This window comes from Petromyzon marinus, chromosome 24, assembly GCF_048934315.1.
Source record: "Petromyzon marinus isolate PM22_M1 ecotype Great Lakes invasive population chromosome 24, UKy_Petmar_22M1.pri1.0, whole genome shotgun sequence".
Classification (NCBI taxonomy): Eukaryota; Metazoa; Chordata; class Hyperoartia; order Petromyzontiformes; family Petromyzontidae; genus Petromyzon; species Petromyzon marinus.
Window position 1 is genome coordinate 5,444,397 of NC_133690.1, and position 144,179 is coordinate 5,588,575.

General features: G+C 49.5%; 1 protein-coding gene, 1 long non-coding RNA gene and 1 pseudogene across 2 annotated transcripts; 2 read left to right on the plus strand and 1 right to left on the minus strand.

The window, feature by feature from the left end:
* Positions 1-31,822: 31,822 nt before the first annotated feature.
* LOC142928899 (uncharacterized) lies at positions 31,823-41,633 on the plus strand. The gene is made up of 4 exons (XR_012945194.1): positions 31,823-32,675; positions 36,661-36,706; positions 40,717-40,818; positions 41,187-41,633. It is a non-coding gene; the product is annotated as an uncharacterized LOC142928899 (long non-coding RNA).
* A 2,838-nt stretch (positions 41,634-44,471) lies between these two features.
* LOC142928853 (emopamil-binding protein-like) lies at positions 44,472-85,986 on the minus strand (annotated as a pseudogene).
* A 4,577-nt stretch (positions 85,987-90,563) lies between these two features.
* LOC116938394 (uncharacterized) lies at positions 90,564-102,781 on the plus strand. Its single transcript, XM_076069367.1, has 5 exons — positions 90,564-91,442; positions 96,145-96,190; positions 100,172-100,273; positions 100,796-100,859; positions 102,513-102,781. The coding sequence occupies exons 1-5, from the start codon at positions 91,258-91,260 to the stop codon at positions 102,740-102,742; spliced, it is 627 nt and encodes a 208-aa protein (XP_075925482.1). The 5' UTR covers positions 90,564-91,257; the 3' UTR covers positions 102,743-102,781.
* The last annotated feature ends 41,398 nt before the right edge of the window (positions 102,782-144,179 follow it).

The following is a 144,179-nucleotide window of genomic DNA, read 5'->3' on the forward strand; positions in this document are numbered from 1 at the left end:
AGTGTAGCTACACCATCACCCAGTGTAGCTACACCATCATTCACCCAGTGTAGCTACACCATCACCAGCGTAGCTACACCATCACTCACCCAGTGTAGCTACACCATCACCAGCGTAGCTACACCATCACTCACCCAGTGTAGCTACACCATCACCAGCGTAGCTACACCATCACTCACCCAGTGTAGCTACACCATCACCAGCAAAGCTACACCATCACCCAGTGTAGCTACAGCATCACCCACCCAGTGTAGCTACACCATCACCAGTGTAGCTACACCATCACTCACCCAGTGTAGCTACACCATCACCAGTGTAGCTACACCATCACTCACCCAGTGTAGCTACACCATCACCAGCGTAGCTACACCATCACTCACCTAGTGTAGCTACACCATCACTCACCCAGTGTAGCTACACCATCACTCACCCAGTGTAGCTACACCATCACCAGCGTAGCTACACCATCACTCACCTAGTGTAGCTACACCATCACTCACCCAGTGTAGCTGCACCATCACTCACCCAGTGTAGCTACACCATCACCAGTGTAGCTACACCATCACTCACCCAGTGTAGCTACACCATCACCAGTGTAGCTACACCATCACTCACCCAGTGTAGCTACACCATCACCAGTGTAGCTATACCATTACCCAGTGTAGCTACAGCATCACCCACCCAGTGTAGCTACACCATCACCAGTGTAGCTACACCATCACCCACCCAGTGTAGCTACACCATCACTCACCCAGTGTAGCTACACCATCACAAGTGTAGCTACACCATCACCAGTGTAGCTACACCATCACCAGTGTAGCTACACAATCACTCACCCAGTGTAGCTACACCATCACCAGTGTAGCTACACCATCACCAGTGTAGCTACACCATCACTCACCCAGTGTAGCTACACCATCACCAGCGTAGCTACACCATCACTCACCCAGTGTAGCTACACCATCACCCAGTGTGGCTACACCATCACCAGCGTAGCTACACCATCACTCACCTAGTGTAGCTACACCATCACTCACCCAGTGTAGCTACACCATCACTCACCCAGTGTAGCTACACCATCACCAGTGTAGCTACACCATCACTCACCCAGTGTAGCTACACCATCACCAGTGTAGCTATACCATGACCCAGTGTAGCTACAGCATCACCCACCCAGTGTAGCTACACCATCACCAGTGTAGCTACACCATCACCCACCCAGTGTAGCTACACCATTACCCAGTGTAGCTACACCATCACTCACCCAGTGTAGCTACACCATCACAAGTGTAGCTACACCATCACCAGTGTAGCTACACCATCACCAGTGTAGCTACACCATCACTCACCCAGTGTAGCTACACCATCACCAGTGTAGCTACACCATCACCAGCGTAGCTACACCATCACTCACCCAGTGTAGCTACACCATCACCAGTGTAGCTACACCATCACCAGTGTAGCTACACCATCACCCACCCAGTGTAGCTACACCATCACCAGCATAGCTACACCATCACCATTGTAGCTACACCATCACAAGTGTAGCTACACCATCACCAGTGTAGCTACACCATCACTCACCCAGTGTAGCTACACCATCACCAGCGTAGCTACACCATCACTCACCCAGTGTAGCTACACCATCACCCAGTGTGGCTACACCATCACCAGTGTAGCTACACCAACACTCACCCAGTGTAGCTAGACGATCACTCACCCAGTGTAGCTACACCATCACCAGCGTAGCTACACCATCACTCACCCAGTGTAGCTACACCATCACCAGTGTAGCTACACCATCACCAGCGTAGCTACACCATCACTCACCCAGTGTAGCTACACCATCACCAGTGTACCTAGACCATCACCCAATCAGTGTAGCTACACCATCACAAGTGTAGCTACACCATCACCCAGTGTAGCTACACCATCACTCACCCAGTGTAGCTACACCATCACTCACCCAGTGTAGCTACACCATCACCAGCGTAGCTACACCATCACTCACCCAGTGTAGCTACACCATCACCAGCAAAGCTACACCATCACCCAGTGAAGCTACAGCATCACCCACCCAGTGTAGCTACACCATCACCAGTGTAGCTACACCATCACCCAGTGTGGCTACACCATCACCAGTGTAGCTACACCAACACTCACCCAGTGTAGCTAGACGATCACTCACCCAGTGTAGCTACACCATCACCAGTGTAGCTACACAATCACTCACCCAGTGTAGCTACACCATCACAAGTGTAGCTACACGATCACTCACCCAGTGTAGCTACACCATCACCAGTGTAGCTACACCATCACCAGCGTAACTACACCATCACTCACCCAGTGTAGCTACACCATCACCAGCGTAGCTACACCATCACCAGTGTAGCTACACCATCACTCACCTAGTGTAGCTACACCATCACCCAGTGTAGCTACACCATCATTCACCCAGTGTAGCTACACCATCACCAGCGTAGCTACACCATCACTCACCCAGTGTAGCTACACCATCACCAGCGTAGCTACACCATCACTCACCCAGTGTAGCTACACCATCACCAGCGTAGCTACACCATCACTCACCCAGTGTAGCTACACCATCACCAGCAAAGCTACACCATCACCCAGTGTAGCTACAGCATCACCCACCCAGTGTAGCTACACCATCACCAGTGTAGCTACACCATCACTCACCCAGTGTAGCTACACCATCACCAGTGTAGCTACACCATCACTCACCCAGTGTAGCTACACCATCACCAGCGTAGCTACACCATCACTCACCTAGTGTAGCTACACCATCACTCACCCAGTGTAGCTACACCATCACTCACCCAGTGTAGCTACACCATCACCAGCGTAGCTACACCATCACTCACCTAGTGTAGCTACACCATCACTCACCCAGTGTAGCTGCACCATCACTCACCCAGTGTAGCTACACCATCACCAGTGTAGCTACACCATCACTCACCCAGTGTAGCTACACCATCACCAGTGTAGCTACACCATCACTCACCCAGTATAGCTACACCATCACCAGTGTAGCTATACCATTACCCAGTGTAGCTACAGCATCACCCACCCAGTGTAGCTACACCATCACCAGTGTAGCTACACCATCACCCACCCAGTGTAGCTACACCATCACTCACCCAGTGTAGCTACACCATCACAAGTGTAGCTACACCATCACCAGTGTAGCTACACCATCACCAGTGTAGCTACACAATCACTCACCCAGTGTAGCTACACCATCACCAGTGTAGCTACACCATCACCAGTGTAGCTACACCATCACTCACCCAGTGTAGCTACACCATCACCAGCGTAGCTACACCATCACTCACCCAGTGTAGCTACACCATCACCCAGTGTGGCTACACCATCACCAGCGTAGCTACACCATCACTCACCTAGTGTAGCTACACCATCACTCACCCAGTGTAGCTACACCATCACTCACCCAGTGTAGCTACACCATCACCAGTGTAGCTACACCATCACTCACCCAGTGTAGCTACACCATCACCAGTGTAGCTATACCATGACCCAGTGTAGCTACAGCATCACCCACCCAGTGTAGCTACACCATCACCAGTGTAGCTACACCATCACCCACCCAGTGTAGCTACACCATTACCCAGTGTAGCTACACCATCACTCACCCAGTGTAGCTACACCATCACAAGTGTAGCTACACCATCACCAGTGTAGCTACACCATCACCAGTGTAGCTACACCATCACTCACCCAGTGTAGCTACACCATCACCAGTGTAGCTACACCATCACCAGCGTAGCTACACCATCACTCACCCAGTGTAGCTACACCATCACCAGTGTAGCTACACCATCACCAGTGTAGCTACACCATCACCCACCCAGTGTAGCTACACCATCACCAGCATAGCTACACCATCACCATTGTAGCTACACCATCACAAGTGTAGCTACACCATCACCAGTGTAGCTACACCATCACTCACCCAGTGTAGCTACACCATCACCAGCGTAGCTACACCATCACTCACCCAGTGTAGCTACACCATCACCCAGTGTGGCTACACCATCACCAGTGTAGCTACACCAACACTCACCCAGTGTAGCTAGACGATCACTCACCCAGTGTAGCTACACCATCACCAGCGTAGCTACACCATCACTCACCCAGTGTAGCTACACCATCACCAGTGTAGCTACACCATCACCAGCGTAGCTACACCATCACTCACCCAGTGTAGCTACACCATCACCAGTGTACCTAGACCATCACCCAATCAGTGTAGCTACACCATCACAAGTGTAGCTACACCATCACCCAGTGTAGCTACACCATCACTCACCCAGTGTAGCTACACCATCACTCACCCAGTGTAGCTACACCATCACCAGCGTAGCTACACCATCACTCACCCAGTGTAGCTACACCATCACCAGCAAAGCTACACCATCACCCAGTGAAGCTACAGCATCACCCACCCAGTGTAGCTACACCATCACCAGTGTAGCTACACCATCACTCACCCAGTGTAGCTACACCATCACCAGCGTAGCTACACCATCACTCACCCAGTGTAGCTACACCATCACTCACCCAGTGTAGCTACACCATCACCAGTGTAGCTACACCATCACTCACCCAGTGTAGCTACACCATCACCAGTGTAGCTACACCATTACCCTGTGTAGCTACACCATCACTCACCCAGCATAGCCACACCATCACCAGCGTAGCTACACCATCACCAACGTAGCAACACCATCACTCACCCAGTGTAGCTACACCATCACCAGTGTAGCTACACCATCACCCACCCAGTGTAGCTACACCATCACCAGCATAGCTACACCATCACCAGTGTAGCTACACCATCACTCACCCAGTGTAGCTACACCATCACCAGTGTAGCTACACCATCACCAGTGTAGCTACACCATCACCCACCCAGTGTAGCTACACCATCACCAGCATAGCTACACCATCACCATTGTAGCTACACCATCACAAGTGTAGCTACACCATCACCAGTGTAGCTACACCATCACTCACCCAGTGTAGCTACACCATCACCAGCGTAGCTACACCATCACTCACCCAGTGTAGCTACACCATCACCCAGTGTGGCTACACCATCACCAGTGTAGCTACACCAACACTCACCCAGTGTAGCTAGACGATCACTCACCCAGTGTAGCTACACCATCACCAGCGTAGCTACACCATCACTCACCCAGTGTAGCTACACCATCACCAGTGTAGCTACACCATCACCAGCGTAGCTACACCATCACTCACCCAGTGTAGCTACACCATCACCAGTGTACCTAGACCATCACCCAATCAGTGTAGCTACACCATCACAAGTGTAGCTACACCATCACCCAGTGTAGCTACACCATCACTCACCCAGTGTAGCTACACCATCACTCACCCAGTGTAGCTACACCATCACCAGCGTAGCTACACCATCACTCACCCAGTGTAGCTACACCATCACCAGCAAAGATACACCATCACCCAGTGAAGCTACAGCATCACCCACCCAGTGTAGCTACACCATCACCAGTGTAGCTACACCATCACTCACCCAGTGTAGCTACACCATCACCAGCGTAGCTACACCATCACTCACCCAGTGTAGCTACACCATCACTCACCCAGTGTAGCTACACCATCACCAGTGTAGCTACACCATCACTCACCCAGTGTAGCTACACCATCACCAGTGTAGCTACACCATTACCCTGTGTAGCTACACCATCACTCACCCAGCATAGCCACACCATCACCAGCGTAGCTACACCATCACCAACGTAGCAACACCATCACTCACCCAGTGTAGCTACACCATCACCAGTGTAGCTACACCATCACCCACCCAGTGTAGCTACACCATCACCAGCATAGCTACACCATCACCAGTGTAGCTACACCATCACTCACCCAGTGTAGCTACACCATCACCAGTGTAGCTACACCATCACCAGTGTAGCTACACCATCACCCACCCAGTGTAGCTACACCATCACCAGCATAGCTACACCATCACCATTGTAGCTACACCATCACAAGTGTAGCTACACCATCACCAGTGTAGCTACACCATCACTCACCCAGTGTAGCTACACCATCACCAGCGTAGCTACACCATCACTCACCCAGTGTAGCTACACCATCACCCAGTGTGGCTACACCATCACCAGTGTAGCTACACCAACACTCACCCAGTGTAGCTAGACGATCACTCACCCAGTGTAGCTACACCATCACCAGCGTAGCTACACCATCACTCACCCAGTGTAGCTACACCATCACCAGTGTAGCTACACCATCACTCACCCAGTGTAGCTACACCATCACCAGTGTACCTAGACCATCACCCAATCAGTGTAGCTACACCATCACAAGTGTAGCTACACCATCACCCAGTGTAGCTACACCATCACTCACCCAGTGTAGCTACACCATCACTCACCCAGTGTAGCTACACCATCACCAGCGTAGCTACACCATCACTCACCCAGTGTAGCTACACCATCACCAGCAAAGCTACACCATCACCCAGTGAAGCTACAGCATCACCCACCCAGTGTAGCTACACCATCACCAGTGTAGCTACACCATCACTCACCCAGTGTAGCTACACCATCACCAGCGTAGCTACACCATCACTCACCCAGTGTAGCTACACCATCACTCACCCAGTGTAGCTACACCATCACCAGTGTAGCTACACCATCACTCACCCAGTGTAGCTACACCATCACCAGTGTAGCTACACCATTACCCTGTGTAGCTACACCATCACTCACCCAGCATAGCCACACCATCACCAGCGTAGCTACACCATCACCAACGTAGCAACACCATCACTCACCCAGTGTAGCTACACCATCACCAGTGTAGCTACACCATCACCCACCAAGTGTAGCTACACCATCACCAGCATAGCTACACCGTCACCAGTGTAGCTACACCATCACCAGTGTAGCTACACCATCACTCACCCAGTGTAGCTACACCATCACCAGCGTAGCTACACCATCACTCACCCAGTGTAGCTACACCATCACCCAGTGTGGCTACACCATCACCAGTGTAGCTACACCAACACTCACCCAGTGTAGCTAGACGATCACTCACCCAGTGTAGCTACACCATCACCAGCGTAGCTACACCATCACTCACCCAGTGTAGCTACACCATCACCAGTGTAGCTACACCATCACTCACCCAGTGTAGCTACACCATCACCAGTGTAGCTACACCTTCACTCACCCAGTGTAGCTACACCATCACCAGCGTAGCTACACCATCACTCACCCACTGTAGCTACACCATCACCAGTGTAGCTACACCATCACCCACCCAGTGTAGCTACACCATCACCAGCATAGCTACACAATCACCAGTGTAGCTACACCATCACAAGTGTAGCTACACCATCACCAGTGTAGCTACACCATCACTCACCCAGTGTAGCTACAACATCACCAGCGTAGCTACACCATCACTCACCCAGTGTAGCTACACCATCACCCAGTGTAGCTACACCATCACCAGTGTAGCTACACCATCACTTACCCAGTGTAGCTACACCATCACCAGTGTACCTAGACCATCACCCAATCAGTGTAGCTACACCATCACAAGTGTAGCTACACCATCACCAGTGTAGCTACACAATCACTCACCCAGTGTAGCTACACCATCACCAGCGTAGCTACACCATCACTCACCCAGTGTATTTACACCATCACCCAGTGTAGCTACACCATCACCAGTGTAGCTACACCATCACTCACCCAGTGTAGCTACACCATCACTCACCCAGTGTAGCTACACCATCACCAGCGTAGCTACACCATCACTCACCCAGTGTAGCTACACCATCACCAGCATAGCTACACCATCACCCAGTGTAGCTACAGCATCACCCACCCAGTGTTGCTACACCATCACCAGTGTAGCTACACCATCACCCACCCAGTGTAGCTACACCATCACCAGCATAGCTACACCATCACCCAGTGTAGCTACAGCATCACCAACCCAGTGTAGCTACACCATCACCAGTGTAGCTACACAATCACTCAACCAGTGTAGCTACACCATCACAAGTGTAGCTACACCATCACCAGTGTAGCTACACCATCACCAGCGTAGCTACACCATCACTCACCCAGTGTAGCTACACCATCACCCAGTGTGGCTACACCATCACCAGCGTAGCTACACCATCACTCACCTAGTGTAGCTACACCATCACTCACCCAGTGTAGCTACACCATCACTCACCCAGTGTAGCTACACCATCACCAGCGTAGCTACACCATCACTCACCTAGTGTAGCTACACCATCACTCACCCAGTGTAGCTGCACCATCACTCACCCAGTGTAGCTACACCATCACCAGTGTAGCTACACCATCACTCACCCAGTGTAGCTACACCATCACCAGTGTAGCTAGACCATCACTCACCCAGTGTAGCTACACCATCACCAGTGTAGCTATACCATTACCCAGTGTAGCTACAGCATCACCCACCCAGTGTAGCTACACCATCACCAGTGTAGCTACACCATCACCCACCCAGTGTAGCTACACCATCACTCACCCAGTGTAGCTACACCATCACAAGTGTAGCTACACCATCACCAGTGTAGCTACACCATCACCAGTGTAGCTACACCATCACTCACCCAGTGTAGCTACACCATCACCAGTGTAGCTACACCATCACCAGCGTAGCTACACCATCACTCACCCAGTGTAGCTACACCATCACCAGTGTAGCTACACCATCACCAGTGTAGCTACACCATCACCCACCCAGTGTAGCTACACCATCACCAGCATAGCTACACCATCACCATTGTAGCTACACCATCACAAGTGTAGCTACACCATCACCAGTGTAGCTACACCATCACTCACCCAGTGTAGCTACACCATCACCAGCGTAGCTACACCATCACTCACCCAGTGTAGCTACACCATCACCCAGTGTGGCTACACCATCACCAGTGTAGCTACACCAACACTCACCCAGTGTAGCTAGACGATCACTCACCCAGTGTAGCTACACCATCACCAGCGTAGCTACACCATCACTCACCCAGTGTAGCTACACCATCACCAGTGTAGCTACACCATCACCAGCGTAGCTACACCATCACTCACCCAGTGTAGCTACACCATCACCAGTGTACCTAGACCATCACCCAATCAGTGTAGCTACACCATCACAAGTGTAGCTACACCATCACCCAGTGTAGCTACACCATCACTCACCCAGTGTAGCTACACCATCACTCACCCAGTGTAGCTACACCATCACCAGCGTAGCTACACCATCACCCAATCAGTGTAGCTACACCATCACTCACCCAGTGTAGCTACACCATCACTCACCCAGTGTAGCTACACCATCACCAGTGTAGCTACACTATCACTCACCCAGTGTAGCTACACCATCACCAGCGTAGCTACACCATCACTCACCCAGTTGTAGCTACACCATCACCAGCATAGCTACACCATCACCCAGTGAAGCTACAGCATCACCCACCCAGTGTAGCTACACCATCACCAGTGTAGCTACACCATCACCCACCCAGTGTAGCTACACCATCACCAGCATAGCTACACCATCACCCAGTGTAGCTACAGCATCACCAACCCAGTGTAGCTACACCATCACCAGTGTAGCTACACAATCACTCACCCAGTGTAGCTACACCATCACAAGTGTAGCTACACGATCACTCACCCAGTGTAGCTACACCATCACTCACCCAGTGTAGCTACACCATCACCTGTGTAGCTACACCATCACCAGCGTAACTACACCATCACTCACCCAGTGTAGCTACACCATCACCAGCGTAGCTACACCATCACCAGTGTAGCTACACCATCACTCACCTAGTGTAGCTACACCATCACCCAGTGTAGCTACACCATCATTCACCCAGTGTAGCTACACCATCACCAGCGTAGCTACACCATCACTCACCCAGTGTAGCTACACCATCACCAGCGTAGCTACACCATCACTCACCCAGTGTAGCTACACCATCACCAGCGTAGCTACACCATCACTCACCCAGTGTAGCTACACCATCACCAGCAAAGCTACACCATCACCCAGTGTAGCTACAGCATCACCCACCCAGTGTAGCTACACCATCACCAGTGTAGCTACACCATCACTCACCCAGTGTAGCTACACCATCACCAGTGTAGCTACACCATCACTCACCCAGTGTAGCTACACCATCACCAGCGTAGCTACACCATCACTCACCTAGTGTAGCTACACCATCACTCACCCAGTGTAGCTACACCATCACTCACCCAGTGTAGCTACACCATCACCAGCGTAGCTACACCATCACTCACCTAGTGTAGCTACACCATCACTCACCCAGTGTAGCTGCACCATCACTCACCCAGTGTAGCTACACCATCACCAGTGTAGCTACACCATCACTCACCCAGTGTAGCTACACCATCACCAGTGTAGCTACACCATCACTCACCCAGTGTAGCTACACCATCACCAGTGTAGCTATACCATTACCCAGTGTAGCTACAGCATCACCCACCCAGTGTAGCTACACCATCACCAGTGTAGCTACACCATCACCCACCCAGTGTAGCTACACCATCACCCAGTGTAGCTACACCATCACTCACCCAGTGTAGCTACACCATCACAAGTGTAGCTACACCATCACCAGTGTAGCTACACCATCACCAGTGTAGCTACACCATCACTCACCCAGTGTAGCTACACCATCACCAGTGTAGCTACACCATCACCAGCGTAGCTACACCATCACTCACCCAGTGTAGCTACACCATCACCAGTGTAGCTACACCATAACCCAGTGTAGCTACACCATCACTCACCCAGCATAGCTACACCATCACCAGCGTAGCTACACCATCACCAACGTAGCAACACCATCACTCACCCAGTGTAGCTACACCATCACCAGTGTAGCTACACCATCACCCACCCAGTGTAGCTACACCATCACCAGCATAGCTACACCATCACCAGTGTAGCTACACCATCACAAGTGTAGCTACACCATCACCAGTATAGCTACACCATCACTCACCCAGTGTAGCTACACCATCACCAGCGTAGCTACACCATCACTCAGCCAGTGTAGCTACACCATCACTCACCCAGCATAGGCACACCATCACCAGCGTAGCTACACCATCACCAACGTAGCTACACCATCACTCATCCAGTGTAGCTACACCATCACTCACCCAGTGTAGCTACACCATCACCAGTGTAGCTACACCATCACCCACCCAGTGTAGCTACACCATCACCAGCATAGCTACACCATCACCAGTGTAGCTACAGCATCACCCACCCAGTGTAGCAACACCATCACCAGTGTAGCTACACCATCACTCACCCAGTGTAGCTACACCATCACCAGCGTAGCTACACCATCACTCACCCAGTGTAGCTACACCATCACCAGTGTAGCTACAGCATCACCCACCCAGTGTAGCTACACCATTACCAGCGTAGCTACACCATCACTCACCCAGTGTAGCTACACCATCACCCAGTGTAGCTACACCATCACTCACCCAGTGTAGCTACACCATCACTCACCCAGTGTAGCTACACCATCACCAGTGTAGCTACACCATCACTCACCCAGTGTAGCTACACCATCACCAGCGTAGCTACACCATCACTCACCCAGTGTAGCTACACCATCACCAGTGTAGCTACACCATCACTCACCCAGTGTAGCTACACCATCACCAGAGTAGCTAAACCATCACCAGTGTAGCTACACCATCACTCACCCAGTGTAGCTACACCATCACCAGTGTAGCTACACCATCACCCAATCAGTGTAGCTACACCATCACTCACCCAGTGTAGCTACACCATCACCAGCGTAGCTACACCATCACCAGTGTAGCTACACCATCACTCACCCAGTGTAGCTACACCATCACCAGTGTAGCTACACCATCACTCACCCAGTGTAGCTACACCATCACTCACTCAGTGTAGCTACACCATCAAGAGCGTAGCTACACCATCACCCACTCAGTGTAGCTACACCATCACTCACCCAGTGTAGCTACACCATCACTCACCCAGTGTAGCTACACCATCACCAGTGTAGCTACACCATCACTCACCCAGTGGAGCTACACCATCACCAGAGTAGCTAAACCATCACCAGTGTAGCTACACCATCACCCACCCAGTGTAGCTACACCATCACCAGTGTAGCTACACCATCACTCACTCAGTGTAGCTACACCATCAAGAGCGTAGCTACACCATCACTCACCCAGTGTAGCTACACCATCACTCACCCAGTGTAGCTACGCCATGACTCACCCAGTGTAGCTACACCATCACCAGTGTAGCTACACCATCACCAGTGTAGCTACACCATCACCCACCCAGTGTAGCTACACCATCACCAGAGTAGCTAAACCATCACCAGTGTAGCTACACCATCACCCACCCAGTGTAGCTACACCATCACCAGTGTACCTACACCATCACCCAATCAGTGTAGCTACACCATCACAAGTGTAGCTACACCATCACCAGTGTAGCTACACCATCACTCACCCAGTGTAGCTACACCATCACCAGCGTAGCTACACCATCAATCACCCAGTGTATCTACACCATCACCCAGTGTAGCTACACCATCACCAGTGTAGCTACACCAACACTCACCCAGTGTAGCTACACCATCACTCACCCAGTGTAGCTACACCATCACCAGTGTAGCTACACCATCACTCACCCAGTGTAGCTACACCATCACCAGCGTAGCTACACCATCACCAGTGTAGCTACACCATCACTCACCCAGTGTAGCTACACCATCACCAGTGTAGCTACACCATCACTCACCCAGTGTAGCTACACCATCAAGAGCGTAGCTACACCATCACTCACCCAGTGTAGCTACACCATCACTCACCCAGTGTAGCTACACCATCACTCACCCAGTGTAGCTACACCATCACCAGTGTAGCTACACCATCACTCACCCAGTGTAGCTACACCATCACCAGTGTACCTACACCATCACCCAATCAGTGTAGCTACACCATCACAAGTGTAGCTACACCATCACCAGTGTAGCTACACCATCACTCACCCAGTGTAGCTACACCATCACTCACCCAGTGTAGCTACACCATCACCAGCATAGCTACACCATCACCCAGTGTAGCTACAGCATCACCCACCCAGTGTAGCTACACCATCACCAGTGTAGCTACACCATCACCCACCCAGTGTAGCTACACCATCACCAGCTTAGCTACACCATCACCCAGTGTAGCTACAGCATCACCAACCCAGTGTAGCTACACCATCACCAGTGTAGCTACACCATCACTCACCCAGTGTAGCTACACCATCACGTGTAGCTACACCATCACCAGTGTAGCTACACCATCACTCACCCAGTGTAGCTACACCATCACCAGTGTTGCTACACTATCACCAGCGTAGCTACACCATCACTCACCCAGTGTAGCTACACCATCACTCACCTAGTGTAGCTACACCATCACCCAGTGTAGCTACACCATCACTCACCCAGTGTAGCTACACCATCACCAGCGTAGCTACACCATCACTCACCCAGTGTAGCTACACCATCACCAGCAAAGCTACACCATCACCCAGTGAAGCTACAGCATCACCCACCCAGTGTAGCTACACCATCACCAGTGTAGCTACACCATCACTCACCCAGTGTAGCTACACCATCACCAGCGTAGCTACACCATCACTCACCCAGTGTAGCTACACCATCACTCACCCAGTGTAGCTACACCATCACCAGTGTAGCTACACCATCACTCACCCAGTGTAGCTACACCATCACCAGTGTAGCTACACCATTACCCAGTGTAGCTACACCATCACTCACCCAGTGTAGCTACACCATCACCAGCGTAGCTACACCATCACTCACCCAGTGTAGCTACACCATCACTCACCCAGTGTAGCTACACCATCACCAGTGTAGCTACACCATCACTCACCCAGTGTAGCTACACCATCACCAGTGTAGCTACACCATTACCCAGTGTAGCTACACCATCACTCACCCAGCATAGCCACACCATCACCAGCGTAGCTACACCATCACCAACGTAGCAACACCATCACTCACCCAGTGTAGCTACACCATCACCAGTGTAGCTACACCATCACCCACCCAGTGTAGCTACACCATCACCAGCATAGCTACACCATCACCAGTGTAGCTACACCATCACCAGTGTAGCTACACCATCACTCACCCAGTGTAGCTACACCATCACCAGCGTAGCTACACCATCACTCACCCAGTGTAGCTACACCATCACCCAGTGTGGCTACACCATCACCAGTATAGCTACACCAACACTCACCCAGTGTAGCTAGACGATCACTCACCCAGTGTAGCTACACCATCACCAGCGTAGCTACACCATCACTCACCCAGTGTAGCTACACCATCACCAGTGTAGCTACACCATCACTCACCCAGTGTAGCTACACCATCACCAGTGTAGCTACACCTTCACTCACCCAGTGTAGCTACACCATCACCAGCGTAGCTACACCATCACTCACCCACTGTAGCTACACCATCACCAGTGTAGCTACACCATCACCCACCCAGTGTAGCTACACCATCACCAGCGTAGCTACACCATCACTCACCCAGTGTAGCTACACCATCACCAGTGTAGCTACAGCATCACCCACCCAGTGTAGCTACACCATTACCAGCGTAGCTACACCATCACTCACCCAGTGTAGCTACACCATCACCCAGTGTAGCTACACCATCACTCACCCAGTGTAGCTACACCATCACTCACCCAGTGTAGCTACACCATCACCAGTGTAGCTACACCATCACTCACCCAGTGTAGCTACACCATCACCAGCGTAGCTACACCATCACTCACCCAGTGTAGCTACACCATCACCAGTGTAGCTACACCATCACTCACCCAGTGTAGCTACACCATCACCAGAGTAGCTAAACCATCACCAGTGTAGCTACACCATCACTCACCCAGTGTAGCTACACCATCACCAGTGTAGCTACACCATCACCCAATCAGTGTAGCTACACCATCACTCACCCAGTGTAGCTACACCATCACCAGTGTAGCTACACCATCACCAGTGTAGCTACACCATCACTCACCCAGTGTAGCTACACCATCACTCACTCAGTGTAGCTACACCATCAAGAGCGTAGCTACACCATCACCCACTCAGTGTAGCTACACCATCACTCACCCAGTGTAGCTACACCATCACTCACCCAGTGTAGCTACACCATCACCAGTGTAGCTACACCATCACTCACCCAGTGTAGCTACACCATCACCAGAGTAGCTAAACCATCACCAGTGTAGCTACACCATCACCCACCCAGTGTAGCTACACCATCACCAGTGTAGCTACACCATCACTCACTCAGTGTAGCTACACCATCAAGAGCGTAGCTACACCATCACTCACCCAGTGTAGCTACACCATCACTCACCCAGTGTAGCTACGCCATGACTCACCCAGTGTAGCTACACCATCACCAGTGTAGCTACACCATCACAAGTGTAGCTACAGCATCACGCACCAAGTGTAGCAACACCATCACCAGTGTAGCTACACCATCACTCACCCAGTGTAGCTACACCATCACCAGCGTAGCTACACCATCACTCACCCAGTGTAGCTACACCATCACCAGTGTAGCTACAGCATCACCCACCCAGTGTAGCTACACCATTACCAGCGTAGCTACACCATCACTCACCCAGTGTAGCTACACCATCACCCAGTGTAGCTACACCATCACTCACCCAGTGTAGCTACACCATCACTCACCCAGTGTAGCTACACCATCACCAGTGTAGCTACACCATCACTCACCCAGGGTAGCTACACCATCACCAGCGTAGCTACACCATCACTCACCCAGTGTAGCTACACCATCACCAGTGTAGCTACACCATCACTCACCCAGTGTAGCTACACCATCACCAGAGTAGCTAAACCATCACCAGTGTAGCTACACCATCACTCACCCAGTGTAGCTACACCATCACCAGTGTAGCTACACCATCACCCAATCAGTGTAGCTACACCATCACTCACCCAGTGTAGCTACACCATCACCAGCGTAGCTACACCATCACCAGTGTAGCTACACCATCACTCACCCAGTGTAGCTACACCATCACCAGTGTAGCTACACCATCACTCACCCAGTGTAGCTACACCATCACTCACTCAGTGTAGCTACACCATCAAGAGCGTAGCTACACCATCACCCACTCAGTGTAGCTACACCATCACTCACCCAGTGTAGCTACACCATCACTCACCCAGTGTAGCTACACCATCACCAGTGTAGCTACACCATCACTCACCCAGTGTAGCTACACCATCACCAGAGTAGCTAAACCATCACCAGTGTAGCTACACCATCACCCACCCAGTGTAGCTACACCATCACCAGTGTAGCTACACCATCACTCACTCAGTGTAGCTACACCATCAAGAGCGTAGCTACACCATCACTCACCCAGTGTAGCTACACCATCACTCACCCAGTGTAGCTACGCCATGACTCACCCAGTGTAGCTACACCATCACCAGTGTAGCTACACCATCACCAGTGTAGCTACACCATCACTCACCCAGTGTAGCTACACCATCACCAGCGTAGCTACACCATCACTCACCCAGTGTAGCTACACCATCACTCACCCAGTGTAGCTACACCATCACCAGTGTAGCTACACCATCACTCACCCAGTGTAGCTACACCATCACCAGTGTAGCTACACCATTACCCAGTGTAGCTACACCATCACTCACCCAGTGTAGCTACACCATCACCAGCGTAGCTACACCATCACTCACCCAGTGTAGCTACACCATCACTCACCCAGTGTAGCTACACCATCACCAGTGTAGCTACACCATCACTCACCCAGTGTAGCTACACCATCACCAGTGTAGCTACACCATTACCCAGTGTAGCTACACCATCACTCACCCAGCATAGCCACACCATCACCAGCGTAGCTACACCATCACCAACGTAGCAACACCATCACTCACCCAGTGTAGCTACACCATCACCAGTGTAGCTACACCATCACCCACCCAGTGTAGCTACACCATCACCAGCATAGCTACACCATCACCAGTGTAGCTACACCATCACCAGTGTAGCTACACCATCACTCACCCAGTGTAGCTACACCATCACCAGCGTAGCTACACCATCACTCACCCAGTGTAGCTACACCATCACCCAGTGTGGCTACACCATCACCAGTATAGCTACACCAACACTCACCCAGTGTAGCTAGACGATCACTCACCCAGTGTAGCTACACCATCACCAGCGTAGCTACACCATCACTCACCCAGTGTAGCTACACCATCACCAGTGTAGCTACACCATCACTCACCCAGTGTAGCTACACCATCACCAGTGTAGCTACACCTTCACTCACCCAGTGTAGCTACACCATCACCAGCGTAGCTACACCATCACTCACCCACTGTAGCTACACCATCACCAGTGTAGCTACACCATCACCCACCCAGTGTAGCTACACCATCACCAGCGTAGCTACACCATCACTCACCCAGTGTAGCTACACCATCACCAGTGTAGCTACAGCATCACCCACCCAGTGTAGCTACACCATTACCAGCGTAGCTACACCATCACTCACCCAGTGTAGCTACACCATCACCCAGTGTAGCTACACCATCACTCACCCAGTGTAGCTACACCATCACTCACCCAGTGTAGCTACACCATCACCAGTGTAGCTACACCATCACTCACCCAGTGTAGCTACACCATCACCAGCGTAGCTACACCATCACTCACCCAGTGTAGCTACACCATCACCAGTGTAGCTACACCATCACTCACCCAGTGTAGCTACACCATCACCAGAGTAGCTAAACCATCACCAGTGTAGCTACACCATCACTCACCCAGTGTAGCTACACCATCACCAGTGTAGCTACACCATCACCCAATCAGTGTAGCTACACCATCACTCACCCAGTGTAGCTACACCATCACCAGTGTAGCTACACCATCACCAGTGTAGCTACACCATCACTCACCCAGTGTAGCTACACCATCACTCACTCAGTGTAGCTACACCATCAAGAGCGTAGCTACACCATCACCCACTCAGTGTAGCTACACCATCACTCACCCAGTGTAGCTACACCATCACTCACCCAGTGTAGCTACACCATCACCAGTGTAGCTACACCATCACTCACCCAGTGTAGCTACACCATCACCAGAGTAGCTAAACCATCACCAGTGTAGCTACACCATCACCCACCCAGTGTAGCTACACCATCACCAGTGTAGCTACACCATCACTCACTCAGTGTAGCTACACCATCAAGAGCGTAGCTACACCATCACTCACCCAGTGTAGCTACACCATCACTCACCCAGTGTAGCTACGCCATGACTCACCCAGTGTAGCTACACCATCACCAGTGTAGCTACACCATCACAAGTGTAGCTACAGCATCACGCACCAAGTGTAGCAACACCATCACCAGTGTAGCTACACCATCACTCACCCAGTGTAGCTACACCATCACCAGCGTAGCTACACCATCACTCACCCAGTGTAGCTACACCATCACCAGTGTAGCTACAGCATCACCCACCCAGTGTAGCTACACCATTACCAGCGTAGCTACACCATCACTCACCCAGTGTAGCTACACCATCACCCAGTGTAGCTACACCATCACTCACCCAGTGTAGCTACACCATCACTCACCCAGTGTAGCTACACCATCACCAGTGTAGCTACACCATCACTCACCCAGGGTAGCTACACCATCACCAGCGTAGCTACACCATCACTCACCCAGTGTAGCTACACCATCACCAGTGTAGCTACACCATCACTCACCCAGTGTAGCTACACCATCACCAGAGTAGCTAAACCATCACCAGTGTAGCTACACCATCACTCACCCAGTGTAGCTACACCATCACCAGTGTAGCTACACCATCACCCAATCAGTGTAGCTACACCATCACTCACCCAGTGTAGCTACACCATCACCAGCGTAGCTACACCATCACCAGTGTAGCTACACCATCACTCACCCAGTGTAGCTACACCATCACCAGTGTAGCTACACCATCACTCACCCAGTGTAGCTACACCATCACTCACTCAGTGTAGCTACACCATCAAGAGCGTAGCTACACCATCACCCACTCAGTGTAGCTACACCATCACTCACCCAGTGTAGCTACACCATCACTCACCCAGTGTAGCTACACCATCACCAGTGTAGCTACACCATCACTCACCCAGTGTAGCTACACCATCACCAGAGTAGCTAAACCATCACCAGTGTAGCTACACCATCACCCACCCAGTGTAGCTACACCATCACCAGTGTAGCTACACCATCACTCACTCAGTGTAGCTACACCATCAAGAGCGTAGCTACACCATCACTCACCCAGTGTAGCTACACCATCACTCACCCAGTGTAGCTACGCCATGACTCACCCAGTGTAGCTACACCATCACCAGTGTAGCTACACCATCACCAGTGTAGCTACACCATCACCCACCCAGTGTAGCTACACCATCACCAGAGTAGCTAAACCATCACCAGTGTAGCTACACCATCACCCACCCAGTGTAGCTACACCATCACCAGTGTACCTACACCATCACCCAATCAGTGTAGCTACACCATCAATCACCCAGTGTATCTACACCATCACCCAGTGTAGCTACACCATCACCAGTGTAGCTACACCAACACTCACCCAGTGTAGCTACACCATCACTCACCCAGTGTAGCTACACCATCACCAGTGTAGCTACACCATCACTCACCCAGTGTAGCTACACCATCACCAGCGTAGCTACACCATCACCAGGGTAGCTACACCATCACTCACCCAGTGTAGCTACACCATCACCAGTGTAGCTACACCATCACTCACCCAGTGTAGCTACACCATCAAGAGCGTAGCTACACCATCACTCACCCAGTGTAGCTACACCATCACTCACCCAGTGTAGCTACACCATCACTCACCCAGTGTAGCTACACCATCACCAGTGTAGCTACACCATCACTCACCCAGTGTAGCTACACCATCACCAGTGTACCTACACCATCACCCAATCAGTGTAGCTACACCATCACAAGTGTAGCTACACCATCACCAGTGTAGCTACACCATCACTCACCCAGTGTAGCTACACCATCACTCACCCAGTGTAGCTACACCATCACCAGCATAGCTACACCATCACCCAGTGTAGCTACAGCATCACCCACCCAGTGTAGCTACACCATCACCAGTGTAGCTACACCATCACCCACCCAGTGTAGCTACACCATCACCAGCATAGCTACACCATCACCCAGTGTAGCTACAGCATCACCAACCCAGTGTAGCTACACCATCACCAGTGTAGCTACACCATCACTCACCCAGTGTAGCTACACCATCACGTGTAGCTACACCATCACCAGTGTAGCTACACCATCACTCACCCAGTGTAGCTACACCATCACCAGCGTAGCTACACCATCACTCACCCAGTGTAGCTACACCATCACTCACCCAGTGTAGCTACACCATCACCAGTGTAGCTACACCATCACTCACCCAGTGTAGCTACACCATCACCAGTGTAGCTACACCATTACCCAGTGTAGCTACACCATCACTCACCCAGCATAGCCACACCATCACCAGCGTAGCTACACCATCACCAACGTAGCAACACCATCACTCACCCAGTGTAGCTACACCATCACCAGTGTAGCTACACCATCACCCACCCAGTGTAGCTACACCATCACCAGCATAGCTACACCATCACCAGTGTAGCTACACCATCACCAGTGTAGCTACACCATCACTCACCCAGTGTAGCTACACCATCACCAGCGTAGCTACACCATCACTCACCCAGTGTAGCTACACCATCACCCAGTGTGGCTACACCATCACCAGTATAGCTACACCAACACTCACCCAGTGTAGCTAGACGATCACTCACCCAGTGTAGCTACACCATCACCAGCGTAGCTACACCATCACTCACCCAGTGTAGCTACACCATCACCAGTGTAGCTACACAATCACTCACCCAGTGTTGCTACACCATCACCAGTGTAGCTACACCTTCACTCACCCAGTGTAGCTACACCATCACCAGTGTAGCTACACCATTACTCACCCACTGTAGCTACACCATCACCAGTGTAGCTACACCATCACCCACCCAGTGTAGCTACACCATCACCAGCGTAGCTACACCATCACTCACCCAGTGTAGCTACACCATCACCAGTGTAGCTACAGCATCACCCACCCAGTGTAGCTACACCATTACCAGCGTAGCTACACCATCACTCACCCAGTGTAGCTACACCATCACCCAGTGTAGCTACACCATCACTCACCCAGTGTAGCTACACCATCACTCACCCAGTGTAGCTACACCATCACCAGTGTAGCTACACCATCACTCACCCAGTGTAGCTACACCATCACCAGCGTAGCTACACCATCACTCACCCAGTGTAGCTACACCATCACCAGTGTAGCTACACCATCACTCACCCAGTGTAGCTACACCATCACCAGAGTAGCTAAACCATCACCAGTGTAGCTACACCATCACTCACCCAGTGTAGCTACACCATCACCAGTGTAGCTACACCATCACCCAATCAGTGTAGCTACACCATCACTCACCCAGTGTAGCTACACCATCACCAGTGTAGCTACACCATCACCAGTGTAGCTACACCATCACTCACCCAGTGTAGCTACACCATCACTCACTCAGTGTAGCTACACCATCAAGAGCGTAGCTACACCATCACCCACTCAGTGTAGCTACACCATCACTCACCCAGTGTAGCTACACCATCACTCACCCAGTGTAGCTACACCATCACCAGTGTAGCTACACCATCACTCACCCAGTGTAGCTACACCATCACCAGAGTAGCTAAACCATCACCAGTGTAGCTACACCATCACCCACCCAGTGTAGCTACACCATCACCAGTGTAGCTACACCATCACTCACTCAGTGTAGCTACACCATCAAGAGCGTAGCTACACCATCACTCACCCAGTGTAGCTACACCATCACTCACCCAGTGTAGCTACGCCATGACTCACCCAGTGTAGCTACACCATCACCAGTGTAGCTACACCATCACCAGTGTAGCTACACCTTCACCCACCCAGTGTAGCTACACCATCACCAGAGTAGCTAAACCATCACCAGTGTAGCTACACCATCACCCACCCAGTGTACCTACACCATCACTAGTGTACCTACACCATCACCCAATCAGTGTAGCTACACCATCACAAGTGTAGCTACACCATCACCAGTGTAGCTACACCATCACTCACCCAGTGTAGCTACACCATCACTCACCCAGTGTAGCTACACCATCACCAGCGTAGCTACACCATCACTCACCCAGTGTAGCTACACCATCACCAGCATAGCTACACCATCACCCAGTGTAGCTACAGCATCACCCACCCTGTGTAGCTACACCATCACCAGTGTAGCTACACCATCACCCACCCAGTGTAGCTACACCATCACCAGCATAGCTACACCATCACCCAGTGTAGCTACAGCATCACCAACCCAGTGTAGCTACACCATCACCAGTGTAGCTACACCATCACTCACCCAGTGTAGCTACACCATCACAAGTGTAGCTACACCATCACCAGTGTAGCTACACCATCACTCACCCAGTGTAGCTACACCATCACCAGTGTTGCTACACTATCACCAGCGTAGCTACACCATCACTCACCCAGTGTAGCTACACCATCACTCACCTAGTGTAGCTACACCATCACCCAGTGTAGCTACACCATCACTCACCCAGTGTAGCTACACCATCACCAGCGTAGCTACACCATCACTCACCCAGTGTAGCTACACCATCACCAGCAAAGCTACACCATCACCCAGTGAAGCTACAGCATCACCCACCCAGTATAGCTACACCATCACCAGTGTAGCTACACCATCACTCACCCAGTGTAGCTACACCATCACCAGCGTAGCTACACCATCACTCACCCAGTGTAGCTACACCATCACTCACCCAGTGTAGCTACACCATCACCAGTGTAGCTACACCATCACTCACCCAGTGTAGCTACACCATCACCAGTGTAGCTACACCATTACCCTGTGTAGCTACACCATCACTCACCCAGCATAGCCACACCATCACCAGCGTAGCTACACCATCACCAACGTAGCAACACCATCACTCACCCAGTGTAGCTACACCATCACCAGTGTAGCTACACCATCACCCACCCAGTGTAGCTACACCATCACCAGCATAGCTACACCATCACCAGTGTAGCTACACCATCACCAGTGTAGCTACACCATCACTCACCCAGTGTAGCTACACCATCACCAGCGTAGCTACACCATCACTCACCCAGTGTAGCTACACCATCACCCAGTGTGGCTACACCATCACCAGTGTAGCTACACCAACACTCACCCAGTGTAGCTAGACGATCACTCACCCAGTGTAGCTACACCATCACCAGCGTAGCTACACCATCACTCACCCAGTGTAGCTACACCATCACCAGTGTAGCTACACCATCACTCACCCAGTGTAGCTACACCATCACCAGTGTAGCTACACCTTCACTCACCCAGTGTAGCTACACCATCACCAGTGTAGCTACACCATCACCCACCCAGTGTAGCTACACCATCACCAGTGTAGCTACACCATCACTCACCCACTGTAGCTACACCATCACCAGTGTAGCTACACCATCACCCACCCAGTGTAGCTACACCATCACCAGCATAGCTACACAATCACCAGTGTAGCTGCACCATCACAAGTGTAGCTACACCATCACCAGTGTAGCTACACCATCACTCACCCAGTGTAGCTACAACATCACCAGCGTAGCTACACCATCACTCACCCAGTGTAGCTACACCATCACCCAGTGTAGCTACACCATCACCAGTGTAGCTACACCATCACTCACCCAGTGTAGCTACACCATCACCAGTGTACCTAGACCATCACCCAATCAGTGTAGCTACACCATCACAAGTGTAGCTACACCATCCCCAGTGTAGCTACACAATCACTCACCCAGTGTAGCTACACCATCACCAGCGTAGCTACACCATCACTCACCCAGTGTATTTACACCATCACCCAGTGTAGCTACACCATCACCAGTGTAGCTACACCATCACTCACCCAGTGTAGCTACACCATCACCAGCGTAGCTACACCATCACTCACCCAGTGTAGCTACACCATCACCAGCATAGCTACACCATCACTCACCCAGTGTAGCTACACCATCACTCACCCAGTGTAGCTACACCATCACCCAGTGTAGCTACACCATCACTCACCCAGTGTAGCTACACCATCACTCACCCAGTGTAGCTACACCTTCACTCACCCAGTGTAGCTACACCATCACTCACCCAGTGTATCTACACCACCACCAGTGTAGCTACACCATCACCAGCATAGCTACACCATCACTCACCCAGTGTAGCTACACCATCACCAGTGTAGCTACAGCATCACCCACCCAGTGTAGCTACACCATTACCAGCGTAGCTACACCATCACTCACCCAGTGTAGCTACACCATCACCCAGTGTAGCTACACCATCACTCACCCAGTGTAGCTACACCATCACCAGCGTAGCTACACCATAACCCAGTGTAGCTACACCATCACTCACCCAGTGTAGCTACACCATCACAAGTGTAGCTACACCATTACCCAGTGTAGCTACACCATCACTCACCCAGCATAGCCACACCATCACCAGCGTAGCTACACCATCACCAGCGTAGCAACACCATCACTCACCCAGCGTAGCTACACCATCACTCACCATCACCACCACCACCATCATCACCACCACCATCACCACCATCAGCACCACCATCAGCACCACCATTACCATCATCAATAACGACAACCGCCATTCGCCACTCAGTGGCGGTGACGTCACCACGACGCTTGTGCCAGGCTATGTGCACCTTGAGGCTACCACGTGAAGTGTCGAACGCCCGCTGGCAGGATGTAATGAGGCAGACCCAGCAGGTGCCACGGGTATACTGACTGAGATGACCGAGATGACTGGCTCATGCACCACCTGTGCCCCCTACTGTGCCAACTTGCTGTGCTTTAGCCACCCGGCGCTCCGCTCGTTGTTGTGAGCGACTGCCTCCAACTGCCCAGTAGCGTCCTTCACGAGCCTCCTCCACAGAGGCCGATCTTGACACCGCTGGTACCAGCTCCACATCCTCCTGTACCACATCACTCCATCTCTTCTCTAGCCCATGCCGCGCCCGTTTAGCCCCCTCGATCCGGCAGAACAAAAGCTGTTTAGGCATGCGGTGGCTGGACATGCGGGCAACATGGCCCAGCCAACGCAGCCTTGCTTGCCGGAGGTGCTCACCGATGGGACTTTGTCCAGATCTTTCGAGGATTTGTGAGCTCCTCACACAATCCAGCCTGGTTAAACCCAAGATTGATCGTAGGCAGGCCAGTCTAAATGTTTCTAACCGACGAAGATGTTCCATTAGGGGGGTCCACGTTTCGCAAGCGTAGAGAACAGAGGGAATGACTGTGGCTGAGAAGACCCGAAGCTTCGTGCGGAGCGACAGACCACGTAGCTTCCACACAGCGTTACGCATCCAATTAAAAGATATTGCCGCTCGACTGATTCGGAGTGAGACCTCTGCTGTTAAACCGGAGCCGGTCATGAGCACACTGCCCAGGTATGGGAAACTTTCCACTCTCTCGACAACTGCCCCATCACATATTGGGAATTGTGGGGGTGGAGTGTCCGATGGTACAAAATACCCAGGCAGGTTCTTCGTTTTGGTGGGGCTGATGGTAAGGCGCCACCTCTTAGTGGCACACTCCAGTTTCAGCCGCAGCGCCTCCAACTCCTCCTCTGAGTGAGCCGCAATTACCAGGTCGTCGGCATACGTAACGTGGTTGACCAATAGGGAGCCATCCCTTGACCGTACCCTGGCATCGGTCAGCCTCACATTGTATCTGTACCAGATGGAAATTCCTCCGGTACAGCTACTGAAGGCTTCACGAACTACGTGGTCGAAATAGATGTTAAATAATATTGGAGCCAGAGGACATCCCTGTCGCACCCCAAGGTGAACAGGGAATGGCTCCGATTCCCGGCATGTAGTTTTATCCGGGCCCGCTCACCATCATGACGGTCCTTAATGATCGTGAGCAGCGGTTAGGGACTCCGAAAGCGCGAAGAACAACCCAGAGCCCAGGTATACTGGTGGTATCATAGGCTTTGACCAGGTCAATAAAGCAGAGATGTAGGTCTTGTTGGAATTCCCTACACCTCTGCTGTAGTAAACGGACAGAAAATATGGCATCTGTGCAGGACCGCCCTTTCCTGAAACCGCATTGGGGCTCCACAAGCCTCTCCTCAGCGCGCCTGGCAAGGCGATGTTGAATAATTCTTGCCAGGACCTTTCCTGGCACACTGAGGAGTGAGATGCCTCTGTAGTTGTTACAGTCTGTGTGGTCTCACCTTCTTAAATATGGGGACCACCAGGGCATCCTTCGAGTCCTGCGGAACTGGTCCAGTGGTCCAGACTGTTTGTTATGATGTCATGTAGGACAGTCTGTGCACAAACGCCACCCTCCCTCAGCATTTCGATTGGGAGATCATCTCTACCCGGTGCCTTTCCTGGTCTCAGACTCCGGATCGCCTTCAGCACTTCCTCAACAGATGGTTCTTCAGCCAGCCACTCACAGGGGGTGACTTCTTCCAATATTTGAACCACTGCAGCCTCAGCAGGGTCATCCCCACTTTGTGCCTCACGATGTTTTCCTGGCTGAGGGATTTCCCCCACCCCCAGGACTTCACAGAAATGCGCAGCAAAATCTGCAAACCTGTTTCTTGCGGGGGGTCGGAGATTGGATCACTGTTCTTTCCCCTAATGATGGTAAATAGGTGTGGCGCTGCAGTGTAACTACACCACCACCACCACCACCCACTCACCCACTCACTCACCAGTGTGATGTGAACCACTGCGTCATAGAGCAGCCAGGCCACGACCCATCGCTCTGCGGGCGGCAGCTGCAGGCGGCCTCCCACCACCCGCGACAGAGCGAGGGCCGCGCGCGCCTGGAAGGCGCAGAGGGCGAGCGACAGGCACGCCGCTCGGCTCGGCCACGCGGGGTCATCGGCACCACCCCCAGCATCAGAGACAGCAGCAGCAGCAGGAGCAGCAGGAGCAGGAGACGGCATCTCCATCACTGTCGCGCGCGCGTGGGTGGGTAGGGGGTGGGTAGGGGGTGGGTTGTGGGTGGGTAAGGGTGGGTTGTGGGTGGGTAGGGGGTGGGTAGGGGGTGGGTAAGGGGTGGGTAGGGGTGGGTAGGGGTGGCTAGTGGGTGGGTAGGTGGTGGGTAGGGGTTGGTTGTGGGTGGGTAGGGGGTGGGTCGGGGTAGGTAGTGGGTGGGTAGGGGTGGGTAGTGGTGGGTAGTGGGTGGGCAGGGGTGGGTTGTGGGTGGGGGAATCGCCGCTTTGCCCTGGCGATGGGTTTAGTCATCATTTAAGGGGTGAATCTAAAATTGCCACATGTCGTGAAAGGCCAGTATATGGTCATGGGGGGTTTGTGTCACATCAACAGAACGTGGCCAATTCGTTACTAGTACAGCACTAAGTTGTGTGTTGGAGAGTTAAACCCACTACTACATTTACAATTCGTTACTAGTACAGCACTAACCGGTTGCTGTGTGTTGGAGAGTTAAACCCACTACAACATTTACAATTCGTTACTAGTACAGCACTAACCGGTTGCTGTGTGTTTGAGAGTTAAACCCTCTACAACATTTACAATTCGTTACTAGTACAGCGCAAACCGGTTGCTGTGTGTTGGAGAGTTAAACCCACTACAACATTTACAATTCGTTACTAGTACAGCACTAACCGGTTGCTGTGTGTTGGAGAGTTAAACCCACTGCAACATTCACAATTCGTTACTAGTACAGCACTAACCGGTTGCTGTGTGTTGGAGAGTTAAACCCACTGCAACATTTACAATTCGTTACTAGTGCAGCACTAACCTGTTGCTGTGTGTTGGAGAGTTAAACCCACTACAACATAGGTGCTACTCGCTAATAGCACTTGTCCCAACAGTCTGTTAAGGCTATACGGAGGATCTTTGTCTTTGGCTTGAACTTTTTTTCGCACCGTACGTAGTCAACCGTGCCATGTGTGTTGAGGTACCAATTGCGTCTCGCTCATCATCACCACGGTGGCTATGAGATGTTGACTACCTCGCCAGGTGTGCAGGAGGTCGTGGGTTCGATCCCGACCCTGCCTGCTGCTGCTGTATATTCCGAGTCTGCGTCTCTCTCCATTTTGTCCGGATCCATTTAAAATGTCAGTGCGTTTAAATTATTTCGATGCTGCTATGCATTTCTGTGGGTCTCTGCGGGTCTATACGAGTCTCTGGGTCTCTGTGGGTCTGTAGGTCTCTGTGGGTTGAAGGGTTTCTGTGAGTCTATGGGTCTCTGTGGGTCTCTGCGGGTCTATGGGTCTCTATGAGTATGGGTCTATGGGTTTCTATGAGTCTATGGGGTCTATGGGTCTCTATGAGTATGGGTCTACGGGTCTCTATAGGTCTATGGGGTCTCTGTGTGTCTCTATGGGTCTCTATGAGGTTCTGTGGGTCTCTATGGGTAATCTGTGGGTCTCTATGGGTATATTGGTCTCTGTGGGTCTCTGTGGGTCTCTGTGGGTCTCTGCGGGTCTATATGGGTCTCTATGGGTCTCTGTGGGTCTATGGGTCTCGAAGATTCTGTATAAAAACGCGTTTAGAGTATTTGGCTGCTATATATTTCCACAGACACGACGACGATGATAATTAAAATATATATTTTTGTTACACAGCGTATGGGGCCGTCCATAAATGACGTCACGCAATTTTGGACGATTTTTGCCCCCCCCCCTCGTCACACGGCGTCACAAAAAGTCAGACCCCCCCCCCAAACATGACGTCACGCAAATATATATAAAACATGCTTCAAATCGCTTTAAACTATTGTCATTGTAGTGCGTATTTAATGTGGCGCTGCACTCTGATGTTGTAGGAGAGAACATTTATTTTTAAAAAAGTCTATTTAATTAAGCAGAACGTGTTGTCTATAATTATTTAAAGTTGCCCATTTTGATTTGACGTCACATTTCTCAAACACCCCCCTCCCTCATATTCTTAGCTCTTTCGGTAAAGTCACGTTGAAGGGAAACAATAAATAATAAAAAATATATAAAACAATAAAAATTCTCACGACGTTTCGACCATAACACAAACGGTCGTCATCAGGTGTGTCAGGTTGCATTAATTTATTTATTTGTAAACGGTGTATTTATTTATTTACTTAAAAGCGTCAGCGCCACGCGCAGCAATTTGGCAGTTTATTTAGAAGGACTAGTCCATCTATGTTCTGAAAAGAGGAGGGGGGAGACGAAAAATTATTGTATGCTGTCTGAAAGCCACTGTAAGCGTGAACAATCAATTAAGACCTGAAATGGTTTATCAAATCCTTCCAATGATTGCTAAGCCAGAATCCATCTTCTCGGTTGAAATTTTCTCTGTGCTTGTATATGTGGATAGCCTCATGAACGAATCTCTCATGGTAGCCAGATGGCTTACAAAGAACCTCTGTCTTGGAAAAGTCAATGTCATGTGAGCCTACTGAATTATAACAATGATCTACCACGGCCGAGGTGTTGGTCCTACCGTGTTTAAGGTCTGCTTTGTGTTCACGAATGCGGTCCGAGACATGGCGTTTGGTTTCTCCAATGTAACTACTACCACAGAAGCAACTTAGTTTGTAGACACCAGGGTACTGTTGGTTTGTGTGACGAGGCTGATTCAACCGCATTAATTGATCAATCTAAACAGTTTTCATTGAAAACTTCTGCTGCCAGGCCACCAAGATTATACGGCTTACCAAAAAAACATAAAGTAGATACACCCCTTCGTCCCATCGTCTCTACTATCAACTCCCCCACCTACAAACTGGCTCGTTTTTTGTCTGAAATCCTGCGTCCTTTCACTGGAAAAACCACCTCTGCGGTACAAAATTCTACTCACCTGGAATCGACAATCAAGGGTATTTCCCTGTCCCCAGACGACCTGCTTGTCAGTTTTGATGTAGTTTCCTTATTCACCAAGGTTCCTGTACCTGACACCATCGCCAATGATTGAAGACTTGGTTCATCAAGGACTAAACACTTAGTTACCCCCCCTGGTGAGACACTGTTTAACCAATACATACTTCACTTGGAATGGAACTTTCTACAAACTGAGGGCACCCCAATGGGCTCCCCCCTATCTCCGGTTATAGCTAACATTTTCATGGAGAAATTTGAGACTGACGCCATCCAGACTGCCACTCTGTGCCTCACCTTATGGAAGAGGTAAGTGGATGACACTTTTGTCATCTGGCCACATGGCCGGCCAGCTCTAGACCAATTCTTCAACCACATCAATTCCATACACCCAGCCATCAGATTTACCATGGAAGTCGAAAAAGATGGCAAGCTACCTTTGTTGGATGTCCTAATAAAAAAGAGACCTGATGGTTGAATGAGCCACTCTGTCTACAGGAAAGCTACCCATACGGATGCTTATCTGAAACCGGATTCCCACCACTATCCATCACAGAAGAATTCTCTCATCAAGACTCTGTACCTTAGAGCCCAATGCATATCCGACCAGGCACACATAGGCAGTGAACTCAAGCAGGTACACCAAGCTCTTAAAGCTAATGGTTACTCCGACTATACAATTCGCAAAGCTATCACTCAAACCATGAAGAAGTCTATGGGCAGTGCTGAGTCTATGGTGCAGTATTAAGTCGAAGGGGCAGTGTTCAGTCTATGGGCAGTGTTGAGTCTATGGGCAGTGCTGAGTCTATGGGCAGTGTTGAGTCTATGGGCAGTGTTGAGTCTATGGGCAGTGCTGAGTCTATGGGGCAGTGTTGAGTCTATGGGCAGTGCTGAGTCTATGGGCAGTGCTGAGTCTATGGGCAGTGCTGAGTTTATGGGCAGTGTTAGTCTATGGGCAGTGCTGAGTCTATGGGCAGTGTTGAGTCTATGGGCAGTGCTGAGTCAATGGGCAGTGCTGAGTCTTATGGGCAGTGCTGAGTCTATGGGCAATGTTAGTCTATGGGCAGTGCTGAGTCTATGGGCAGTGTTGAGTCTATGGGCAGTGCTGAGTCTATGGGCAGTGCTGAGTCTATGGGCAATGTTAGTCTATGGGCAGTGCTGAGTCTATGGGCAGTGTTGAGTCTATGGGCAGTGCTGAGTCTATGGGCACTGTTGAGTCTATGGGCAGTGCTGAGTCTATGGGCAGTGCTGAGTCTATGGGCAGTGTTGAGTCTATGGGCAGGGTTGAGTCTATGGGCAGTGTTGAGTCTATGGGCAGTGCTGAGTCTATGGGCAGTGTTGAGTCTATGGGCAGTGTTGAGTCTATGGGCAGTGCTGAGTCTATGGGCAGTGTTGAGTCTATGGGCAGGGTTGAGTCTATGGGCAGTGCTGAGTCTATGGGCAGTGCTGAGTCTATGGGCAGTGTTGAGTCTATGGGCAGGGTTGAGTCTATGGGCAGTGCTGAGTCTATGGGCAGGGTTGAGTCTATGGGCAGTGCTGAGTCTATGGGCAGTGTTGAGTCTATGGGCAGTGCTGAGTCTATGGGCAGTGTTCGCCGAGCCGTTGAAACGGAAACAGCCAGTGCGCACGCGCGCGTTGGCGCGGCGGTCACGTGGTGCGTTGGTTACGTAACGCTCTTCGTGACGCGCGTAGAACTGACACGTGACTAGCTACGTCATTATGAGACGAACTCTGACAAGGACGCACGCTTTTTCACACGCTCTAAAAAAAATCTAAATACACTCTCTCACTCTCTCTCTCTCACACACACACTCTCTCACTCTCTCACACTCTCTCACACACACTCTCACACACTCTCACACACACACACACTCTCTCACACACACACACTCTCACTCTCTCACACTCTCACACACTCTCACACACACACACTCTCTCACTCTCTCACACACACACACCCTCACACACTCTCACACACACACACACCCTCACACACATACACGCTCCCACACTCTCCCACACTACCTCGCGAACACTGACACGCTATCTCGCAACGCTCACCCACACGACTCATTCCCTTCGTTGACGCCGAGCGGAGGGATAAGGAGGGTGAGGTTGCTTCAGAGGGAGAAGATCCGCCATGCTATCTCAGCGCACGTGGCTCGTCTGCCTGCTGCTGCTGCTGCCTCTGCTGCTTCTGCTGCTGCTGAGCCCAGGCATGGAGGTGGACCCTCCGTTGGCCTCGCTCCCCGTTACAATGCCACCGCCGCTCGTAGCGTCGGGCGTTTGGAGGCCGCATTCTCTGCTCACGGCGATTTGGCGCTGGTAAGTAAACCTGAAACGACTTGGGGCCGTCCATAAATGACGTCACGCGCCTAGGTGGGGGTGGAGGTTGGGTCAGACATTTGTGACGATATGTGACGAGGAGGAGGGGTGGGAGGGTTTGAGAAATGTGACGTCGCATCAAAATGCGCAACTTTAAATAAATATAGACAACACGTTCTGCTTATATTCTTGGTTCTTTCGGTAAAGTCACCACGTAGAACGGAAACAATAAAATAATAAAAATATAAAACAATAAAATTATCACGACGTTTCGACTGCAATACGAGCAATCATCATCAGGTGTGAAAACCACAGCAGGAAATCATTGATAAAAAGTGGCGTTTTATTTTAACGTTAGCACCACGGAGAGCGATTTGGCAGTTATTCAAATGGACGAGTTGTGTTAAGGGGTCGTCCATAAATGATTGTTCACGCTTACGGTAGCTTTCAGACCGCATCCATTATTTTCGTCTCCCCCCCTCCTCTTTTCCGAACATAGATGGACTCATATTCTTAGCTCTTTCGGTAAAGTCACGTTGAAGGGAAACAATAAAATAATAAAATATATATAAAACAATAAAAATTCTCACGACGTGTGTTATGGTCGAAACGTCGTGAGAATTTTTGTTGTTTTATATATATTTTATTTTATTGTTTCCTTTCCACGTGGTGGTGACTTTACCGAAAGAACCAAAAATATGAATCCCTGCAGTCACGAAAGCTTTAAATCAAAACGTTCTACTTAATTAAATAGATTTTGTTTTTTAAATAAATGTTTTCTCCTACAACATCAGAGTGCAGCGCCACATTAAATACGCAACTACAATGACGATAGTTTAAAGCGATTTGAAGCATGTTTTATTTTAAAAATGGAAATATTTTTTTTTGTGGGGGGGGGGGGGGCAGAGCTTTATGACGTCTTATTTGAGGGGGGGGGGTCTGACTTTTTCTGACGCCGTGTGACGTCACGCGACCAAAATCGCGTGACGTCATTTATGCACGGCCCCTTTTAACTTTTTTTGTTATATATTCATCTAAAATGTTTTAGCCGGGTAAGGCGCGCTTCCGTGGCCGTCTGGAACGCTGTCTTCCTTCCGTTATTAGGAAGCCGCTGGGAACTTTGATGCCACTTTGAAATCATCACCGAGATCGACAAACTCATTTCTTCGAAAGTGCTTCTTGTTGTTGTCGTGACTGCAAGAATTCAAATTGTTTGGGTCTTTCGGTAAAGTCACCTTGATAGGTTCAAAATTAGTAAAAATAAACAAAAAACACAACACACAGCAAACCGGTTAGTGCTGTACTAGTAACGAATTGTGAATGTTGTAGTGGGTTTAACTCTCCAACACACATCAACCGGTTAGTGCTGTACTAGTAACGAATTGTAAATGTTGTAGTGGGATTAACTCTCCAACACACAGCAACCGGTTAGTGCTGTACGAGTAACGAATTGTAAATGTAGTAGTGGGTTTAACTCTCCAACACACAGCAACCGGTTAGTGCTGTACTAGTAACGAATTGCAAATGTAGTAGTGGGTTTAACTCTCCAACACACAGCAACCGGTTAGTGCTGTACTAGTAACGAATTGTAAAAGTAGTAGTGGATTTAAAACTCCAACACACAGCAACCGGTTAGTGCTGTACTAGTAACGAATTGTAAAAGTAGTAGTGGATTTAAAACTCCAACACACAGCAACCGGTTAGTGCTGTACTAGTAACGAATTGTAAATGTCGTAGTGGGTTTAGCTCTCCAACACACAGCAACCGGTTAGTGCTGTACTAGTAACGAATTGTAAATGTTGTAGTGGGTTTAACTCTCCAACACACAGCAACCGGTTAGTGCTGTACTAGTAACGAATTGTAAATGTCACAGTGGGTTTAACTCTCCAACACACAGCAACCGGTTAGTGCTGTACTAGTAACGAATTGTAAATGTCGTAGTGGGTTTAACTATCCAACACACAGCAACCGGTTAGTGCTGTACGAGTAACGAATTGTAAATGTAGTAGTGGGTTTAACTCTCCAACACACAGCAACCGGTTAGTGCTGTACTAGTAACGAATTGCAAATGTAGTAGTGGGTTTAACTCTCCAACACACACCAACCGGTTAGTGCTGTACTAGTAACGAATTGTAAAAGTAGTAGTGGATTTAAAACTCCAACACACAGCAACCGGTTAGTGCTGTACTAGTAACGAATTGTAAATGTAGTAGTGGGTTTAACTCTCCAACACACAGCAACCGGTTAGTGCTGTACTAGTAACGAATTGTAAATGTTGTAGTGGGATTAACTCTCCAACACACAGCAACCGGTTAGTGCTGTACTAGTAACGAATTGTAAATGTCGTAGTGGGTTTAGCTCTCCAACACACAGCAACCGGTTAGTGCTGTACTAGTAACGAATTGTAAATGTTGTAGTGGGATTAACTCTCCAACACACAGCAACCGGTTAGTGCTGTACTAGTAACGAATTGTAAATGTCGTAGTGGGTTTAGCTCTCCAACACACAGCAACCGGTTAGTGCTGTACTAGTAACGAATTGTAAATGTTGTAGTGGGTTTAACTCTCCAACACACAGCAACCGGTTAGTGCTGTACTAGTAACGAATTGTAAATGTCACAGTGGGTTTAACTCTCCAACACACAGCAACCGGTTAGTGCTGTACTAGTAACGAATTGTAAATGTCGTAGTGGGTTTAACTATCCAACACACAGCAACCGGTTAGTGCTGTACTAGTAACGAATTGTAAATGTTGCAGTGGGTTTAACTCTCCAACACACAGCAACCGGTTAGTGCTGTACTAGTAACGAATTGTAAATGTTGCAGTGGGTTTAACTCTCCAACACACAGCAACCGATTAGTGCTGTACTAGTAACGAATTGTAAATGTTGCAGTGGGTTTAACTCTCCAACACACAGCAACCGGTTAGTGCTGTACTAGTAACGAATTGTAAATGTAGTAGTGGGTTTAACTCTCCAGCACACAGCAACCGGTTAGTGCGGTACTAGTAACGAATTTATAATGTTGTAGTGGGTTTAACTCTCAAACACACAGCAACGGGTTAGTGCTGTACTAGTAATGAATAGTAAATGTCGTAGTAGGTTTAACTTTCCAACACACAACAACCGGTTAGTGCTGTACTAGTAACGAATTGTAAATGTAGTAGTTGGTTTGACTCTCCAACACACAGCAACCGGTTAGTGCGGTACTAGTAACGAATTGATAATGTTGTAGTGAGTTTAACTCTCCAACACACAGCAACCGGTTAGTGCTGTACTAGTAACGAATTGTAAATGTTGTAGTGGGTTTAACTCTCAAACACACAGCAACGGGTTAGTGCTGTACTAGTAATGAATAGTAAATGTCGTAGTAGGTTTAACTTTCCAACACACAACAACCGGTTAGTGCTGTTCTAGTAACGAATTGTAAATGTAGTAGTTGGTTTTACTCTCCAACACACAGCAACCGGTTAGTGCTGTACTAGTAACGAATTGTAAATGTTGCAGTGGGTTTAACTCTCCGACACACAGCAACCGGTTAGTACTGTATTAGTAACGAATTGTAAATGTTGTAGTGGGTTTAACTCTCCAACACACAGTAACTGGTTAGTGCTGTACTAGTAACGAATTGTAAATGCTATAGTGGATTTAACTCTGCAACATACAACAACCGGTTAGTGCTGTACTAGTAACGAATTGGCCACGTTCTGTTTACGTAACGCAAACCCCTTAAATAATTGGCCATGTCGGGTGGTGGCGGCTTTAACGACACAGTAATTCATATTAACGCGATCTAACCCCAAACAAACCTTAATTATTGATATATTATAATCATATATATTTTAATCATATATATTATAATCATATATATTATAATCATTGCGTCGGTCACCCCGACACCACTCCCCCCACCTCTCCCCCCACCCCTCCCCCCACGTCTCCCCCCCACCCTTCCCCCCACGTCTCCCCCCCCCCTCTGTGTTTCAGGGGTAGCTCCACGGCGTGGCTGTCATGGCTCAGCGTGACAATTCAGGTGAGACTCCCGTCCCGTGTCTCTCTGTCTCTGTGTCTCTGTGTCTGTCTCTGTCCCGTCCCGTGTCTCTCTGTCTCTGTGTCTCTCTGTGTCTGTCTCTGTCCCGTCCCGTGTCTCTCTGTCTCTGTGTCTCTCTGTGTCTGTCTCTGTGTCTTTCTGTGTCTCTCTGTCTCTGTCTCTGTGTCTGTCTCTGTGTCTGTCTCTGTCTCTGTGTCTCTCTGTGTCTGTCTCTGTGTCTGTCTCTGTGTCTCTCTGTGTCTCTCTGTCTGTCTCTGTGTCTCTCTGTCTCTGTGTCTCTCTGTCTCTGTCTGTGTCTCTCTGTGTCTGTCTCTGTCCCGTCCCGTGTCTCTCTGTCTGTCTCTGTCCCGTCCCGTGTCTCTCTGTGTCTCTCTGTGTCTGTCTCTGTGTCTGTCTCTGTGTCTGTCTCTGTGTCTCGCTGTGTCTCTCTGTGTCTGTCTCTGTGTCTGTCTCTGTCCCAGGCCGTGTCTCTGTCTGTCTCTGTGTATCTCTGTGTCTCTGTGTTTCTGTCTCTGTGTCTGTCTCTGTGTCTCTCTGTGTCTGTCTCTGTGTCTCTCTGTGTCTGTCTCTGTGTCTCTCTGTGTCTGTGTCTGTCTCTCTGTCTCTGTGTCTCTCTGTGTCTGTGTCTCTCTGTGTCTGTCTCTGTGTCTGTCTCTGTGTCTCTCTGTGTCTCTCTGTGTCTGTCTCTGTGTCTCTCTGTGTCTCTCTGTGTCTGTCTCTGTGTCTGTCTCTGTCCCAGGCCGTGTCTCTGTCTGTCTCTGTGTATCTCTGTGTCTGTCTCTGTGTCTCTCTGTCTGTCTCTGTGTCTCTCTGTATGTCTCTGTGTCTGTCTCTGTCCCATGCCGTGTCTCTCTCTGTCTGTCTCTGTGTCTCTCTGTTTGTCTCTGTGTCTCTCTGTCTGTCCCATGCCGTGTCTCTCTGTGTATGTCTCTGTTCCATGTCGTGTCTCTCTGTGTCTCTCTCTGTGTCTCTCTGTGTCTGTCTCTGTATCTCTCTGTGTCTGTCTCTGTGTTTCTGTCTCTGTCCCATGCCGTGTCTCTCTGTGTCTGTCTCTGTGTCTCTGTGTCTCTCTGTCTGTCCCAGGCCGTGTCTCTCTGTGTATGTCTCTGTCCCATGCCGTGTCTCTCTGTGTATGTCTCTGTCCCATGTCGTGTCTCTCTGTGTCTGTCTCTGTGTCTCTTTGAATCTGTCTCTGTGTCTCGCTGTGTCTGTCTCTGTATCTCTCTGTGTCTGTCTCTGTGTTTCTGTCTCTGTCCCATGCCGTGTCTCTCTGTGTCTGTCTCTGTTTGTCTTTGTGTCTCTCTGTCTGTCCCAGGCCGTGTCTCTCTGTGTCTCTCTGTTTGTCTCTGTGTCTCTCTGTGTCTGTCTCTGTGTCTCTCTGTTTGTCTCTGTTTCTGTCTCTGTCCCAAGCCGTGTCTCTCTGTGTCTGTCTCTGTCCCATGCCGTGTCTCTCTGTGTCTCTCTGTATGTCTCTGTGTCTCTCTGTCTATCCCGTCCCGTGTCTCTCTGTGTCTGTATCTGTGTCTCTCTGTTTGTCTCTGTGTCTGTCTGTCTGTCCCAGGCCGTGTCTCTCTGTGTCTGTCTCTGTCCCATGCCGTGTCTCTGTTTCTCTCTGTATGTCTCTGTATCTCTCTGTGTCTGTCTCTGTGTCTGTCTCTGTGTCTCTCTGTGTTTATGTCTCTGTCCCGTCCCGTGTCTCTCTGTGTCTGTCTCTGTCCCATGTCGTGTCTCTCTGTGTCTGTCTCTATCCCGTCCCGTGTCTCTCTGTGTCTGTCTCTGTGTCTCTCTGTGTCTGTCTCTGTCCCGTCCCGTTTCTCTCTGTGTTTCTGTATCTGTCCCATGTCGTGTCTCTCTGTGTCTGTCTCTGTCCCGTCCCGTGTCTCTCTGTGTCTGTCTCTGTCCCATGCCGTGTCTCTCTGTGTCTGTTTCTGTATCTCTCTGTGTCTGTCTTTGTGTCTCTCTGTCTGTCCCAGGCCGTGTCTCTCTGTCTGTCTCTGTCCCATGCCGTCTCTCTCTGTGTCTGTCTCTGTATCTCTCTGTGTCTGTCTCTGTGTCTCTCTGTCTGTCTTTGTCCCATGCCGTGTCTCTCTGTGTCTGTCTCTGTTCCATGCCGTGTCTCTCTGTGTCTGTCTCTATGTCTCTCTGTTTGTCTTTGTGTCTGTCTATCTGTCCCAGGTCGTGTCTCTCTGTGTCTGTCTCTGTCCCATGGCGTATCTCTCTGTGTCTGTTTCTGTCCCATGTCGTGTCTCTCTGTGTCTGTATCTGTGTCTCTCTGTGTCTGTCTCTGTGTCTCTCTGTGTCTGTCTCTGTGTCTCTCTGTCTGTCCCATGCCGTGTATCTCTGTCCCATGCCGCGTCTCTGTGTCTCTCTGTCTGTCCCAGGCCGTGTCTCTGTGTGTCTCTGTCTGTCCCATTACGTGTCTCTCTGTCTGTCCCAAGCCGTGTCTCTGTGTCTCTCTTTTTGTTTCTGTGTCTCTCTGTTTGTTCTAGGCCGTGTCTCTCTGTCCAATGCCGTGTCTCTGTGTCTCTCTGTATGTCTCTGTGTCTCTCTGTTTGTCTTTGTGTCTTTCTTTCTCTGTCCCAGGCCATATCTCTCTGTCCCATGCCGTGTCTCTGTGTCTCTCTGTCTCTGTGTCTCTCTGTCTGTCCCAGGCCGTATCTCTCTGTCCCATGCCGTGTCTCTGTGTCTCTCTGTCTGTCTCTCTGTGTCTCTCTGTCTGTCCCATGTCGTGTCTCTGTGTCTCTCTGTATGTCTCTCTGTGTCTCTCTGTCTGTCCCATGCCGTGTCTCTGTTTCTCTCTGTCTGTCCCAGGCCCTGGCGTAGTGTAGTAGTGTATAATGTAGTGTAGTAGTATATAATGTAGTGTAGTAGTATATAATGTAGTGTAGTATATAATGAAGTGTAGTAGTGTATAATGTAGTGTAGTAGTATATAATGTAGTGTAGTAGTATATAATGTAGTGTAGCAGTGTATAATGTAGTGTAGTAGTATTTAATGTGGTGTAGTAGTACATAATGCAGTGTAGTAGTATATAATATAGTAGTATATAATGTAGTGTAGTAGTGTATAGTGTAGTAGTATATAATGTAGTGTAGTAGTACGTAATGTAGTGTAGTAGTATATAATGTAGTAGTATATGATGTAGTGTAGTAGTTTATAATGTAGTGTAGTGGTGTATAATGTAGTGTAGCAGTATATAATGTATTGTAGTAGTATAAAGTAGTGTAGTAGTATATAGTAGTGTAGCAGTATATAGTAGTGTAGCAGTATATAATGTAGTGTAGTAGTATAGAATGTAGTGTAGTAGTATATAGTGTAGTAGTATATATTGTAGTGTAGTAGTATATAATGTAGTGTAGTAGTATATAGTAGTGTAGCAGTATATAATGTAGTGTAGTAGTATAGAATGTAGTGTAGTAGTAGTATATAATGTAGTGTAGTAGTATATAGTGTAGTGTAGTAGTATATAATGTAGTGTGGTAGTATATAATGTAGTGTAGTAGTATATAATGTAGTGTAGTAGTATATAGTAGTGTAGTAGTATATAGTAGTGTAGTAGTATATAATGTAGTGTAGTAGTAGTATATAATGTAGTGTAGTAGTATATAGTGTAGTATATATTGTAGTGTAGTAGTATATAATGTAGTGTAGTAGTATATAGTAGTGTAGCAGTATATAATGTATTGTAGTATATTGTAGTGTAGTAGTATATAGTAGTGTAGTAGTATATAGTAGTGTAGTAGTATATAATGTAGGGTAGTAGTGTATAATGTAGTGTAGTATATGGTAGTGTATAATGTAGTGTAGTAGTGTATAATGTTGCGTAGTATATTGTAGTGTATAATGTAGTGTAGTAGTATATAATGTACTGTCGTAGTGTATAATGTAGTGTAGCATATAGTAGTGTATAATGTAGTGTAGTACAGTACATGCCGTAGAACACGTTTGGAATCGACCTTCGTCTTTGTCTTTGCCTCCGCGTTCTGCCCCAGGACTTCCACCTGTGGCTGACCGTGTCTCACTGCGCATCCTGCACCAGGTCATGCAACGGCATCGTCTTTGTGACGTCACTCGCCGGGATTTCCCTTGGATTGGTGGGTAATGCACGCGAACAGCAAACTCGCCCGCCCGCTCACCACTCGTACACTCGCTCACCACTCGCTCACTCGGCCGCTTGCCCACTCACCCATTCGCTCAATCGCTCACCAATCGCACACTCGCTCACCACTCGCTCACCACTCGCTCACCACTTGATCACTCACCCACTCTCCCACTCGCTCTTTCACTCACCGCTCACTCAGCACTCGCTCACTCACTCAGCCACTCACTTCCTCACTCACCACACAAACTAACCCCCACTGTGTGTCTCTGTGTGTGTCTGTGTGTGTGTCTGTGTGTGTCTGTGTGTCTCTGTGTGTGTGTGTGTCTGTGTGTGTGTGTGTGAGTTCCTGTCTGCCTGTAGCTCGCCTGCTGCCTCTACTTCCTCCAGAGACGGACGGTACCAGATCCCATGGTGCTCATGCAGGGTAAGCGACGTTTTGGTCTCGCGGCCTACGGCAGGAACGCCTTCACGGGCTCCATAGATCTCCATGGATCTCCATGGGTCTCTGTTTTTCCGTGTCTCTATGGGTCTCTGTGTGTCTCTATGGATCTGTGTTTATCTATGGGTCTCTGTGTATCTCTATGGGTCTGTCTGTGTCTCTACGGATCTGTGTGTATCTCTGGGTCTCTGTGTATCTCTATGGGTCTCTGTGTGTCTCTGTTTTAATGTGTGTCTCTATGGGTCTCTGTGTGTCTCTATGGACCTGTGTGTATCTATGAGTCCCTGTGTATCTCTATGGGTCTCTGTGTGTCTCTATGGGTCTCTGTATGTCTCTGCTTTTCTGTGTCTCAATGGGCCTCTGTGGGTCTCTGTGGGTCTCTGTGTGTCTCTATGGATCTGTGTGTATCTCTGGGTCTCTGTGTATCTCTATGGGTCTCTGTGTGTCTCTATGAGTCTCTGTATGTCTCTGTTTGTCTGTGTGTCTCTGTGGGTCTCTGTGTGTCTCTATGGATCTGTGTGTATCTATGGATCCCTGTGTATCTCTATGGGTCTCTGTGTGTCTCTATGGGTCTCTGTATGTCTCTGTTTTTCTGTGTGTCAATGGGACTCTGTGGGTCTCTGTGTGTCTCTATGGATCTGTGTGTATCTATAGGTCTCTGTGTGTCTCTATGGGTCTCTGTATGTCTCTGTTTTTCTGTGTCTCTATGGGTCTCTGTGGGTCTCTGTGTGTCTCTATGGATCTGTGTGTATCTATGGGTCTGTATATCTCTATGGGTCTCTGTATGTCTCTATGGGTCTCTGTATGTCTCTGTTTTTCTGTGTGTCTCTAGGGGTCTCTGTGTATCTCTATGGATCTGTGTGTATCTATGGGTCTCTGTGTGTCTCAATGGGTCTCTGTGTGTCTCTATGGATATGTGTGTATCTCTGGGTCTCTGTGTATCTCTATGGGTCTCTGTGTGTCTCTGTGGGTCTCTGTGTGTCTCTATCGATCTGTGTGTATCTATGGGTCCCTGTGTGTCTCTATGGGTCTCTGTGTGTCTCTATAGGTCTCTCTATGTCTCTGTTTTTCTGTGTCACTATGGGTCTCTGTGGGTCTCTGTGGGTCTCTGTGTGTCTCTATGGATCTGTGTGTATCTATGGATCTCTGTGTGTCTCTATGGGTCTCTGTGTGTCTCTATGGGTCTCTGTATGTCTCTGTTTTTCTGTCTCTATGGGTCTCTGTGGGTCTCTGTGGGTCTCTGTGTGTCTCTATGGATCTGTGTGTATCTATAGGTCTCTGTGTATCTCTATGGGTCTCTGTGTGTCTCTGTGGGTCTCTGTATGTCTCTGTTTTTCTGTATCTCTATGAGTCTCTGTGGGTCTCTGTGTGTCTCTATGTGTCTCTATGGATATGTGTGAATCTATGGGTCTCTGTATGTCTCTATGGGTCTCTGTGTGTCTCTATGGGTCTCTGTGGGTCTCTATGGGTCTCTGTATGTCTCTGTTTTTCTGTGTTTCTATGGATCTCTGTGGGTCTCTATGGGTCTCTGTGTGTCTCTATGGATCTGTGTGTATCTATGGGTCTCTGTGTATCTCTCTGGGTCTCTGTGTGTCTCTATGGGTCTCTGTGGGTCTCTGTTTTTCTGTGTCTTTATGGGTCTCTGTGGGTCTCTGTGTGTCTCTGTGTGTCTCTATGGATCTGTGTGTATCTATGGGTCTCTGTGTATCTCTATGGGTCTCTGTGTGTCTCTATGGGTCTCTGTGTTTCTCTATGGGTCTCTGTATGTCTCTGTTTTTCTGTATCTCTATGGGTCTCTGTGTGTCTCTGTGTGTTTCTATGGATCTGTGTGTATCTATGGGTCTCTGTATATCTATATGGGTCTCTGTATGTCTCTGTTTTTCTGTTTGTCTCTAGGGGTCTCTGTGTATCTCTATGGATCTGTGTGTATCTATGGATCTCTGTGTGTCTCAATGGGTCTCTGTGTGTCTCTATGGATCTGTGTGTATCTCTGGGTCTCTGTGTATCTCTATGGGTCTCTGTGTGTCTCTATGAGTCTCTGTATGTCTCTGTTTTTCTGTGTGTCTCTATGGGTCTCTGTGTGTCTCTGTGGGTCTCTGTGTGGTTCTATGGATCTGTGTGTATCTATGTGTCTCTGTGTGTTTCTATGGGTCTCTGTGTGTCTCTATGGATCTATGTGTATCTATGGGTCCCTGTGTATCTCTATGGGTCTCTGTGTGTCTCTATAGGTCTCTCTATGTCTCTGTTTTTCTGTGTCACTATGGGTCTCTGTGGGTCTCTGTGTGTCTCTATGTGTCTCTGTGTATCTATGGGTCTCTGTGTATATATGGGTCTCTGTGTGTCTCTATGGGTCTCTGTCTGTCTCTATGGGTCTCTGTGTGTCTCTATTTGTCTCTGTGTGTCTCTATGGGTCTCTGTGTCTCTATGGGTCTCTGTGTGTCTCTGTGTAACGACACGTGTTTGACCTCCTCCTTCCCACCCCCACCTTCCTCCACCTCCACCTCTTCCTCCCCCCTCCTCCTCCTCCCCCCTCACCCCCCTCTCCCCTCCTCTCCCTCTACCTTCCCAACACCACCAGAGCGCCACTTCTTCCACCACGGCGGTCACGGCGACGGAATCTTCGTCTTCCTCGACGAGGAGGAGCAGGGGGAGCAAGAGGAGCGTGGTGGTGGTGGCATGGTCGTCCACCCCGACCGCGACTTTGGCGACTTGGTGCGCTTCCAGCAGAACGCCGGCGACCTGCGCTGGATGGAACCCTTCCCGTGGGACGAGGACGACGAGGAGCTGATCCTGCTCTGGGATGACTGAGGGCGGCCCCGCGGATTAATAAAGCATCGTTCGAGTCGCCGTTGGCTTTGTGATTGTTGTTGTTGTTGTCCTCTCGTTCGCGTTAAACTGCCCCTACAGACATAACAGGGCTGTAGGGTCAAGTGGCTGTGTGTAGCGAGCAGCAGCTATAGACACAGACAAAGGTCCCCCGTGTAGCCTCTAACAGGGCTGTAGGGGGCAAGTGGCTGTGTGTAGCGAGCAGCAGCTGTAGACACACAGACAAAGGTCCCCCGTGTAGCCTCTAACAGGGCTGTAGGGGGCAAGTGGCTGTGTGTAGCGAGCAGCAGCTGTAGACACACAGACAAAGGTCCCCCGTGTAGCCTCTAACAGGGCTGTAAGGGGCAAGTGCTGTTAGCGAGTAGCAGCACCTGTTATGGCTACCGGCCCTATGGCACACGAGGGGGTGGGTGGCCAGCACCAGGCCCGACCGCCTTTGTCTCCCCAGTGGCGATGTTTACTGCACATCGCAGCAGGTACTCGTTTGAGGCTGAGTCAACCTAGGGGGAGACCCTGGACCGGTTTAGATAATCGTCACTGGCGGTGTTGGCCGTGAGCGGGAATCGAATTCGGGTCGCCGGGTTCGTAGCACAGCGTAGCGCTAACCGCTACACTGACACACACACCACACACACACACCACACACACACTGACACACAGACACACACAACAACAACCGCCATTCGCCACTAAGTGGCGGTGACGTCACCACGACACTTGTGCCAGGCCATGTGCACCTTGAGGCCACGTGAAGTGTCGAACGCCAGCGGGCAGGAGGTCACGGGGCAGACCCAAGTGCCACGGGTCGACTGACTGAGATGACTGAGATGACTGATGCACCACCTGTGCCCCCTACTGTGCCAACCTGCTGTGCTTTAGCCACCCGGCGCTCCGCTCGTTGTTGTGAGCGTCGCTCCTCCGCCCTCCGTTGTTGTTGGAGGGTGACTACCTCCAACTGCCCTGTAGCGTCCTTCACGAGCCTCCTACACAGAGGCCGATCTTGACACCACTGGTACCAGTCATCGGCAAGTCCACTCAGCTCCACGTCCTCCTGTACCAGATCACTCCATCTCTTATCTAGCCCGTGCCGCGCCCGTTTAGGCCCCTCAATCCGGCCGAACAAAAGCTGTTTCGGCATGCGGTGGCTGGGCATGCGGGCTACATGACCCAGCCAACGCAGCCTTGCCTGCCGGAGGAGCTCACCGATGGGACCTTGCCCAGATCTTTCAAGGATTTGTGAGCTCCTCACACAATCCAGCCTGGTTAAACCCAGGATGGATCGTAGGCAGGCCAGCCTAAATGTTTCTAACCGGCGAAGATGTTCCATTAGGGGGGTCCACGTTTCGCAAGGGTAGAGAAGGGAGGGAATGACCGTGGCCGAGAAGACCTGAAGCTTAGTGCGGAGCGACAGACTAGGTAGCTTCCACACAGCGTTACGCAACCGATGAAAATATATTGCCGCTCGACTGTTTCGGAGTGAGACCTCTGCTGTTAAACTGGAGCCGGTCATAAGCACACTACCCAGGTATGGGAAACTATCCACTCTCTCCACAACTGCCCCATCACCAATTGGGAGTTGTGGGGGTAGAGTTCCCGATGGTACAAAATACCCAGGCAGTTGCTTAGTTTTGGTGGGGCTGATGGTAAGGCCGCACCTCTTAGTGGCACACTCCAGTCTCAGCAGCAGCATCTCCATCTCCTCCTCTGAGTATGCCGAAATTACCAAGTCTCCGGCATACGTAACGTGGTTGGCCAATAGGGAGCCATCCCTTGACCGCACCCGGGCATCGATCAGCCTCCCATTGTATCTGTACCAGATGGAAATTCATCGGGTACAGCTACTGAAGGCTTCACGAACTACGTGATCGAAATAGATGTTAAATAATGTTGGAGCCAGAGGACATCCCTGTCGCATCCCAAGGTGTACAGGCAACGGCTCTGACGCCGGCCACGTAGTTTTACCCAGGCCAGCTCACCATCATGAAGGTCCTTAATGAGCATGAGCAGAGGGTCAAGGACTCTGAAAGCACGAAGAACAACCCAGAGCCCAGGCCTACTGATGGTAGCATAGGCCTTGACTCACACGACACACACACACAGACATACACACAGACACACACACTCACAGACACACACAGACACACAGACACACACAGACACACAGACACACACACAGACACACACACGCACGCGTTCCCGTGAATATGCTCGGCAGCTGCTGGGTCTGTCCCGTGACCTCCTTCTGCACCTAGCCTGGCACAACAGTCAACCCAAGGCACCTGCTGGGTCTGTCCCGTGACCTCCTCCTGCACCTAGCCTGGCACAGCAGTCAACCCAGGGCACCTGCTGGGTCTGTCCCGTGACCTCGTCCTGCACCTAGCCTGGCACAGCAGTCAACCCAGGGCACCTGCTGGGTCTGTCCCGTGACCTCTTCCTGCACCTAGCCTGGCACAGCAGTCAACCCATGGGCACCTGCTGGGTCTGTCCCGTGACCTCCTCCTGCACCTAGCCTGGCACAACAGTCAACCCACAGCACCTGCTGGGTCTGTCCCGTGACCTCCTCCTGCACCTAGCCTGGCACAACAGTCAACCCACAGCACCTGCTGGGTCTGTCCCGTGACCTCCTCCTGCACCTAGCCTGGCACAGCAGTCAACCCACGGCACCTGCTGGGTCTGTCCCGTGACCTCCTCCTGCACCTAGCCTGGCACAGCAGTCAACCCACGGCAGCTGCTGGGTCTGTCCCGTGACCTCCTCCAGCACCTAGCCTGGCACAGCAGTCAACCCATGGGCACCTGCTGGGTCTGTCCCGTGACCTCCTCCTGCACCTATCCTGGCACAGCAATCAATCCACGGCACCTACAGGGTCTGTCCCGTGACCTCCTCCTGCACCTAGCCTGGCACAGCAGTCAACCCACAGCACCTGCTGGATCTGCCCCGTGACCTCCTCCTGCACCTAGCCTGGCACAGCAGTCAACCCATGGGCACCTGCTGGGTCTGTCCCGTGACCTCGTCCTGCACCTAGCCTGGCACAGCAGCCAACCCACGGCACCTGCAGGGTCTGTCCCGTGACCTCCTCCTGCACCTAGCCTGGCACAGCAGTCAACCCACAGCACCTGCTGGGTCTGTCCCGTGACCTCCTCCTGCACCTAGCATGGCACAGCAGTCAACCCACTGGTACCTACAGGGTCTGTCCCGTGACCTCCTCCTGCACCTAGCCTGCCACAGCAGTCAACCCACGGCACCTACAGGGTCTGTCCCGTAACCTCCTCCTGCACCTAGCCTGGCACAGCAGTCAACCACGGGCACTGCAGGGTCTGTCCCGTGACCTCCTCCTGCACCTAGCCTGGCACAGCAGTCAACCCACGGCACCTGCTGGGTCTGTCCCGTGACCTCCTCCTGCACCTATCCTGGCACAGCAGTCAACCCATGGGCACCTGCTGGTTCTGCCCCGTGACCTCTTCCTGCACCTAGCCTGGCACAGCAGTCAACCCAGGACACCTGCTGGGTCTGTCACGTGACCTCTTCCTGCACCTAGCCTGGCACAGACGATCCTAAAAGCGGGCCAAGAGCCGTTTCCGAAGTGCGACCGATGTCGAACTTGCTCTTGCCGGGACATCTGAAATTGCAGCGACGGCGACTTCAATTTGCCCGGTTGTGCCTTAGCCAAATCGGGATTCTCGTTACGAAGGGCCTCTGCCCACGTTCCATCTGACCCGCGGGCATCACATGGGCCAACACGGTACCCGCCGGGGCCACAGCCGTCCTTTCACCCACATTCAAATATCGCTGCACCACGTTGATACGGAACGCGCAGCCCTGCTCGCGTGAACTCACATCGGATGAGGAGGGACGTGTGAACAGGCGGTGGGCGCGCTGTCGACGGCGGACACAATTCCACCGTCGACCGTTCCGCGGGATTGCCCCCCGTGGTGCTGGTGGAGAAGTCAGACGGTAGTCCTGGGGCATCTGTGTCGGCTTCCGTAAACCGAACGGGGTGACGGTGGCCGGCGCATGCCACTTCCGCGTGCGGGCGAGTCTTTGGACGCATTGTCGAGTTTCTTTCCTTCGTCCCCTCTCCGATGTGCGAGCGGGAGCACCCATAGCGCTGAACTGGTTGTGGCTTCGAGGAAAACAAATGCGGCAGGTTGCGCTCGGGGCGAGTGTCAAAGGCACGTGCTGCGGCGAGGGAAATCACCGGCCGGGGGCCACGGGCCGCTAATGAGTGGGGCGCAAAGCGGTGCCAGCACGTGCCTCTCTGGGCTGTCGGGGCATTGTCCGCAGGTGCAGCTGCAGACATCGCCTAAGTTGCACCGTCCGTGGTGGGGATCGGTCGAGCTTGTGGAAGTTAATCGGCCCTTGTGAAGTGAACCAGTCGTGGTGTACGAAGGGACCGGTAGCTACGGGAATCATCGATGAAGGGGGCGTGGTCATGTGACGGAAGAGAACGGTGGAGTCTACTGGGAGAGCGAGCGTCCAGAGTCAGCGAGAAGGTTCGGGAAGGGGGGCATGGTCATGTGACTGAAGGGAACGGTGGAGTCCCCCGGTGGAGCGAGCATCCAGAGTCGGCGAGAATGATCGAGAAAAGGGGCGTGGCCTCGTGTTGGTATATAAGGGAGATGCGCGGGAGACTCGGGGCTGTTGCGGTGGAGGTCTCCGCCTGATGCCAAGTGAACGTGTCTTCAATGAGATGCCATCTCAAGGGAAGTGTGTCGAGTCGTCATTGCGTCAGTGTCGTGACGCAGTTCGGAGACAGGAATCATTGGAGGTGCCTTCTTTACTCTTGCACGCGAAGGGGACTGCACGCACCCTACGTGGGTGCACACTCTTTATGTATATCTCACACACAGCCGTGCCTACTCTCAGCGGTACTACCTAGCTAGTACAGTTGGCAGGCTGTCGAGCTAGCGGGGCCCGGTGATTAGGGGCGGAGCCAGGATGTTGACTTTGGGGGGGGGGGGGAGCGGGGGGGGGTTGACTTCAATATTCTGAGATATCCAGTGTAATGTTTTCCAATGGGCGCCACAAAATGCGTAAAACAAATTGTCTTGGATTTGAACTCGGAGTTTATTAATAGGTCGGAGCCGCTGATGTGGCTGATAAGTTCGATGAGTTCGAAAGGCTGCCGCTCAAGCAGCCTGCCGGGCAGCACAAAATGGCAGCCTGCAGGCCAGCACGAGGTGGCAGCCTGCAGGGCAGCACACAAGGTGGCAGCCTGCAGGGCAGCACACAAGGTGGCAGCCTGCAGGGCAGCACAAGGTGGCAGCCTGCAGCATTTTGCAGCAGCCGGATATCCGGTTATCCCGATTACCGACTTTCCCAAAATTTAAGGGGGGGCCGAGCCCCCCCCCCAGCCCCCCCCCCATGGCTCCGCCCCTGCCGGCGATGGTGAAGATGGCGGCGGCGACGACGGTGACGAACGGCGAGGAGATCCACTTTTAGCAACAGCCCCGAGCTCCCGCCTCAGGGCGTGGCCTCGCCCCGCCCTGGCCACGCCCCCCTTTTGGAACCTACCAGCAGGTTCCCGAGGGCTTCCAGATGGACCCCTTCCAGAGCTTTCCCTTCGCTGTCTTACTCCCCGTATCTACTTTCGCCTGCTGACGTGCGGTGCTGCCACGCTCTGCCGGTAACACTTTTCGTCAGCAAGCAAGGACGCAATAGTGCCATCTTGATTTGAAGCTTTCGTGACTGCAGGAATCCACGCTCTTCATTCCCTTCAAGTAAAGTCATCACGTGGTAAGCGGGGAGAAAAAACTAAATAGACCAACGCAAGCGACCGTCCTCAGGTGTGAACGAGGGGGAAATCTTTCGATTGAAAGCTTTCGTGACTGCAAGGATTCATCTTCTTGGGTCCTTTCGGTAAAGTCACCACCACGTAGAATGAGAATGAAATAATAAAATAAAACAATAAAATTCTCACGACGTTTTGGCCACAACGCGAGCGGCCTTCTTCAGGTGAAGGAACAAAAAACTGTCGGGACGACAGAGCTCATTGGAGCTCATTGGAGCTCTGTCGTCCCGACAGTTTTTTTGTTCCTTCACCTGAAGAAGGCCGCTTGCGTTGTGGCCGAAACGTCGTGAGAATTTTATTGTTTTATTTTATTATTTAGTTCTCGTTCTACGTGGTGACTTTACCGAAAGAACCAAAGAAGAGGGGGAAATCTGCTGAGGCCGCCTGTTTATGAAGGTTTAGAGATGGGCGGGGCAGCCGACTTTAAATGTGGGCGGGGCAGCCGACATTAAATGTGGGCGGGGCAGCCGACATTAAATGTGGGCGGGGCAGCCGACATTAAATGTGGGCGGGGCAGCCGACATTAAACGTGAGCTCGGCGAGAGCCGTGGCTCACAAATTTGTCGCGAGCGATTTACGTCGAGATCTATTTCAATTTTTTGTATCCTACCTGCGTGAACTTTTACCGAAAGAACCACGTCGGGCGTTTTTTACTCACGGCAATGCGGCACGGCGTAACGCGCACGTTATTTTCAGCAAAAACGTCTCTCTCTCTCTCTCCTCTCTCCCCGCCCTCCTCTCTTTCACCGCAGCTCTTCCGATGTGCATTTTGGCGAGGGCACCGCTGGGGTGGGGGGAGGGGGGGCGGGGAAATGTTTCGATTGGGGAGACGAAGGGTGGTTGGTACCCGTCGGCATTCGATCGCTCGTTTTTTTTACTTTTTTTAATTTTCATTTCTCTCGCGCCAATCAAAAAAAAATTGGGCGGGCGGACGGACGACGGGAAATCTCCTCCAACGGTCACGCCAGCACCGACTTTCGGCTCGGCTCATCGCCACTTCCGCTTGCCGCCGCCGTCACCGGCGGCCTTGGCCACGTGCGGCCGGTGAGCGACGGCGAGCGCCCCCCAGGACTGGGCGAGCAGCACAATGGGCAGCAGCACCCAGAGGCCGTCGAAGAAGACGAGGTAGAGCCAGAGGAGGTCGGCGCTGTCGGTGCGCAGGCTGGCGCTGCCCGCCAGCCACTCGGGGGCGGACGTCATCCAGCCGCCGCACACGCACAGGCACACCTGTACAAAGTGGCTACGTACAGCTCGCACACGCACAGGCACACCTGTACAAAGTGGCTACGTACAGCTCGCACACGCACAGGCACACCTGTACACTGTGGCTACGTACAGCTCGCACACGCACAGGCACACCTGTACAAAGTGGCTACGTACAGCTCGCACACGCACAGGCACACCTGTACAAAGTGGCTACGTACAGCTCGCACACGCACAGGCACACCTGTACAAAGTGGCTACGTACAGCTCACACACGCACAGGCACACCTGTACAAAGTGGCTACGTACAGCTCACACACGCACAGGCACACCTGTACAAAGTGGCTACGGGCGGGCGGGGGAGGGGAGGGGGGAGCGTGGCGGTGGTGTGGGTGGAGGCGGCGGCGATGCGGGCTAGTGGTGCGGGCAGTTGTGTTGACGGCGATGTGGGTTAGTGGTGTGAGCGGAGGCGGTGGTGGTGATGGTGTGAGCGGAGGCGGTGATGGTGGTGGTGGTGTGGGCGGAAGTGGTGATGCGGGTTAGTGGTGTGGGCGGAGGTGGTGATGGTGGTGTGGGCGGAGGTGGTGATGGTGGTGTGGGTGAGTGAGTGCGCGGTGGAGACAACGTGGTTAGTGGTGCTGGTGGAGATGCGTCGTTACATGGACACCCCACAGCGTCGTCACGGATACGGTGACACCCACAGCGCCCCCCAGCGGTAGTGCGGCATGACCCCTACCGGTAGTGTGGCGTTACCCCCTACCGGTAGAGTGGCTTGACCCCTACTGGTAGAGCGGCGTGACCCCTACCGGTACAGCGGCGTGACCCCTACCGGTAGAGCGACGTGACCCTTACCGGTAGTGTGGCGTTACCCCCTAACGGTAGTGTGGCGTTACCCCTACTGGTAGTGCGGCGTGACCCCCTACCGGTAGAGTGGCGTGACCCCTACCGGTCGAGCGGCGTGACCCCTACCGGTAGAGCGGCGTGACCCCTACAGGTAGAGCGGCGTGACCCCTACCAGTAGTGCGGCGTGACCTCTACCAGTAGTGCTTGTCCTGGACGATGGCGAACACCAGCAGCAGCGCCAGGGGCCCCGCAACCGCCACCATCAGGATCTCGAGCGCCACCACGGTGGGGTCCGAGTGAAGCCAGCGGCTGTCGGCGCGACCGTACTCCTTCCCTGCGGCACGCCGGGGCACGGCGTCGGCACGGCACGGTCGCCGCAAGGCGCCGTTTCAGATGTCATTTTTATTGTACCAGGTAAGGTCCCACTGAGGTCTCTACATCTCATCTACAAACTAAACTATTTTTATTGTACTAGGCAAGGTCCCACTGGGCTCTCTCCATGTCATCTACAAACTAAACTATTATTATTTTACCAGGTAAAGTCCCACTGAGGTCTCAACATCTCATCTACAAACTAAACTATTTTTATTGTAACCAGGTAAGGTCCCACTGAGGTCTCAACATCTCATCTACAAACTAAACTATTTTTATTGTAACCAGGTAAGGTCCCACTGAGGTCTCTACATCTCATCTACAAACTAAACTATTTTTTTTATATAAAGCTTTCGTGACTGCAGTAATTCATATTCTTAGTTTTTTCGGTTAAGTCACGTTGAAGGGAAACAATAACGTGACTTTACCGAAAGAAATAAGAATATGAATATAAACTATTTTTATTGCAACCAGGTAAGGTCCCACTGACCTCTCTACATCTCATCTACAAAACTAAACTATTTTTGCTCCGTGGTTCTTTCGGTAAAGTCACGTAGGAAATTAAATCAAACAATAATAATAAAATCTGACGTTTCGATTGCAACACAAGCAACCGTCATCAGGTAACAGTGAACGAGAAAACAAGCACACAGCAAACTTAGAAACACGATGCAACACAACACAGAGAGCTGGCATGGACGTGAACCCCGGTGAGCAGTTGGCTTACACAGCATGGAGTGGACGCTGTCCGACTCAGGCAGAGATCTCACCAGCGAGATGCAGACGAAGGGACCCTCCTGCAGGCACAAAGACAAAGGTCCCCCCCACCCCCACCGTGTAGCCTCAGACAGACTGTTGGGGCAAGTGCTGTGTAGCAACACCAACATCGCAGGCTGGTGTAGCTACACCATCACTCACAGAGTGTAGCTACACCATCACTCACAGAGTGTAGCTACACCATCACCAGCGTAGCTACACCATCACTCACCCAGTGTAGCTACACCATCACCAGCGTAGCTACACCACCAGTGTAGCTACACCATCACCAGTGTAGCTACACCATCAATCACCCAGTGTAGCTACACCATCACCAGTGTAGCTACACCATCACTCACCCAGTGTAGCTACACCATCACAAGCGTAGCTACACCATCACTCACTAGTGTAGTTACACCATCACTCACCCAGTGTAGCTACACCATCACCAGTGTAGTTACACCATCACTCACCCAGTGTAGCTACACCATCACCAGCGTAGCTACACCATCACCAATGTAGCTACACCATCACTAACCCAGTGTAGCTACACCATCACCAGCGTAGCTACACCATCACTCACTCAGTGTAGCTACACCATCACTCACCCAGTGTAGCTACACCATCACCAGTGTAGCAACACCATCACCAGCGTAGCTACACCATCACTCACTCAGTGTAGCTACACCATCACCAGTGTAGCTACAGCATCACCAGTGTAGCTACACCATCACTCACCCAGTGTAGCAACACCATCACCAGTGTAGCTACACCATCACCAGTGTAGCTACACCATCACTCACCCAGTGTAGCAACACCATCACCAGCGTAGCTACACCATCACCAGTGTAGCTACACCATCACTCACCCAGTGTAGCAACACCATCACCAGTGTAGCTACACCATCACTCACCCAGTGTAGCTACACCATCACCAGTGTAGCTACACCATCACTCACCCAGTGTAGCTACACCATCACCAGAGTAGCTAAACCATCACCAGTGTAGCTACACCATCACCCACCCATTGTAGCTACACCATCACCAGTGTAGCTACACCATCACTCACCCAGTGTAGCTACACCATCACCAGTGTACCTACACCATCACCCAATCAGTGTAGCTACACCATCACAAGTGTAGCTACACCATCACCAATGTAGCTACACCATCACTCACCCAGTGTATCTACACCATCACCCAGTGTAGCTACACCAACACTCACCCAGTGTAGCTACACGATCACTCACCCAGTGTAGCTACACCATCACCAGTGTAGCTACACCATCACCAGTGTAGCTACACCATCACCAGTGTAGCTACACCATCACCCAGTGTAGCTACACCATCACCAGCGTAGCTACACCATCACTCACCCAGTGTAGCTACACCATCACTCACCCAGTGTAGCTACACCATCACTCACCCAGTGTAGCTACACCATCACCAGAGTAGCTACACCATCACTCACCCAGTGTAGCTACACCATCACCAGCGTAGCTACACCATCACCAGTGTACCTAGACCATCACCCAATCAGTGTAGATACACCATCACAAGTGTAGCTACACCATCACCAGTGTAGCTACACCATCAATCACCCAGTGTAGCTACACCATCACTCACCCAGTGTAGCTACACCATCACAAGCGTAGCTACACCATCACTCACTCAGTGTAGTTACACCATCACCAGCGTAGCTACACCATCACCAGTGTAGCTACACCATCACTCACCCAGTGTAGCTACACCATCACAAGCGTAGCTACACCATCACTCACCCAGTCTAGCTACACCATCACCAGCGTAGCTACACCATCACCAGTGTAGCTACACCATCACTCACCCAGTGTATCTACACCATCACCAGCGTAGCTACACCATCACTCACTCAGTGTAGCTACACCATCACTCACCCAGTGTAGCTACACCATCACCAGCGTAGCTACACCATCACTCACTCAGTGTAGCTACACCATCACTCACCCAGTGTAGCTACACCGTCACCAGCGTAGCTACACCATCACCAGTGTAGCTACACCATCACTCACCCAGTGTAGCAACACCATCACCAGCGTAGCTACACCATCACTCACCCAGTGTAGCTACACCATCACCAGAGTAGCTAAACCATCACCAGTGTAGCTACACCATCACCCACCCAGTGTATCTACACCATCACCAGTGTAGCTACACCATCACTCACCCAGTGTAGCTACACCATCACCAGTGTACCTACACCATCACCCAATCAGTGTAGCTACACCATCACAAGTGTAGCTACACCATCACCAGTGTAGCTACACCATCACTCACCCAGTGTAGCTACACCATCACCAGTGTACCTACACCATCACCCAATCAGTGTAGCTACACCATCACAAGTGTAGCTACACCATCACCAGTGTAGCTACACCATCACTCACCCAGTGTATCTACACCATCACCCAGTGTAGCTACACCATCACCAGCGTAGCTACACCATCACTCACCCAGTGTAGCTACACCATCACCAGTGTAGCTACACCATCACTCACCCAGTGTAGCTACACCATCACCAGCGTAGCTACACCATCACTCACCCAGTGTAGCTACACCATCACCAGCGTAGCTACACCATCACCAGTGTAGCTACACCATCACTCACCCAGTGTAGCTACACCATCACCAGTGTAGCTACACCATCACTCACCCAGTGTAGCTACACCATCACCAGAGTAGCTAAACCATCACCAGTGTAGCTACACCATCACCCACCCAGTGTAGCTACACCATCACCAGTGTAGCTACACCATCACTCACTCAGTGTAGCTACACCATCACCAGTGTAGCTACACCATCACTCACCCAGTGTAGCTACGCCATCACTCACCCAGTGTAGCTACACCATCACCAGTGTAGCTACACCATCACTCACCCAGTGTAGCTACACCATCACCAGAGTAGCTAAACCATCACCAGTGTAGCTACACCATCACCCACCCAGTGTAGCTACACCATCACCAGTGTACCTACACCATCACCCAATCAGTGTAGCTACACCATCACAAGTGTAGCTACACCATCACCAGTGTAGCTACACCATCACTCACCCAGTGTAGCTACACCATCACCAACGTAGCTACACCATCACTCACCAGTGTATCTACACCATCACCCAGTGTAGCTACACCATCACCAGTGTAGCTACACAAACACTCACCCAGTGTAGCTACACGATCACTCACCCAGTGTAGCTACACCATCACCAGCGTAGCTACACCATCACTCACCCAGTGTATCTACACCATCACCCAGTGTAGCTACACCATCACCAGTGTAGCTACACCAACACTCACCCAGTGTAGCTACACGATCACTCACCCAGTGTAGCTACACCATCACCAGCGTAGCTACACCATCACTCACCCAGTGTAGCTACACCATCACCAGCGTAGCTACACCATCACCAGTGTAGCTACACCATCACTCACCCAGTGTAGCTACACCATCACTCACCCAGTGTAGCTACACCATCACTCACCCAGTGTAGCTACACCATCACCAGCGTAGCTACAGCATCACCCACCCAGTGTAGCTACACCATCACCCAGTGTAGCTACACCATCACCAGCGTAGCTACACCATCACCAGTGTAGCTACACCATCACCAGTGTAGCTACACCATCACTCACCCAGTGTAGCTACACCATCACTCACCCAGTGTAGCTACACCATCACCAGCGTAGCTACACCATCACTCACCCAGTGTAGCTACACCATCACCAGCATAGCTACACCATCACCCAGTGTAGCTACAGCATCACCCACCCAGTGTAGCTACACCATCACCAGTGTAGCTACACCATCACCCACCCAGTGTAGCTACACCATCACCAGCATAGCTACACCATCACCCAGTGTAGCTACAGCATCACCAACCCAGTGTAGCTACACCATCACCAGTGTAGCTACACCATCACTCACCCAGTGTAGCTACACCATCACCAGTGTACCTACACCATCACCCAATCAGTGTAGCTACACCATCACAAGTGTAGCTACACCATCACCAGTGTAGCTACACCATCACTCACCCAGTGTAGCTACACCATCACCAGTGTACCTACACCATCACCCAATCAGTGTAGCTACACCATCACAAGTGTAGCTACACCATCACCAGTGTAGCTACACCATCACTCACCCAGTGTATCTACACCATCACCCAGTGTAGCTACACCATCACCAGCGTAGCTACACCATCACTCACCCAGTGTAGCTACACCATCACCAGTGTAGCTACACCATCACTCACCCAGTGTAGCTACACCATCACCAGCGTAGCTACACCATCACTCACCCAGTGTAGCTACACCATCACCAGCGTAGCTACACCATCACCAGTGTAGCTACACCATCACTCACCCAGTGTAGCTACACCATCACCAGTGTAGCTACACCATCACTCACCCAGTGTAGCTACACCATCACCAGAGTAGCTAAACCATCACCAGTGTAGCGACACCATCACCCACCCAGTGTAGCTACACCATCACCAGTGTAGCTACACCATCACTCACTCAGTGTAGCTACACCATCACCAGTGTAGCTACACCATCACTCACCCAGTGTAGCTACGCCATCACTCACCCAGTGTAGCTACACCATCACCAGTGTAGCTACACCATCACTCACCCAGTGTAGCTACACCATCACCAGAGTAGCTAAACCATCACCAGTGTAGCTACACCATCACCCACCCAGTGTAGCTACACCATCACCAGTGTACCTACACCATCAACCAATCAGTGTAGCTACACCATCACAAGTGTAGCTACACCATCACCAGTGTAGCTACACCATCACTCACCCAGTGTAGCTACACCATCACCAGCGTAGCTACACCATCACTCACCCAGTGTATCTACACCATCACCCAGTGTAGCTACACCATCACCAGTGTAGCTACACCATCACTCACCCAGTGTAGCTACACGATCACTCAGCCAGTGTAGCTACACCATCACCAGCGTAGCTACACCATCACTCACCCAGTGTAGCTACACCATCACCAGCGTAGCTACACCATCACCAGTGTAGCTACACCATCACTCACCCAGTGTAGCTACACCATCACTCACCCAGTGTAGCTACACCATCACTCACCCACTGTAGCTACACCATCACCAGCGTAGCTACAGCATCACCCACCCAGTGTAGCTACACCATCACCCAGTGTAGCTACACCATCACCAGCGTAGCTACACCATCACCAGTGTAGCTACACCATCACCAGTGTAGCTACACCATCACTCACCCAGTGTAGCTACACCATCACTCACCCAGTGTAGCTACACCATCACCAGCGTAGCTACACCATCACTCACCCAGTGTAGCTACACCATCACCAAAATAGCTACACCATCACCCAGTGTAGCTACAGCATCACCCACCCAGTGTAGCTACACCATCACCAGTGTAGCTACACCATCACCCACCCAGTGTAGCTACACCATCACCAGCATAGCTACACCATCACCCAGTGTAGCTACAGCATCACCAACCCAGTGTAGCTACACCATCACCAGTGTAGCTACACAATCACTCAACCAGTGTAGCTACACCATCACAAGTGTAGCTACACCATCACCAGTGTAGCTACACCATCACCAGTGTAGCTACACCATCACCAGCGTAGCTACACCATCACTCACCCAGTGTAGCTACACCATCACCAGCGTAGCTACACCATCACTCACCCAGTGTAGCTACACCATCACCAGCAAAGCTACACCATCACCCAGTGAAGCTACAGCATCACCCACCCAGTGTAGCTACACCATCACCAGTGTAGCTACACCATCACTCACCCAGTGTAGCTACACCATCACTCACCCAGTGTAGCTACACCATCACTCACCCAGTGTAGCTACACCATCACTCACCCAGTGTAGCTACACCATCATCAGTGTAGCTACACCATTACCCAGTGTAGCTACACCATCACTCACCCAGCATAGCCACACCATCACCAGCGTAGCTACACCATCACCAACGTAGCTACACCATCACCCAGTGTGGCTACACCATCACCAGTGTAGCTACACCAACACTCACCCAGTGTAGCTAGACGATCACTCACCCAGTGTAGCTACACCATCACCAGCGTAGCTACACCATCACTCACCCAGTGTAGCTACACCATCACCAGTGTAGCTACAGCATCACCAGCGTAGCTACACCATCACTCACCCAGTGTAGCTACACCATCACCAGTGTACCTAGACCATCACCCAATCAGTGTAGCTACACCATCACAAGTGTAGCTACACCATCACCCAGTGTAGCTACACCATCACTCACCCAGTGTAGCTACACCATCACTCACCCAGTGTAGCTACACCATCACCAGCGTAGCTACACCATCACCCAATCAGTGTAGCTACACCATCACTCACCCAGTGTAGCTACACCATCACTCACCCAGTGTAGCTACACCATCACCAGTGTAGCTACACTATCACTCACCCAGTGTAGCTACACCATCACCAGCGTAGCTACACCATCACTCACCCAGTTGTAGCTACACCATCACCAGCATAGCTACACCATCACCCAGTGAAGCTACAGCATCACCCACCCAGTGTAGCTACACCATCACCAGTGTAGCTACACCATCACCCACCCAGTGTAGCTACACCATCACCAGCATAGCTACACCATCACCCAGTGTAGCTACAGCATCACCAACCCAGTGTAGCTACACCATCACAAGTGTAGCTACACGATCACTCACCCAGTGTAGCTACACCATCACTCACCCAGTGTAGCTACACCATCACCAGTGTAGCTACACCATCACCAGCGTAACTACACCATCACTCACCCAGTGTAGCTACACCATCACCAGCGTAGCTACACCATCACCAGTGTAGCTACACCATCACTCACCTAGTGTAGCTACACCATCACCCAGTGTAGCTACACCATCATTCACCCAGTGTAGCTACACCATCACCAGCGTAGCTACACCATCACTCACCCAGTGTAGCTACACCATCACCAGCGTAGCTACACCATCACTCACCCAGTGTAGCTACACCATCACCAGCGTAGCTACACCATCACTCACCCAGTGTAGCTACACCATCACCAGTGTAGCTACACCATCACTCACCCAGTGTAGCTACACCATCACCAGCGTAGCTACACCATCACTCACCCAGTGTAGCTACACCATCACCAGCGTAGCTACACCATCACCAGTGTAGCTACACCATCACTCACCCAGTGTAGCTACACCATCACCAGTGTAGCTACACCATCACTCACCCAGTGTAGCTACACCATCACCAGAGTAGCTAAACCATCACCAGTGTAGCTACACCATCACCCACCCAGTGTAGCTACACCATCACCAGTGTAGCTACACCATCACTCACTCAGTGTAGCTACACCATCACCAGTGTAGCTACACCATCACTCACCCAGTGTAGCTACGCCATCACTCACCAAGTGTAGCTACACCATCACCAGTGTAGCTACACCATCACTCACCCAGTGTAGCTACACCATCACCAGAGTAGCTAAACCATCACCAGTGTAGCTACACCATCACCCACCCAGTGTAGCTACACCATCACCAGTGTACCTACACCATCACCCAATCAGTGTAGCTACACCATCACAAGTGTAGCTACACCATCACCAGTGTAGCTACACCATCACTCACCCAGTGTAGCTACACCATCACCAGCGTAGCTACACCATCACTCACCCAGTGTATCTACACCATCACCCAGTGTAGCTACACCATCACCAGTGTAGCTACACCAACACTCACCCAGTGTAGCTACACGATCACTCACCCAGTGTAGCTACACCATCACCAGCGTAGCTACACCATCACTCACCCAGTGTAGCTACACCATCACCAGTGTAGCTACACCATCACCAGTGTAGCTACACCATCACTCACCCAGTGTAGCTACACCATCACTCACCCAGTGTAGCTACACCATCACTCACCCAGTGTAGCTACACCATCACCAGCGTAGCTACAGCATCACCCACCCAGTGTAGCTACACCATCACCCAGTGTAGCTACACCATCACCAGCGTAGCTACACCATCACCAGTGTTGCTACACCATCACCAGTGTAGCTACACCATCACCAGTGTAGCTACACCATCACTCACCCAGTGTAGCTACACCATCACTCACCCAGTGTAGCTACACCATCACCAGCATAGCTACACCATCACCCAGTGTAGCTACAGCATCACCCACCCAGTGTAGCTACACCATCACCAGTGTAGCTACACCATCACCCACCCAGTGTAGCTACACCATCACCAGCATAGCTACACCATCACCCAGTGTAGCTACAGCATCACCAACCCAGTGTAGCTACACCATCACCAGTGTAGCTACACAATCACTCAACCAGTGTAGCTACACCATCACAAGTGTAGCTACACCATCACCAGTGTAGCTACACCATCACCAGTGTAGCTACACCATCACCAGCGTAGCTACACCATCACTCACCCAGTGTAGCTACACCATCACCAGCGTAGCTACACCATCACTCACCCAGTGTAGCTGCACCATCACCAGCAAAGCTACACCATCACCCAGTGAAGCTACAGCATCACCCACCCAGTGTAGCTACACCATCACCAGTGTAGCTACACCATCACTCACCCAGTGTAGCAACACCATCACTCACCCAGTGTAGCTACACCATCACTCACCCAGTGTAGCTACACCATCACTCACCCAGTGTAGCTACACCATCACCAGTGTAGCTACACCATTACCCAGTGTAGCTACACCATCACTCACCCAGCATAGCCACACCATCACCAGCGTAGCTACACCATCACCAACGTAGCTACACCATCACCCAGTGTGGCTACACCATCACCAGTGTAGCTACACCAACACTCACCCAGTGTAGCTAGACGATCACTCACCCAGTGTAGCTACACCATCACCAGCATAGCTACACCATCACTCACCCAGTGTAGCTACACCATCACCAGTGTAGCTACACCATCACCAGCGTAGCTACACCATCACTCACCCAGTGTAGCTACACCATCACCAGTGTACCTAGACCATCACCCAATCAGTGTAGCTACACCATCACAAGTGTAGCTACACCATCACCCAGTGTAGCTACACCATCACTCACCCAGTGTAGCTACACCATCACTCACCCAGTGTAGCTACACCATCACCAGCGTAGCTACACCATCACCCAATCAGTGTAGCTACACCATCACTCACCCAGTGTAGCTACACCATCACTCACCCAGTGTAGCTACACCATCACCAGTGTAGCTACACTATCACTCACCCAGTGTAGCTACACCATCACCAGCGTAGCTACACCATCACTCACCCAGTTGTAGCTACACCATCACCAGCATAGCTACACCATCACCCAGTGAAGCTACAGCATCACCCACCCAGTGTAGCTACACCATCACCAGTGTAGCTACACCATCACCCACCCAGTGTAGCTACACCATCACCAGCATAGCTACACCATCACCCAGTGTAGCTACAGCATCACCAACCCAGTGTAGCTACACCATCACAAGTGTAGCTACACGATCACTCACCCAGTGTAGCTACACCATCACTCACCCAGTGTAGCTACACCATCACCAGTGTAGCTACACCATCATCAGCGTAACTACACCATCACTCACCCAGTGTAGCTACACCATCACCAGCGTAGCTACACCATCACCAGTGTAGCTACACCATCACTCACCTAGTGTAGCTACACCATCACCCAGTGTAGCTACACCATCATTCACCCAGTGTAGCTACACCATCACCAGCGTAGCTACACCATCACTCACCCAGTGTAGCTACACCATCACCAGCGTAGCTACACCATCACTCACCCAGTGTAGCTACACCATCACCAGCGTAGCTACACCATCACTCACCCAGTGTAGCTACACCATCACCAGCAAAGCTACACCATCACCCAGTGTAGCTACAGCATCACCCACCCAGTGTAGCTACACCATCACCAGTGTAGCTACACCATCACTCACCCAGTGTAGCTACACCATCACCAGTGTAGCTACACCATCACTCACCCAGTGTAGCTACACCATCACCAGCGTAGCTACACCATCACTCACCTAGTGTAGCTACACCATCACTCACCCAGTGTAGCTACACCATCACTCACCCAGTGTAGCTACACCATCACCAGCGTAGCTACACCATCACTCACCTAGTGTAGCTACACCATCACTCACCCAGTGTAGCTGCACCATCACTCACCCAGTGTAGCTACACCATCACCAGTGTAGCTACACCATCACTCACCCAGTGTAGCTACACCATCACCAGTGTAGCTACACCATCACTCACCCAGTGTAGCTACACCATCACCAGTGTAGCTATACCATTACCCAGTGTAGCTACAGCATCACCCACCCAGTGTAGCTACACCATCACCAGTGTAGCTACACCATCACCCACCCAGTGTAGCTACACCATCACCCAGTGTAGCTACACCATCACTCACCCAGTGTAGCTACACCATCACAAGTGTAGCTACACCATCACCAGTGTAGCTACACCATCACCAGTGTAGCTACACCATCACTCACCCAGTGTAGCTACACCATCACCAGTGTAGCTACACCATCACCAGCGTAGCTACACCATCACTCACCCAGTGTAGCTACACAATCACCAGTGTAGCTACACCATAACCCAGTGTAGCTACACCATCACTCACCCAGCATAGCTACACCATCACCAGCGTAGCTACACCATCACCAACGTAGCAACACCATCACTCACCCAGTGTAGCTACACCATCACCAGTGTAGCTACACCATAACCCACCCAGTGTAGCTACACCATCACCAGCATAGCTACACCATCACCAGTGTAGCTACACCATCACAAGTGTAGCTACACCATCACCAGTATAGCTACACCATCACTCACCCAGTGTAGCTACACCATCACCAGCGTAGCTACACCATCACTCAGCCAGTGTAGCTACACCATCACTCACCCAGCATAGCCACACCATCACCAGTGTAGCTACACCATCACCAACGTAGCTACACCATCACTCACCCAGTGTAGCTACACCATCACTCACCCAGTGTAGCTACACCATCACCAGTGTAGCTACGCCATCACCCACCCAGTGTAGCTACACCATCACCAGCATAGCTACACCATCACCAGTGTAGCTACACCATCACAAGTGTAGCTACACCATCACTCACCCAGTGTAGCTACACCATCACCAGCGTAGCTACACCATCACTCACCCAGTGTAGCTACACCTTCACTCACCCAGTGTAGCTACACCATCACCAGCGTAGCTACACCATCACTCAACCAGTGTAGCTACACCATCACCAGCGTAGCTACACCATCACTCACCCAGTGTAGCTACACCATCACCAGCATAGCTACACCATCACTCAGTGTAGCTACAGCATCACCCACCCAAGGTAGCAACGCCATCACCAGCGTAGCTACACCATCACTCACCCAGTGTAGCTACACCATCACCCAGTGTAGCTACACCATCACTCACCCAGTGTAGCTACACCATCACTCACCCAGTGTAGCTACACCATCACCAGTGTAGCTACACCATCACTCACCCAGTGTAGCTACACCATCACCAGCGTAGCTACACCATCACTCACCCAGTGTAGCTACACCATCACCAGTGTAGCTACACCATTACTCACCCAGTGTAGCTACACCATCACCAGAGTAGCTAAACCATCACCAGTGTAGCTACACCATCACTCACCCAGTGTAGCTACACCATCACCAGTGTAGCTACACCATCACCCAATCAGTGTAGCTACACCATCACTCACCCAGTGTAGCTACACCATCACCAGCGTAGCTACACCATCACCAGTGTAGCTACACCATCACTCACCCAGTGTAGCTACACCATCACCAGTGTAGCTACACCATCACTCACCCAGTGTAGCTACACCATCACTCACTCAGTGTAGCTACACCATCAAGAGCGTAGCTACACCATCACCCACTCAGTGTAGCTACACCATCACTCACCCAGTGTAGCTACACCATCACTCACCCAGTGTAGCTACACCATCACCAGTGTAGCTACACCATCACTCACCCAGTGTAGCTACACCATCACCAGAGTAGCTAAACCATCACCAGTGTAGCTACACCATCACCCACCCAGTGTAGCTACACCATCACCAGTGTAGCTACACCATCACTCACTCAGTGTAGCTACACCATCAAGAGCGTAGCTACACCATCACTCACCCAGTGTAGCTACACCATCACTCACCCAGTGTAGCTACGCCATGACTCACCCAGTGTAGCTACACCATCACCAGTGTAGCTACACCATCACCAGTGTAGCTACACCATCACCCACCCAGTGTAGCTACACCATCACCAGAGTAGCTAAACCATCACCAGTGTAGCTACACCATCACCCACCCAGTGTAGCTACACCATCACCAGTGTACCTACACCATCACCCAATCAGTGTAGCTACACCATCACAAGTGTAGCTACACCATCACCAGTGTAGCTACACCATCACTCACCCAGTGTAGCTACACCATCACCAGCGTAGCTACACCATCAATCACCCAGTGTATCTACACCATCACCCAGTGTAGCTACACCATCACCAGTGTAGCTACACCAACACTCACCCAGTGTAGCTACACCATCACTCACCCAGTGTAGCTGCACCATCACCAGTGTAGCTACACCATCACTCACCCAGTGTAGCTACACCATCACCAGCGTAGCTACACCATCACCAGTGTAGCTACACCATCACTCACCCAGTGTAGCTACACCATCACCAGTGTAGCTACACCATCACTCACCCAGTGTAGCTACACCATCAAGAGCGTAGCTACACCATCACTCACCCAGTGTAGCTACACCATCACTCACCCAGTGTAGCTACACCATCACTCACCCAGTGTAGCTACACCATCACCCACCCAGTGTAGCTACACCATCACCAGTGTAGCAACACCATCACTCACCCAGTGTAGCTACACCATCACCAGTGTACCTACACCATCACCCAATCAGTGTAGCTACACCATCACAAGTGTAGCTACACCATCACCAGTGTAGCTACACCATCACTCACCCAGTGTAGCTACACCATCACTCACCCAGTGTAGCTACACCATCACCAGCGTAGCTACACCATCACTCACCCAGTGTAGCTACACCATCACCAGCATAGCTACACCATCACCCAGTGTAGCTACAGCATCAACCACCCAGTGTAGCTACACCATCACCAGTGTAGCTACACCATCACCCAATCAGTGTAGCTACACCATCACTCACCCAGTGTAGCTACACCATCACCAGCGTAGCTACACCATCACCAGTGTAGCTACACCATCACTCACCCAGTGTAGCTACACCATCACCAGTGTAGCTACACCATCACTCACCCAGTGTAGCTACACCATCACTCACTCAGTGTAGCTACACCATCAAGAGCGTAGCTACACCATCACCCACTCAGTGTAGCTACACCATCACTCACCCAGTGTAGCTACACCATCACTCACCCAGTGTAGCTACACCATCACCAGTGTAGCTACACCATCACTCACCCAGTGTAGCTACACCATCACCAGAGTAGCTAAACCATCACCAGTGTAGCTACACCATCACCCACCCAGTGTAGCTACACCATCACCAGTGTAGCTACACCATCACTCACTCAGTGTAGCTACACCATCAAGAGCGTAGCTACACCATCACTCACCCAGTGTAGCTACACCATCACTCACCCAGTGTAGCTACGCCATGACTCACCCAGTGTAGCTACACCATCACCAGTGTAGCTACACCATCACCAGTGTAGCTACACCATCACCCACCCAGTGTAGCTACACCATCACCAGAGTAGCTAAACCATCACCAGTGTAGCTACACCATCACCCACCCAGTGTAGCTACACCATCACCAGTGTACCTACACCATCACCCAATCAGTGTAGCTACACCATCACAAGTGTAGCTACACCATCACCAGTGTAGCTACACCATCACTCACCCAGTGTAGCTACACCATCACCAGCGTAGCTACACCATCAATCACCCAGTGTATCTACACCATCACCCAGTGTAGCTACACCATCACCAGTGTAGCTACACCAACACTCACCCAGTGTAGCTACACCATCACTCACCCAGTGTAGCTGCACCATCACCAGTGTAGCTACACCATCACTCACCCAGTGTAGCTACACCATCACCAGCGTAGCTACACCATCACCAGTGTAGCTACACCATCACTCACCCAGTGTAGCTACACCATCACCAGTGTAGCTACACCATCACTCACCCAGTGTAGCTACACCATCAAGAGCGTAGCTACACCATCACTCACCCAGTGTAGCTACACCATCACTCACCCAGTGTAGCTACACCATCACTCACCCAGTGTAGCTACACCATCACCCACCCAGTGTAGCTACACCATCACCAGTGTAGCAACACCATCACTCACCCAGTGTAGCTACACCATCACCAGTGTACCTACACCATCACCCAATCAGTGTAGCTACACCATCACAAGTGTAGCTACACCATCACCAGTGTAGCTACACCATCACTCACCCAGTGTAGCTACACCATCACTCACCCAGTGTAGCTACACCATCACCAGCGTAGCTACACCATCACTCACCCAGTGTAGCTACACCATCACCAGCATAGCTACACCATCACCCAGTGTAGCTACAGCATCAACCACCCAGTGTAGCTACACCATCACCAGTGTAGCTACACCATCACCCACCGAGTGTAGCTACACCATCACCAGCATAGCTACACCATCACCCAGTGTAGCTACAGCATCACCAACCCAGTGTAGCTACACCATCACCAGTGTAGCTACACCATCACTCACCCAGTGTAGCTACACCATCACAAGTGTAGCTACACCATCACCAGTGTAGCTACACCATCACTCACCCAGTGTAGCTACACCATCACCAGTGTTGCTACACTATCACCAGCGTAGCTACACCATCACTCACCCAGTGTAGCTACACCATCACTCACCTAGTGTAGCTACACCATCAACCAGTGTAGCTACACCATCACTCACCCAGTGTAGCTACACCATCACCAGCGTAGCTACACCATCACTCACCCAGTGTAGCTACACCATCACCAGCAAAGCTACGCCATCACCCAGTGAAGCTACAGCATCACCCACCCAGTGTAGCTACACCATCACCAGTGTAGCTACACCATCACTCACCCAGTGTAGCTACACCATCACCAGCGTAGCTACACCATCATTCACCCAGTGTAGCTACACCATCACTCACCCAGTGTAGCTACACCATCACCAGTGTAGCTACACCATCACTCACCCAGTGTAGCTACACTTTCACCAGTGTAGCTACACCATTACCCAGTGTAGCTACACCATCACTCACCCAGCATAGCCACACCATCACCAGCGTAGCTACACCATCACCAACGTAGCAACACCATCACTCACCCAGTGTAGCTACACCATCACCAGTGTAGCTACACCATCACCCACCCAGTGTAGCTACACCATCACCAGCATAGCTACACCATCACCAGAGTAGCTACACTATCACCAGTGTAGCTACACCATCACTCACCCAGTGTAGCTACACCATCACCAGCGTAGCTACACCATCACTCACCCAGTGTAGCTACACCATCACCCAGTGTGGCTACACCATCACCAGTATAGCTACACCAACAATCACCCAGTGTAGCTAGACGATCACTCACCCAGTGTAGCTACACCATCACCAGCGTAGCTACACCATCACTCACCCAGTGTAGCTACACCATCACCAGTGTAGCTACACCATCACTCACCCAGTGTAGCTACACCATCACCAGTGTAGCTACACCTTCACTCACCCAGTGTAGCTACACCATCACCAGCGTAGCTACACCATCACTCACCCACTGTAGCTACACCATCACCAGTGTAGCTACAGCATCACCCACCCAGTGTAGCTACACCATTACCAGCGTAGCTACACCATCACTCACCCAGTGTAGCTACACCATCACCCAGTGTAGCTACACCATCACTCACCAAGTGTAGCTACACCATCACTCACCCAGTGTAGCTACACCATCACCAGTGTAGCTACACCATCACTCACCCAGTGTAGCTACACCATCACCAGCGTAGCTACACCATCACTCACCCAGTGTAGCTACACCATCACCAGTGTAGCTACACCATCACTCACCCAGTGTAGCTACACCATCACCAGAGTAGCTAAACCATCACCAGTGTAGCTACACCATCACTCACCCAGTGTAGCTACACCATCACCAGTGTAGCTACACCATCACCCAATCAGTGTAGCTACACCATCACTCACCCAGTGTAGCTACACCATCACCAGTGTAGCTACACCATCACCAGCGTAGCTACACCATCACTCAACCAGTGTAGCTACACCATCACCAGCGTAGCTACACCATCACTCACCCAGTGTAGCTACACCATCACCAGCATAGCTACACCATCACTCAGTGTAGCTACAGCATCACCCACCCAGTGTAGCAACACCATCACCAGTGTAGCTACACCATCACTCACCCAGTGTAGCTACACCATCACCAGCGTAGCTACACCATCACTCACCCAGTGTAGCTACACCATCACCAGTGTAGCTACAGCATCACCCACCCAGTGTAGCTACACCATTACCAGCATAGCTACACCATCACTCACCCAGTGTAGCTACACCATCAGCCAGTGTAGCTACACCATCACTCACCCAGTGTAGCTACACCATCACTCACCCAGTGTAGCTACACCATCACCAGTGTAGCTACACCATCACTCACCCAGTGTAGCTACACCATCACCAGCGTAGCTACACCATCACTCACCCAGTGTAGCTACACCATCACCAGTGTAGCTACACCATTACTCACCCAGTGTAGCTACACCATCACCAGAGTAGCTAAACCATCACCAGTGTAGCTACACCATCACTCACCCAGTGTAGCTACACCATCACCAGTGTAGCTACACCATCACCCAATCAGTGTAGCTACACCATCACTCACCCAGTGTAGCTACACCATCACCAGCGTAGCTACACCATCACCAGTGTAGCTACACCATCACTCACCCAGTGTAGCTACACCATCACCAGTGTAGCTACACCATCACTCACCCAGTGTAGCTACACCATCACTCACTCAGTGTAGCTACACCATCAAGAGCGTAGCTACACCATCACCCACTCAGTGTAGCTACACCATCACTCACCCAGTGTAGCTACACCATCACTCACCCAGTGTAGCTACGCCATCACCAGTGTAGCTACACCATCACTCACCCAGTGTAGCTACACCATCACCAGAGTAGCTAAACCATCACCAGTGTAGCTACACCATCACCCACCCAGTGTAGCTACACCATCACCAGTGTAGCTACACCATCAAGAGCGTAGCTACACCATCACTCACCCAGTGTAGCTACACCATCACTCACCCAGTGTAGCTACGCCATGACTCACCCAGTGTAGCTACACCATCACCAGTGTAGCTACACCATCACCAGTGTAGCTACACCATCACCCACCCAGTGTAGCTACACCATCACCAGAGTTTCTAAACCATCACCAGTGTAGCTACACCATCACCCACCCAGTGTAGCTACACCATCACCAGTGTACCTACACCATCACCCAATCAGTGTAGCTACACCATCACAAGTGTAGCTACACCATCACCAGTGTAGCTACACCATCACTCACCCAGTGTAGCTACACCATCACCAGCGTAGCTACACCATCAATCACCCAGTGTATCTACACCATCACCCAGTGTAGCTACACCATCACCAGTGTAGCTACACCAACACTCACCCAGTGTAGCTACACCATCACTCACCCAGTGTAGCTACACCATCACCAGTGTAGCTACACCATCACTCACCCAGTGTAGCTACACCATCACCAGCGTAGCTACACCATCACCAGTGTAGCTACACCATCACTCACCCAGTGTAGCTACACCATCACCAGTGTAGCTACACCATCACTCACCCAGTGTAGCTACACCATCAAGAGCGTAGCTACACCATCACTCACCCAGTGTAGCTACACCATCACTCACCCAGTGTAGCTACACCATCACTCACCCAGTGTAGCTACACCATCACCCACCCAGTGTAGCTACACCATCACCAGTGTAGCTACACCATCACTCACCCAGTGTAGCTACACCATCACCAGTGTACCTACACCATCACCCAATCAGTGTAGCTACACCATCACAAGTGTAGCTACACCATCACCAGTGTAGCTACACCATCACTCACCCAGTGTAGCTACACCATCACTCACCCAGTGTAGCTACACCATCACCAGCGTAGCTACACCATCACTCACCCAGTGTAGCTACACCATCACCAGCATAGCTACACCATCACCCAGTGTAGCTACAGCATCACCCACCCAGTGTAGCTACACCATCACCAGTGTAGCTACACCATCACCCACCGAGTGAAGCTACACCATCACCAGCATAGCTACACCATCACCCAGTGTAGCTACAGCATCACCAACCCAGTGTAGCTACACCATCACCAGTGTAGCTACACCATCACTCACCCAGTGTAGCTACACCATCACAAGTGTAGCTACACCATCACCAGTGTAGCTACACCATCACTCACCCAGTGTAGCTACACCATCACCAGTGTTGCTACACTATCACCAGCGTAGCTACACCATCACTCACCCAGTGTAGCTACACCATCACTCACCTAGTGTAGCTACACCATCACCCAGTGTAGCTACACCATCACTCACCCAGTGTAGCTAGACGATCACTCACCCAGTGTAGCTACACCATCACCAGCGTAGCTACACCATCACTCACCCAGTGTAGCTACACCATCACCAGCAAAGCTACACCATCACCCAGTGAAGCTACAGCATCACCCACCCAGTGTAGCTACACCATCACCAGTGTAGCTACACCATCACTCACCCAGTGTAGCTACACCATCACCAGCGTAGCTACACCATCACTCACCCAGTGTAGCTACACCATCACTCACCCAGTGTAGCTACACCATCACCATTGTAGCTACACCATCACTCACCCAGTGTAGCTACACTTTCACCAGTGTAGCTACACCATTACCCAGTGTAGCTACACCATCACTCACCCAGCATAGCCACACCATCACCAGCGTAGCTACACCATCACCAACGTAGCAACACCATCACTCACCCAGTGTAGCTACACCATCACCAGTGTAGCTACACCATCACCCACCCAGTGTAGCTACACCATCACCAGCATAGCTACACCATCACCAGTGTAGCTACACCATCACCAGTGTAGCTACACCATCACTCACCCAGTGTAGCTACACCATCACCAGCGTAGCTACACCATCACTCACCCAGTGTAGCTACACCATCACCCAGTGTGGCTACACCATCACCAGTATAGCTACACCAACACTCACCCAGTGTAGCTAGACGATCACTCACCCAGTGTAGCTACACCATCACCAGCGTAGCTACACCATCACTCACCCAGTGTAGCTACACCATCACCAGTGTAGCTACACCATCACTCACCCAGTGTAGCTACACCATCACCAGTGTAGCTACACCTTCACTCACCCAGTGTAGCTACACCATCACCAGCGTAGCTACACCATCACTCACCCACTGTAGCTACACCATCACCAGTGTTGCTACACCATCACCCACCCAGTGTAGCTACACCATCACCAGCGTAGCTACACCATCACTCACCCAGTGTAGCTACACCATCACCAGTGTAGCTACAGCATCACCCACCCAGTGTAGCTACACCATTACCAGCGTAGCTACACCATCACTCACCCAGTGTAGCTACACCATCACCCAGTGTAGCTACACCATCACTCACCCAGTGTAGCTACACCATCACTCACCCAGTGTAGCTACACCATCACTCACCCAGTGTAGCTACACCATCACCAGCGTAGCTACACCATCACTCACCCAGTGTAGCTACACCATCACCAGTGTAGCTACACCATCACTCACCCAGTGTAGCTACACCATCACCAGAGTAGCTAAACCATCACCAGTGTAGCTACACCATCACTCACCCAGTGTAGATACACCATCACCAGTGTAGCTACACCATCACCCAATCAGTGTAGCAACACCATCACTCACCCAGTGTAGCTACACCATCACCAGTGTAACTACACCATCACCAGTGTAGCTACACCATCACTCACCCAGTGTAGCTACACCATCACTCACTCAGTGTAGCTACACCATCAAGAGCGTAGCTACACCATCACCCACTCAGTGTAGCTACACCATCACTCACCCAGTGTAGCTACACCATCACTCACCCAGTGTAGCTACACCATCACCAGTGTAGCTACACCATCACTCACCCAGTGTAGCTACACCATCACCAGAGTAGCTAAACCATCACCAGTGTAGCTACACCATCACCCACCCAGTGTAGCTACACCATCACCAGTGTAGCTACACCATCACTCACTCAGTGTAGCTACACCATCAAGAGCGTAGCTACACCATCACTCACCCAGTGTAGCTACACCATCACTCACCCAGTGTAGCTACGCCATGACTCACCCAGTGTAGCTACACCATCACCAGTGTAGCTACACCATCACCAGTGTAGCTACACCATCACCCACCCAGTGTAGCTACACCATCATCAGTGTACCTACACCATCACCCAATCAGTGTAGCTACACCATCACAAGTGTAGCTACACCATCACCAGTGTAGCTACACCATCACTCACCCAGTGTAGCTACACCATCACCAGCGTAGCTACACCATCAATCACCCAGTGTATCTACACCATCACCCAGTGTAGCTACACCATCACCAGTGTAGCTACACCAACACTCACCCAGTGTAGCTACACCATCACTCACCCAGTGTAGCTACACCATCACCAGTGTAGCTACACCATCACTCACCCAGTGTAGCTACACCATCACCAGCGTAGCTACACCATCACCAGTGTAGCTATACCATCACTCACCCAGTGTAGCTACACCATCACCAGTGTAGCTACACCATCACTCACCCAGTGTAGCTACACCATCACTCACCCAGTGTAGCTACACCATCACTCACCCAGTGTAGCTACACCATCAAGAGCGTAGCTACACCATCACTCACCCAGTGTAGCTACACAATCACCAGTGTAGCTACACCATCACTCACCCAGTGTAGCTACACCATCACCAGTGTACCTACACCATCACCCAATCAGTGTAGCTACACCATCACAAGTGTAGCTACACCATCACCAGTGTAGCTACACCATCACTCACCCAGTGTAGCTACACCATCACTCACCCAGTGTAGCTACACCATCACCAGCGTAGCTACACCATCACTCACCCAGTGTAGCTACACCATCACCAGCATAGCTACACCATCACCCAGTGTAGCTACAGCATCACCCACCCAGTGTAGCTACACCATCACCAGTGTAGCTACACCATCACCCACCCAGTGTAGCTACACCATCACCAGCATAGCTACACCATCACCAAGTGTAGCTACAGCATCACCAACCCAGTGTAGCTACACCATCACCAGTGTAGCTACACCATCACTCACCCAGTGTAGCTACACCATCACAAGTGTAGCTACACCATCACCAGTGTAGCTACACCATCACTCACCCAGTGTAGCTACACCATCACCAGTGTTGCTACACTATCACCAGCGTAGCTACACCATCACTCACCCAGTGTAGCTACACCATCACTCACCTAGTGTAGCTACACCATCACCCAGTGTAGCTACACCATCACTCACCCAGTGTAGCTACACCATCACCAGCGTAGCTACACCATCACTCACCCAGTGTAGCTACACCATCACCAGCAAAGCTACACCATCACCCAGTGAAGCTACAGCATCACCCACCCAGTGTAGCTACACCATCACCAGTGTAGCTACACCATCACTCACCCAGTGTAGCTACACCATCACCAGCGTAGCTACACCATCACTCACCCAGTGTAGCTACACCATCACTCACCCAGTGTAGCTACACCATCACCAGTGTAGCTACACCATCACTCACCCAGTGTAGCTACACCATCACCAGTGTAGCTACACCATTACCCAGTGTAGCTACACCATCACTCACCCAGCATAGCCACACCATCACCAGCGTAGCTACACCATCACCAACGTAGCAACACCATCACTCACCCAGTGTAGCTACACCATCACCAGTGTAGCTACACCATCACCCACCCAGTGTAGCTACACCATCACCAGCATAGCTACACCATCACCAGTGTAGCTACACCATCACCAGTGTAGCTACACCATCACTCACCCAGTGTAGCTACACCATCACCAGCGTAGCTACACCATCACTCATCCAGTGTAGCTACACCATCACCCAGTGTGGCTACACCATCACCAGTGTAGCTACACCAACACTCACCCAGTGTAGCTAGACGATCACTCACCCAGTGTAGCTACACCATCACCAGCGTAGCTACACCATCACTCACCCAGTGTAGCTACACCATCACCAGTGTAGCTACACCATCACTCACCCAGTGTAGCTACACCATCACCAGTGTAGCTACACCTTCACTCACCCAGTGTAGCTACACCATCACCAGCGTAGCTACACCATCACTCACCCACTGTAGCTACACCATCACCAGTGTAGCTACACCATCACCCACCCAGTGCAGCTACACCATCACCAGCATAGCTACACAATCACCAGTGTAGCTACACCATCACAAGTGTAGCTACACAATCACCAGTGTAGCTACACCATCACTCACCCAGTGTAGCTACAACATCACCAGCGTAGCTACACCATCACTCAACCAGTGTAGCTACACCATCACCCAGTGTAGCTACACCATCACCAGTGTAGCTACACCATCACTCACCCAGTGTAGCTACACCATCACCAGTGTACCTAGACCATCACCCAATCAGTGTAGCTACACCATCACAAGTGTAGCTACACCATCACCAGTGTAGCTACACAATCACTCACCCAGTGTAGCTACACCATCACCAGCGTAGCTACACCATCACTCACCCAGTGTATTTACACCATCACCCAGTGTAGCTACACCATGACCAGTGTAGCTACACCATCACTCACCCAGTGTAGCTACACCATCACTCACCCAGTGTAGCTACACCATCACCAGCGTAGCTACACCATCACCCAATCAGTGTAGCTACACCATCACTCACCCAGTGTAGCTACACCATCACTCACCCAGTGTAGCTACACCATCACCAGTGTAGCTACACTATCACTCACCCAGTGTAGCTACACCATCACCAGCGTAGCTACACCATCACTCACCCAGTGTAGCTACACCATCACCAGCATAGCTACACCATCACCCAGTGAAGCTACAGCATCACCCACCCAGTGTAGCTACACCATCACCAGTGTAGCTACACCATCACCCACCCAGTGTAGCTACACCATCTCCAGCATAGCTACACCATCACCCAGTGTAGCTACAGCATCACCAACCCAGTGTAGCTACACCATCACTCACCCAGTGTAGCTACACCATCACTCACCCAGTGTAGCTACACCATCAAGAGCGTAGCTACACCATCACTCACCCAGTGTAGCTACACCATCACCAGTGTAGCTACACCATCACTCACCCAGTGTAGCTACACCATCACCAGTGTACCTACACCATCACCCAATCAGTGTAGCTACACCATCACAAGTGTAGCTATACCGTCACCAGTGTAGCTACACCATCACTCACCCAGTGTAGCTACACCATCACTCACCCAGTGTAGCTACACCATCACCAGCGTAGCTACACCATCACTCACCCAGTGTAGCTACACCATCACCAGCATAGCTACACCATCACCCAGTGTAGCTACAGCATCACCCACCCAGTGTAGCTACACCATCACCAGTGTAGCTACACCATCACCCACCCAGTGTAGCTACACCATCACCAGCATAGCTACACCATCACCCAGTGTAGCTACAGCATCACCAACCCAGTGTAGCTACACCATCACCAGTGTAGCTACACCATCACTCACCCAGTGTAGCTACACCATCACAAGTGTAGCTACACCATCACCAGTGTAGCTACACCATCACTCACCCAGTGTAGCTACACCATCACCAGTGTTGCTACACTATCACCAGCGTAGCTACACCATCACTCACCCAGTGTAGCTACACCATCACTCACCTAGTGTAGCTACACCATCACCCAGTGTAGCTACACCATCACTCACCCAGTGTAGCTACACCATCACCAGCGTAGCTACACCATCACTCACCCAGTGTAGCTACACCATCACCAGCAAAGCTACACCATCACCCAGTGAAGCTACAGCATCACCCACCCAGTGTAGCTACACCATCACCAGTGTAGCTACACCATCACTCACCCAGTGTAGCTACACCATCACCAGCGTAGCTACACCATCACTCACCCAGTGTAGCTACACCATCACTCACCCAGTGTAGCTACACCATCACCAGTGTAGCTACACCATCACTCACCCAGTGTAGCTACACCATCACCAGTGTAGCTACACCATTACCCAGTGTAGCTACACCATCACTCACCCAGCATAGCCACACCATCACCAGCGTAGCTACACCATCACCAACGTAGCAACACCATCACTCACCCAGTGTAGCTACACCATCACCAGTGTAGCTACACCATCACCCACCCAGTGTAGCTACACCATCACCAGCATAGCTACACCATCACCAGTGTAGCTACACCATCACCAGTGTAGCTACACCATCACTCACCCAGTGTAGCTACACCATCACCAGCGTAGCTACACCATCACTCATCCAGTGTAGCTACACCATCACCCAGTGTGGCTACACCATCACCAGTGTAGCTACACCAACACTCACCCAGTGTAGCTAGACGATCACTCACCCAGTGTAGCTACACCATCACCAGCGTAGCTACACCATCACTCACCCAGTGTAGCTACACCATCACCAGTGTAGCTACACCATCACTCACCCAGTGTAGCTACACCATCACCAGTGTAGCTACACCTTCACTCACCCAGTGTAGCTACACCATCACCAGCGTAGCTACACCATCACTCACCCACTGTAGCTACACCATCACCAGTGTAGCTACACCATCACCCACCCAGTGTAGCTACACCATCACCAGCATAGCTACACAATCACCAGTGTAGCTACACCATCACAAGTGTAGCTACACCATCACCAGTGTAGCTACACCATCACTCACCCAGTGTAGCTACAACATCACCAGCGTAGCTACACCATCACTCACCCAGTGTAGCTACACCATCACCCAGTGTAGCTACACCATCACCAGTGTAGCTACACCATCACTCACCCAGTGTAGCTACACCATCACTAGTGTACCTAGACCATCACCCAATCAGTGTAGCTACACCATCACAAGTGTAGCTACACCATCACCAGTGTAGCTACACAATCACTCACCCAGTGTAGCTACACCATCACCAGCGTAGCTACACCATCACTCACCCAGTGTATTTGCACCATCACCCAGTGTAGCTACACCATCACCAGTGTAGCTACACCATCACTCACCCAGTGTAGCTACACCATCACTCACCCAGTGTAGCTACACCATCACCAGCGTAGCTACACCATCACCCAATCAGTGTAGCTACACCATCACTCACCCAGTGTAGCTACACCATCACTCACCCAGTGTAGCTACACCATCACCAGTGTAGCTACACTATCACTCACCCAGTGTAGCTACACCATCACCAGCGTAGCTACACCATCACTCACCCAGTGTAGCTACACCATCACCAGCATAGCTACACCATCACCCAGTGAAGCTACAGCATCACCCACCCAGTGTAGCTACACCATCACCAGTGTAGCTACACCATCACCCACCCAGTGTAGCTACACCATCACCAGCATAGCTACACCATCACCCAGTGTAGCTACAGCATCACCAACCCAGTGTAGCTACACCATCACCAGTGTAGCTACACCATCACTCACCCAGTGTAGCTACACCATCACCCAGTCTAGCTACACCATCACTCACCCAGTGTAGCTACACCATCACCAGCGTAGCTACACCATCACCCAATCAGTGTAGCTACACCATCACTCACCCAGTGTAGCTACACCATCACTCACCCAGTGTAGCTACACCATCACCAGTGTAGCTACACTATCACTCACCCAGTGTAGCTACACCATCACCAGCGTAGCTACACCATCACTCACCCAGTGTAGCTACACCATCACCAGCATAGCTACACCATCACCCAGTGAAGCTACAGCATCACCCACCCAGTGTAGCTACACCATCACCAGTGTAGCTACACCATCACCCACCCAGTGTAGCTACACCATCACCAGCATAGCTACACCATCACCCAGTGTAGCTACAGCATCACCAACCCAGTGTAGCTACACCATCACCAGTGTAGCTACACCATCACTCACCCAGTGTAGCTACACCATCACCCAGTGTAGCTACACCATCACTCACCCAGTGTAGCTACACCATCACCAGCGTAGCTACACCATCACTCACCCAGTGTAGCTACACCATCACCAGTGTAGCTACACCATCACTCACCTAGTGTAGCTACACCATCACCCAGTGTAGCTACACCATCACTCACCCAGTGTAGCTACACCATCACCAGCGTAGCTACACCATCACTCACCCAGTGTAGCTACACCATCACCAGCGTAGCTACACCATCACTCACCCAGTGTAGCTACACCATCACCAGCAAAGCTACACCATCACCCAGTGTAGCTACAGCATCACCCACCCAGTGTAGCTACACCATCACCAGTGTAGCTACACCATCACTCACCCAGTGTAGCTACACCATCACTAGTGTAGCTACACCATCACTCACCCAGTGTAGCTACACCATCACTCACCCAGTGTAGCTACACCATCACCAGCGTAGCTACACCATCACTCACCCAGTGTAGCTACACCATCACCAGCATAGCTACACCATCACCCAGTGTAGCTACAGCATCACCCACCCAGTGTAGCTACACCATCACCAGTGTAGCTACACCATCACCCACCCAGTGTAGCTACACCATCACCAGCATAGCTACACCATCACCCAGTGTAGCTACAGCATCACCAACCCAGTGTAGCTACACCATCACCAGTGTAGCTACACCATCACTCACCCAGTGTAGCTACACCATCACAAGTGTAGCTACACCATCACCAGTGTAGCTACACCATCACTCACCCAGTGTAGCTACACCATCACCAGTGTTGCTACACTATCACCAGCGTAGCTACACCATCACTCACCCAGTGTAGCTACACCATCACTCACCTAGTGTAGCTACACCATCACCCAGTGTAGCTACACCATCACTCACCCAGTGTAGCTACACCATCACCAGCGTAGCTACACCATCACTCACCCAGTGTAGCTACACCATCACCAGCAAAGCTACACCATCACCCAGTGAAGCTACAGCATCACCCACCCAGTGTAGCTACACCATCACCAGTGTAGCTACACCATCACTCACCCAGTGTAGCTACACCATCACCAGCGTAGCTACACCATCACTCACCCAGTGTAGCTACACCATCACTCACCCAGTGTAGCTACACCATCACCAGTGTAGCTACACCATCACTCACCCAGTGTAGCTACACCATCACCAGTGTAGCTACACCATTACCCAGTGTAGCTACACCATCACTCACCCAGCATAGCCACACCATCACCAGCGTAGCTACACCATCACCAACGTAGCAACACCATCACTCACCCAGTGTAGCTACACCATCACCAGTGTAGCTACACCATCACCCACCCAGTGTAGCTACACCATCACCAGCATAGCTGCACCATCACCAGTGTAGCTACACCATCACCAGTGTAGCTACACCATCACTCACCCAGTGTAGCTACACCATCACCAGCGTAGCTACACCATCACTCATCCAGTGTAGCTACACCATCACCCAGTGTGGCTACACCATCACCAGTGTAGCTACACCAACACTCACCCAGTGTAGCTAAACGATCACTCACCCAGTGTAGCTACACCATCACCAGCGTAGCTACACCATCACTCACCCAGTGTAGCTACACCATCACCAGTGTAGCTACACCATCACTCACCCAGTGTAGCTACACCATCACCAGTGTAGCTACACCTTCACTCACCCAGTGTAGCTACACCATCACCAGCGTAGCTACACCATCACTCACCCACTGTAGCTACACCATCACCAGTGTAGCTACACCATCACCCACCCAGTGTAGCTACACCATCACCAGCATAGCTACACAATCACCAGTGTAGCTACACCATCACAAGTGTAGCTACACCATCACCAGTGTAGCTACACCATCACTCACCCAGTGTAGCTACAACATCACCAGCGTAGCTACACCATCACTCACCCAGTGTAGCTACACCATCACCCAGTGTAGCTACACCATCACCAGTGTAGCTACACCATCACTCACCCAGTGTAGCTACACCATCACCAGTGTACCTAGACCATCACCCAATCAGTGTAGCTAAACCATCACAAGTGTAGCTACACCATCACCAGTGTAGCTACACAATCACTCACCCAGTGTAGCTACACCATCACCAGCGTAGCTACACCATCACTCACCCAGTGTATTTGCACCATCACCCAGTGTAGCTACACCTTCACCAGTGTAGCTACACCATCACTCACCCAGTGTAGCTACACCATCACTCACCCAGTGTAGCTACACCATCACCAGCGTAGCTACACCATCACCCAATCAGTGTAGCTACACCATCACTCACCCAGTGTAGCTACACCATCACTCACCCAGTGTAGCTACACCATCACCAGTGTAGCTACACTATCACTCATCCAGTGTAGCTACACCATCACCAGCGTAGCTACACCATCACTCACCCAGTGTAGCTACACCATCACCAGCATAGCTACACCATCACCCAGTGAAGCTACAGCATCACCCACCCAGTGTAGCTACACCATCACCAGTGTAGCTACACCATCACCCACCCAGTGTAGCTACACCATCACCAGCATAGCTACACCATCACCCAGTGTAGCTACAGCATCACCAACCCAGTGTAGCTACACCATCACCAGTGTAGCTACACCATCACTCACCCAGTGTAGCTACACCATCACCAGTGTAGCTACACCATCACTCACCCAGTGTAGCTACACCATCACCCAGTGTAGCTACACCATCACTCACCCAGTGTAGCTACACCATCACCAGCGTAGCTACACCATCACTCACCCAGTGTAGCTACACCATCACCAGTGTAGCTACACCATCACTCACCTAGTGTAGCTACACCATCACCCAGTGTAGCTACACCATCACTCACCCAGTGTAGCTACACCATCACCAGCGTAGCTACACCATCACTCACCCAGTGTAGCTACACCATCACCAGCGTAGCTACACCATCACTCACCCAGTGTAGCTACACCATCACCAGCAAAGCTACACCATCACCCAGTGTAGCTACAGCATCACCCACCCAGTGTAGCTACACCATCACCAGTGTAGCTACACCATCACTCACCCAGTGTAGCTACACCATCACCAGTGTAGCTACACCATCATTCACCTAGTGTAGCTACACCATCACCAGCGTAGCTACACCATCACTCACCTAGTGTAGCTACACCATCACTCACCCAGTGTAGCTACACCATCACCAGTGTAGCTACACCATCACTCACCCAGTGTAGCTACACCATCACCAGCGTAGCTACACCATCACTCACCCAGTGTAGCTACACCATCACCAGCATAGCTACACCATCACTCACCCAGTGTAGCTACAACATCACCAGCGTAGCTACACCATCACTCACCCAGTGTAGCTACACCATCACCCAGTGTAGCTACACCATCACTCACCCAGTGTAGCTACACCATCACTCACCCAGTGTAGCTACACCTTCACTCACCCAGTGTAGCTACACCATCACTCACCCAGTGTATCTACACCACCACCAGTGTAGCTACACCATCACCAGCATAGCTACACCATCACTCACCCAGTGTAGCTACACCATCACCAGTGTAGCTACAGCATCACCCACCCAGTGTAGCTACACCATTACCAGCGTAGCTACACCATCACTCACCCAGTGTAGCTACACCATCACCCAGTGTAGCTACACCATCACTCACCCAGTGTAGCTACACCATCACCAGCGTAGCTACACCATAACCCAGTGTAGCTACACCATCACTCACCCAGTGTAGCTACACCATCACAAGTGTAGCTACACCATTACCCAGTGTAGCTACACCATCACTCACCCAGCATAGCCACACCATCACCAGCGTAGCTACACCATCACCAGCGTAGCATCACCATCACTCACCCAGCGTAGCTACACCATCACTCACCATCACCACCACCACCATCATCACCACCACCATCACCACCATCAGCACCACCATCAGCACCACCATTACCATCATCAATAACGACAACCGCCATTCGCCACTCAGTGGCGGTGACGTCACCACGACGCTTGTGCCAGGCTATGTGCACCTTGAGGCTACCACGTGAAGTGTCGAACGCCCGCTGGCAGGATGTAATGAGGCAGACCCAGCAGGTGCCACGGGTATACTGACTGAGATGACCGAGATGACTGGCTCATGCACCACCTGTGCCCCCTACTGTGCCAACTTGCTGTGCTTTAGCCACCCGGCGCTCCGCTCGTTGTTGTGAGCGACTGCCTCCAACTGCCCAGTAGCGTCCTTCACGAGCCTCCTCCACAGAAGCCGATCTTGACACCGCTGGTACCAGCTCCACATCCTCCTGTACCACATCACTCCATCTCTTCTCTAGCCCATGCCGCGCCCGTTTAGCCCCCTCGATCCGGCAGAACAAAAGCTGTTTAGGCATGCGGTGGCTGGACATGCGGGCAACATGGCCCAGCCAACGCAGCCTTGCTTGCCGGAGGTGCTCACCGATGGGACTTTGTCCAGATCTTTCGAGGATTTGTGAGCTCCTCACACAATCCAGCCTGGTTAAACCCAAGATTGATCGTAGGCAGGCCAGTCTAAATGTTTCTAACCGACGAAGATGTTCCATTAGGGGGGTCCACGTTTCGCAAGCGTAGAGAACAGAGGGAATGACTGTGGCTGAGAAGACCCGAAGCTTCGTGCGGAGCGACAGACCACGTAGCTTCCACACAGCGTTACGCATCCAATTAAAAGATATTGCCGCTCGACTGATTCGGAGTGAGACCTCTGCTGTTAAACCGGAGCCGGTCATGAGCACACTGCCCAGGTATGGGAAACTTTCCACTCTCTCGACAACTGCCCCATCACATATTGGGAATTGTGGGGGTGGAGTGTCCGATGGTACAAAATACCCAGGCAGGTTCTTCGTTTTGGTGGGGCTGATGGTAAGGCGCCACCTCTTAGTGGCACACTCCAGTTTCAGCCGCAGCGCCTCCAACTCCTCCTCTGAGTGAGCCGCAATTACCAGGTCGTCGGCATACGTAACGTGGTTGACCAATAGGGAGCCATCCCTTGACCGTACCCTGGCATCGGTCAGCCTCACATTGTATCTGTACCAGATGGAAATTCCTCCGGTACAGCTACTGAAGGCTTCACGAACTACGTGGTCGAAATAGATGTTAAATAATATTGGAGCCAGAGGACATCCCTGTCGCACCCCAAGGTGAACAGGGAATGGCTCCGATTCCCGGCACGTAGTTTTATCCGGGCCCGCTCACCATCATGACGGTCCTTAATGATCGTGAGCAGCGGTTAGGGACTCCGAAAGCGCGAAGAACAACCCAGAGCCCAGGTATACTGGTGGTATCATAGGCTTTGACCAGGTCAATAAAGCAGAGATGTAGGTCTTGTTGGAATTCCCTACACCTCTGCTGTAGTAAACGGACAGAAAATATGGCATCTGTGCAGGACCGCCCTTTCCTGAAACCGCATTGGGGCTCCACAAGCCTCTCCTCAGCGCGCCTGGCAAGGCGATGTTGAATAATTCTTGCCAGGACCTTTCCTGGCACACTGAGGAGTGAGATGCCTCTGTAGTTGTTACAGTCTGTGTGGTCTCACCTTCTTAAATATGGGGACCACCAGGGCATCCTTCGAGTCCTGCGGAACTGGTCCAGTGGTCCAGACTGTTTGTTATGATGTCATGTAGGACAGTCTGTGCACAAACGCCACCCTCCCTCAGCATTTCGATTGGGAGATCATCTCTACCCGGTGCCTTTCCTGGTCTCAGACTCCGGATCGCCTTCAGCACTTCCTCAACAGATGGTTCTTCAGCCAGCCACTCACAGGGGGTGACTTCTTCCAATATTTGAACCACTGCAGCCTCAGCAGGGTCATCCCCACTTTGTGCCTCACGATGTTTTCCTGGCTGAGGGATTTCCCCCACCCCCAGGACTTCACAGAAATGCGCAGCAAAATCTGCAAACCTGTTCCTTGCGGGGGGTCGGAGATTGGATCACCGTTCTTTCCCCTAATGATGGTAAATAGGTGTGGCGCTGCAGTGTAACTACACCACCACCACCACCACCCACTCACCCACTCACTCACCAGTGTGATGTGAACCACTGCGTCATAGAGCAGCCAGGCCACGACCCATCACTCTGCGGGCGGCAGCTGCAGGCGGCCTCCCACCACCCGCGACAGAGCGAGGGCCGCGCGCGCCTGGAAGGCGCAGAGGGCGAGCGACAGGCACGCCGCTCGGCTCGGCCACGCGGGGTCATCGGCACCACCCCCAGCATCAGAGACAGCAGCAGCAGCAGGAGCAGCAGGAGCAGGAGACGGCATCTCCATCACTGTCGCGCGCGCGTGGGTGGGTAGGGGGTGGGTAGGGGGTGGGTTGTGGGTGGGTAAGGGTGGGTTGTGGGTGGGTAGGGGGTGGGTAGGGGGTGGGTAAGGGGTGGGTAGGGGTGGGTAGGGGTGGCTAGTGGGTGGGTAGGTGGTGGGTAGGGGTTGGTTGTGGGTGGGTAGGGGGTGGATCGGGGTAGGTAGTGGGTGGGTAGGGGTGGGTAGTGGTGGGTAGTGGGTGGGCAGGGGTGGGTTGTGGGTGGGGGAATCGCCGCTTTGCCCTGGCGATGGGTTTAGTCATCATTTGAGGGGTGAATCTAAAATTGCCACATGTCGTGAAAGGCCAGTATATGTTCATGGGGGGTTTGTGTCACATCAACAGAACGTGGCCAATTCGTTACTAGTACAGCACTAAGTTGTGTGTTGGAGAGTTAAACCCACTACTACATTTACAATTCGTTACTAGTACAGCACTAACCGGTTGCTGTGTGTTGGAGAGTTAAACCCACTACAACATTTACAATTCGTTACTAGTACAGCACTAACCGGTTGCTGTGTGTTGAGAGTTAAACCCTCTACAACATTTACAATTCGTTACTAGTACAGCGCAAACCGGTTGCTGTGTGTTGGAGAGTTAAACCCACTACAACATTTACAATTCGTTACTAGTACAGCACTAACCGGTTGCTGTGTGTTGGAGAGTTAAACCCACTGCAACATTCACAATTCGTTACTAGTACAGCACTAACCGGTTGCTGTGTGTTGGAGAGTTAAACCCACTGCAACATTTACAATTCGTTACTAGTACAGCACTAACGGGTTGCTGTGTGTTGGAGAGTTAAACCCACTACAACATTTACAATTCGTTACTAGTACAGCACTAACCGGTTACTGTGTGTTGGAGAGTTAAACCCACTACAACATAGGTGCTACTCGCTAATAGCACTTGCCCCAACAGTCTGTTAAGGCTATACGGAGGATCTTTGTCTTTGGCTTGAACTTTTTTTCGCACCGTACGTAGTCAACCGTGCCATGTGTGTGGAGGTAAAAATTGCGTATCTCTCATCATCACCACGGTGGCTATGAGATGTTGACTACCTCGCCAGGTGTGCAGGAGGTCGTGGGTTCGATCCCGACCCTGCCTGCTGCTGCTGTATATTCCGAGTCTGCGTCTCTCTCCACGTGGTGGATTTTTGTCCGGGTCCATTTAAAATGTCAGTGCGTTTAAATTCTTTCGATGCTGCTATGCATTTCTGTGGGTCTCTGCGGGTCTATACGAGTCTCTGGGTCTCTGTGGGTCTGTAGGTCTCTGTGGGTCGAAGGGTTTCTGTGAGTCTATGGGTCTCTGTGGGTCTCTGCGGGTCTATGGGTCTCTATGAGTATGGGTCTATGGGTCTCTATGGGTCTATGGGGTCTATGGGTCTCTATGAGTATGGGTCTACGGGTCTCTATGGGTCTATGGGGTCTCTGTGTGTCTCTATGGGTCTCTATGGGGTTATGTGGGTCTCTATGGGTAATCTGTGGGTCTCTATGGGTATATTGGTCTCTGTGGGTCTCTGTGGGTCTCTATGGGTCTCTGTGGGTCTCTATGGGTCTCTGTGGGTCTCTGCGGGTCTATATGGGTCTCTATCGGTATCTGTGGGTCTATGTGGGTCTATGGGTCTCGAAGATTCCGTAGAAAAACGCGTTTAGAGTATTTGGCTGCTATACATTTCCACAGACACGACGACGATGATAATTAAAATGTATATTGTTTTGTTACACAGCGTATGGGGCCGTCCATAAATGACGTCACGCGATTTTGGATGATTTTTGACCCCCCCCCCTCGTCACACGGCGTCACAAAAAGTCAGACGCCCCCCCTCAAACATGACGTCACGCAAATATATATATAAAATATGCTTCAAATCGCTTTAAACTATTGTCATTGTGGTGCGTATTTAATGTGGCGCTGCACTCTGATGTTGTAGAAGAAAACATTTATAAAAAAAAGTCTATTTAATTAAGCAGAACGGGTTGTCTATAATTATTGAAAGTTGCCCATTTTGATGTGACGTCACATTTCTCAAACACCCCCCTCCCTCATATTCTTAGCTCTTTCGGTAAAGTCACGTTGAAGGGAAACAATAAATAATAAAATATATATAAAACAATAAAAACTCTCACGACGTTTCGACCATAACACAAACGGTCGTCATCAGGTGTGTCAGGTTGCATTAATTTATTTATTTGTAAACGGTGTATTTATTTATTTACTTAAAAGCGTCAGCGCCACGCGCAGCAATTTGGCAGTTTATTTAGAAGGACTAGTCCATCTATGTTCTGAAAAGAGGAGGGGGGAGACGAAAAATTATTGTATGCTGTCTGAAAGCCACTGTAAGCGTGAACAATCAATTAAGACCTGAAATGGTTTATCAAATCCTTCCAATGATTGCTAAGCCAGAATCCATCTTCTCGGTTGAAATTGTCTCTGTGCTTGTATATGTGGATAGCCTCATGAACGAATCTCTTATGGTAGCCAGATGGCTTACAAAGAACCTCTGTCTTGGAAAAGTCAATGTCATGTGAGCCTACTGAATTATAACAATGATCTACCACGGCTGAGGTGTTGGTCCTACTGTGTTTAAGGTCTGCTTTGTGTTCACGAATGCGGTCCGAGACATGGCGTTTGGTTTCTCCAATGTAACTACTACCACAGAGGCAACTTAGTTTGTAGACACCAGGGTACTGTTGGTTTGTGTGATGAGGCTGATTCAACCGCATTAATGGATCAATCTAAACAGTTTTCATTGAAAACTTCTGCTGCCAGGCCACCAAGATTATACGGCTTACCAAAAAAAACATAAAGTAGATACACCCCTTCGTCCCATCGTCTCTACTATCAACTCCCCCACCTACAAACTAGCTCGTTTTTTGTCTGAAATCCTGCGTCCTTTCACTGGAAAAACCACCTCTGCGGTACAAAATTCTACTCACCTGGAATCGACAATCAAGGGTATTTCCCTTTCCCCAGACGACCTGCTTGTCAGTTTTGATGTAGTTTCCTTATTCACCAAGGTTCCTGTACCTGACACCATCGCGAATGATTGAAGACTTGGTTCATCAAGGACTAAACACTTAGGTACCCCCCCTGGTGAGACACTGTTTAACCAATACATACTTCACTTGGAATGGAACTTTCTACAAACAAAGTGAGGGCACCCCAATGGGCTCCCCCTATCTCCGGTTATAGCTAACATTTTCATGGAGAAATTTGAGACTGACGCCATCCAGACTGCCACTCTGTGCCTCACCTTATGGAAGAGGTAAGTGGATGACACTTTTGTCATCTGGCCACATGGCCGGCCAGCTCTAGACCAATTCTTCGACCACATCAATTCCATACACCCAGCCATCAGATTTACCATGGAAGTCGAAAAGATGGCAAGCTACCTTTTTTGGATGTCCTAATAAAAAAGAGACCTGATGGTTCAATGAGCCACTCTGTCTACAGGAAAGCTACCCATACGGATGCTTATCTGAAACCGGATTCCCACCACCATCCATCACAGAAGAATTCTCTCATCAAGACTCTGTACCTTAGAGCCCAATGCATATCCGACCAGGAACACATAGGCAGTGAACTCAAGCAGGTACACCAAGCTCTTAAAGCTAATGGTTACTCCGACTATACAATTCGCAAAGCTATCACTCAAACCATGAAGAAGTCTATGGGCAGTGCTGAGTCTATGGTGCAGTATTAAGTCGAAGGGGCAGTGTTCAGTCTATGGGCAGTGTTGAGTCTATGGGCAGTGCTGAGTCTATGGGCAGTGTTGAGTCTATGAGCAGTGTTGAGTCTATGGGCAGTGCTGAGTCTATGGGGCAGTGTTGAGTCTATGGGCAGTGCTGAGTCTATGGGCAGTGCTGAGTCTATGGGCAGTGCTGAGTTTATGGGCAGTGTTAGTCTATAGGCAGTGCTGAGTCTATGGGCAGTGTTGAGTCTATGGGCAGTGCTGAGTCTATGGGCAGTGCTGAGTCTATGGGCAATGTTAGTCTATGGGCAGTGCTGAGTCTATGGGCAGTGTTGAGTCTATGGGCAGTGCTGAGTCTATGGGCAGTGTTGAGTCTATGGGCAGTGCTGAGTCTATGGGCAGTGCTGAGTCTATGGGCAGTGTTGAGTCTATGGGCAGGGTTGAGTCTATGGGCAGTGTTGAGTCTATGGGCAGTGCTGAGTCTATGGGCAGTGTTGAGTCTATGGGCAGTGTTGAGTCTATGGGCAGTGCTGAGTCTATGGGCAGTGTTGAGTCTATGGGCAGTGCTGAGTCTATGGGCAGTGCTGAGTCTATGGGCAGTGTTGAGTCTATGGGCAGTGCTGAGTCTATGGGCAGTGCTGAGTCTATGGGCAGTGTTGAGTCTATGGGCAGGGTTGAGTCTATGGGCAGTGCTGAGTCTATGGGCAGTGTTGAGTCTATGGGCAGTGTTCGCCGAGCCGTTGAAACGGAAACGGCCAGTGCGCACGCGCGCGTTGGCGCGGCGGTCACGTGGTGCGTTGGTTACGTAACGCTCATCGTGACGCGCGTAGAACTGACACGTGACTAGCTACGTCATTATGAGACGAACTCTGACAAGGACGCACGCTTTTTCACACGCTCTAAAAAAAATCTAAATACACTCTCTCACTCTCTCTCTCACACACACACACTCTCACACACTCTATCACACTCTCACACACTCTCACACACTCACTCTCTCTCACACACACACACTCTCTCACACACACTCTCTCACACACACACTCTCTCTCACACACACACTCTCACACACACACTCTCACATACACTCTCACACACACACTCTCACACACACTCACACACACACTCTCACACACACACTCACACACACACTCTCTCAGAGTCTCACACACACTCTCACACACACACTCTCACACTCTCACACACACTCTCTCACACACTCACACACACACTCTCTCTCACACTCTCACACACACTCTCACACACACACACTCTCTCACACACTCACTCTCACACACACACACTCTCACACACTCTCTCACACACACACTCTCACACACACACTCTCACACACACACACACTCTCACACACACACACATGCTCCCATACTCTCTCACACACATACACGCTCCCACACTCTCACACACTACCTCGAAAACACTGACACGCTATCTCGCAACGCTCACCCACACGGCTCATTCCCTTCATTGACGCCGAGCGGAGGGATAAGGAGGGTGAGGTTGCTTCAGAGGGAGAAGATCCGCCATGCTATCTCAGCGCACGTGGCTCGTCTGCCTGCTGCTGCTGCTGCCTCTGCTGCTTCTGCTGCTGCTGAGCCCAGGCATGGAGGTGGACCCTCCGTTGGCCTCGCTCCCCGTTACAATGCCACCGCCGCTCGTAGCGTCGGGCGTTTGGAGGCCGCATTCTCTGCTCACGGCGATTTGGCGCTGGTAAGTAAACCTGAAACGACTTGGGGCCGTCCATAAATGACGTCACGCGCCTAGGTGGGGGTGGGGGTGGAGGATGGGTCAGACATTTGTGACGATGTGTGACGAGGAGGAGGGGTGGGAGGGTTTGAGAAATGTGACGTCGCATCAAAATGCGCAACTTTAAATAAATATAGACAACACGTTCTGCTTATATTGTTAGTTCTTTCGGTCAAGTCACCACGTAGAAGGGAAACAATAAAATAATAAAAATATCAAACAATAAAATTATCACGACGTTTCGACTGCAACACGAGCAATCATCATCAGGTGTGAAAACCACAGCAGGAAATAATTGTAAAAAGTGGCGTTTTATTTTAACGTTAGCACCACGGAGAGCGATTTGGCAGTTATTCATATGGACGAGTTGTGTTAAGGGGTCGTCCATAAATGATTGTTCACGCTTATGGTGGCTTTCAGACCGCATCCATTATTTTCGTCTCCCCCCCTACTCTTTTCCGAACATAGATGGACTCATATTCTTAGCTCTTTCGGTAAAGTCACGTTGAAGGGAAACAATAAAATAATAAAATATATATAAAACAATAAAAAATCTCACGACGTGTGTTATGGTCGAAACGTCGTGAGAATGTTTATTGTTTTATATATATTTTATTATTCTATTGTTTCCCTTCAATGTGACTTTACCGAAAGAGTTAAGAATAATAATTATTGCAGTCACGAAAGCTTTAAATCAAAATAGATGGACTCGTCCATCTGAATAACTGCCAAATCGCTCTCCGTGGTGCTAACGTTAAAAATAACCCGCAACTTTTTTTAAAATTTGCTTGATGTGGTTTTCACACCTGATGATGATTGCTGCTTGTGTTGCAGTTGAAACGTCGTGAGAATTTTATTGTTTTATATTTTTATTATTTTATTGTTTCCCTTCCACGTGGTGGTGACTTTACCGAAAGAACCAAGAATATGAATCCCTGCAGTCACGAAATCTTTAAATCAAAACGTTCTACTTAATTAAATAGATATATATTTTTAAATAAATGTTTTCTCCTACAACATCAGAGTGCAGCGCCACATTAAATACGCACTACAATGACAATAGTTTAAAGCGATTTGAAGCATGTTTTATTTTAAAATTGGAAATATTTTTGTGGGGGGGGGGGGGGCAGAGCTTTGTGACGTCATATTTGAGGGGGGGTCTGACTTTTTGTGACGCCGTGTGACGTCATTTATGGACGGCCCCTTTTAACTTTTTTGTTATATATTCATCTAAAATGTTTTAGCCGGGTAAGGCGCGCTTCCGTGGCTGTCTGGAACGCTGTCTTCCTTCCGTTATTAGGAAGCCGCTGGGAGCTTTGATGCCACTTTGAAATCATCACCGAGATCGACAAACTCATTTCTGCGAAAGTGCTTCTTGTTGTCGTGACTGCAGGAATTCAAATTGTTTGGGTCTTTCGGTAAAGTCACCTTGATAGGTTCAAAATTAGTCAAAATAAACAAAAAAACACACAACACACAGCAAACCGGTTAGTGCTGTACTAGTAACGAATTGTAAATGTTGTAGTGGGTTAAGCTCTCCAACACACAGCAACCGGTTAGTGCAGTACTAGTAACGAATTGTGAATGTTGTAGTGGGTTAAACTCTCCAACACACAGCAACCGGTTAGTGCTGTACTAGTAACGAATTGTGAATGTTGTAGTGGGTTTAACTCTCCAACACACAGCAACCAGTTAGTGCTGTACTAGTAACGAATTGTAAATGTAGCAGTGGGTTTAACTCTCCAACACACAGCAACCGGTTAGCACTGTACTAGTAACGAATTGTAAATGTAGCAGTGGGTTTAACTCTCCAACACACAGCAACCGGTTAGCACTGTACTAGTAACGAATTGTGAATGTTGTAGTGGGTTTAACTCTCCAACACACAGCAACCGGTTAGTGCTGTACTAGTAACGAATTGTAAAAGTAGTAGTGGATTTAAAACTCCAACACACAGCAACCGGTTAGTGCTGTACTAGTAACGAATTGTAAATGTTGTAGTGGGTTTAACTCTCCAACACACAGCAACCGGTTAGTGCTGTACTAGTAACGAATTGTAAATGTTGTAGTGGTTAACTCTCCAACACACAGCAACCGGTTAGTGCTGTACTAGTAACGAATTGTAAATGTTGTAGTGGGTTTAACTCTCCAACAAACAGCAACCGGTTAGTGCTGTACTAGTAACGAATTGTAAATGTCACAGTGGGTTTAACTCTCCAACACACAGCAACCGGTTAGTGCTGTACTAGTAATGAATTGTAAATGTTGCAGTGGGTTTAACTCTCCAACACACAGCAACCGGTTAGTGCTGTACTATTAACGAATTGTAAATGTTGCAGTGGGTTTAACTCTCCAACACACAGCAACCGGTTAGTGCTGTACTAGTAACGAATTGTAAATGTCACAGTGGGTTTAACTCTCCAACACACAGCAACCGGTTAGTGCTGTACTAGTAATGAATTGTAAATGTTGCAGTGGGTTTAACTCTCCAACACACAGCAACCGGTTAGTGCTGTACTATTAACGAATTGTAAATGTTGCAGTGGGTTTAACTCTCCAACACACAGCAACCGGTTAGTGCTGTACTAGTAACGAATTGTAAATGTTGCAGTGGGTTTAACTCTCCAACACACAGCAACCGGTTAGTGCTGTACTAGTAACGAATTGTAAATGTTGTAGTGGGTTTAACTCTCCAACACACAGCAACCGGTTAGTGCTGTACTAGTAACGAATTGTAAATGTTGTAGTGGTTAACTCTCCAACACACAGCAACCGGTTAGTGCTGTACTAGTAACGAATTGTAAATGTTGTAGTGGGTTTAACTCTCCAACAAACAGCAACCGGTTAGTGCTGTACTAGTAACGAATTGTAAATGTCACAGTGGGTTTAACTCTCCAACACACAGCAACCGGTTAGTGCTGTACTAGTAATGAATTGTAAATGTTGCAGTGGGTTTAACTCTCCAACACACAGCAACCGGTTAGTGCTGTACTATTAACGAATTGTAAATGTTGCAGTGGGTTTAACTCTCCAACACACAGCAACCGGTTAGTGCGGTACTAGTAACGAATTGATAATGTTGTAGTGGGTTTAACTCTCAAACACACAGCAACGGGTTAGTGCTGTAAAAGTAAGGAATTGTAAATGTCGTAGTGGGTTTAGCTCTCCAACACACAGCAACCGGTTAGTGCTGTACTAGTAATGAATAGTAAATGTCGTAGTAGGTTTAACTTTCCAACACACAACAACCGGTTAGTGCTGTACTAGTAACGAATTGTAAATGTTGTAGTGGGTTTAACTATCCAACACACAGCAACCGGTTAGTGCTGTACTAGTAACGAATTGTAAATGTTGCAGTGGGTTTAACTCTCCAACACACAGCAACCGGTTAGTGCTGTACTAGTAACGAATTGTAAATGTACTAGTGGGTTTAACTCTCCAACACACAGCAACCGGTTAATGCTGTACTAGTAACGAATTGTAAAAGTAGTAGTGGGTTTAACTCTCCAACACACAGCAACCGGTTAGTGCGGTACTAGTAACGAATTGATAATGTTGTAGTGGGTTTAACTCTCCAACACACAGCAACGGGTTAGTGCTGTACTAGTAATGAATAGTAAATGTCGTAGTAGGTTTAACTTTCCAACACACAACAACCGGTTAGTGCTGTACTAGTAACGAATTGTAAATGTAGTAGTGGGTTTAACTATCCAACACACAGCAACCGGTTAGTGCTGTACTAGTAACGAATTGTAAATGTCACAGTGGGTTTAACTCTCCAACACACAGCAACCGGTTAGTGCTGTACCAGTAACGAATTGTAAATGTTGCAGTGGGTTTAACTCTCCAACACACAGCAACCGGTTAGTGCTGTACTAGTAACGAATTGTAAATGTTGCAGTGGGTTTAACTCTCCAACACACAGCAACCGGTTAGTGCTGTACTAGTAACGAATTGTAAATGTTGCAGTGGGTTTAACTCTCCAACACACAGCAACCGGTTAGTGCTGTACTAGTAACGAATTGTAAATGTTGTAGTGGGTTTAACCCTCCAACACACAGCAACCGGTTAGTGCTGTACTAGTAACACATTCTAAATGTAGTAGTGGGTTTAACTCTCCGACACACAGCAACCGGTTAGTACTGTATTAGTAACGAATTGTAAATGTTGTAGTGGGTTTAACTTTCCAACACACAGTAACTGGTTAGTGCTGTACTAGTAACGAATTGTAAATATTGTAGTGGATTTAACTCTGCAACACACAGCAACCGGTTAGTGCTGTACTAGTAACGAATTGGCCACGTTCTGTTTACGTAACGCAAACCCCTTAAATAATTGGCCACGTCGGGTGGTGGCGGCTTTAACGACACAGTAATTCATATTAACGCGATCTAACATCAAACAAACCTTAATTATTGATATATTATAATCATATATATTATAATCATATATATTATAATCATTGCGTTGGTCATCCTGACACCACTCCCCCCACCTCTCCCCCCCACCCCTCCCCCCACCCCTCCCCCCACGTCTCCCCCCCACCCCTCCCCCCACGTCTCCCCCCACCCCTCCCCCCACGTCGCCCCCCACCCCTCCAACCACGTCCCCCCACCCCTCCCCCCACCCCTCCCCCCACGTCTCCCCCCCCCCCCCTGTGTTTCAGGGGAAGCTCCACGGCGTGGCTGTCATGGCTCAGCGTGACAATTCAGGTGAGACTCCCGTCCCGTGTCTCTCTGTCTCTGTGTCTGTGTGTCTCTGTCTCTGTGTCTCTCTGTCTCTGTGTCTGTCTCTGTGTCTGTCTCTGTGTCTCTCTGTGTCTGTCTCTGTGTCTCTCTGTCTCTGTGTCTCTCTGTGTCTCTCTGTGCCTGTCTCTGTGTCTCTCTGTGTCTCTCTGTGTCTGTCTCTGTGTTTCTGTCTCTGTCCCATGTCGTGTCTCTCTGTGTCTGTCTCTGTGTCTCTCTGTGTCTGTCTCTGTGTCTCTCTGTCTGTCTCTGTGTCTCTCTGTATGTCTCTGTCTCTGTCTCTGTCCCATGCCGTGTCTCTCTCTGTCTGTCTCTGTGTCTCTCTGTTTGTCTCTGTGTCTCTCTGTCTGTCCCATGCCCTGTCTCTCTGTGTATGTCTCTGTTCCATGTCGTGTCTCTCTGTGTCTGTCTCTGTGTCTCTCTGTGTCTGTCTCTGTATCTCTCTGTGTCTGTCTCTGTGTTTCTGTCTCTGTCCCATGCCGTGTCTCTCTGTGTCTGTCTCTGTGTCTTTGTGTCTCTCTGTCTGTCCCAGGCCGTGTCTCTCTGTGTATGTTTCTGTCCCATGCCGTGTCTCTCTGTGTATGTCTCTGTCCCATGTCGTGTCTCTCTGTGTCTGTCTCTGTGTCTCTCTGAATCTGTCTCTGTGTCTCTCTGTGTCTGTCTCTGTATCTCTCTGTGTCTGTCTCTGTGTTTCTGTCTCTGTCCCATGCCGTGTCTCTCTGTGTCTGTCTCTGTTTGTCTTTGTGTCTCTCTGTCTGTCCCAGGCCGTGTCTCTCTGTGTCTCTCTGAATCTGTCTCTGTGTCTCTCTGTTTGTCTCTGTTTCTGTCTCTGTCCCAAGCCCTGTCTCTCTGTGTCTGTCTCTGTTTGTCTTTGTGTCTCTCTGTCTGTCCCAGGCCGTGTCTCTCTGTGTCTCTCTGTTTGTCTCTGTGTCTCTCTGTGTCTGTCTCTGTGTCTCTCTGTTTGTCTCTGTTTCTGTCTCTGTCCCAAGCCGTGTCTCTCTGTGTCTGTCTCTGTCCCATGCCGTGTCTCTCTGTGTCTCTCTGTATGTCTCTGTGTCTCTCTGTCTGTCCCGTCCCGTGTCTCTCTGTGTCTCTCTGTTTGTCTCTGTGTCTGTCTGTCTGTCCCAGGCCGTGTCTCTCTGTGTCTGTCTCTGTCCCATGCCGTGTCTCTGTTTCTCTCTGTATGTCTCTGTATCTCTCTGTATCTCTCTGTGTCTGTCTCTGTGTCTCTCTGTGTTTATGTCTCTGTCCCGTCCCGTGTCTCTCTGTGTCTGTCTCTGTCCCATGTCGTGTCTCTCTGTGTCTGTCTCTATCCCGTCCCGTGTCTCTCTGTGTCTGTCTCTGTGTATCTCTGTGTCTGTCTCTGTCCCGTCCCGTTTCTCTCTGTGTTTCTGTCTCTGTCCCATGTCGTGTCTCTCTGTGTCTGTCTCTGTCCCATGCCGTGTCTCTCTGTGTCTGTTTCTGTATCTCTCTGTGTCTGTCTCTGTGTCTCTCTGTCTGTCCCAGGCCGTGTCTCTCTGTCTGTCTCTGTCCCATGCCGTGTCTCTCTGTGTCTGTCTCTGTATCTCTCTGTGTCTGTCTCTGTGTCTCTCTGTCTGTCTTTGTCCCATGCCGTGTCTCTCTGTGTCTGTCTCTGTCCCATGCCGTGTCTCTCTGTGTCTGTCTCTATGTCTCTCTGTTTGTCTTTGTGTCTGTCTATCTGTCCCAGGCCGTGTCTCTCTGTGTCTGTCTCTGTCCCATGCCGTATCTCTCTGTGTCTGTTTTTGTCCCATGTCGTGTCTCTCTGTGTCTGTATCTGTGTCTCTCTGTATCTGTCTCTGTGTCTCTCTGTGTCTGTCTCTGTGTCTCTCTGTCTGTCCCAGGCCGTGTATCTCTGTCCCATGCCGCGTCTCTGTGTCTCTCTGTCTGTCCCAGGCCGTGTCTCTGTGTGTCTCTGTCTGTCCCATGTCGTGTCTCTCTGTCTGTCCCAGGCCGTGTCTCTGTGTCTCTCTTTTTGTCTCTGTGTCTCTCTGTTTGTCCCAGGCCGTGTCTCTCTGTCCAATGCCGTGTCTCTGTGTCTCTCTGTATGTCTCTGTGTCTCTCTGTTTGTCTCTGTGTCTCTCTTTCTCTGTCCCAGGCCGTATCTCTCTGTCCCATGCCGTGTCTCTGTGTCTCTCTGTCTCTTTGTCTCTCTGTCTGTCCCAGGCCGTATCTCTCTGTCCCATTCCGTGTCTCTGTGTCTCTCTGTATGTCTCTGTGTCTCTCTGTCTCTCCCAGGCCGTGTCTCTCTGTCCCATGTCGTGTCTCTTCGTCTCTCTGTATGTCCCATGTCGTGTCTCTGTGTCTCTCTGTCTGTCTCTCTGTGTCTCTCTGTCTGTCCCATGTCGTGTCTCTGTGTCTCTCTGTATGTCTCTCTGTGTCTCTCTGTCTGTCCCATGCCGTGTCTCTGTGTCTCTCTGTCTGTCCCAGGCCGTGACGTAGTGTAGTAGTATATAATGTTGTGTAGTAGTGTATAATGTAGTGTAGTAGTATATAATGTAGTGTAGTATATAATGAAGTGTAGTAGTGCATAATGTAGTGTAGTAGTATATAATGTAGTGTAGTAGTATATAATGTAGTGTAGTAGTGTATAGTGTAGTAGTATATAATGTAGTGTAGTAGTATATAATGTAGTGTAGTAGTATATAATGTAGCGTAGTATATAGTAGTATATAATGTGTTTAGTAGTATATAATGTAGTATAGTATACAGTAGTGTATAATGTGTATAGTAGTGTATAATGTAGTGTTGTATATAGTAGTGTATAATGTGTATGGTAGTGTATAATGTAGTGTAGTATATAGTAGTATATAGTAGTGTATTACGTGTATAGTAGTGTATAATGTAGTGTAGTAGTGTATAATGTAGTGTAGTAGTGTGTAATGTAGTGTAGTATATAGTAGTGGAGTAGTGTATAATGTAGTGTAGTAGTATATAATGTAGTGTAGTAGTGTATAGTGTAGTAGTATATAATGTAGTGTAGTAGTATATAATGTAGTGTAGTAGTGTATAATGTAGTTTAGTATATAGTAGTGTATAATGTAGTGTAGTAGTGTATAGTGTAGTAGTATATAATGTAGTGTAGTAGTATATAATGTAGTGTAGCAGTGTATAATGTAGTGTAGTAGTATTTAATGTGGTGTAGTAGTACATAATGCAGTGTAGTAGTATATAATGTAGTAGTATATAATGTAGTATAGTAGTGTATAGTGTAGTAGTATATAATGTAGTGTAGTAGTACATAATGTAGTGTAGTAGTTTATAATGTAGTAGTATATGATGTAGTGTAGTAGTTTATAATGTAGTGTAGTGGTGTATAATGTAGTGTAGCAGTATATAATGTATTGTAGTAGTATATAGTAGTGTAGTAATATATAGTAGTGTAGTAGTATATAGTAGTGTAGCAGTATATAATGTAGTGTAGTAGTATAGAATGTAGTGTAGTAGTAGTATATAATGTAGCGTAGTAGTATATAGTGTAGTAGTATATATTGTAGTGTAGTAGTATATAATGTAGTGTAGTAGTATATAGTAGTGTAGCAGTATATAATGTATTGTAGTAGTATATAGTAGTGTAGTAGTATATAGTAGTGTAGTAGTATATAGTAGTGTAGCAGTATATAATGTAGTGTAGTATATAATGTAGTGTAGTAGTAGTATATAATGTAGTGTAGTAGTATATAGTGTAGTGTAGTAGTATATAATGTAGTGTAGTAGTATATAATGTAGTGTAGTAGTATATAATGTAGTGTAGTAGTATATAGTAGTGTAGTAGTATATAATGTAGTGTAGTAGTATATAATGTACTGTCGTAGTGTATAATGTAGTGTAGCATATAGTAGTGTATCATGTAGTGTAGTACAGTACATGCCGTAGAACACGTTTGGAATCGACCTTCGTCTTTGTCTTTGCCTCTGCGTTCTGCCCCAGGACTTCCACCTGTGGCTGACCGTGTCTCAGTGCGCATCCTGCACCAGGTCATGCAACGTCATCGTCTTTGTGACGTCACTCGCCGGGATTTCCCTTGGATTGGTGGGTAATGCACGCGAACAGCAAACTCGCCCGCCCGCTCACCACTCGTACACTCGCTCACCACTCGTTCACTCGGCCGCTTGCCCACTCACCCACTCGCTCAATCGCTCACCAATCGCACACTCGCTCACCACTCGCTCACCACTCGCTCACCACTTGATCACTCACCCACTCTCCCACTCGCTCACTCACCACTCGCTCATTCACTCACCGCTCACTCAACACTCGCTCACTCACTCAGCCACTCACTTCCTCAATCACCACACAAACTCACCCCCCACTGTGTGTGTGTCTGTGTGTGTCTGTGTGTGTGTCTTTGTGTGTGTCTGTGTGTCTGTGTGTGTGTCTGTGTGTGTGTGTGTCTGTGTGTGTGTGTCTGTGTGTGTCTGTGTGTGTGTCTGTGTGTGTCTCTGTGTGTGTGTCTGTGTGTCTGTGTGTGTCTGTGTGTGTGTCTGTCTGTGTGTGTGTGTGTGTGTCTGTGTGTGTCTGTGTGTGTGTGTGTGAGTTCCTGTCTGCCTGTAGCTCGCCTGCTGCCTCTACTTCCTCCAGAGACGGACGGTGCCAGATCCCATGGTGCTCATGCAGGGTAAGCGACGTTTTGGTCTCGCGGCCTACGGCAGGAACGCCTTCACGGGCTCCATAGATCTCCATGGATCTCCATGGGTCTCTGTTTTTCCGTGTCTCTATGGGTCTCTGTGTGTCTCTATGGATCTGTGTTTATCTATGGGTCTCTGTGTATCTCTATGGGTCTCTGTGTGTCTCTATGGGTCTCTGTATGTCTCTGTTTTTCTGTGTCTCAATGGGTCTCTGTGGGTCTCTGTGGGTCTCTGTGGGTCTCTGTGGATCTGTGTGTATCTATGGGTCTCTGTGTGTCTCTATGGGTCTCTGTGTGTCTCTATGGATCTGTGTGTATCTCTGGGTCTCTGTGTATCTCTATGGGTCTCTGTGTGTCTCTATGAGTCTCTGTATGTCTCTGTTTTTCTGTGTGTCTCTATGGGTCTTTGTGTGTCTCTATGGATCTGTGTGTATCTATGGGTCCCTGTGTATCTCTATGGGTCTCTGTGTGTCTCTATGGGTCTCTGTATGTCTCTGCTTTTCTGTGTCTCAATGGGTCTCTGTGGGTCTCTGTGGGTCTCTGTGTGTCTCTATGGATCTGTGTGTATCTATGGGTCCCTGTATGTCTCTGTTTTTCTGTGTCTCTATGGGTCTCTGTGGGTCTCTGTGTGTCTCTGTGTGTCTCTATGGATCTGTGTGTATCTATGGGTCTCTGTGTGTCTCTATGGATCTGTGTGTATCTATGGGTCCCTGTGTATCTCTATGGGTCTCTGTGTGTCTCTATGGGTCTCTGTGTGTCTCTATTAGTCTCTGTATGTCTCTGTTTTTCTGTGTGTCTCTATGGGTCTCTGTGTGTCTCTATGGATCTGTGTGTAACTATGGGTCCCTGTGTATCTCTATGGGTCTCTGTGTGCCTCTATGGGTCTCTGTATGTCTCTGCTTTTCTGTGTCTCAATGGGTCTCTGTGGGTCTCTTTGGGTCTCTGTGTGTCTCTATGGATCTGTGTGTATCTATGGGTCTCTGTGTGTCTCTATGGATCTGTGTGTATCTCTGGGTCTCTGTGTATCTCTATGGATCTCTGTGTGTCTCTATGAGTTTCTGTATGTCTCTGTTTTTCTGTGTGTCTCTATGGGTCTCTGTGTGTCTCTATGGATCTGTGTGTAACTATGGGTCCCTGTGTATCTCTATGGGTCTCTGTGTGCCTCTATGGGTCTCTGTATGTCTCTGTTTTTCTGTGTCTCTATGGGTCTCTGTGGGTCTCTGTGTGTCTCTGTGTGTCTCTATTGATCTGTGTGTATCTATGGGTCTCTATATCTCTATGGGTCTCTGTATGTCTCTATGGGTCTCTGTATGTCTCTCTTTTTCTGTATCTCTATGGGTGTCTGTGTGTCTCTATTGGTCTCTGTGTATCTCTATGGGTCTCTGTGTGTCTCTATGTGTCTCTTTGTATCTTTGGGTCTCTGTGTATCTTTGGGTCTCTGTGTGTCTCTATGGGTCTCTGTGTGTCTCTATGGGTCTCTGTGTGTCTCTATGGGTCTCTGTGTGTCTCTGTGTAACGACACGTGTTTGACCTCCTCCTTCCCACCCCTACTTTCCTCCACCTCCACCTCTTCCTCCCCCCTCCTCCTCCTACCCCCTCACCTCCCTCTCCCCTCCTCCCCCTCTACCTTCCCAACACCACCAGAGCGCCACTTCTTCCACCACGGCGGGCACGGCGACGGAATCTTCGTCTTCCTCGACGAGGAGGAGCAGGGGGAGCAAGAGGAGCGTGGTGGTGGTGGCATGGTCGTCCACCCCGACCGCGACTTTGGCGACTTGGTGCGCTTCCAGCAGAACGCCGGCGACCTGCGCTGGATGGAACCCTTCCCGTGGGACGAGGACGACGAGGAGCTGATCCTGCTCTGGGATGACTGAGGGCGGCCCCGCGGATTAATAAAGCATCGTTCGAGTCGCCGTTGGCTTTGTGATTGTTGTTGTTGTTGTCGTCTCGTTCGCGTTAAACTGCCCCTACAGACATAACAGGGCTGTAGGGGGCAAGTGCTGTGTGTAGCGAGCAGCAGCTGTAGACACAGACAAAGGTCCCCCGTGTAGCCTCTAACAGGGCTGTAGGGGCAAGTGCTGTGAGTAGCGAGCAGCACCTATAGACACACAGACAAAGGTCCCCCGTGTAGCCTCTAACAGGCTGTAGTGGCAAGTGCTGTTAGCGAGTAGCAGCACCTGTGAAGGCTACCGGCACTGTGGCACACGAGGGGGTGGGTGGCCAGCACCAGGCCCGACCGCCTTTGTCTCCCCAGTGGCGATGTTTACTGCACATCGCAGCAGGTACTCATTTGAGGCTGAGTCAACCTAGGGGGAGGCCCTGGACCGGTTTAGATAATCGTCACTGGCGGTGTTGGCCGTGAGCGGGAATCGAATTCGGGTCGCCGGGTTCGTAGCACAGCGTAGCGCTAACCGCTACACTGACACACACACACCACACACACACTGACACACAAACACACAACAACAACAACCGCCATTCGCCACTAAGTGGCGGTGACGTCACCACGACACTTGTGCCAGGCCATGTGCACCTTGAGGCCACGTGAAGTGTCGAACGCCAGCGGGCAGGAGGTCACGGGGCAGACCCAAGTGCCACGGGTCGACTGACTGAGATGACTGAGATGACTGATGCACCACCTGTGCCCCCTACTGTGCCAACCTGCTGTGCATTAGCCACCCGGCGCTCCGCTCGTTGTTGTGAGCGTCGCTCCTCCGCCCTCCGTTCTTGTTGGAGGGTGACTACCTCCAACTGCCCAGTAGCGTCCTTCACGAGCCTCCTACACAGAGGCCGATCTTGACACCACTGGTACCAGTCATCGGCAAGTCCACTCAGCTCCACGTCCTCCTGTACCAGATCACTCCATCTCTTATCTAGCCCGTGCCGCGCCCGTTTAGCCCCCTCAATCCGGCCGAACAAAAGCTGTTTCGGCATGCGGTGGCTGGGCATGCGGGCTACATGACCCAGCCAACGCAGCCTTGCCTGCCGGAGGAGCTCACCGATAGGACCGTGCCCAGATCTTTCAAGGATTTGTGAGCTCCTCACACAATCCAGCCTGGTTAAACCCAGGATGGATCGTAGGCAGGCCAGCCTAAATGTTTCTAACCGGCGAAGATGTTCCATTAGGGGGGTCCACGTTTCGCAAGGGTAGAGAAGGGAGGGAATGACCGTGGCCGAGAAGACCTGAAGCTTAGTGCGGAGCGACAGACTAGGTAGCTTCCACACAGCGTTACGCAACCGATGAAAAGATATTGCCGCTCGACTGTTTCGGAGTGAGACCTCTGCTGTTAAACTGGAGCCGGTTATAAGCACACTACCCAGGTATGGGAAACTCTCCACTCTCTCCACAATTGCCCCATCACCAATTGGGAGTTGTGGGGGTAGAGTGCCCGATGGTACAACATACCCAGGCAGTTGCTTAGTTTTGGTGGGGCTGATGGTAAGGCCGCACCTCTTAGTGGCACACTCCAGTCTCAGCAGCAGCATCTCCATCTCCTCCTCTGAGTATGCCGAAATTACCAAGTCTCCGGCATACGTAACGTGGTTGACCAATAGGGAGCCATCCCTTGACCGCACCCGGGCATCGATCAGCCTCCCATTGTATCTGTACCAGATGGAAATTCATCGGGTACAGCTACTGAAGGCTTCACGAACTACGTGATCGAAATAGATGTTAAATAATGTTGGAGCCAGAGGACATCCCTGTCGCACCCCAAGGTGTACAGGCAATGGCTCTGACGCCGGCCACGTAGTTTTACCCAGGCCCGCTCACCATCATGAAGGTCCTTAATGAGCATGAGCAGAGGGTCAAGGACTCCGAAAGCACGAAGAACAACCCAGAGCCCAGGCCTACTGATGGTAGCATAGGCCTTGACTCACACAGACACACACACACACAGACATACACACAGACACACACACTCACAGACACACACAGACACACAGACACACACAGACACACACACAGACACACACACGCACGCGTTCCCGTGAATATGCTCGGCAGCTGCTGGGTCTGTCCCGTGACCTCCTCCTGCACCTAGCCTGGCACAGCAGTCAACCCACGGCACCTGCTGGGTCTGTCCCGTGACCTCGTCCTGCACCTAGCCTGGCACAGCAGTCAACCCACGGCACCTGCTGGGTCTGTCCCGTGACCTCTTCCTGCACCTAGCCTGGCACAGCAGTCAACCCATGGGCACCTGCTGGGTCTGTCCCGTGACCTCCTCCTGCACCTAGCCTGGCACAGCAGTCAACCCATGGGCACCTGCTGGGTCTGTCCCGTGACCTCCTCCTGCACCTAGCCTGGCACAACAGTCAACCCACAGCACCTGCTGGGTCTGTCCCGTGACCTCCTCCTGCACCTAGCCTGGCACAGCAGTAAACCCACGGCACCTGCTGGGTTTGTCCCGTGACCTCCTCCTGCACCTATCCTGGCACAGCAATCAACCCACGGCACCTGTGGAGTCCCCCGGTGGAGCGAGCGTCCAGAGTCGGCGAGAATGATCGAGAAAAGGGGCGTGGCCTCGTGTTGGTATATAAGGGAGATGCGCGGGAGACTCGGGGCTGTTGCGGTGGAGGTCTCCGCCTGATGCCAAGTGAACGTGTCTTCAATGAGATGCCATCTCAAGGGAAGTGTGTCGAGTCGTCATTACGTCAGTGTCGTGATGCAGTTCGGAGACAGGAATCATTGGAGGCGCCTTCTTTACTCTTGCACGCGAAGGGGACTGCACGCACCCTACGTGGGTGCACACTCTTTATGTATATCTCACACACAACCGTGCCTACTCTCAGTGGCACTACCTAGCTAGTACAGTTGGCAGGCTGTCGAGCTAGCGGGGCCCGGTGATCAGGGGTTGAGCCAGGATGTTGACTTTGAGGGGGGGGGGGGGAGCGGGGGGGGGGGGTTGACTTCAATATTCTGAGATATCCAGTGTAATGTTTTCCAATGGTAAAACAAATTGTCTTGGATTTGAACTCGGAGTTTATTAATAGGTCGGAGCCGCTGATGTGGCTGATAAGTTCGATGAGTTCGAAAGGCTGCCGCTCAAGCAGCCTGCCGGGCAGCACAAGGTGGCAGCCTGCAGGGCAGCACAAGATGGCAGCCTGCAGGGCAGCACACAAGGTGGCAGCCTGCAGGGCAGCACAAGGTGGCAGCCTGCAGCATTTTGCAGCAGCCGGATATCCGGTTATCCCGATTACCGACTTTCCCAAAATTTCAGGGGGGGCCGAGCCCCCCCCCCCAGCCCCCCCCCCATGGCTCCGCCCCTGCCGGCGATGGTGAAGATGGCGGCGGCGACTACGGTGACGAACGGCGAGGAGATCCACTTTAAGCAACAGCCCCGAGCTCCCGCCTCAGGGCGTGGCCTCGCCCCGCCCTGGCCACGCCCCCCTTTTGGAACCTACCAGCAGGTTCCCGGGGGCTTCCAGATGGACCCCTTCCAGAGCTTTCCCTTCGCTGTCTTTCTCCCCGTATCTACCGTCGCCTGCTGATGTGCGGTGCTGCCACGCGCTGCCGGTAACACTTTTCGTCAGCAAGCAAGGACGCAATAGTGCCATCTTGATTTGAAGCTTTTGCGACTGCAGGAATCCACGCTCTTCGTTCCCTTCAAGTAAAGTCATCACGTGGTAAGCGGGGAGAAAAAACTAAATAGACCAACGCAAGCAACCGTCCTCAGGTGTGAACGAGGGGGAAATCTTTCGATTGAAAGCTTTCGTGACTGCAAGGATTCATCTTCTTGGGTTCTTTCGGTAAAGTCACCACCACGTAGAATGAGAATGAAATAATAAAATAAAACAATAAAATTCTCACGACGTTTCGGCCACAACGCGAGCGGCCGTCTTCAGGTGAAGGAACAAAAAACTGTCGGGACGACAGAGCTCATTGGAGCTCATTGGAGCTCTGTCGTCCCGACAGAGCTCCAACCGTCATCAGGAAAGGGTGAACGAGAAAACAAGCACACAGTAAACTTAGAAACACGATGCAACACAACACAGAGAGCTGGCGTGGACGTGAACCCCGGTGAACAGTTGGCTTACACAGCATGGAGTGGACGCTGTCCGACTCCGCCACAGAGCTCACCAGCGAGATGCAGACGAAGGGACCCTCCTGCAGGCACAAAGACAAAGGTCCCCCCCACCCCCACCGTGTAGCCTCAGACAGACTGTTGGGGCAAGTGCTGTGTAGCAACACCAACAACGCAGGCCGGTGTAGCTACACCATCACTCACAGAGTGTAGCTACACCATCACTCACAGAGTGTAGCTACACCATCACTCACAGAGTGTAGCTACACCATCACTCACCCAGTGTAGCTACACCATCACCCAGTGTAGCTACACCATCACCAGCGTAGCTACACCATCACCAGTGTAGCTACACCATCACCAGTGTAGCTACACCATCACCAGTGTAGCTACACCATCACTCACCCCGTGTAGCTACACCATCACCAGCGTAGCTTCACCATCACTCACCCAGTGTAGCTACACCATCACTCACCCAGTGTAGCTACACCATCACCCAGTGTAGCTACACCATCACTTACCCAGTGTAGCTACACCATCACCAGTGTAGCTACACCATCACTCACCCAGTGTAGCTACACCATCACTCACCCAGTGTAGCTACACCATCACTCACCCAGTGTAGCTACACCATCACCAGCGTAGCTACACCATCACTCACCCAGTGTAGCTACACCATCACCAGTGTAGCTCCACCATCACTCACCCAGTGTAGCTACACCATCACCAGCGTAGCTACACCAACACTCACCCAGTGTAGCTACACCATCACCCAGTGTAGCTACACCATCACCAGCGTAGCTTCACCATCACCAGTGTAGCTACACCATCACTCACCCAGTGTAGCTACACCATCACCAGCGTAGCTACACCAACACTCACCCAGTGTAGCTACACCATCACTTACCCAGTGTAGCTACACCATCACCAGTGTAGCTACACCATCACTCACCCAGTGTAGCTACACCATCACCAGCGTAGCTACACCATCACTAACCCAGTGTAGCTACACCATCACCAGCGTAGCTACACCATCACTCACCCAGTGTAGCTACACCATCACCAGCGTAGCTACACCATCACTCACCCAGTGTAGCTACACCATCACCAGCAAAGCTACACCATCACCCAGTGTAGCAACAGCATCGCCCACCCAGTGTAGCTACACCATCACCAGTGTAGCTACACCATCACTCACCCAGTGTAGCTACACCATCACCAGTGTAGCTACACCATCACTCACCCAGTGTAGCTACACCATCACCAGTGTAGCTACACCATCACCAGCGTAGCTACACCATCACTCACCCAATGTAGCTACACCATCACCAGTGTAGCTACACCATCACTCACCCAGTGTAGCTACACCATCACTCACCCAGTGTAGCTACACCATCACCAGCGTAGCTACAGCATCACCCACCCAGTGTAGCTACACCAACACTCACCCAGTGTAGCTACACAATCACTCACCCAGTGTAGCTACACCATCACCAGCGTAGCTACACCATCACTCACCCAGTGTAGCTACACCATCACCAGTGTAGCTACACCATCACTCACCCAGTGTAGCTACACCATCACCAGCAAAGCTACACCATCACCCAGTGTAGCAACAGCATCACCCACCCAGTGTAGCTACACCATCACCAGTGTAGCTACACCATCACTCACCCAGTGTAGCTACACCATCACCAGCGTAGCTACACCATCACCAACGTAGCAACACCATCACTCACCCAGTGTAGCTACACCATCACCAGTGTAGCTACACCATCACCAGCGTAGCTACACCATCACTCACCCAGTGTAGCTACACCATCACCAGCGTAGCTACACCATCACTCACCCAGTGTAGCTACACCATCACCCAGTGTAGCTACACCATCACCAGTGTAGCTACACCAACACTCACCCAGTGTAGCTACACCATCACCAGCGTAGCTACACCATCACTCACCCAGCGTAGCTACACCATCACTCACCCAGTGTAGCTACACCATCGCCAGTGTAGCTACACCATTACCCAGTGTAGCTACACCATCACTCACCCAGCATAGCCACACCATCACCAGCGTAGCTACACCATCACCAGCGTAGCAACACCATCACTCACCCAGTGTAGCTACACCATCACTCACCATCACCACCACCACCATCATCACCACCACCATCACCACCACCATCACCACCATCAGCACCACCATTACCAATAATAACGACAACCGCCATTCGCCACTCAGTGGCGGTGACGTCACCACGACGCTTGTGCCAGGCTATGTGCACCTTGAGGCTACCACGTGAAGTGTCGAACGCCCGCTGGCAGGATGTCATGGGGCAGACCCAGCAGGTGCCACGGGTATACTGACTGAGATGACCGAGATGACTGGCTGATGCACCACCTGTGCCCCCTACTGTGCCAACTTGCTGTGCTTTAGCCACCCGGCGCTCCGCTCGTTGTTGTGAGCGACTGCCTCCAACTGCCCAGTAGCGTCCTTCACGAGCCTCCTCCACAGAGGCCGATCTTGACACCGCTGGTACCAGCTCCACATCCTCCTGTACCACATCACTCCAACTCTTCTCTAGCCTATGCCGCGCCCGTTTAGCCCCCTCGATCCGGCAGAACAAAAGCTGTTTCGGCATGCGGTGGCTGGGCATGCGGGCAACATGGCCCAGCCAACACAGCCTTGCTTGCCGGAGGTGCTCACCGATGAGACTTTGTCCAGATCTTTCGAGGATTTGTGAGCTCCTCACACAATCCAGCCTGGTTAAACCCAAGATTGATCGTAGGCAGGCCAGTCTAAATGTTTCTAACCGACGAAGATGTTCCATTAGGGGGGTCCACATTTCGCAAGCGTAGAGAACAGAGGGAATGACTGTGGCTGAGAAGACCCGAAGCTTCGTACGGAGCGACAGACCACGTAGCTTCCACGCAGCGTTACGCATCAATTAAAAGATATTGCCGCTCGACTGATTCGGAGTGAGACCTCTGCTGTTAAACCGGAGCCGGTCATGACCACACTGCCCAGGTATGGGAAACTTTCCACTCTCTCGACAACTGCCCCATCACCGATTGGGAATTGTGGGGGTGGAGTGTCCGATCGTACAAAATACCCAGGCAGGTACTTCGTTTTGGTGGGGCTGATGGTAAGGCGCCACCTCTTAGTGGCACACTCCAGTTTCAGCCGCAGCGCCTCCAACTCCTCCTCTGAGTGAGCCGCAATTACCAGGTCGTCGGCATACGTAGCATGGTTGACCAATAGGGAGCCATCCCTTGACCGTACCCTGGCATCGATCAGCCTCACATTGTATCTGTACCAGATGGAAATTCCTCCGGTACAGCTACTGAAGGCTTCACGAACTACGTGGTCGAAATAGATGTTAAATAATATTGGAGCCAGAGGACATCCCTGTCGCACCCCAAGGTGAACAGGGAATGGCTCCGATTCCCGGCACGTAGTTTTATCCGGGCCCGCTCACCATCATGAAGGTCCTTAATGATCGTGAGCAGCGGGTTAGGGACTCCGAAAGCGCTAAGAACAACCCAGAGCCCAGGTATACTGGTGGTATCATAGGCTTTGACCAGGTCAATAAAGCAGAGATGTAGGTCTTGTTGGAATTCCCTACACCTCTGCTGTAGTAAACGGACAGAAAATATAGTATCTGTGCAGGACCGCCCTTTCCTGAAACCGCATTGGGGCTCCACAAGCCTCTCCTCAGCGCGCCTGGCAAGGCGATGTTGAATAATTCTTGCCAGGACCTTTCCTAGCACACTGAGGAGTGAGATGCCTCTGTAGTTGTTACAGTCTGTGCGGTCTCCCTTCTTAAATATGGGGACCACCAGGGCATCCTTCGAGTCCTGCGGAACCGGTCCAGTGGTCCAGACTGTTTGTTATGATGTCATGTAGGACAGTCTGTGCACAAACGCCACCCTCCCTCAGCATTTCGATTGGGAGATCATCTCTACCCGGTGCCTTTCCTGGTCTCAGACTCCGGATCGCCTTCAGTACTTCCTCAACAGATGGTTCTTCAGCCAGCCACTCACAGGGGGTGACTTCTTCCAATATTTGAACCACTGCAGCCTCAGCAGGGTCATCCCCACTTTGTGCCTCACGATGTTTCCTGGCTGAGGGATGTCCCCCACCCCCAGGACTTCACAGAAATGCGCAGCAAAATCTGCAAACCTGTTCCTTGCGGGGGGTCGGAGATTGGATCACCGTTCTTTCCCCTAATGATGGTAAATAGGTGTGGCGCTGCAGTGTAACTACACCACCACCACCACCACCCACTCACCCACTCACTCACCAGTGTGATATGAACCACTGCGTCATAGAGCAGCCAGGCCACGACCCATCGCTCTTCGGGCAGCAGCTGCAGGCGGCCTCCCACCACCCGCGACAGAGCGAGGGCCGCGCGCGCCTGGAAGGCGCAGAGGGCGAGCGACAGGCACGCCGCTCGGCTCGGCCACGCGGGGTCATCGGCACCACCCCCAGCATCAGAGACAGCAGCAGCAGGAGCAGGAGACGGCATCTCCATCACTGTCGCGCGCGCGTGGGTGAGTAGGGGGTGGGTTGTGGGTGGGTTGTGAGTGGGCAAGGGTGGGTTGTGGGTGGGTAGGGGGTGGGTAGGGGGTGGGTAAGGGGTGGGTAGGGGTGGGTAGGGGTGGCTAGTGGGTGGGTAGGAGGTGGGTAGGGGTGGGTTGTGGGTGGGTAGGGGGTGGGTTGTAGGTGGGTAGGGAGTGGTTGTGGGTAGGGGGTGGGTAGGGGGTAGGTAGGGGGTGGGTCGGGGTAGGTAGTGGGTGGGTAGGGGTGGGTAGTGGTGGGTAGTGGGTGGGCAGGGGTGGGTTGTGGGTGGGGGAATCGCCGCTTTGCCCTGGCGATGGGTTTAGTCATCATTTGAGGGGTGAATCTAAAATTGCCACATGTCGTGAAAGGCCAGTAAATGTTCATGGGGGGTTTGTGTCACATCAACAGAACGTGGCCAATTCGTTACTAGTACAGCACTAAGTTGTGTGTTGGAGAGTTAAACCCACTACAACATTTACAATTCGTTACTAGTACAGCACTAACCGGTTGCTGTGTGTTGGAGAGTTAAACCCACTGCAACATTCACAATTCGTTACTAGTACAGCACTCACCGGTTGCTGTGTGTTGGAGAGTTAAACCCACTACAACATTTACAATTCGTTACTAGTACAGCATTAACCGGTTGCTGTGTGTTGGAGAGTTAAACCCACTACAACATAGGTGCTACTCGCTAATAGCAATTGCCCCAACAGTCAGTTAAGGCTATACGGGGGATCTTTGTCTTTGGCTTGAACTTTTTTTCGCACCGTACGTAGTCAACCGTGCCATGTGTGTGGAGGTACAAATTGCGTCTCTCTCATCATCACCACGGTGGCTATGAGATGTTGACTACCTCGCCAGGTGTGCAGGAGGTCATGGTTTCGATCCCGACCCTGCCTGCTGCTGCTGTATATTCCGAGTCTGCGTCTCTTTCCACGTGGTGGATTTTGTCCGGGTCCATTTAAAATGTCAGTGCGTTTAAATTATTTCGATGCTGCTATGCATTTCTGTGGGTCTCTGTGGGCCTATACGAGTCTCTGGGTCTCTGTGGGTCTGTAGGTCTCTGTGGGTCGAAGGGTTTCTGTGAGTCTATGGGTCTCTGTGGGTCTCTGCGGGTCTATGGGTCTCTATGAGTATGGGTCTACGGTTCTCTATGGGTCTATGGGGTCTCTGTGGGTCTCTATGGGTCTCTATGTGGTTCTGTGGGTTTCTATGGGTTTCTGTGGGTCTCTATGGGTATATTGGTCTCTGTGGGTCTCTGCGGGTCTCTGTGGGTCTCTGTGGGTCTCTATGGGTCTCTGTGGGTCTCTATGGGTCTCTGTGGGTCTCTGTGGGTCTCTATGGGTCTCTGTGGGTCGCTGTGGGTCTATGGGTCTCGAAGATTCCGTAGAAAAACGCGTTTAGAGCATTTGGCTGCTATACATTTCCACACACACGACGACGATGAGAATTAAAATATATATAAAGTTAAAAGGGGCTGTCCATAAATGACGTCACGCGATTTTGGACGATTTTTGACCCCCCCTCGTCACACGGCGTCGCAAAAAGTCAGACCCCCCCCTCAAACATGACGTCACAAAAATATAAAAATATTAAACATGCTTCAAATCGCTTTAAACTATTGTCATTGTAGTGCGTATTTAATGTGGCGCTGCACTCTGATGTTGTAGGAGAAAAAATGTATAAAAAAGTCTATTTAATTAAGCAGAACGTGTTGTCTATAATTATTTATAAAGTTGCCCATTTTGATGTGACGTCACATTTCTCAAACACCCCCCTCCCTCATATTATTAGCTCTTTCGTTAAAGTCACGTTGAAGGGAAACAATAAAATAATAATATATATAAAACAATAAAAATTCTCACGACGTTTCGACCATAACACAAACGGTCGTCATCAGGTGCGTCGGTTTGCATTAATTTATTTATTTTAAAAAGGTGTATTTATTTATAAAAAAAACCGTCAGCGCCATGCACAGTGATTTGGCAGTTTATTTAGAAGGACTAGTCCATCTATGTTCTGAAAAGAGGAGGGGGGACACGAAAAATTAATGTATGCTGTCTGAAAGCCACTGTAAGCGTGAACAATCAATTAAGACCTGAAATGAGTATCAAATCCTTAGCCCCAAACACTCACCCAGAACTCACACAGCCAGCCCCAAACATTCACCCTGAACTCACACAGCCAGCCCCAAACCCTCACCCAGCACTCACACAGCCAGCCCCAAACACTCACCCAGAACTCACACAGCCAGCCCCAAACACTCACCCAGAACTCACACTGTCAGCCCCAAACACTCACCCAGAACTCACACAGCCAGCCCCAAGCATTCACCCAAAACTCACACAGCCAGCCCCAAACACTCACCCAGAACTCACACAGCCAGCCCCAAGCATTCACCCAGAACTCACACAGCCAGCCACAAACACTCACCCAGACCTCACACAGCCAGCCCTATACCCACCCACCAATCAAACAGCCAGATAGTCTAATCTACAGCCCATACACCCAACACGAATACCAACACCCATCCTCGTACACACCTTGCACACGCCCCAACTCCTATACCCAGCCTCATACACACCCATCAACATACGAACAGCCTCTTTGTCCAGTCCACATACCACCGACCACACGCCCCAACACTCAGCGCACACAGCCTACCAAAACCTCCACATTATCTCAGAGCCAGGATCTCCAATACACAACCTTCTTCCTGCCCACATCCCCCATTCCATGTATCTGGCCCCAGACTCTTCTTCCCCCTACATGCACATCACGCCCTACACCTTGTAGGTGGCAGAAGCAAAGTTAGTTTGTGGTGCAAAGCAGGGCCCTGGTGGTGCGGGACACCACGCTACACAGTCCACAAGCTGCAAGACGGATTTATAGCGCTGATATGGCTCCCCACGTGGGTAATTAACGGTGTGCATGTTCAGTAATTATTCTTATTTTAGGGAGAGTGGTGGGAGGAAGTGCATGGATTGATAAGAAATGCTAGATTCCTTTGCCTATGCCCAAATCCATGGCCTTCATTATACAGACAAAGATCACCCGTATAGCCTTAACAGACTGTTGGGGCAAGTGCTATAAGCAAGCACCTATGAAGGCATGAACGGCACACGAGGGATGGGTGGCCAGCACCACGCCCGGCCGTCTTTATCTCCCCAGTGACGATATTTACACATCGCACCAGGTAATAATTTGAGGCTGAGTCAACCTCAGCCTCATCACATCTCACAACTTCCCTCCTTCCACATGCCCTGCCTTCCATACCGCGTTTGCTTTCCCGGGCAACAGGAAACTTCTCATCGCCCCTACCTTGTCTCTCACTCTATACAGGTATCCCTCGATTTACGAACGTTCAGTTTCACGAAATTTCGCGGATTCTTAAGTACTAGTGTTCGTTAGTCGGGTGTTCCTAAGTCGGGTATTCTTAAGTCGGGTGTTCGTAAGTCGAGGGCTGCCTGTAATTTTAATTTTACAGGTCCAGCTGATTTTAACCAGAAACCGAAAACCTATGGCATTGGTACTGACCTATAACAACTGCATATAGCCTATAAACTAGATTAAAGAAACATCTGTGGTTCATGTGGTGGATGGAACTGAACAGGGCCAACTGGTGGAGGGGCAAGGCCAAGGGAAGGAGTGGGGACAGCCTCTGGAGAGAGAGGCAACAAGGGAGACACGTGTGTGAGTTATGGCACAGATTATGAATCGGCTCACATAAGCCGGTGTGTTTTCGCAGCATTAATTTGAGTAGTTCTCAACGTACAGAGTCGAAAGATAACTCATTTTGACCGTTTTAATCCAGCTGGCTATGGTATTAAATGTGAACTTCGTACGACGTATGAATTTTTTCTCAGAATTTAAAAATTATAATCCAGTGTGTGACACAGGTAGGGTGTTTGATGGAAATCTGAAACACCCACCATAATCATCCATGGGGGTCTTTGGAATTACACATTGCCTATGTTATGACTCTTGACCGAGATGAAAAAACAAGTCACGTGCTGCAGTGCAATGACAACTCAGCGACAATTCGTAACAACAAACTGTGGTCTTAAAAGTCTTTATTTTTAATACGCGACATTTGGTCAATTTAATTATTTGGCGGGACCCCGGGGTCCCTCAAAAATCAGGTCAATAATTATTATTTTTCAGTCCGCCCACTCGTGACCCCGACAGCAACGCGCCGCCCACCCAGACTCGCACCAACAAGCGCCAGCAGCAGCAGCAGCAGGCGGCGATCGACACGATGGGCGCCACCCCACCGGGCAAACGCGAGCCCCGGGGGGCGACGACGCCCTCCGGTCAGCCGTCGATCCTCGGCTTCTTTGCCAAGGCGAGCCCCGCCCCCCAGGCAGTGAATTTAACGTGTTTATGTAATTTTTCAACTTTTTACGAAACTTAGTGCCCCGAGTAGCTCTCGACGAGGCCAATCGATTGACACTAGTTGTGCTGTCGGTAAGGCAAGACTCGTGTCGCTACGCGGTTTTTCCCACCCCGGGGCAGTGATGGGACCCCGGGGTCCCGCCAATTGCTTCAATTGTTCTTCTTCATAGCACGTGAAGCCAACACGTGCGTCAACAACATTGCCGCAGCACCCCCTGCTGGACTAAACACGCTACTGTGCCGCGGAGACAATACGTATCAGACGGCCACAAGCGAGTGGTGTCAATTGTGATCATGATGATACTGGTAGGAACCTCTGGTTACACCAGCCCACAGGGGATTATTGTGTCCGTCCATCGTCCATCCAAAAATGTGAGGGGTGGGGCTGGTTGGGGAGGGGCTGGGTGGGGAGGGTGGGGAGGGGCTGGGTGGGGAGGGTGGGGCTGGGTGGGGGGTGGGAGGGGAGGGGCTGGGTGGGGAGGGGCTGGTCACCCCGTGGTGCCCTTATAAAACTCAACGTTTCACCTAATCACGCCGGCTTGTGCCCGCCCTCACAGTCGGGCATATTTGCGGAATACACCACGTGGTGCCGCCGTTGACCCTGGCCACTGACCTAGCAACCCAACGTTCCTACCAGTTCCCTCCGCAGGAATGTGTTTATTATGAGGCTTGTTTACCCAGGAAAGCCTCACTGCAGGCGCGACACGACCATGTAGGCTATCTAGGTGGTCGTCTAGGGCGCCAAGTTAAGTGGGGTGCCAAATTCGAGGTAAAAGTACAAAAAAAATACAAATACCAAAAAAATTATAATTAATTTCTCAACATTTCTGACAATTGATTGATTGGACAGACGGACGGACAATCCGAATAAACAGGTCCCTGCAGGGTGGGCTGGTAGGACAAGTCTCTGCGCTGTCTATTGCTGATTTTACACCCAACAGCACGAGATTTCACTTCGTTAAAGTATTGAAAGGGGACGGACGGATTAATCTATTGCAGGCTGGTACACTCAGTTTACAACTTCGTTCCTATCAGTATTATGCCTCTTTAAATAAAGAAATAAATAAAATTGAGCGGAAAATAGGGGCAAAATGTTTCCCAGTTTACCAAAAAAACTCAGCCTCGATCTGCCCCCGGGGTTTGGGGGCGCCGATTGCTGGCAGCAGCGGGTCCAGGGCCGCCGCTGCCTCACTGAGTGAGCCTCGTGGCTCTTTTTCAGGAGGGTCCTGCCAGTTTTCACAGTAGGTGGGTGGCTATGTATAATCCCAATTGAGTAATGTGTACTTTATATCAGAATACATTACAGTACACCAGGGGTGTCCAAACTTTTTTACCCGAGGGCCACATACAGACATGAGGTATACTGCCTCACTTCTCATGCACTAATATTGTCAAAATCAATCAGATGCAGGTACATTACGTTTGATTATTGAACATGTTTGAAGAAAAAAAGCCTCCATCATAGCTCTTCATAAGTAGATTTTCACTTTATTTTTTACAAAAAGGTTGGCAGGTCATTCTCTCAGTGACAGCCTCAGATTGGTTCTTAGGGTGCTGATCCCCCTTCATTGTCCTGTATGAAGGGAGAGACAAGAAGAGAAATAGGGGATGTGGATATTTCAAGCCTATTACACAAATACATTATTGGGCTTGTTTACACATCAACTAACGTTTGTTAAGAAAATTGTCATCAACTTTAATTAACTGAATTTATTAAGTAATTGGGCTTATTAACAAATGAAAACGGTGTGCATATTTTAACTCACCTGTAATGGGAAGAATGTTACGCTCAGTGGGAGCAGTGATGCTGCGCTTTGGTGTGAAGGATAGCTGGCAGGTCAGGAGTAAGTTTGGTGGTTGAGATGCGAAGGACGTCACGGAGATGGCTGTCGGTCGTTCTGGTTCTCAGCCTGCTTTTGTTCAGCGTTAACAGAGAGAATGTCTGCTCACAGATGTATGTTGAGCCGAACAGATTCATCATTCGTTTTGCATGGCGTCTAGTCAGAGGAAACTTGGCCTTTTCCAAACTCCGGTAGAAGTCAGGTAGGGAGAGAAGCTGATGCTGATTCTTCAAAGAATCATCACACTGAATTTCGATCAGTTCTAATTGCACACTCTCCTCCACTTCTTTTGCATCCATTGAAAACGGAGCCGCAAATAGTGTGATTTCCTTCTCAATAACAGAAAAATCTTGGAAGCGCTGACTGAATTCTGTCATGAGAGATGTGATCACAGACACATTCTCCCATTTTTGCAGAGAGCTTGGCATTTGGAAATGCGCATTGATTTCGGTCAGCGTGGGGAAGTGCGCTACATTGAAGTTGCGCAGTTGTGACTCGAAGAGACGGAGCTTCGCACGGAATGCTTTCATGTGCACATACAGCTGTGCTACCAGCTGCTCTTTGCCTTGTAGTCTCTTGTTCGGGGTGTTGAGATGATCAGTGAGATCAACTAAAAAAGCCAGGCCTGCCAACCATAAAGGGTCACTGATCTCATGGAGAGGTCTGCCCTTTTCTTTCAACAACTTGTCGATATTTGATCTCAGGGAATAAAACCGCTGCCGCACGGAGCCGCGACTGAGCCAGCACACTTGAGAATGGTAGAGTAGGTCCCCGTATTCAGCATCGACATCAGAGAGGAACGCTTGCAATTCTCTGTGGTAAAGCCCTCGGGCCATTATTTTTTTTGACATTTTTCACAACTGTGTTCATCACATCGCCAAGCTGGATTATCTTGGCACAGAGGGCTTCTTGGTAGATGATACAGTGCATTTTAACAGCCTCACCTCCGCTCTCCTGCACCTTGGCACTCACCATAGAAGCCATTCCTTTGCGCTCGCCTGTCATTGCTGGAGCCCCATCCGTTGTAATTCCACACAGCTTGTCCCATTTAAGTCCAGCCTGGTTAATTGAATCTGACACAGCTTCAAAACATGTCCTTCCCACTTGTTGTCCCCTTTAGACTCCGAAGATCAAGCAGTTCCTCCGTAATGCAAAAATTATCATCAACTCCCCGCAAAAAAAATTAACAGCCGTGCAGTGTCCGTGGCATGTGCTCTCATCACATGCAATCGAGTAAAAATCGAAAGCACAAGCTTTATCTGACACTTGCTGTTTTAAGTTAGCCGACAAGTCTTCAATTCGCCGCACAACCTTATTTCTGGACATACTAACATCGTTGAAATCCTGCATTTTCTCCAGGCACATTATTCCCACGACTTTAGTGAGGCACTGTTTGATGAAGTCACCGCCTGAGAAAGGTTTCCCGTGTAGGGCAATGAGTTGAGCTACTTCATTGCTGGCTATTGTTGCATTTTCTTGAGCTTTGTTAGCACGGAAAAAAACCCTGCTGCTGCGTTAGCAGGCTAGCTTGCCATTTGCTTTACCTTCTCTCTCCGCTCGGCGCCAGTGTAGGACGTGAAGGTCTGATGTTTCGTTTCATAATGCCGTCGTACATTGTACTCTTTAATCACGGCAACACTCTCATTACAAATCAAACAAACACACTTCCCCTTGGTTTCTATGAAAAAAAATTCATTTTTCCACCGAGTCTGAAATTTTCTGCACTCGCTTGCAATCTTGCGTCTCTTCAGTTCCGGCATTTCTGGTGACCCTGAGCAATTGTTTTCTTCGATTGCTTGCTTTGTGGAGACGCTGCCTTGTTCAAGACAATAGCGCCATCTCGTGTTTAAATTAAGAAATGCAATACAGTGGGCCATAGTCCATTATATTTTTAGACTTTGATACGGGCCAATTAAAAATGGATGGCGGGCCGCAGTTGGCCCGCGGGCCGTAGTTTGGACACCCCTGCAGTACACGATACCATTTTGCATGAAAACTCGGACCCATTATCTTGAAGTTATCGGGGGTGGGGCGTCTTTGCTTATTAGCATCTTTAGTATCTTGCGATTCACCAACGTTGGTTGGGGCAAGCCTGACTGCTGATGAGACACTGAATGTCGAAGCGAGCCCATAGCTTGCTTTGTATTGAACTAATACTGCTGATATTATGCACTCCAAGAAGACCGTGGGGCTGACGGGATAAAAAAAAACATTGATTTTGTTGTTTTATGCGATGAGACAGATACAGGATTGTGAATGAGACGTGTTTTTTTGTCAATGTTATGGACGAATAGGTGAGAATGGTGTGAGTTTGTGTGCAAGTGAATGGCAAATGCCTGGAGTGTGTGGTTCGGATCAGGTGAGTGGTGTGTGTTGGTTGATGAGTACAGTGAGGGAAAAAAAATATTTGATCCCCTGCTGATTTTGTACGTTTGCCCACTGACAACGAAATGATCAGTCTATAATTTTAATGGTAGGTTTATTTGAACAGTGAGAGACAGAATAACAACAACAAAAAATCCAGAAAAACGCATGTCAAAAATGTTATAAATTGATCTGCATTTTAATGAGGGAAATAAGTATTTGACCTCTATAAAACAAGACTTAGTACATGGTGGTAAAACCCTTGTTGGCAATCAGAGGTCAGACGTTTCTTGTAGTTGGCCACCAGGTTTGCACACATCTCAGGAGGCATTTTGTCCCACTCCTCTTTGCAGATCTTCTCCAAGTCATTAAGATTTCGAGGCTGACGTTTGGCAACTCGAACCTTCAGCTCCCTCCACAGATTTTCTATGGGATTAAGGTCTGGAGACTGGCTAGGCCACTCCAGGACCTGAATGTGCTTCTTCTTGAGCCACTCCTTTGTTGCCTTGGCCGTGTGTTTTGGGCCATTGTCATGCTGGAATACCCATCCCCGACCCATTTTCAAAGCCGTGGCTGAGGGAAGGAGTTTCTCACCCAAGATTTGACGGTACATGGCCCTGTTCATCGTCCCTTTGATGCAGTGAAGTTGTTCTGTCCCCTTAGCAGAAAAACACCCCCAAAGCATAATGTTTCCACCTCCATGTTTGACGGTGGGGATGGTGTTCTTGGGGTCATAGGCAGCATTCCTCCTCCTCCTCCAAAGACGGCGAGTTGAGTTGATGCCAAAGAGCTCCATTTTGGTCTCATCTGACCACAACACTTTCACCCAGTTGTGCTCTGAATCATTCAGATGTTCATTGGCAAACTTCAGACGGGCATGCATATGTGCTTTCTTGAGCAAGGGAACCTTTCGGGCGCTGCAGGATTTCAGTCCTTCACGGCGCAGTGTGTTACCAATTGTTTTCTTGGTAACTATGGTCCCAGCTGCCTTGAGATCATTGACAAGATCCTCCCGTGTAGTTCTGGGCTGATTCCTCACTGTTCTCATGATCATTGCAACTCCACGAGGTGAGATCTTGCATGGTGCCCCAGGCCAAGGGAGATTGACAGTTCTTTTATGTTTCTTCCATTTGCGAATAATCGCACCAACTGTTGTCAAACTGCAAGTCCACCGGCACGTACATCACCTCTTTCCTAAAATCCGCCAATCAAATGCTAATTTTTATGCTAATTTCTTTGTCAGAACACCTTGTTTGCTCGCACACAGGTCGGATATCTGAGCGTGGTTGTGTTTCGCTAAATTCTCCTGTTTGATGAGTACTAGGTGCCTCGGTGAATGCATATGCTCTAACTTTAACACAGCTATTTCTGTGACCAGTTACAAGCTAATCACTCAGCTATTTCAATGCTAAATTCTATGCTAATTCCTTTGTCAAGGGGTACCTCTGCGGATGTGTATACTTTAACTTAGCTATTTCAATGAGCCATTTCAATGCTAAATTATATGCTAATTCCTTTGTCAAGGTGCTTGGTCTTTTTCTTCTCACACAGCTTAAAGGTCGTGATCTAAGCGTGGCTTCTTCCACTCCAGCGCTGTCCTCCAGACAGTCTCGTCCCTTCACCTGATGAAGGCCGCTTGTGTGGTGGCCGAAACGTCGTGATTTTTTGTTATTTTATTTTCACCTACGTGACTTTACCCAATAGAACCAAAGAGTATGGATCCTAGCAGTCACGAAAGCTTTAAATCTAGAAAAGATTGACAGTTCTTTTGTGTTTCTTCCATTTGCGAATAATCGCACCAACTGTTGTCACCTTCTCACCAAGCTGCTTGGCAATGGTCTTGTAGCCCATTCCAGCCTTGTGTAGGTCTACAATCTTGTCCCTGACATCCTTGGAGAGCTCTTTGGTCTTGGCCATGGTGGAAAGTTTGGAATCTGATTGATTGCTTGTGGACAGGTGTCTTTTATACAGGTAACAAGCTGTGATTAGGAGCACTCCCTTTAAGAGTGTGCTCCTAATATCAGCTCGTTACCTGTATAAATGACACCTGGGGGCCAGAAATCTTTCTGATTGTGAACGGGTCAAATACTCATTTCCATCATTAAATCCAAACCAATTCATAACATTTTTGACATACGTTTTTCTGAATTTTTGTTGTTGTTATTCTGTCTCTCACTGTTCAAATAAACCTACCATTAAAATTTTAGACTGATAATTTCTTTGTCAGTGGGCAAACGTACAAAATCAGCAGGGGATCAAATACTTTTTTCCCTCACCGTATATCATGTGTGTGCCAGGTGAATGATATCTGGTGAGTGGTGAGTGCCCGCATGGTGAGCGGCGTCTGGCGATGGGTCAGTTGTCATGCATGTGAGGTCACGCCACCTTATCCGTCCTCTAGTGTGTGTGTCAATAATAACAATGTCACCTTTCAACACGCCGCTACCGCACATCACTCGCTCGCTCTCGCAGAGAGGACAACAACTCGGAGGCGCGAGGAGGAACCACAGATGAGCGGGAAGGCAGCAGCCAGGCGACGAGTCGGCGTCAATGATTGCCCAAGCTCTGCGGTCCTCTACAGTTTGAGGTGGTGTGGGCCAATTAATGTGGGAGGAAACCGGAGCACCTGAATAATAACTAAATAAAAAATGTTTACCAGATAGAGCTCACTCAGCTATACAGCTCTTTTTTTCAGAAACGACCTGGCCCCAAATGATAGCTCAACGAAATGGCTTATCTTGTGGAAATTTACATCAGTCAAATACTCAAAACGCTCGTTTATTCTGTATCTGAGGAGGTAAAAACCGGAGGACCCGGAAAAAATCCACGCGACCACGGGGAGACAGAGACATGAAAACTCCAAATATACAGCAGGCGTCTGGGTCGGGGTCGAATCCACGACCTCCTGTATACCAGGCGAGGTAGTTAACATCTCACCACCGTGGCGCCCATGCGTGCGAAGGGGGCAAACACTCAATCCCATGCAGTCCACATTCTTCCTTTACCGCCTTCTCCTGGCATAGCCAGGGCATGGCACCTCCTCGACGCCCACGGCAAGGGAGTTTCACAACATCGAAGTTCGGTGATCCACCGACCCTCGCTGCTGCCTCCACAGTGCAGCAGCCACGTGCAGCAGCGTAGCCGCCACCGCCCAGCTTTTGTTGTGTGCGTGTGTACACAGGAGACGGTAAAAACAACGAGGCATGAGCAAATAATAAATGAAATTGTAAATTCTGAATCGTGATGAATTTAATTTCTGGTGGGCTACATAACTGCGTCCCTACGAACCATCCGACAGCAGCAGGTCTAGCGATGTTTTCAATCTCAGATAATTCTAATGTTTTACATTTCCATGCATTCGTTTTCCTTCTTCAGCACGCAGATGCTGATACATTAATCCAGAGATCATTGTCATTGTCTTCCTCGTCCAAGTTTTAGCTGCACTCATTTGATATATCGGTGTGTCTGAGCCATACGTCACAGCAGGTGATAGACGCACCTTTTGTAAACGTGATTCCCTGAGCACATAGCTATGTTGATATTCAGAAGCACTCCGATCTAACGTCGTCCCCCTCTCTTATGTCCTGTCTATGATCCCGGTCTGCCTTCAATAACTCCCCTAGGTATACATGTGAGCATTGCATTTTCTAGTTCCTCCAACATTGATTCCATAGGGAGCTACAATGATTTTACAATATTTTTCCACAGAAACTTTCACCACTCTCCATGGTCAATAGGCCTGATTAGTTACGTCTTCATGCTAAGTATATGGTACAGTATTTACATGAGGTGGATGTGACTGTGATTCTCGTATTGTAAAATGTTTTAGCACTAAAGTCAGGACTGGACTTAGGAATGGACGATCGGGGCGGCTACTCATGGGCGAAAATCTGTAATGGAAAATAATGAGGGCATCGCCATGGGCAAATAGGGGTAGAGAGAAAAACACGGAGAGAAACACACACAGCGAAAGATAGACACAGAAATAGGCAGTGAGAGACATAGGAGTAAAGTGAGAAACAAACACAACAACAACCGCCATTCGCTACTAAGTGGCGGTTACGTCACCACGATGCTTGTGCCAGGCTATGTGCACCTTGAGGCCACGTGAAGTGTCGAAAGCCCGTTGGCTGGAGGTCACGGGGCAGACCCAGGTGCCACGGGTCTACTGACTGAGATGACTGGCTCATGCACCACCTGTGCCCCCTTCTGTGCCAACTTGCAGTCTTTTATCCACCCGGCACTCCGCTCGTTGTTGTGAGCGTCGCTCCTCCACCCTCCGTTGTTGTTGGAGGGCGACTGCCTCCAACTGCCCCGTAGCAGCGTCCTTCACGAGCCTCCTCCACAGAGGCCGATCTTGACACCGCTGGTACCAGTCATCGGCAAGTCCACTCAGCTCCACATCCTCATGTACCACATCAATCCATCTCTTCTCTAGCCCGTCCGCGCCAGTTTCACCCCCTCGATCCGGCTGAACAAAAGCTGTTTAGGTGTGCATTGGCTGGGCATGCGGGCTACATGGTCCAGCCAACGCAGCCTTGCCTGCCGGAGGAGTTCACCAATGGGATTTTGTCCACATCTTTCAACGATTTGTGAGCTCCTCACACAATCCAGCCTGGTTAAACCCAGGATGGATCGTAGGCAGGCCAGCATAAATGTTTCTAACCAGCGACGATGTTCCATTAGGGAGGTCCACGTTTCTCAAGCGTAGAGAAGGGAGGGAATGACCGTGGCCGAGAAGACCTGAAGCTTTGTGCGGAGTGAAAGACCAGCGAGCTTCCACACAGCGTTGCGCAACCGATGAAAATATAATACCGCTCGACTGATTCGGAGTGAGACCTCTGCTGTTAAAGCGGAGCCGGTCATGAGCACATTGCCAAGGTATGGGAAACTCTCTACTCTCTCCACAACTGCCCTATCACCAATTGGGAGTTGTGGGGGTGGAGTGTCCGATGGTACAAAATACCCAGGCAGGTGCTTAGTTTTGGTGGGGCTGATGGTAACGCCCCACCTCTTCGTGGCAAGCTCCAGGTTCAGCAGCAGAGCCTGCAACTCTTCCTCTGAGTGAGCACCAATTACCCGGGCATCGATCAGCCTCCCATTGTATCCGTACCAAATGGAAATTCCTCCAGTACAGCTATTGAAGGCTTCACGAACTACGTGGTCAAAATAGATGTTAAATAATGTGGGAGCCAGAGGACATCCCTGTCGCACCCCAAGGTGTACAGGGAATAGCTCTGACTCCCGGCCACGTAGTTTTACCCAGGCCCGCTCACCATCATGAAGGTCCTTAATGATCGTGAGCAGAGGGACAGGGACTCTGAAAGCATGTAGAACAACCCAGAGCCCAGGCCTACAAACACACACACAAAGGGACACAGACACAGAGAAAAACCATCATGCAGACTCCGGTCATCCTCACAGTGGCTTTTGGCTGGACATAAAACAAAGACGGCCACCGCATTACGTGTTTTCTGATGCAGTTTTACGGCCGTCTGGAACGCTGTCCCGATATTAGGAAGCCACTGGAGCTATGCAATTTTAAATATAGATTGAAAACTAATTTCTTTATAACTTCTTTTTGTGTTTAGTAGGCTGTCTTTCCCCAGCACCTCCGATTAGCACGGTTGGCAATGTACGGTAGGAAAGAAGTTCCACAGATATATAGAGACAGACTCAGAGATAGAGAGGGACATTCAAAAAAAGCAGTACAGAGAGACACGAAACATTAATACAGAGACATAGGGAGAGAGAGACAGACACAGAGAGATACACAGACTGAGATAGAAACAGATAGAGAGACAGAGACATAAAGAGAGATGCAGAGAGAGAGACAGTGACATACAAGTGGTGTGTCTGTAACTAACCACACGGAGACGTCTGTTGGAGGCAACGCGTTTATTGTAACAACTCTTAACACTCTGTTAAGACTACTCTGTTAAACACTACTCTGTTAAACACTACTGTCACACCCGATAGCCTAAGGGAGAGACAACCTCCCTTCTAGCGTGTCCTACACGTGCCGGGCTACGCTACACGCCGGTCCCTTGCGACGGCGGCTAGGGGAAGACTGGACCGACCGACCCACCCCGGGGTACGGGACTCGCCCTGGTCCGCTGCAACCCCGGATCTAGCGAGAGCCTCGGGGAGGGTCCCCGGGTGCTGGTCCAGTCTTCAGGTCTTCAGATGTCTTCAAGCTTGAGTTGGCGAACACTCCTTGGCCCGTCCCGAGGGCCGGCCTTTTATCCCCAGGTCGAGGTCACCCCTCCCCTCATTCACCTTCTAGAAGGTCTTGGTAGGTCTTAATTCTTAAGGGGGTTTAGGAAGTGGTGGGGGTCCCCATCCCCCTCAGCCCCCAGCCCCTGGGGGGTCTGGGGTGTCAACCTCCGGTCACGGAGGGGCGGGGGTTTGACCTTCGGTCAACCCCTACACACCTCGCTCTCTCTCGGCTGCCCCCTGTCGGCCCATGAGCGTGGTGGCAGGTCAGCTGCCTACAGCGCCTTATTATGGCGCATTAAAGTAATGATCAGCCACAGCAGAAGTATTGGTCCTGCCGTGTTTCAGATGTGCCTTATGTTCACGAACACGGTCCGAGACATGTCGTTTGGTTTCCCCAATGTAACTGCTGCCGCAGATACAGCTTAGTTTGTAGACGCCGGGATATTGCATGTCAGGAATCTTGTCCTTCACAGATGGGATCAGGTCACGAATTTTATGTACTGTGTTAAATCGGACCTGGATCTTGTGTTTGTTCATGATTTTATAGATATTTGTGGTTACCCCTGCTATGTATGGCAGGGTGATGGTTTTAATTGGATCCTCAGATGGCTCCTTCCTCACGGTTGGGGTGAAGGCTTTGCGGATTGTTTAGTCAGAATATCCATTCGCCTTGAGAGCTTGGTGTACGTGTTTTAGTTCACTGGTTAGGTGTTCATGGTCGGAGATACACTGAGCTCAATGTGTAGCGTTTTGATGAGGGAATTCTTCTGGGATGGATGGTGGTGGGAATCAGGTTTTAGGTAGGCGTCAGTATGGGTTACTTTCCTGTAGACAGAGTGGCTCATTGAGCCATCTGGTCTCTTTTTGATTAAGACATCCAAGAAAGTTAGCATGCCATCCTTTTCTACCTCCATGGTGAATTTGATGGCTGGGTGTATGGAATTGATGTGGTTGAGGCGGTCGCCATGTGGCCAGATGACAAACGTGTCATCCACGTACCTCTTCCACAAGGACGGGCGTAGAGTGGATGCCTGGATGGCGTCCGTCTCAGATATTTCCATGAAAATATTGGCCCCAACCGGAGATAAGGGAGACCCCATTGGGTGCCTTCAGTTTTTCTTGTAAAATGATGGTGAATATGTATGTCTAAGCATTTGCTATTAAAATATGAAATAATTATTCTTTATTAGATTAAATAATTATTTTTTTATTAGATACTAGCTGTACCCGGCCACGCGTTGCTGTGGCTCAGTCTGGTTAAATGGCAAAGAAAGAAAAGAGAAAGCGCACGTTTCTAAAATATTTAATTTCACAATGCTTGTGGGTATACAATAGTTTTTGTTGTTCCATTGTCTGTGTAGATATAGAGATTGTCTGGTTTGCCGACTCTAGAACACGCAACATATAATTGTCCATGTGAGAAGCAATCCGTGTCTAGATCTAAACCGCACAATTCTAAAGATTGGCCCTGAGCTTTGTTGATGGTGATTGCAAACGCCAATCGAATTGGGAATTGCAATCTCTTAAATTGAAATGGCATATCCGTTGAAATCATAGGGATGCGAGGAATGAGGACATCTTGACCTTTGAAAGGTCCTGTCAAGATTGTTGCTTCAACGACGTCGCTCATTAATTTTTTTACTGCAAGCCGCGTGCCGTTGCAAAGCTTTGGCTGGTTGATATTTCGCAACATGATAATTGGCACGCCGATTTTCAATTGCAGTACGTGCGGTGGCATCCCTGGCAGATCGAGTGAATTCAAAAATTATTTAGGATAATTAACCGCTTCATCTGCTTCCACAACAGTGTCGACGGACTTGTATGTGACTGCCTCGCTTTGAATGTTAGACTGAATAATATTCAATTCTAGATTTGAAGCTTTCGTGACTGCAAGGATCCATACTCTTTGGTTCTATTCGGTAAAGTCACGTAGGTAAAACATTTAAACAACAAAAATCACGACGTTTCGGCCACAACACAAAGCGGCCTTCATCAGGTGAAGGGGCCAGCCTGTCTCGAAGACTGCGCTGGAATGAAACAGAGCCAAGCTCAGACTACGACCTTTAAGCTGTGTGAGAGGGATTAAGGTGCCTCGACAAAGGAATTAGCATAAAAATTAGCATTTGATTGGCGGACTTAGCATGATGAAAGATGTAGCACGCGGCAGTGCACCTTTAAGCTGTGTGGCCGCTTGTGTTGTGGCCGAAACGTCGTGATTTTTGTTGTTTTATTTTTTTACCTACGTGACTTTACCGAATAGAACCAAAGAGTATGGATCCTTGCAGTCACGAAAGCTTCAAATCTAGAATTGATAGCCTCTACGGGGAGGGTTTTCACCTATCTGTTAGAGCTTTTAACAGACAACGGGACAAGAAGTCACAGCTCATCGAGACGCTGACCTTCCTCAAAAGATGCCGCGACCACAAGGTAATACCCATCGCCTTCACACTCACTTCTGCTGCTGTGTCCTCACCGAACTCTAAACAGATTCTGTTTAAGGCCAGCCTCTCTTCAATCTCAGAGAGGATAAGACTACTCCGTTTTGTACTCGATACTTTAGACAGGACTCTCCTACAAGCTCATTTAACGTTAACACAAAACATGTCACCTTCTGATTGGAACCACGTAGACAACATGACTGCTTCTTCTGCCGATTCACTTTCAATCAATTGCAAAGCTAACCTAATTGCTAAATTCAATCACCTATCAAAGAAAAACCCGGTTCCACAGATCACAAAACTAGACGCTAACAAATTTGTTATCAATCAGAGTAGCACCCCGATTTTGGACAATCTGAAAACAGTATTGGCTAAAGGACCAAATTTCGCTGTCACCCCAAAACATATACCGATAGATGATATAATTTCTCAGGTCGATGTAGCCCTCAAAGGTATAGGACACATCCAAGCAGACGTCGCGAGAGCTGAAATAGCCACTATTAAGAATGCTAAGAAACCCGTTAGCAACATCAGCAAAGATGAACGCTCTGAACTCGCGAAATTAAAAGAGAGACATGATATAGTCATCCTCTCAGCCGACAAGGGCAATGCCACTGTAATTATGGATAAAAACTCATACAACGATAAAATTCAGGATCTACTCAATGATGGTAGTTACTCAAAAATTTAAAATGACCCTACCAATAGTCGAACTATGAAAACCAACAAGATCATCACAAGTTCGACCTCCCTAATTGAACCAACTAAACGTCCCTCCCTAAAACCTTCTGCTGCAAGACCCCCTAGATTCTATGGTCTTCCAAAGATTCATAAAGAAGGCACCCCACTACGACCCATCGTATCCACGATCAACTCCCCTACCTATAAGCTAGCACGTTTTCTGTCGGATACCTTGCTACCTTTCACTGGCAAGACCTCCTCAGCAGTACTTAACTCAGCCCAATTGGTTTCTATGGTCAAAGACCTTGTACTGTCCCCTGACGATATCCTTGTCAGCTTCGATGTGGTCTCCTTGTTCAGCAAGGTCCCGGTACCTGATACCATTGATATAATTGAAAATGTGGTACAACATGGACTAAACCCCGAGGTACCTACGCTGGTCAGGCACTGCCTCACCAACACCTACTTCACTTGGAATGGTTCCTTCTACAAGCAAAATGAGGGTACTCCCATGGGTTCCCCCTTGTCACCAGTGATAGCCAATGTTTTCATGGAGAGATTTTAATCGGACGCCATCCAGACTTCCACCCTCAGACCTTCCCTGTGGAAGAGATATGTGGATGACACTTTCGTCATTTGGCCACATGGCCTCCCAGCTCTGAACCTTTTCCTACACCACATCAATTCCAGACATCCCGCCATCAAATTCACCATGGAAGTGGATAAAAATGGCAAGCTACCATTCTTGGATGCTCTGTTTGAGAGGAGACCTGATGGCTCATTGGGGCATTCTGTCTACAGGAAACCCACCCACACAGATTCCTACTTGAAGCCTGATTCCCACCAACACCCAGCCCAAAATAATTCTCCCATCAAAACTTTATACCATAGGGCTCATTGCATTTCGGACCAACACCACCTGACCAGTGAATTAAAACATGTACACCTGGCCCTCAAAAGGAATGGATACTCTGACCGTACCATCCGCCAAGCTGTTTCTCCCTCCATACAGAAACAACCACTTGATACTCCGGTCAAAACCATCACATATATAGCAGGAGTTACAAAAAAGATTTTCAAAATTCTAAACAAACACAAGATCCAGGTCCGGTTCAATACAGTACATAAAATTCGTGATCTGATCCCATCCGTGAAGGATGTCATTCCTGACTCACAGCACCCCGGGCTTTACAAATTGAGTTGTACCTGCGGTGATTGCTATATCGGGGAGACGAAGCGACATGTCTCTGACCGAATTCGCGAGCACAAATCAGATTTGAAACACGGCAGAACGAATTATTCTGCCGTGGCTGATCACTGTTACAACGCTGTGGGTGATCACGATATAATTTTCTCCGACACCAAGGTTCTTTGCAAACCCACAGGTTTTTATCAGAGATTTGTTCACGAGGCAATTCAGATCTACAAACACAGACACAATTTCAACCGAGAAGATGGTTTCAAATTAAGCAACAATTGGAAAGATGTTCTAAATCGAACCAAACATTAAACTAATTTTCATTGGTGCAGTATATTTTTTCAAGTAGTGGTACCCCAAACTTTCGCAGCACAGGCGGGTGCACTGCCGGTGCCGATCACTGTGCTACACCTTTCATCATGCTAAGTCCGCCAATCAAATGCTATTTTTTATGCTAATTCCTTTGTCGAGGCACCTTAATCCCTCTCACACAGCTTAAAGGTCGTAGTCTGAGCTTGGCTCTGTTTCACTCCAGCGCAGTCTTCGAGACAGGCTGGTCCCTTCACCTGATGAAGGCCGCTTGTGTTGTGGCCGAAACGTCGTGATTTTTGTTGTTTTATTTTTTTACCTACGTGACTTTACCGAATAGAACCAAAGAATATGAAATGGAATCGTCAAATATTTAGTATAGCGCGTGTTGCTTTTACGTCCAACAGATGGCGCTGTTATTCAAAAAAAGCATATTTTTACCGAAAAATCCAATGAGTATATTTTTACCTGTCACAGGTGTGACATCTATATAATAGTAGGTATATAAAAACATAGTAGGTATATAAAAACATGCGTGTATTTGAATGTAACGTTATGCCAACATTTCAAAGCAATCGGTGAAGAACATTCGGAGATTTAAGATTTTGAACAAACGAGCATTTAAATTTTTATTCATATAGAAGATTAACTCAATAATGTGGGAGCTGGAGAACATCCCTGTCCCACATACAGAGGGAAACAAGTATTTGATCCCCTGCTTATTTTGTACGTTTGCCAACTGACAAATAAATGATCAGTCTATAATTTTAATGGTAGGTTTATTTGAACAGTGAGAGACAGAATAACAACAAAAAGATCTAGAAAAACGCATGTAAAAATGTTATAAATTGATTTGCATTTTAACGAGGGGAATAAGTATTTGACCCCTCTGAAAAACATGACTTAGTACTTTGTGGCAAAACCCTTGTTGGCAATCACAGAGGTCAGACGTTTCTTGTAGTTGGCCACCAGGTTTGCACACATCTCAAGAGGGATTTTGTCCCACTCCTCTTTGCAGATCTTCTCCAAGTCATTAAGGTTTCGAGGCTGACGTTTGGCAACTCGAACCTTCAGCTCCCTTCACAGATTTTCTATGGGATTACGGTCTGGAGACTGGCTAGGCCACTCCAGGACCTTAATGTGCTTCTTCTTGAGCCACTCCTTTGTTGCCTTGGCCGTGTGTTTTGGGCCATTGTCATGCTGGAATACCCATCCACGACCCATTTTCAATGTCCTCGCTGAGGGAAAGAGGTTCTCACCCAAGATTTGACGGTACATGGCCTCGTCCATCGTCCCTTTGATGCGGTGAAGTTGTCCTGTCCCCTTTGCAGAAAAACACCCCCAAAGCATAATGTTTCCACCTCCATGTTTGACGGTGGGGATGGTGTTCTTGGGGTCATAGGCAGCATTCCTCCTCCTCCAAACACGGCGAGTTGAGTTGATGTCAAAGAGCTCCATTTTGGTCTCATCTGACCACAACACTTTCACCCAGTTGTCCTCTGAATCATTCAGATGTTCATTGGCAAACTTCAGACGGGCATGTATATGTGCTTTCTTGAGCAGGGGGACCTTGCGGTCGCTGCAGGATTTCAGTCCTTCACGGCAATTGTTTTCTTGATGACTATGGTCCCAGCTGCCTTGAGATCATTGACAAGATCCTCCCGTGTAGTTCTGGGCTGATTCCTCACCGTTCTCATGATCATTGCAACTCCACGAGGTGACATTTTACATGGAGCCCCAGGCCGAAGGAGATTGACAGTTCATTTGTGTTTCTTCCGTTTGCGAATAATCGCACCAACTGTTGTCACCTTCTCACCAAGCTGCTTGGCAATGGTCTTGTAGCCCATTCCAGCCTTGTGTAGGTCTAGAATCTTGTCCCTGACATCCTTGGAGAGCTCTTTGGTCTTGGCCATGGTGGAGAGTTCGGAATCTAATTGATTGCTTGTGGACAGGTGTCTTTTATACAGGTAACAAGCTGTGATTAGGAGCACTCCCTTTAAGAGTGTGCTCCTAATATCAGCTCGTTACCTGTATAAAAGACACATGGGAGACAGAAATCTTTCTGATTGAGAGGGGGTCAAGTACTTGTTTCCCTCAATAAAATGCAAATCAATTTATAACATTTTTGACATGCATTTTCTGGATTTTGTTGCTGTTATTCTGTCTCTCACTGTTCAAATAAACCTACCATTAAAATTATAGACTGATCATTTCTTTGGCAGTGGGCAAACGTACAAAATCAGCAGGGGATCAAATACTTTTTTCCCTCACTTTATATACGCTCACACGTACACTCAACACACACTCTCAGCGGTGATGTTAGAACTCATTACAGCTGGCTCCGTCAAACCAAAGAGTTGGGTGGTTCGTTTCACCAGTGCAAGTCGGCGTTTTCAAGCTGTTACTGAAAGTTTTTTTTCTCACGGAATGTGTTATCTCCGTGTTGTCATAAGTGGGGCTTTCGTCCACTGAGTGTCAACTTACAAATGAGTTGGATCAATGAACGGGCTTCAGGCACGCAGCCTGTTCGTGAAGCGGGGACTGGCCGTAAAGTGTTATGACGGCGAGTTGAAAAATAACGTCGCTTTTTTGCAGCACAGGATTATTAATTATTTAATGGATAGGGTCTCACCTTTATTCATCGGAAGTTTGTATCTTCACGTTTACAGGGCATGCATACGTGACGTAACACTCAGCAAGCAGCCACTCAGCCTGTGCGATGGCGCCAAGTATAAAATTGTTAATGAGCCCCGTTGCAAGAGGTCAATTTGCCTCTTGCCTGTGAGCTGCTGGTGTCAAACATTTTACCGTGTTTAACCCGTTCGTGATGTATAACATTTGTCCCACTCAAATTCACGTGGGCCTTTTTGATAAAATAGTTTTTCAATTTCACTTTCAAGGAAAATCCAAGGCGACTCATTTTTCAGTCACTTCCGTTTATTCGTGTTGTTCAATAAAAGTGATTTCTATTTCATGTTACCGGTAACTACCTTGTGATCCCTCCCCCCACACTCCCTCAAACTCTCGAAATTCCTAAGCTTACCCTCCTCTTAAAAATGTCCAACAAAGTCACCGTCATTTATAAACTTGATGATAAAAATGCCCAGAATGAGTCAAATGTGCAAGAGTGACTGGGTTGGTGCCGTGATGATGCAGCAGAGAAGCCCCTAGGGCCTGAGTAGCAATGCAAGAAGAATTGCAATGCAACTTCTTTGGTTCTTTCGGTAAAGTCACGTAGAATGAGAATAAAATAATACATTGATAAAATAAAATAACACAATAATATTCTCACGACGTTTCGGCCACAACACAAGCGGCCTTCATCAGAGGCACCTCTTGACAAAGGAATTAGCATAGAATTTAGCATTGAAATAGCTACACATCCGCAGAGGCATCCCTTGACAAAGGGGTGCCTCTAAAGTTGAGGGTAAGAATCCACCCATTTTTTCGCCATATAGCATTGTGATATATAACGACTTATTGTTGGTAGCTTAGCTGATTGGAGAATATAGAGTTTATTGATAACATTAAGGTAATTTATATTTTAGTTTTTTATTGGTTCACTATATAGTACTGTGAATAGCTCAGATGTGTAGGCCTTGACTTCAACATAGTCATTTCTGTGACCAGTCACTAGCTAATCACTCAGTTATTTCAATGCTAAATTCGCCTAGTTATTTCAATGCTAAATTCTCCTGTTTGATTTGTCCTAAGTGCCTCGGTGAATGTGTATGCTCTGACTTCAACGTAGCTATTTCTGTGACCAGTTACAAGCTAATCACTCAGCTCTTTCAATGCTAAATTCTATGCTAATTCCTTTGTCAAGGGGTGCCTCTGCGGATGTGTAGCGATTTCAATGCTAAATTCTATGCTAATTCCTTTGTCAAGGGGTGCCTCTGCGGATGTGTATGCTTTAACTTTTAACATAGCTATTTCTGTGACCAGTCACAAGCTAATCACTCAGCCATTTCAATGCTAAATTATATGCTAATTCCTTTGTCAAGGCGCTTTGTTTCCTCTCACACAGCTTAAAGGTCGTGATCTGAACGTGGCTCTTTCACTCCAGCGCTGTCCTACCAGACAGCCTCGTCCCTTCACCTGATGAAGGCCGCTTGTGTTGTGGCCGAAACGTCGTGAGAATATTATTGTGTTATTTTATTTTATACATTTCTTATTTTATTCTCATTCTACATGACTTTACCGAAAGAACCAAAGAAGATGAATCATTGCAGTCACGAAAGCTTTAAATCGAAATAGCAATGCAAATTGCTATTCTGATTAGCACGGTTGGCGATGCGAAAGAAATTCAACATACATACAAACAAACGAAGTCGAGTCAATGTGAATTATCAAGACAATTTATTCACAGTTGGTAATACATAATATAGGTTTTATACTGGTAGGAACGAAGTTGTAAACTGAGTGTACCAGCCTGCAATAGATTAATGTGTCCGTCCGTCCCCTTTCAATACTTTAACGAAGTGAAATCTCGTGCTGTTCTTAAACATTTACTTATCTTAAACATCGACTTATCTTAAACATTTACTTAAACATCGACTTATCTTAAACATCGACTTATCTTAAACATCTACTTATCTTAAACATTTACTTATCTTAAACATCTACTTATCTTAAACATTTACTTATCTTAAACATTTACTTATCTTAAACATTTACTTATCTTAAACATCGACTTATGTTAAACATCGACTTATCTTCAACATTTACTTATCTTAAACATCGACTTATCTTAAACATTTACTTTTCTTACACATCGACTTATCTTAAACATTTACTTAAACATCAACTTATCTTAAACATCCACTTATCTTAAACATTTACTTATCTTAAACATCGACTTATCTTAAACATTTACTTAAACATCAACTTATCTTAAACATCCACTTATCTTAAACATTTACTTATCTTAAACATCGATTTATCTTAATAATTGACTTATCTTAAACATCGATTTATCTTAATCATTGACTTATCTTAAACATCTACTTATCTTAAACATCGATTTATCTTAATCATTGACTTATCTTAAACATCGATTTATCTTAAACATCGACTTATCTTCAACATTGACTTATCTTAAACATCGACTTATCTTAAACATCGACTTATCTTGAACATTTACTTATCTTAAACATCGACTTATCTTGAACATTTACTTGTTTAAAAACATCGACTTATCTTAAACATCGACTTATCTTAAACATCGACTTATACTGGTAGGAACGAAGTTGTAAACTGAGTGTACCAGCCTGCAATAGATTAATGTGTCCGTCCGTCCGTCCCCTTTCAATACTTTAAGTGAAATCTCGTGCTGTTGGGTGTAATAAAATTGCGCAAAATTCCAATGTTCCTACCAGCCCACCCTGCAGGGACCTGTTAAGTTAGATTGTGTAAATATAAATGTGTCATGCAACACACCACCACCCGACACAGTAAGGTTTGTCACGTAAACAGAAATGCCAATTCATTACAAGTACAGCACACCGGTGTGTTGGAGAGCAAATCCACAACATTTACAATCTGAATATGACGTTTGGCCAGTAATTACAAATAGCTTCATCAGGCGACAGCCAGATTTGTGTACAAATTCTCCTGTTTCATTTCTTAAAGAGGGATATATGTGATGACGTCACTTGTGGGACCTTCTTGTGCGAAGGGGGAGGGGGTGGATGAATGTATGCATATGAATAACAATGGATATCCATTGCCGGTTGGGTTGATATGTTAATCAACGTACATTATGTATGCACATTATTCTTGTACCTCATGTTGTTTGAGTGCAATAAAATAACAGTACCTGTTATTGTCTGCATACAGGTGATCCCCATTTATGTATGGTGACCTGTAAGGCATGCATTTAAACAATATATTATCTGATGATTCGCTTCTTAGCAGCACTAAGCCTGTAGCTATCGGAATGGTTACAATTATTTTTTATAAATTTCGATAGATTCTTTAATTAGTCTTGGCCGGTAGTAACTAGTTTTGCACAGACCTTCGAAATTATCAGAATCACTTGAGTGTCATTGTTGGCATGCGTATTCTGCCACTGCTGACAGTTGCATTTGGGAGTATTTCATATTTCTTCAGTGTTCTTTTAGTCTCGTGCTGATCATTCGTCCTGTCTGCTCAACATAGCATTTGGCACAAGTGCAATTCATCGGTTACACACCTTCTGTTGATTGCTTCGTTAATAAATCTTCAGTATCAGATATTAGTTTATGTATTTTATGTACCATGCCAAATCTGACTCGGATGTTTTGTTTTTCCAAAAATGTCACTAGTTTATCCATTACTCCCACAATGTACGGTATTTTTTAATAGTTTTAATTCATAACACGAGTTGAAACTGACCAAGCAATTCAAACTACTAAAATACCATACATATACTAGCCAGATTTTTTGAAAAACAAAACATCCGAATCAGATTTAGCGCAGTACACAAAATACAAAAACGAATGTCTGGTACTAAAGATGTATTACTGAATCTTGATTTGAAGCTTTCGTGACTGCAGGAATACATACTCGTTGGTTCTTTCGGTAAAGTCACGTAGTTAGAAATAAAATAAAACAAATTACGACGTTTTGGGCGCAACACAAGCATCTGTAATCAGGTGGGACAACCACAGCAAGAAAACATTTGCTAGACCACCCAGATTCTATGGTCTTCCAAAAATCCATAAAGAAGGTACTCCACTTCGGCCCATCGTTTCCACTATCAACTCACCTACCTACAAACTGGCCCGTTTTCTGTCTGATACCTTGCTTCCTTTCACGGGCAAGACTACCTCAGCAGTTCATAACTCAACTCACTTGGTCTCTCTAATCAAGGGCATTTCACTGTTAGCAGATGATTTGCTGGTCAGCTTTGATGTAGTTTCTCTGTTCACCAAGGTTCCTGTACCTGACACCTTAGCAATAATTGAAGACTAAGTCCAACATGAACTGAATACTGATGTACCTACTCTGGTTAAGCCCTGCCTTACCAACACTTACTTCACCTGGAATGGTACTTTCTACAAAAAATGAAGGTACACCCATGGGTTCCCCCTTATCATCAGTGATAGCGAATGTTTTCATGGATAAATTTGAAACAGATACCATGCAGACATCCACCCTACGTATTTCCTTGTGGAAGAGATATGCAGGTGACACTCTCGTCATTGGGCCACATGGCCTGCCAGCATTGAACCAATTTCTCAACCACATCAATTCCATACACCCATCCATCAAATTCACCACGGAAGTGGAGAAGGATGGTAAGCTACCATTCCTGGATGTTTTGTTTGAGAAGAGACCTGATGGCTCGTTGGGACACTATCTACAGGAAAGCCACCCACACAGATTCCTATTTGAAACCTGATTCCGACTATCATCCGGCACAGAATAATTCCCTCGTCAAAACACTACACCATGGGGCCCACTGCATTTCCGACCAACACCACCTAGCCAGTGAACTGAAACACGTACACCAGGCCCCCAAGATGAATGGGTGCTCGGACCGCATTATTCGCAAAGCTGTTTCTACAACCATGGAGAAACAACCCCCTGAGAAGCCGATCAAAACCATCACGTTACCATACATAGCAGGTGTTACCAAAAAGATTTTCAAAATCTTAAACAAACACAAGATCCAAGTCCGATTCAATACAGTACACAAAATCCGTGATCTTATCCCATCTGTGAAAGATGTCATTCCTGACATGCAATATCCTGGAGTTTACAAACTAAGTTGTACCTGCGGTAGCGGTTACATTGGGGAAACGAAACGACATGTGTCGGACCGTGTTCGCGAACACAAGGCAGATCTGAAACACGGCACAACCAATCCCTCTGCCGTGGCTTACCATTGTTATACCATTGTGGGCTCGCATGATATTGTTTTTTCCGAGACCAAGGTACTGTGCAAACCTTCCGGGTACTATTAAAAGTTTGTTCATGAATCCATCCAGATATATAAACAGACATAACTTCAACCGAAAAGATGGATACAAATTGAGCAATCATTGGAAGGATGTTATTAACCAGGTAAAACCTTAACTGTTTATGGTTATTTCCATCGTATTTGCCGGGTACTAGCCTATTTTTCTGAATTAATTTCTCCCCGCATCCTCAGCTTTCCCGGCTTTCCCAGCCTCCCACTTCCAGCCCCGCCCACTTCCCCCCCCTGCCTCACGTTCTCTCTACCCAGAGCGCTCACGCAGCGCCCCCCTCCCCCTACTTCACACCACCCCCCACCCTCTCTCTCCCCCCTTGCTCCTCCCCCTTTATTACCTATATAACCGCTTGCCACGGCAGCTCTCTCGCCCACTTCAGCAATTTTTTTCTTGCTGTGGTTGTCCCACCTGATGACGGACGCTTGTGTTGCGCCCGAAACGTCGTGATTTGTTTCATTTTATTTCTAACTCCGTGACTTTACCGAAAGAACCAAAGAGTATGTATTACCGAAGCTATCACCAGCAGGTGTGCAACGGATTAATTGCACTTGTGGCAAATGCTATATTGGGCAGACATGACGAATGATCAGCATGACCAAAAGAACACCAAATCAATATCAAAAACTCCCAAATGCAACTGTCAGCAGTGGCAGAATACGCATGCCAACAATGACACTCAAGTGATTCTGATAATTTCGAAGGTCTGTGCAAAACTAGTTACTACCGGCCAAGACTAATTAAAGAATCTATCGAAATTTATAAAAAATAATTGTAACCATTCCGATAGCTACAGGCTTAGTGCTGCTAAGAAGCGAATCATCAGATAATATATTGTTTAAATGCATGCCCATACAGGTCACCATACATAAAAGGGGATTACGTGTACACAGACAATAACAGGTACTCATTGATTGCTCGCAAACCACAGGCGGTTCAAGAACAATGTGCATACATAATGTGCATGCATAATGTACCTTGATAATTACCACATATATATATATATATGACGCAACGCGCAATGGATACCCATTAAAATGTATATGCATTCATTAATCCCCTCCCCCTTCGCACAAGAAGCGCTCACAAGTGACGTCATCAACAAAACAGGTGGAAGCTTTATGATGATGAAGCTAGTTGTAATAACTGCTGAAACGTCGTACTCAGATTGTAAATGTTGTGGATTTGCTCTCCAACACACTGGTATGCTGTACTAGTAACAAATTGCCATGTTCTGTTTACGTGATAAACCTTTGTCGGGTGGTGGCGGGTTTAACGACAGATTTATATTTACGAAGCCATCTCCCAGAGGTCCCCAGCGGAAGAACAGGAGGTGCCGAGCCAGCAGCACACTCTCACATCTCGCAGGCGGCGGGGTCGGGGTGGGGCGGACGCTCGTTGCAAGGCGCAACGTTGATAAACCTGCGGAAGAAAACGAGCGTTAAGCCGCGCAGTCCGTTGGTACCCGCCCCTCCCATCTTTCCCACCTGGCACACGCAAGCTGAGTCAGCGCAGGGGGGGCACGGCACGGGGGTGAGACAGAAAGAGGTCCGTGTCCGTGCCTGGACGGGATGTGGCGCCGGGTGTGAACGGCGATGCTCTCGTGACCGTGCGTTCGTTTGTGTGTATGCGCGCGTGCATCTCACCTGTGACCGTCCTTCTGCTGCACGAACCCCGGTGGGTGTTGGTTGTCATACATTGGGGAAACATTTCCCCCCCGGGGCTGGGAGACCTGTGAAGGAGACCGCCATGAACATCAGCTCGTCGAGAACGCCCGAGGCAAACGAGCGATTCGCTCGCACATCCTAAACCCATGCTCTGGGCTTTACAGCGAACACCTTAGCATGGCTGTCATTGCATGTGTGTGTACGCATATGTTGGTACTTGTACGCGTGTGCATGTACGTGCGGAGCAGTAGTGTAGTGGATAGCGCGCTGCTCTTGAGAAGAAAAATTAACTCACACTCATCAACGATACTGTGGCCTTGAAATAAAAAAACATAAAATACATATACAGTGAGGGAAAAAAGTATTTGATCCCCTGCTGGTTTTGTACATTTGCCCACTGACAAAGAAATGATCAGTCTATAATTTTAATGGTAGGTTTAGTTGAACAGTGAGAGACAGAATAGCAACAACAAAAAAAGCAGAAAACGCATGTCAAAAATGTTATAAATTGATTGGTATTTTAATGAGGGAAATAAGTATTTTATCCCCTCTCAATGAGAAAAATTTCTGGCTCCCAGGTGTCTTTTATACAGGTAACGAGCTGAGATTAGGAGCACAATTAACATCTGAATGATTCAAAGGACAACTGGGTGAAAGTGTTGTGGTCAGATGAGTACAAAATGGAGCTCTTTGGCATCAACTCAACTCGCCATGTTTGGAGGAGGAATGCTGCCTATGACCCCAATAACACCATCCCCACCGTCAAGCATGGAGGTGGAAACATTATGCTTTGGGGGTGTTTTTCTGCTAAGGGGACAGGACAACTTCACCGCATCAAAGGGACGATGGACGGGGCCATGTACCGTCAAATCTTGAGTGAGAACCTCCTTCCCTCAGCCAGGACATTGAAAATGGGTCATGGATGGGTATTCCAGCATGACAATGACCCAAAACACACGGCCAAGGCAACAAAGGAGTGGCTCAAGAAGAAGCACATTAAGGTCCTGGAGTGGCCTAGCCAGTCTCCAGACCTTAATCCCATAGAAAATCTGTGGAGGGAGCTGAAGGTTCGAGTTGCCAAACGTCAGCCTCGAAACCTTAATGACTTAGAGAAGATCTGCAAAGAGGAGTGGGACAAAATCCCTCTTGAGATGTGTGCAAACCTGGTGGCCAACTACAAGAAACGTCTGACCTCTGTGATTGCCAACAAGGGTTTTGCCACCAAGTACACAAGTTTCAAGTTCAAGTTTCATTTATTAGGTATAGCCCTGTGAGCCATGCGACTCTTAAGTCGGGTGCAACCGCAACAAACAAAATTTGAACACAGAACATCTTAAAGCGACAACGCGTAACAGAAACATTCTGGAATAAACCAGCAAATATTCCACACAAAAAAACGGATTAAAACGCTGTGTGCAAAAATCAATGTGGTGCAAGCCAACAACAACAACCATGAGACAATTTGGATTAACCATGTTTTCGAATCACCAAAATAAAGCTAAGAAAACAATGTAACAACAGTAATCATAGGAACTGTGATTTTAAATTTAACAATAAACGACATATATAACACGGACGACAAAAAACTGCAGCCATAGCTGGCAGCACGACACTCCCAGTGTATGATGTGTGAGTGAGTCAGCAGCAGAAGGGTCAAATACTTATTTCCCTCATTAAAATGCAAATCAATTTATAACATTTTTGACATGCGTCTTTCTGGATTTTTTGTTATTGTCTCTCACTGTTCAAATAAACCTACCATTAAAATTATAGACAGATAATTTCTTTGTCAGTGGGCAAACGTACAAAATCAGCAGGGGATCAAATACTTTTTTCCCTCACTGTATGTGTAATCGGCGACGTTTCGGGCAATGGCCCTTCTTTGTCAGAAGGGGAAGCTGTGCAGTCCGCGAAAATCTTTATATCGGCCTAGTGGTTGGAGGGACAAAAAAGTTTGAGAAACACTACTGCAACAGATACAGAGAGATATATTCACCATCTTGAGAGGCGGAGGGGCACAAGGGTCGTCGTAGAGGAGGCCATCATCATCCGTATCGATGGGCGTGGAGTCCGTCAACATGTCAGACTCGGACTGTGGCAGGTAGCCACTGCTTCCTCCGCTGCTGGCGCCGGTGCTGCTGTTGCTTTTGTAGATGCTGCGACCACTGCTGAGGCACATGCTGATGCTGGCGAGGCTCGTTCTCACACTGTTGCTGTTTCTCTCGAAGAGCAGCGCGTCCGCAGTGGGGACGGGGAGGAAGCTCATCGCCTCATCCACGAGCTCGAACAGCTTATCCCGGTCTATCCCTCGCGGGGCGGTTGTTTCTGCGACAGAAGGACCCCCCCCTCGTGACTCACGCGCACTCGCAGTGCCCGAGAAGGTGGCATCGCAGAACTACTTTCAAAGCCGTTTGGACGAGAGCCTCTGTCCGCATTAAAGGCACTGCTTCAACACGTCTTACCTTTAAGGGTGCCACGGTACCGAGATGTTAACTATCTCACCTGGTATACAGGTGGTGAAGAGTTCGATCCCAACCCTGACACCTGTTGTATATTGGGAATTTGCACGTCTCTCTCCCTGTGGTCACGTATATTTTTCTCACGGTCCTCTGGTTTTTCCCTCCACATTTAGAATTAACATCACATGTTTAGCAACACCTTAGACCGGGCGAGTCTCTCACCGCGTGCCCCCCCCCCCCCATCCCTCGCAGCCATGCCGAGCTCAATCCCCTCACCTGGTCTCCTACCCTTTACAGACAAGTCCATCGTGCACCTCCATCTGCTGAGCGCCTTCTTGACATCTTCCATGCTCCCCTTCTTCTTCTCCTTCTCCTCCTCCTCCTTCCGCTTCTTGGCGGCATCGACCGCGGCGGCGTCCCGCCACAGCTGCTCCAGGACTTGGCGCGCCCTCACCTGGGTTTTGGCGAGCTTTCCTTGAGCCTTGAAGAGGGCTTTGTCCGCCGCCGACCGACGCGACCCCTTCCCACTAAAAACGCCGCAGCAGAACAGGCTGCTCTCCTCCTTCTCCAGCAGGCCGTCGTCGGGCGACAGGTTGTAACGCGTCGCGGTCGGAATGTGATCAATATCCACTTGTCTGCAAAGGCAGACGGAGCGTAATTTGGGGTCACAGATGCTCGCAGCCGTCGCGCCAACAGTCACGAGCTTCTGTCACTTTGCATTCGCACTCGAGTCAAGTGAAATCAGAATCTTTATTAATATTGGAGGAATCCGATTAGGTATGAAGCTATTTTGGGGCCGTCCATAAATAATGTCACGCACAGAGGGGGGGGAGGGGGGTCAGACATTTGTGACGATGTGTGACGAGGGGGGGTAAGAGAAATGTGACGTCACATCAAAATGCGCAACTTTAAATAAACTTAATTAAATATAATTGTTATAACAACACTAATTTTGATTAATTTTCATTATTAACTATTTGATTATTTAAATTGACTAAGGTCACCTTTTATTTATTCCATGAAGGAGCATTTTGCTTCTCCATGGGAGAATGGACAAACATACATTTAGAAAAAAATTTGAATGACTGTTATTAAACATTTTTATTCCAATGATTCGACCAGGGCTTTTCATTCTGTGGAATCCATGTGAATGTTTTAATTATACTCTCCATTTTGCTTCGTTCTACTACTAAGTTT

Coding starts and splice junctions, on each gene's coding strand:
- LOC116938394 (XM_076069367.1), top strand. CDS start 91,258: ATGCTATCTCAGCGCACGTGGCTCGTCTGCCTGCTGCTGCTGCTGCCT. Junction 91,443..96,144: donor CTCACGGCGATTTGGCGCTG/GTAAGTAAACCT, acceptor CCTGTGTTTCAG/GGGAAGCTCCACGGCGTGGC. Junction 96,191..100,171: donor GGCTCAGCGTGACAATTCAG/GTGAGACTCCCG, acceptor GTTCTGCCCCAG/GACTTCCACCTGTGGCTGAC.